This window comes from Nelumbo nucifera, chromosome 5, assembly GCF_055504915.1.
Source record: "Nelumbo nucifera cultivar China Antique chromosome 5, China Antique-T2T, whole genome shotgun sequence".
In the NCBI taxonomy this organism is placed as follows: Eukaryota; Viridiplantae; Streptophyta; class Magnoliopsida; order Proteales; family Nelumbonaceae; genus Nelumbo; species Nelumbo nucifera.
The window spans coordinates 68941487-69085665 of record NC_142653.1 but is presented as its reverse complement, the minus strand read 5'-3'; the positions used below and the strand labels follow the sequence as shown (position 1 = coordinate 69085665).

The 144179-nt window shown below is 42.3% G+C and overlaps 1 protein-coding gene across 4 annotated transcripts; it reads right to left on the bottom strand.

The window, feature by feature from the left end:
• Positions 1-62380: 62380 nt before the first annotated feature.
• LOC104590539 (CCR4-NOT transcription complex subunit) lies at positions 62381-117194 on the bottom strand. Of its 4 annotated transcripts, none has more exons than XM_010249248.3 (12): positions 116845-117194; positions 102820-102930; positions 102440-102526; positions 102134-102187; positions 101880-102025; positions 101464-101617; positions 101239-101376; positions 81687-81758; positions 81529-81602; positions 81271-81412; positions 63768-63846; positions 62381-62614 (listed from the first exon to the last, which is right to left on the bottom strand). In XM_010249248.3, the coding sequence occupies exons 1-12, from the start codon at positions 116989-116991 to the stop codon at positions 62517-62519; spliced, it is 1302 nt and encodes a 433-aa protein (XP_010247550.1). In that variant the 5' UTR covers positions 116992-117194; the 3' UTR covers positions 62381-62516. The 4 variants fall into 4 exon arrangements, with proteins under 4 accessions (XP_010247550.1, XP_010247551.1, XP_088743540.1 ...); XM_010249249.3 differs by having other exon boundaries at positions 101464-101584; positions 116845-117126; XM_088887414.1 differs by lacking the exon at positions 102820-102930 and having other exon boundaries at positions 116845-117125.
• Between the last annotated feature and the right edge of the window lie 26985 nt (positions 117195-144179).

The window sequence follows — 144179 nt, the reverse complement described above, 5'->3', positions numbered from 1 at the left end:
GTTATTTCCTTGATCATAGAGGATGGTTGAACGTAGGATCAACCTTTCTCCCAGACCTAAAGAGAATGAAAACACCCAGGAGAACGTTAACCCTAAAGTGGAGACCAGTTTAGGATGGAGTCGATTGAGTAAGTCGATATCGAGATACTTTCTAACAAAGTTTACGAGTTTGAATCCCGCTCTAACCACCTGGAACAGATGCAGGCCAAGATTAGGGCCACCCTACAGCTTCTTCTCCAATAGTCTACCAGGACTGAGCAATCTCCCTTTACCCCAGCCGCTCCTCCTACATCTGTCCCCACCAGCCATCGTTCCACCATCCAAATCCCACCTTACCCGAACAACCTGCTAGGGTCAATGCTGTACCCATACGAACCAGTCAACACAACATCGAGCAGTCCCAAGTCGCTCCTTAGATGGACCTGGTAACAGAAACACCACTCAGCCGCAATGAGTTAAAGGAATTCGTCCAGGGGTTGATGGTGGAGAGTCAAAACCAAGTCGAGGCCTCACTTGTCCTACAAAAGCCCTATTCTGACTAGATCCTCTACAAACCTTATCCTATTTGCTATGTTCCTCCCCAAAAATGGTCGTAGTATGATGGGCAGAAAGGAAGCCCATAGGAGCATGTGAATAAGTTTGAGGATGTCCTGGGGTCCTTTGCTCTCGACAAAGACTTGAAAGTCTAAGAGTTCTCTAAGTCTTTGATGGGGCCAGTGTACACATGGTTTGTCAACCTCACCGCAGGTAGCATTGACTCATGGGCGGAGTTGGCCAAAAGATTTCTGTCAAAATGGTTTACACTAGAGAGGAGGTTGACTATGGCCGACTTTTGCAACATAGAACAGCGCACAGGAAAAGATCTTCTGGCCTATGTCCTAAGGTTTCAGAAACTTACACATTCTATTTTCAATGAGCACATCACTGAGAGAAGCTTTGTTGAGAAATGCATGCAGGGCATGTAGCCTGCCCACAGGATAGGTATCGAGAACATATTGAATGAGACCTTCAGCCAGCTATGGAAGTGCGCAAAGAGGACGGTGCTCACTGTTAAGAACACCCCAGTCTACAACACCCCTATGTCACGATCTAAAACAAGCTTAGTCTTACCTACGCTTGGCAGGCTTACATTGAGTGGCACTATCATAAATTTCGTTAGTATGATTATTTGGAGAAGTGACGTTTTCTACTGGCGAACCTCCAAAAGCTTAACGTACTCTTTGAGGAGGGGTGGTTGACCTCCTTGGGTGCCTGACCTTGGCACTCCTAGACTAACTTCCCTTGCAGGGCAGCCCTGGTTAATGGCTTGCAAGGCTACCAGAGTTCCTCAAGCGCGTACACATTCTCATCGGGATAGTGCATGGACCGGCACTGCGCCACGCACAATGAAGGGAGACTTGGCATGTGGGTTTGGCTCAAGCATGTCCATTCACCTCGCCAGCCCCATGTTTAAGCTGATTGAGCTACCCCATTGCCCTTAGCGCACGGGCGTGTTCCGGCCCAGCGGTTTCCTTTCATCCTCGACATACAAGTGTCCCTTCTCATCAGCACTAAGTCGCCTCACATTATGGTTGTACCCCTTTGGCACGTAAGAGGTGCCTCCCATGGACCGGAAAGAGCCAACAGAGAGCCCCGGCCATAAGCCTTGAGGTCATGGTCCAGTGCCACTAACCTTGGTGGAGCCATCTCATCGGGCAACACCTAGCCCTCCAACACACATTAGGCTTATCCTAGCCTCCCTTGGCCTGGATGTTGAACAGGTTTCTTCCACTACAAAACTACCCCCATGACAGTTGGTGTGAGCATCAGAATAGCTCACTTGCTACTTGGGCTGGAAATGGAGTCACCACCCATCATATTAGGAAATGGAGCTGATGGAACCCCCAAGAATGGTATCAAAATTGTTTTGGTTCAATAGTGACTCCAGTAGCCCAAGGCAGCGGTTAAACCAGTCTAGGTAGGTCATGGATGGGAGAGGGAAGGGGTTAGGCACCCCTCTCCAGGGTCCAATAGGTGGGGCCCACATGGGAATTCCATTCAAGTATAAACATGCAGAAACATTACTTCAATTAACTTAAAAAAAAAGAACTCCTTAAAATCGCAATCATTGTCATTCATCCCAATCTATGGAAACCAAGACAAATAATCGCTAGCTCATTCATCCAAATTACGTCTCTCAACAACCGAATAGAACAACAAGATTATTCTGATCTTGACTCTTGAACAAGGCAAACATGACAGACAACCATCAAGATTCAAATTCTATAAAACATGTCATCTAACTAAATTTAAAATACAAGAAACCAAATCTAAACATTACCAGGGTATTATCTCAACACAATAGAAGAGCAAATGGAAAGAATAAAACAACTAAGGAATCGAAATAAAATATCATTTTCTCTCAGCCTTGAATGATTATCCCCAATGATCTGATTTTCGGTAAGTTCACAAAAATTGGTTTTAACCGTAGTTTCATTACCAATTCTAATGGTCATCTGTTTCCATTGGAATCAAAGTTGGGAGAAGATAAAACTAAATAGCGAGTAGAACTAATAATCTTTTGCGGGATTGGGTAGGTACCGGGAATCTACAAGAGTTGGCTTGGCAGAATCTATCACTAGCACCATTAGTTCTTTCTCTTCCAAATCCCCATTACGGCTAAACGCTGAAGAAGTGAACGACAAAAGTCGAAATCGATTTGCCTAACTTGGATGTCGGTCTGAAAACGATCAATGGAGTAGAGTAATTCCAAACAGTTTCTGGTGTGTCCGGAAGTGTGTCATTAAACAATTCAGAACACTAGTTTTAATATTTATAATTTTTCTGATTCCCAGAATAACTACAAAATACAGCTAGTGGTTAGAAAAGGGTCGTATCCACAGGGAAGGGAGGGAAAATTTGTTACATACTTCAATCCGAACAAAATAACAAGATTTAATATTGTAGAAGCACAAAATTTAATTAACTGAATTGGAATCCATTAAAATAAAATTCTAACAATGCTGAAAGTAAAAATTGCAGAAAAATAAATAAATAACAAAAATAAATAAAGAAAAACTAAATAAAAATTATGCAACTTGGTTAGAGGTAGGAGTCTTCATATCTATCCTTTGACCCTTGAACTCCTCGAACTGGGCCTTCCATCTTACCTAGACGAATTTCAGATCTGCAGAAAGAAAGACAAAATTTAAATTTGATAAAAATAAATTGCAAAAATAAAATAAAAACTAGAAATTAAAGAACGGAAAATGGAAACATGCGTAAAAAGTAAATCTAAAACTATGGGAAACTGGTTGGGATCTAGATCCAGAGGTGGCAGTAGTGGCTAGGTGAACTACAAGCAGGAACCCCTCCTCTTGCTTGGCATTCTCCTCTTCCTCTACCCTTGAACTTCTCAAGAACAGCCTTCCGTCTTACCTGGGGGCAGAATCCAACCCCTTCTCTAGACCCCTTGGGTTCTTTTTATGGAGAAGGATAGGTTTGGGATTAAAGAGAAAGAGAGGGGCGGCAGTTGGGTTTTTGTAGAAATATGGGCACCCTAGGGTTGAGAATGGAGGGTTAGGATTGTTCTAAGGTGATCCTAAGGCTGAGAAGAGAAGGAGAGGGTGCCCAATATTATGTAGGGCTGAGATTTGGGCACCCAGAATGAAGGGAGCAGATTTGGGCACTTAAAGCTGGAGAAATGTGATTGGTTGGTGTGATGTGGCACCCTAAGGTGATTGGTTGAGGTTTAAGGAGTGAGGTGTAAGGCTAGGATGCTATCTAGGGAGAGATCTAAGGGTATGAGGGGATGCTAATGCTTGGATGGTTGAGATTAGATAGACGTTGCAGTGAAGGGTGGGGGTTTGCAGAGCTGGGGGCGGCTAAGAGAGAAAAAGATGAGGGGAAAGCACCTAGGGTTTCAATGAGAGAGTTATTTCACAGGAAAGGCGCCTATCTGGGTTTAGCAAATAGGAGGCCTATGCTCAAATTTTCATAGAAACACCCCCTCTTTAAGCTGGAATTCTCACCAGCTTCCCAAAATCTATAGAAAACTCTATAATTTTCCTAGTTTTTACCTAGAATTTTCACAGGGACCCTCAGAGGTTACAATATTGAGTTTAACCGGAAAGAGGGTACAAATTAGCTAGTCTAAGGTCTAAAATACCCCTGAATTGATGCCCTTAAGGCATCAAAATATAGAGTTATCACTCCCCCCAACTTGATCATTGCTAGTCCCTTTGCAATGTAGCCTTAAAATCCTACTGAGTATAAAAAGAAGTCATTCCCATAGCAAGATCATCCTTGACAAAATCAGCCAAGTATCCTGATTCCAGAATTCTCAAACTTTGTATAGATCAGTATTGGGCATAAGGGGTAAAACTGTCTTGCTTTGAATATTTCAGAAACTTAGATTAAAAATCTTGTATACTCTTCCATTTGCAGTTTGTCAAGAAAATCTGAGATTGATTTCAAAATCGTACAGGTATTCTTCTTACAATTTCTGACTATGGATTTCTACCCTTGAACTTTGAAACACATACTTATTTTTATTGCTACCTTCCACCGTTTGACACGAATCTTAACACTTGCCTTAGGTGAAGAGACCCGGTTACTAAGTGTTAGGTGATTTTCTTTGGCATTCCCTTTTCCGTTTGACGTGAATCTCGACAATTGACTTAGGTGAAGAGACCCGATTACTAAGTCCAAGGTGTCCATTGACCTTTTATTCTCTTTTTTTTTTCTTTTTATTTACTTATTTTTGTTTTGGAAATACTGTTCAAGGTAGTCCACTGTCTCTAATGACTTGAAGAATTTTTGTCTAATTTTTCAATCTTTCTCATCTTATCCTGCCAAGGGCAAACTTGGGAGTATTTTCTAATTTCTAGACAGTTTCAACAATATTCAAATAAGGCCACTTTTGACTCCTATCACTTGCTACCAATTTCTACAAAATTCAATATTCTTCTATCAATTTTCTCAACTTTTTCTGTTTGGGAATCTCCTTTAATGGAAAAACTTAAAAATTTCTCAGCAAAATTTTTATTTCAGCATTTCTAAAGGCATAGCTCTTATTATTATTATTATTATTATTATTATTATTATTATTATTATTATTATTATTTTCAATTTTTCTCTCTCTTTCCTCACCCCCAACTTAAGTGCCATTGTCCCCAATGGCATGACTAGAATGATGCAAAAGGGACTTGGGCCAAAGGGAACAATCAAGAGGTAAGGATTCAATAGGGGTTTAGGATTTGGCAACTGAATTCTGAAACTTATTCAAAAGAAAATGTAAACTCTAACAAGACAACTAAAATAAAACTTCATTGGGTTGCCTCCCAACCACCGCTAAGTTTAACATCTTCAGTCAAACGCCATTCTCTCGAGATCACTTAAGGCTATCTTCTCAATCTTTCCACTCTTAGAGACTCCTTTCACATATGGTTTAAGTCTTTGACCATTGACTTTGAATGTGCTTCCATTCTTTGGATCAACAATTTTAACTGCACCATACGGAAACACTTTTTCCACAATAAACGGAACAAACGCAGCCTAGAATTAAAAAGCCAAACCTTTTGATTCGGTTCAAAAGTTTTTCTTGAAATGTTTTTATCATGGAAGGCTTTTGTTTTGGATTTCTAAATGCATGAGCTTTCGTAGGCCTCATTGCACAATTCCTCTAGTTCACTTAATTGCAGGGCTCGGTGGGATCAAGTGTGGCCTAAATCTAGATTGAACATTCTAATGGCCCAATAAGCCCTATTTTCTAATTCGACGGGAAGGTGACATGCTTTACCAAAACCCAGCCTATAAGGAGGCATTCCAATGGAAATTTTGTAGGCAGTCCAACAAGCCCATAGTGCGTTGTCCAGTCTGTCGAACCAATCTTTTCAGTTAGGCCTAATAGACTTTTGCATAATACTTTTAATTTTCCTATTGGACACTTCCACTTGGCCATTTGTTTGGGGATGGTAGGGGGTTGCTATCTTATGGGCGATTCCGTATTTTCGAAGCAAAGCACGGAATTGCACATTAGTAAAGTGCGATCCCCCATCACTGATGATTGCCTGCGGACACCCAAACCTAGAGAAAATATTCTTTTGAACAAATTTCATGACGACTTTGTGATCACTGGTTCGAGTTGCCACCACCTCAATCCATTTTGATACATAATCAACAGCTACCAAGATTTATTCAAGAGCAGATGATGGTGGCAATGGCCCCATGAAATCAATACCCCAAACATCAAAGATTTCTACAGCTAGGATAGGGTTAAGTGGCATCATGTCTCTATGGGACATATTCCTGACAGATTGGCATCTTAGGCAATTTTGGATAAGGACATGGGCATTCTTAAATAAACTCGACCAGTAAAAACCATCGTACAGAACCTTGGTTATAGTTTTCATTCCCAAAAAGAACCCCCCACAAGCGAGAGTGTGACAAAAGTTAAGTATGCTTTGGTGTTTAGACTCGAGGAAACAATGCCGGATCACTTGATCTGAATAGATACAAAATAGCTCAGGATGTTCTCAGAAGTATTATTTAAGTTGAGAAAAGAATCTTTCTCATTCTTAGACCACCCCTCGGGAATTTTACCTACTGCTAAGTAATTAACAATATGAGCGTACCATGGGGGAGCATTATGAGAGACAACTAAGAGGTGCTCATCTAGGAAGGAATAGTCATGGATGGGCTCGCTCTTTTCAATTTGAATTTGGAATAGTTGGTCAGCTACCACATTTTTGGACCCCTTTTTGTCCCGAATCTCAAGGTCAAATTCTTGCAATAGAAGGATCCATCTATTGAGCTTGTGTTTGGCCTCTTTCTTTGATAGCAAAGGTCTTAGAGCTGAGTGATCAGAGTATACAACAACCTTAGTGCCTAATAGGTAAGGGTGGAATTTTTCTAGGGCAAATACAACAGTTAACAGTTCTTTCTTTGTAGTGCTATAATTCAATTGGGCTTCCAAGAGGGTACAACTTTTATAATAGATTACCATAGGACGTTTATTCACCCTTTGTCCCAGAACAGCTCCGATGGCATAGCCGGAGGCATCACACATGATTTCAAAGGGAAAAGACCAGTCAGGAGGTTGCAGAATTGGAGCCTTGGTCAGTGCCTCTTTCAGGTACTCAAAAGCCTTAAGACATACTTCATCAAAACTAAATGGGAGATCTTTTGCTAGAAGGTTGCACAATGGCCTGGAGATCTAGGAGAAGTCCTTTAGAAATCATCGGTAGAAGTCGGCATGTACAAGAAAATAAGGATTTGCTTGACAGAAGTGGGGGGTGGAAGTTTAGAGATTAAGTCAATTTTTGCTTTATCCACCTCAATACCTCGTTTGGAAACTATGTGACCTAAAACAATGCCTTCTTTGACCCTAAACGGGCTCTTCTCCCAACTGAGGACCAAGTTTCTTTGAATACATCGTTGAAGAACTTTTATTAAGTGTTCGAGACATGTTTTGAAGGAATCCCCAAAGATGGAGAAATCATCCATAAATATTTTTAGGAAATCACCCACCATTTCTGAAAAAAATTGTCGTCATACACCTTCGAAAGGTTGCTGGTGCATTACATAATCCAAACGGCATTCGTCGGAAGGTGAATGTTCCATAAGGGCAGGTAAAAGTAGTTTTCTCTTGGTCTTCGGGGTAAATGGCTACTTGGTTATACCCAGAATACCCATCTCAGAAGCAGAAATATTTTTTCCCATGAGGTTTTTCCAGAATTTGGTCAATGAAGGGCAAAGGGAAGTGGTCTTTTTCGTGACTGCATTGAGTTTCCTAAAGTTGATGCACACTCGCCATCCCGTGGTAAGTCGGGTAGGGATTACTTCACCTTGATCATTAGTGACCACGGTAAGTCCAACTTTCTTAGGCACCACTTGCGTAGGACTTACCCAACTGCTATTTGAAATCGGGTAGATAATACCCGCATCTAACCACTTAACTACTTCTTGCTTGACCACCTCTCTCATATTTGGGTTCAACCTTCTTTGCATCTCCCTACTTGGTTTGGAACCCTCCTCTGTGTAAATATGGTGCATACAAATGGATGGACTAATCCCCTTCAGATCAGCTACTAACCAACCAATGGCACCCCTACACTCCTTTAATAGCTCGATCAGTTTCTCTTCCTGTCTAGGGGTTAAGAACATGGCTATGATCACCGGCAATGTTTGGTCGGGTCCTAAAAACACATACTTAAGGGAGTCCGGTAAGGGCTTTAGTTCCAGTTGCGAGGGAGATTCGAAAGAAGGCACAGGTGTTTCACTCTTTAGTTCGGGTAGAGGTTCAATAGTAGGCCAAGATTGAAATGGGTGAGGAAACTTTATTAAGGCATTAGCTTCTTCCGTCGGGTCATCTACTGTGACCAGATCGATTTCTCTAGGGTTTCTCTTTACATCTATCGTATTACAATTCCTATTCTGTTCTAGGTATGCAGAAGGACTCTGGGACTCACGCAGGTCTTCAAACTTTCCTTCCCTTTGAAGAGCTGAGATTTCTTCAGCATTTTCTATGTATGGGACATTAGAGGTTGTAAGATCTTGGTATTGGGGAAGACCTAAGGATTCATTTTTGGGGTCGACAACCGACTGACTAAGCATTGAATCATTCTCACATGGCTCTCTACTCTTAGGATTGACTGTTGTTGAGCTAAGATCAGCTGTTGGAGCTGCAGAAACATATCATCAAGTGAATTGGTTTGATAAGGTTGAGGGGAGGCTTGACATGGCTGAGCCAGTTGAGTCCCAGGGTAATCATTATACTCATAGTGAGTCTGGGATTTTGGCCATTGAGAGTGCTCATCTAGTAGTGTGGTTTCTTGGGCTTGGGCCCAATAAGCGAAATTGGGTTGGTTTTTCCACCCAGGTTTATATGGACTAAAGGATGGGTTAGCACTGGGTTGGAAAAATCTATTAACTGCATGTACTTACTCTGGAATGACTGGTTGACATGGGCCAGTCGCAGGGCACTAGCTAACATGATGGGTTGGGCTTGCACAAATGGAACATGTTGGGCAGGATGACCAGGATGGGAATGGATTAAATTGTTGATGAAATGCAAGGACTTGGTCAAGTCTTTGGGCCATCCCATTAATCTTATCCAGTTGTTGAGACACATGGTTCCAATCTATTTGTGGATTAGGTTGAAAGTAGTTTCTCATTCCCCAAACTCCAACCATTGAATTCATTTTATTTTATTTTGTTTTAACTTTTTTTTTCAAATGCACGAAATTCAAACACACGACCTACTGGCTGAACTAAGGTTTCCTAAACTAGTGGTTCAACCAATGTGAATCCTCTTAGGTTCACTTGGAATTACGCCACTTCCTTTGGTTAGCCATGTAAGAGGTAGGGATGTGGGAGGCTCCCCTTGCTCTCACAAGGACCTAATTAAGTAACCACAAAACCCACTTAGAATTAGTCGGTTAACCTCTTTCCTTAGACACCAACCGCCGGTTATGGAAAGTAATCACAAGCTTCCCTAAAATTCAGCACACTTTTGAACCAAATGTGTGGGGCCCCCTAAAGGATATTGCTATCCAAATTTTAAATTAAGGTTCAGGGTGAACTGCACGTGAAAGGGTGGTGGTTTTTGGGCCAAGGAAGGGGGATGAAATCCCCACCTTATCTTATTTAAATTGGATTGCCCTTAAATGGATTAATGGAAAAACACAATAAAAAAATAAATGCAACTAATTACAATGCACGAACAGTTATCTCTAATATGCAATTCAGCAATTTAATATAAAATAATAAAACAAACTAATTCAGCAAAAGAGGGCAATTAAAAAAAATGAAAAACCCTAACACATTAACAACTAACAAGATAATTTGAGCAATTAAATAATCCTATATGATGCATGCTCTAGAACACATCAAACCCTAAATGTTGGAATGCAAATGCAAAAAATTTTAAATTATTAATTTTTTTTAAATACGAAATTTAAAATTTAAACTTTGAAATTTAAATTCAAATTCAAATTCAAATTCAGATTCAAACTAAAATTCAAATTTTGAATTCAAATTTTGAAATTTAAACTCAAATTCAAAATTTTGAATAATTCCCTAATTAACAATTAATTACTCAATTAAACAACTAATTAAGGGAGTAATTAATTACAGCAACAATTAATCACAGAAAAAAAAATAAAGGAACTAATTTTGCAAAAAAATAATACTACAGAAATGAAGATTAAGAAGGGAGTTTGCTACTCTAAAGATTAAACAGAAAATTAAAAAAAAAATAAGAGTATGCAGCAATAAAAATCCAAGAAATGAAATGAGTTTCTAATCTGAAAATAAAGAAAAAAAACATAACCTAACAATCCTGAATAAAAATCTAGTTTGCTCAAGAAATTAAAACAAAGATAAAAACTAGATCTAAGAAGAAAAAAAGTAACTCACACCTACTAATTCAGAACTTAAAAGAACACAAAAATCAATAAAAACAAAAAAAAAATGAAGAAAACAACAACTAAGGAAACAACGCACCTAGTACTAAAAGAAAAAGATCAAAGAAACAAAACGTTACAGGAGTGTTTGATTCTAGAAATGAAAAATGAAAAACCCAATTTGAACCCAAAAATAAATAGAAAAAAAGGATCTAAGAACGAAACAAGAAATAATCCTAAAAAAATAAATCGGATCTATCAAGAAATAAAAAATAATTAACTAAGAATTTGAAAACACTACTTTACCAAAAAGAATTCAAAAATAAAAACAAAAAAAAGGATTAAATTGGGACAATACACTTGAATTGCAATCCCAATTTCTCTTCTCTTCTCTTTTCTTCAGCAGTCCGGCAATACTCCGGTACCCCACCTTTTGCTATTACGTCCTACAAAATCAAAGAAAAACAAGAACTAAAATGAGATTTCAGATCAACTAATGAAACAAAAACAAAAAATCTAATGAAACAGATCAGAACAAAGCAAATAAAAATTTTTTCTCCGTTGCTTCCCCGACAATGGCACCAAAAACTTGGTGTGTCCGGAAGCATGTCGTTAACCACTTTGAAACACCAGTTTCAATATTTATAAATTTTCTGATTCTCAAAATAACTACAAAACGCAGTTAGTGGTGAGAAAGGGGTCGTATCCATAGGGAAGCGAGGGAAAAATTGTTACGTACTTCAATCCGGACAAAATAACAAGATTTGATATTGTAGAAACACAAAATTTAATTAACTGAACTAGAATCCATTAAAATAAAATTGTAACAATGCTGAAAGTAAAAATTTCAAAAAAATAAATAAGTAACAGAAATAAATAAAGAAAAACTAAATAAAAAATCTGCAACTCGATTAGAGGAAGTAGTCTCTGGATTTATCCCTTGACCCTCGTACTCCTCAAGCTGGGCCTTCTGACTTACTTGGCCAAATTTTAGATCTATAGAAAGGAAGAAAAAAATTAAATTTAATAAAAATAAATTGCAGAAATAAAATAAAAACTGGAAATTAAAGAACGGAAAGTGAAAACAAGCGTAAAAAGTAAATCTAAAACTATGGGAAACTGGTTGGGATCCAGATCTAGAGGTGGCAGAAGTGGCTAGGCGAACTGCAAGCAGGAACCCCTCCTCTTGCCTGGGCATTCTTCTCTTCCTCTACCCTTGAACTTCTCAAGAACAGCCTTCTGTCTTACCTGGGGGCAGATCCAACCCCTTCTCAGGACCCCTTGGGTCCTTTTTATAGAGAAGGAATGATAGGTTTAGGATTAGAGAGAAAGAGAGGGGCAGCAATTGGGTTTTTACAGAAATATGGGTGCCCTAGGGTTGAGAATGGAGGGTTAGGATTGTTATAAGGTGATCCTAAGGCTTAGAAAAGAAGGAGAGGGCACCCAATATTATGTAGGACTGAGATTTGGGCGCCTAGAAAGGAGGGAGCAAATTTGGGCACCTAGAGCTGGAGAAATGTGATTGGTTGGTGTGATGTGGCACCCTAAAGTGATTGGTTGAGGTTTAAGGAGTGATGTGTAAGGCTAGGATGCTGTCTAGGAAGAGATCTAAGGGTATGAGGGGCTGCTAAGGCTTGGATGGTTGACATTAGAGAGAGGTTGCAATGAAAGGTGGGGATTTGCAGAGCTGGGCCCAAAGTGCGTTGTCCAGTTGATGAGAATGAAAATTATCATATCTTTATCCCTTAATATTCAGTCTTTTATACTTATTTAGTGCCTAATTGGACTCACTATTCTTATATTTCGATTTAGGGCACGAAAGGAGGCGTTAGGTGAAAAACAAGGCTAATCGGGTAATTTTGCACAGTTTCGGCGCCGTGTGGTAATTGGGGCATAACTCTCCCATCCAGACTCCGATTGAGATGATGCAAGATGCATTGGAAAGAAAAGGAAAATATCTACAACTTTCTTATTTTGATTTTTGATAGATTCGGATTGCATCAAGGTCAAAATCGGGCCCAATGTATCTGCAAATTCGTAGAGAAGCCCAATTCGCAGAGAGCCCCAGATTGAAGCAAAGCCCAAATCGCAGCAAAGCCCAATTCGCAGAGAAGCCCAATTCGCAGAGAAGCCCCAATTCGCTGGAGAAGACCAGCCCAATTCAGCATGCAATAGTAGGGCCCACTCATCATTCTTAATAGAATTCGGCTAAGAGTCTTAATCAGATCTGATTTTTATTGTAATCTTAAAGAAAGAAAAGAGTTAGAGTCCAACTTAGTTAAGAGTTTCTATTTAGAGATAAGGATAAGATTATATTTGAATTAGGAAATAGGACTTTCTATTTTTTTGAGAAAGAGAACTCCTAAGAGGAGCTGAAAACTGCTCCCTCTTAAGGCTATATAAAGGGGGGCGAACTAGCATCCAGGGATCATCAAATCTTGGAAACAAGAATTCATAAAGAAGGAGATATGAAGCAGAATATGCCCCCCACATCTGGAAGCTGCGATTTCTACATGAAGAGTGTGTAAGCTTTTGATTTCTGGTTGAAAGGTTAGGGAAGCTTTGATTCTTAAACATTGTGAGATCTAATTGATTTTTATTTCAGTTCATTGTTTATGGGTATTCATATGTTTTCTGCGATTTCCTGTGAGGATTATTTTTATTGATTAAGCAAGAAGGATCCCTTGCTCATTCAATGAGAATAATCTATGGCCGATTGAACCTCCAATTTTGTATATGATTGGTAGGTTTAATCATGGTGGCAACTAACATAAATTGATTATGGACAACTTTTCGATTTATGTTAGGAGGACATATGATCTGGTTTAAACGGTCCGAGCTTGTGAGATCGCTGACTAGAATTGGGTCTCTCCCCTCTTAATGCTATTAATAGATTAAATCCTAAGAGCTTGTTTAGGACTGTCTATTAATAAGAGAAGCAATCAAAGAGCTTGTTTTGGTTGTCGAGAAATACGAGTAGAGGCTGGCTGTTAGAGCTTGTTAATGGCTATAACCAATTTATTCATAAACATATGAATTTATCCTTGCATGGATGATCAATGATAAGAATCAAGGCTGAACTTGTCCCTTGAACTAGAAGCTATCTCTCATCGATTTAATCCTTGCTTTATTTCATTTTATTTTATTTTCCTTGCTTTTATAACAACCCCTCTATTTTCTTTCTCTTGGGAATAAATCCACCCAATCCCTGTGGAGATGACCTTGCTCATCACTATATACAAAAATATTTAATTTGAGCAGGACATTTATCTTTGGTTGGATTCGACACCCACCACTAGTCTATCAGACCAATCTTTTCGGTCGAGTTTAATGGACTTTTGCAGAATACTTTTAATTTCCTTATTGCACACTTCCACTTGGCCATTTGTTTGGGGATGGTAAGGGGTTGCTATCTTATGAGTGATTCCGTATTTACAGAGCAAAGCATGGAATTACGCATTAGTAAAGTGCGATCCCCATCACTGAGGATTGCCCGCAAACACCCAAACCTAGAGAAAATATTCTTTTGAACAAATTTCATGACGACTTTGTGATCAATGGTTCGAGTTGCCACCGCCTCAATCCATTTTGATACATAATCAACAGCCACCAAGATGTATTCATGACCAGATGATGGCGGGAATGTTCCCATGAAATCAATACCCCAAACATCAAATATTTCTACAGCTAGAATAGGGTTAAGTGACATCATGTCTCTACGGGACATATTCCTGACAGATTGGCATCTTAGGCAATCTTGGATAAAGACATGGGCATCCTTAAATAAACTCGGCCAGTAAAAACCACTTTGCATAACCTTGGCCACGGTTTTCTTTCCCAAGAAGTGCCCCCCACAAGCGAGAATGTGACAAAAGTTAAGGATGCTTTGGTGTTTAGACTCGGGGACACGATGCTAGATCACTTGATCCAAACAGATATAAAATAGCTCAGATCTTCCTAGAAGTAGTATATGAGTTGAGAAAAATATCTATCTTTCTCATTCTTAGACCACCCCTCGGGAATTTTACCTACTGCTAAGTAATTGACAATATGAGCGTACCACAGGGGAGTATTATGAGAGATATCTAAGAGGTGCACATCTAGGAAGGAATAGTCATGGATGGGCTTTCTCTTTTCAATTTTAATTTGGGATAGATAGCTACCACATTTTTGGACCTCTTTTTGTCCTGAATCTCAAGGTCAAATTCTTGCAATAGAAGGATCCATCTATTGAGCCTTGGTTTGGCCTCTTTCTTTGATAGCAAATGTCTTTGGGCCGAGTGATCTGAGTATACAATAACCTTAGTGCCTAATACGTAAGCGCAGAATTTTTCTAGAGCAAATACAGCAGCTAACAGTTCTTTCTCTATGGTGGTATAATTCAATTGGGGTTCCGAGAGGGTATGGCTTGCAAAATAGATTACCATAGGACGTTTATTCACCCTTTGTCCCAGAAGGAGTGAAGAATGCCACCACTGCTAGGAGTTGCAAGAGGGAGAGAGGGATTAGAGGAAGAGCTTGTTGCCGCTGGTTTCTTCCCCATTCTGTGTTGCTCGAAGGGAGAGACAATGAACAATTGAATTTTTTATTCTTTTTTTATTAAGGTGAACATAAATGTTTAGATTGAATTCATATGGGAATCAGGGGTAATTTCATAATTTTGGGAAATCTAAGGGGCATTTTTGTAATTTTAGAAACGTATGGTTAAATCGGGTCAACGAGTGGTCAAACCAAGGTTCTAGGAGGATGGCTGAGATTTTGGGTTGCAAATGGAGGATTGAGATGGGTCTGACCGTGGAATGGGGTTGTGCAAGTGTGGGCCAACGAGATTGAACAAAATGAAATCTTTTTAGATGAAAGGGCAAATAAAGGTATTTTTGGCTGAAATTTGGCAAGGTGGGGTTTTCAGACATTCTTGGTTAATTGGTGCAGTCGGATTGGCCCAACTGGGCCAGGATTGGGGTAGATTTGGAAAGGGGTGGATTCGGTTAATCTTGGGGGTCGAAATGGAATCTATGTTCGATGAAGGGGTAAGCGAAGGTAGTTTCGAGAGAAATTTCATAGGTTAGGGATTTTGGGCGGTCTAATGTGATTGGTAAGGTTAAATTGGGCCAACTAGGCTCGGATCAGGCGGATTTGGAAGTTAGTCAATATATAGCCTTAAAATGGAATCTTGGTGCGATAGAGGGGTAAGCAAAGGTGTTTTGGGATGAAATTTTAAAGGGGGGTGCTTTGGGAGGTCTTGGGTCTGATGGTGGGGTCAGATCTAGTGGTTGAGGTGTAATAAGGGGTCAATTGGGTGTTAGACAGTTTTGTATGCCCTTAGCTTCAATCATTTTGATGTACTTTTGTTATTTAGTGGAAATAAATAAAGTGCATGTTTGCTTCATGTTGTTTGGTTTAATTCTGTGTAAAACCCTAAAACTGGACATTTGTAGAGACTCATGTTAGTTTTAAATGTTCACAGCCGTTGGATAAGTCTGGGGAGATTTATCCTGCCAAGGCTGATACTGGTGTGCCACCAAGTATTGGGATGGCCTGTCTCAGCCATCAGGGTAAGACCCGAGGCACATACAGCATGGGATTACTTGAATCCTTGAACCGGACCAGATTTCTAGTCTTGCCCTGGACCTTGGAGATAGATGGGCAAAACTGGAAAGTTACACCTGACCCCTAGACTCGATTATGACACTTCACTAGGTGCTGGATCAGGCTGCCTTTGATATGCCAATCAGTGAGATCCTTAGTGGGGATCAAAACCTGGGTATGTTGGGGCAGTTTGAGAATTCATCTGAGTGGGTGGTCATAGTGACAGAATCAGCCACTTTGTCGGACAAAGGGTAATGATCGGGAATGCACTCTCTCTGATGGAAACCAAACTGCCGGCAGTTGATTTCAATCGTTGGAATTTTGTTTTTGCAAAATTAATATATTTACATATATATGTACGGTTTCAAAATGTTTGCAAATGGTTTTAATTCCCGGGATCCATGTGAGAGGAGAGTGCGGCACTATTCCTTGCAGCCGAGGGAGAGGTCCTCTCTTGTCGGGCAGTGCTTGATCATTAAGGGCTGAGAGGTTAAGTGTAAGACCATTTAGGATAATACCTGATGGGCTAATCTTGCACCTGCCCACAGTCCCTGGGTTTTTATAAGATGGCTTGGCCCAGGGACCACTTAATGTAAGTGTTGGGCCCATAGGGTTCATACGATGGACTCAAGGGGTTCATTGAGATTTTCAGTGAATTCGGCTGGGCCTTGTATTAAAGGCTGGGCCGAACCCATGTGGCTGGTGTGTAGATCAATGCTTGGGTCCCACGCCATACAAAGAAGCCCAACTGGGCAGCAGATTGGAAACTAATTAAACACTGAATACTTAATGGGCCAAAAGCCCATTTCGAGGTGGGCTGATATGATCACCCATCAATGGGGCGAATTTGAGATTGAAGTTAGCAAAAAGGATTGGGCTCTTAGCCTTATCCACTCTTAGAGACCAAATTCAAATCAGATTTGAATCTGGTAACCTCCTGATAAGATCAGGAGTAAGCTAACTCTATCTGGGAAAGGGATTAAGATTATCCCCTATCCAAATACTGATTTGGATTGGGATAACTCCTAATTAGGAGATTTCTTAATCAAGAAGAAAAGAGAGGAGATTTTCGAATGAACCTAGACAGGGAAATCAGATTTCGATCCAAGAGGTTCTGGTAAGCAAGAAAGGTTCCTGCGAATTGAGATTAGATCTCATTCTCTCCAGAAAAGAAAACAGTTCAGCCTTTTCGTTTCTGGAAATCTCCTCCTGCCGCCGCCATCTGCATTGTTGCAAGATTTGATCTTTGCAGAAAAGAAAGTCAAGAAACCAGTTCTTGACATCAGTCTTGCAAGAAAGACTGAAAGAATTCAGTGTTTAGTACATCCAGGGGATTCTTGTGAAGGATCCAGTGTGTAGGACGCACCCTGCTGGTTCTGTTCCATCCACAGCTGTGTCATCTTCAGCAGGGACAGATCTTGGAGCATTCTTTGGGCGTGAACACCAACTTTGGGAGATACTGCTTCTCCGGATCAGGTATAATCCTCCCATTTATCTTTTGGTACAGATCTGGTTTGATTAGGGTTCAAGTAGATCCTTGAATATTGTATTCTAAATTCAGGGAATATGATTCCCAGTTGGGAGAAGGTAGGAAATTTTTGAAATTCGCCCCACCCATTCCGCAACCTTTATGGCGTCCATTAGATGGATCCTACCATTCTTTCATTGGGGTCATTGGATTGGCGTCAGACAGGTTTGGCACTGGATCTAAGGGCTATCGGGGTGAAATTTAAGTTTTTTGGGTTTTTGGTTGTTTCGGAGAGGTTGGAAGGAATCTAGTCGGGCATTAAGAATGAATTGGGGGGTACAGGCGATGGATCGAGCAAAATTTGGGTGCTGACAACTGCCCCTCTTTGTTGTGAGGTAGGAAACTACGAAACAACAAAGACCGAAAGAAGCACACAGAGATTTTGTGAAGGGCGGCTTGATGGAGGGGCAAGACGAGGAAGGAGGAGTGGGATAAAAGGAGTTCCCATGAAGCATCGCTTAATCATGTTCAGACCATTTTATTCTTGGTAAAGTGACCCTTCCTAGTTTTCAAGAACTTTTGGAATTAGGGTACATTCATCTTCAAAGAAAAACAATAAAAATAGTTGATGATATGAAAACTATTCATTTTCGGAAATAAGGGGAAACTCGATAAAAACTGTGATTCTTTTAGAAAACTGCCCCTCCTAGGTAAAAACCCTATGAAATAAGGGTAAACTCAATGAAAACTATGATTCTTTTAGAAAACTGCCTCTCCTAGGTAAAAACCTTACGGAATTAGGGTAAACTGACGAAAACTGCCCTTCCTAGGTCAAAACCTTATGGAATCAGGCTAAACTGAATGAAAATTGCTCCTTCAAGTTAAAAATCTTACGGAATCAGGGTAAATTTGAAAAGGCATGCCCCTCTTAGGAGAAAACCTTACGAAATAAGGGTAAACTCAATGAAAACGTCAATTCTTTAGAAAATTGTCCCTCCTTGCTACAAACCTTACGGAATCAAGGTAAACTTTGAAGAAAATTGCCACTCTCCTAAGTAAAAACCTTATGGAATCAGGGTAAACTCGATGAAAACTATGATTGTTTAGAAAAATTGCCCCTCATAGGTAAAAACCGTATGGAATCAGGGATAAACATGAAGAAAACTACCCCTCCTAGGAGAAAATGTTAGACAGTTTTGTATGCCCTTAGCTTCAATCCGAATTTGATGTACTTTTGATATTTAGTGTAAATAAATAAAGTGCATGTTTGATTCATATTGTTTGGTATAATTCTGTGTAAGACCCTAAAACTGGACACTTATAGAGACTCGTGTTAGTTTTAAATGTAGACAGCCATTGCATAAGTCTGGGGAGATTTATCATGCCAAGGCTGACACTGGTGTGCCGCCAAGTGTTGGGCTGGCCTCTCTGGGCCACCAGGGTAAGACCCAAGGCACATGCAGTATGGGATTACTCGAATCCTTGAACTAGACCAGATTTCCAGTATTGCCCTGGACCTTGGAGACAGATGGGCAAAACTGGAAAGTTACACCTGACCCCTAGACTCGATTATGATACTTCACTAGGTGCGGATCGGGTTGTCTTTGATATGCCAATCAGTGAGATTCTTAGCGGGGATCAAAACCTGGGTACGTTGGGACATCTGAGTGGGTGATCATAGTGACAGGATCAGCCCCTTTGTCGGACAAAGGTAATGATCGGCAATGCACTCTCTGTGATGGAAACCAAACTGCCGGCAATTGATTTCAATCGTTGGAATTTTGTTTTGCAAAATTAATATGTACATATATATTTGTACAGTTTCAAAATGTTTACAAATGGTTTTAATTCCTGAGATCCATGTGAGTGGAGAGTGCGGCACTGTTCCTTGCACCCGAGGGAGAGGTCCTCTCTTGTCGAGCAGTGCTTGATCATTAAGGGCTGAGAGGTTAAGTGTAAGACCATTTAGGATAGTACCTGATGGGCTAATCTTGCACCTACCCACAGTCCCTGGGTTTTTATAAGATGGTTTGGTCCAGGGACCACTTAATGTAAGTGTTGGGCCCATAGGGTCCATGTGATGGGCTCAGGGGTTCATTGAAATTTTCAGTGAAATCGGCTGGGCCTTGTAATAAAGGCTGGGCCGAACCCATGTAGCTGGTGTGTAGATCAATGCTTGGGTCCCACGCCATACAAAGAATCCCAACTGGGCAGCAGATTGGAAACTAGTTAAGCACTGAACACTTAATGGGCCAAAAGCCCATTTCGAACTGGGCTGATATGATCACCCATACATGGGACAGATTTGAGATTAATGTTAGCAAAAGGATTGGGCCTTTAACCTTATCCACTCTGGGAGACCAAATTCAAATCAGATTTGATTCTGGTAACCTCCTGATAAGATCAGGAGTAAGCTAACATAATCTGCAGATAGGATTAAGATCATCCCCTATCCAAATACTGATTTGGATTGGGATAACTCCTAATTAGGAGGTTTCTTAATCAAGAAGAAAAGAGGAGAAACTCTAAGAGAGAATTATCAGATTTCGAACCAAAGGTTGTAAGCAAGAAAGCATCCTGCGAACTAAGATTAGATCTCATTCACACTCCAGAGAGAAGAGAAGCAATTCAGCCATCTTCGTCCTAGGAGTTCTCCTTCAGCCGCTGCCATTCCTTCTGGCAAGATTTGATCTTTTCAGAAGAAAGAAATCAAGAAATCAATTCTTGACATCAGTCTTGCAGAAAAGACTAAAAAAGATTTGGTGCTCAGAGTTTCCAGAGGATTCTTGAGAAGGATCCAGTGTGTAGGGCGCACTCTGCTGGTTCCGTTCCACATACAGCTGTGTCATCTTCAGCAGGAGCAGATCTTGGTGTCCTCTTTGGGCGTGAACACCAACTTTGGGAGATACTACTTCTTTGGATCAGGTATAATTCTTCCCTTTTCTTTTTGGTTCAGATCTGGTTCGATTATGGTTCAAGTAGGATCCTTGAATATTGTATTCTAAATTAAGGGAACATGATTCCCAGTTGGAAGAAGGTTGGAAAATTTTTGAAATTTGCCCCACCCATTCTGCAACCTTTATGGCATCCATTAGATGGATCCTACCATTCTTTCAGTGGTATCAAATCCAGGTTCGAATCTTGAACCAAAAGAAAATCAGATCTGAACCTGCGCAGATGGACAGAAGATGTTTTGCCAAGATTTGCGCAGATTGTTTTCCTTTTTTTTCAAGAAATTGTTTCTTGTTAAGGGCGATTGATCTGAAATTAATTTTGTTAAATCCAAAATTTATTTAGAACTGTTCTTTATTTATTTTGATTTAATGGACTGTTCGAACCTGGAGATCGCAGTGCAAAGTTGGCGCAGATGGTCTGCGCACCCTTTTTTCCTTTTTATTTATTTATTTTATTCAATTCGGTCTGTAAATACTTTTTTTTTATTTTCTAGACTGAATGTATAGGATTTGATCAAGAATGTAATTAATTAATAGAAATAGGATTTTTGTAATTTTTTATTTTCTTGATTAAAGAAGAAGGAAGAAGGAAGAGGAAGGCGGCGCTGGAGATTTGCAGATGGAGAAATCACTTTCTGCGATTTGTAGTTTGTGAAACTGCAACCCTAGTGATTAACCTCTATTTTGCAGGTGGTGCGAACAGTCCATATTTGATTTGTGTTTGTTTAATTCTTGAATTGAAATCAGTTTCAGACCATTTCGGACTAGATTGGACCAAAACTGTTTAGACCGAATCTAGGGTTCGAAGGGGACTATTTTTCAGTCCATTTTTCTCACACTTGTTCCAAATCTGATGTTCAATTACAGGGATTAATTCAGCCCAGTTTTAAATGGTTAAAATTGCAAAAGCCCACTCTTGTGAGAAAAGTTGTATGGGCCGAACTGCTAACTGCGATTCAGCCCATATACCTAGTCGACATTAATTGTTAATGTTATGGATTTTAAATGGGCTGTTTAATGGGCTTTACAGCAGTTAATTGATTGGATCAATTCTTCCTTTACATGTGATGTTTGGATGTTGGATGTGCTGCGACCATGGGCCATAAGCACTTGGCCCATGATTAATCGTTAGTGGCTCTTACGCACACCATGGCTGAATGTACATCATTGCCATGGTGTCCCATAAGTCATTGGATGACCCCTCCTTGCTTGGTGGGCCCCACAACCCTGAAAAGGGATGCGTACGGAACCCCTAGCCGATTAAGGCCCACCAGAAATCTGACTTTATGAAAGTCAGTGGGAGCCACTTTGGTTTGACCTAAAATTAGAACTAGGGTGTAATTTTGTTCCCTCCAGCAAATATGAGTGCATGTGATAGGGAGATCCATACGATGGACTCTCTAAAGGCCTTCCGTCATTAACACAATGATGGGTCCTTCAGTAATGAGGAAACGCACCATAAAATTGGGCTATCCATTTGCTGTTGGATCTGTTGGATTGTTTCATAAGATGATAGGGGCGTCATAGACCGATGTGGGAGGAGCTTCACCAGAAAATGGGAACTCTCTCACGGTACCTTGGCGTAACCTGAATATGATGGGTGAGCACTCACTGGACAGAAAGGTTTACCTGAAAACGGCTCTGAACCTTGTCTGGCAGAGGCCAAAGGGAAACTCATTTGATGAGTGGATATGATCCGTCACAGAAAGGTGGTGGGGTTTTGCAACTGAAACAGTTTGCCTCACTCACCCTATGTGGTTTCCCACATTTCTAGAGACATTTTGCCGTCTCCGTCACTGAGAAAGGAAGGAAATCACAAAGATGAACAAATGGGAATGGAACATAGATTAAAAACCATATCTATGTAGGAAACATGAATCAAACTAAGGTTGTGGACTAACGTCTGTGCTGTTTTGTCAGAAAATGGAAAATGGTCAATTCGCAAAGCTTCTAGACGATAACAAGCTTAAGGGCCCAAACTATGCCGACTAGTACAGAAATCTTATGCTGGTCCTAACTTCCGAAAAGTTAGATAAGGTAGTGAAAAATCCTGCCCCGAAGCGTCCGGGTGATAGGGCTTCTGAGGCCCGTAGGAGGGACTACCAAGATTGGGAGGATAAGAACTCCCTAGCCTGCTACTTTATCATTGCCTCACTGGACAACTCAATACAGAGGCAGTTCGATCAGATCGAACTAGCCAAGGACATATTGGACAGTCTGAAGACAATGTATGAAGAGCAGAACCATTCTACTCGATAGAAGGTCCTGAAACTGTTCATGAACGCGCAAATGTCCAAAGGGCAGAAAGTTCATGACCATTGTCTTCGGATGATGGGCTACATTAACGAACTCGAAACCCTTGGATCCAGGCTAGATCTTGGCACGCAAGTGGATGCCATCTTGAATTCTTTGCCCTCTTCCTTCAATGCATTCACAATGAACTACAAAATGAATAAGCTGAATGTCAGCGTCCAGGAACTCAACAATATGTTGCAGAGGGCTGAGGATCTACTCAAGAAGGATGAGCCTGTGGTTATGCTTGCTGAAGCTAACAAATCGGGCAAGAAAAAGAGAAAGGCAAAGAAGCCCCAGAAGAAAGTTGCCAAACCCAAGAAGCAGAAGAAGAACAAGGCATCTGATGTCTGTCACTTCTGCAAGCAGACCGGCCATTGGAAGAGGAATTGTCCTGCCTACCTGGAATTTAAGAAAGGCAACATCGAAACTTGTGTCATAGAAATTAATATGTTAGTTACTTCTATGTCCTGGTGTGTTGACTCCGGGGCTTCAACTCATGCGTGTAACTCACTTCAGGGGTTCAAAGTTACAAGAAGATTGAGTGAAGGCAAAGTGACACTATTCTTGGGAACGACTGCAAGTGTTGCAACTACGGCAATAGGAATCGTAGAATTAGTCTTTAGAGAAGGAGTACTTGTACTTAAAGATTGTCTTTACGTACAAAACTTAAGAAGAAATTTAATTTTTGTTTCTAAACTGTGTGCTGATGGATATACTATTTATTTTAGTAATATGATTACTGTTAAACGGAATAACAAATTCATCGCATGTGGGGAACTAGAGAATGGTCTCTATGTTCTACATCCTTCTCTGGAAACAAACTTAACTGAAACTACGTCGGTCAAAAATCCCAAGAAAAGGAATCGTGAGATAGTAAATCCCACGTGCCTCTGGCATTACCGAGTTGGCCATATCGGTGTTGACCGAATCACAAGGCTAGTAAAGGATGGTCCTTTGGATTTTCTAACCGTAGAAAATCATCCCACTTGTGAGCCTTGCCTTTAAGGTAAGATGACTAAGCGGCCATTTGACAGTAAGCCTGAAAGATCTGCAGGCACACTTAACCTAATACATACTGATGTATGTGGTCCTTTGAGTGTTAGGACATGAAATCAACACATGTATTTCATCACCTTTACAGATGATTTTTCACGATATGGTTACGTGTACCTAATGAGACACAAGTCTGAATCCTTTGAAAAGTTCAAAGAGTTTAGACAGGAAGTCAAGAAACAATTAGGGAGAGAAATTAAAGCCCTTCGATCGGATCGAGGTGGCGAGTATCTCTCTGACGAATTCAGGGACTACTTGAAGGTCAACAGGATAGTGTCACAATTACCTCCTCCTGTCACACCTCAACTCAACGGTGTTTCAGAGAGGAGGAATAGGACCTTGTTGGACATGGTCCGGTCACTTCTCGTACGCTCAGAATTGCCCACATCCTTTTGGGGATATGCATTAGAGACTGCAATCTACGTACTGAATCAGGTTCCAACCAAATCGGTTCCGAAGACCCCATGTGAACTATGGACCGGAAGGAAGCCAAGTGTGAGACACTTGAAGATTTGGGGTTGTCCTGCACACGTTAAAAGAACAAGTGCGGACAAGTTGGAGTCCAAAACCAGTCGTTGCCTATTTATAGGCTACCCAAAAGATTCGATGGGTTATCTATTCTATGACCCAAGTGAGTAGAAATTGTTCTGCAATCGAAACGCCCAATTCTTAGAAACCAAATACATCCTGGACACCCATCGTCAGGAAATAGTTCTTGATGAGGAGAGCTCAGGAGCAGTGGGAGATGTCCCACAAGTTCCAGGTAGTGACCAACCAAGAAGATCCACTCGGGTATCCAGGCCACTAGTCCGATATGGTTATGACCAGGATAGTTACTTGGTGGAAGCCTTGACTAGTGAGGAGGATCCCGTAACTTACGCGGAAGCTATGTTAGACATAGATTCCTAGAAGTGGGTGGAGGCCATGAGAGCTGAGAAGGACTCGATGGAGACCAATGGGGTCTGGACTCTAGAAGATTCGCCCTCCGGGGTAAAAGCAATTGGTTGCAAATTGATCTACAAGAGGAAGAAGGGGCCCGATGGCAGGATTGAGACCTACAAAGCTCGTTTGGTGGCGAAAGGGTATACTCAGAAAGAAGGCATCGATTATGAGGAAACCTTTTCGCCCGTGGCCAAGCTCAAATCCATTAGGATCCTGCTAGCTATAGCAGCATACCATAACTATGAGATTTATGGAGAACTTAGTGAAGATATCTACATGCAGCAGCCGCAAGGCTTCATTGCTGCTGGTCAGGAACACATGGTATGTAAACTTAATACATCCATATATGGACTTAAGCAGGCTTCTAGGAGTTGGAACATCCATTTTGATTCTGCATTCAAAACGTTTGACTTTGAACAGAATCTGGATGAACCCTGTGTTTACAGGAAATCCAGTGGGGATAAGATCACCTTTTTGGTGTTGTACGTGGACGATATCCTACTCATTGGGAATGATGTAGGAATGTTGACTTCGGTCAAGGTATGGCTATCACAACAGTTCTCCATGAAAGATCTTAGAGAAGCTTCATACATACTAGGTCTTCGACTCTATAGAGATAGATCGAAGCGGATAATTGGATTATCCTAGGCTGCTTACATTGACAAAATTGTCAAAAGATACAGCATGGAGAACTCCAAGAAAGGAAACGTTCCTTTCGGGCACGGAGTCACTCTCTCCAAGAAGATGTCTCCCTAGATTTCTAAGGAGATTGAGGGCATGAGAGACATTCCCTATGCCTCAGCCGTAGGGAGCATCATGTATGCCATGCTGTGCACTCGCCCAAACATTGCTCAGGCGGTGAGTGTGGTAAGCAGATTCCAGGCCAACCCAGGGCAGGAGCATAGGACTGTTATGAAAAACATACTCAAATACCTTCGAAGGACAAAAGAGTTTTGTCTGGTATTTGATGGTAGTTCACTACAAGTTCTAGGGTATACTGATGCCGATTTCCAGTCGGATTCAGATGATAGAAAGCCGTCATCTGGGTATGTTTTCACGATAGGATCGTGTGTTGTTTGCTGGAAAAGCAGCAAACAGGGGTCCACTATAGATTCCACAACCGAGGCCGAGTACATTGCCGCAAGTGAAGCTGCCAAGGAAGCCATGTGGATGAAGAAATTCATACACGAATTGGGAGTGATTCCATCCAGCACATCACCCATCCCGTTGTTGTGTAACAACAATGGAGCGATCACCCAGGCTAAAGAGCCTCGGGCCCACTCGAAGTCAAAGCACATTGAGAGGAAGTACCACGTACTACGGGAGATCGTTGGTAGAGGGGACATCCTAATTCAGAAGGTAGCATCAGCGGATAATGTGGCAGACCCATTGACTAAGCCACTGACATAGAAGGTGTTTGAGAAACACATGGAAAGTATGGGACTTCGGCTTGTACCAGATTGGACCTAAGTGCAAGTGGGAGTTGTTAGACAGTTTTGTATGCCCTTAGCTTCAATCCGAAATTGATGTACTTTTGATATTTAGTGTAAATAAATAAAGTGCATGTTTGATTCATGTTGTTTGGTATAATTCTATGTAAAACCCTAAAACTGGACACTTATAGAGACTCGTGTTAGTTTTAAATGTTCACAGCCATTGGATAAGTCTGGGGAGATTTATCCTGCCAAGGCTGATACTGGTGTGCCGCCAAGTGTTGGGATGGCCTGTCTCGGCCACCTGGGTAAGACCCAAGGCACATGCAGTATGGGATTTCTCGAATCCTTGAACCGAACCAGATTTCCGGTATTGCCTTGGACCTTGGAGACAGATGGGCAAAACTGGAAAGTTACACCTGACCCCTAGACTCGATTATGATACTTCACTAGATGTCGGATCGGGCCATCTTTGATATGCCAATCAGTGAGATCCTTAGCGGGGATCAAAACCTGGGTATGTTGGGACAGTCTGAGAATTCATCTGAGTGGGTGATCATAGTGACAGGATCAACACCTTTGTCGGACAAAGGTAATGATTGGGAATGCACTCTCTCTGATGGAAACCAAATTGTCGGCAGTTGATTTCAATCATTGGAATTTTGTTTTGCAAAATTAATATATACATATATATTTGAATGGTTTCAAAATGTTTGCAAATGGTTTTAATTCCCGGGATCCATGTGAGTGGAGAGTGCGACACTGTTCCTTGCAGCCGAGGGAGAGGTCCTCTCTTGTCGGGCAGTGCTTGATCATTAAGGGCTGAGAGGTTAAGTGTAAGACCATTTAGGATAGTACCTGATGGGCTAATCTTGCACCTGCCCACAGTCCCTGGGTTTTTATAAGATAGCTTGGCCCAAGGACCACTTAATGTAAGTGTTGGGCCCATAGGGTCCATGTGATGGGCTCAAGGGTTCACTGAGCTTTTCAGTGAATTCGGCTGGGCCTTGTAAGAAAGGCTGGGCCGAACCCATGTGGCTGGTGTGTAGATCAATGCATGGGTCCCACACCATACAAAGAAGCCCAACTGGGCAGCAGATTGGAAACTAGTTAAGCATTGAACACTTAATGGGCCAAAAGCCCATTTCAAGCTAGGCTGATATGATCACCCATCTATGGGGCGGATCTGAGATTAATGTTAGCAAAAGGATTGGGCCTTTAACCTTATCCACTCTGGGAGACCAAATTCAAATCAGATTTGAATCTGGTAACCTCCTGATAAGATCAGGAGTAAGCTAACTTAATCTGCAGATAGGATTAAGATCATCCCCTATCCAAATACTGATTTGGATTGGGATAACTCCTAATTAGGAGGTTTCTTAATCAAGAAGAAAAGAGGAGAAACTCTAAGAGAGAAATATCAGATTTCGAACCAAGGGTTGTAAGCAAGAAAGCATCCTGCGAACTGAGATTAGATCTCATTCACACTCCAGAGAGAAGAGAAGCAATTCAGCCATCTTCGTCCCAGGAGTCCTCCCCCAGCCGCCGCCATTCCTTCTGGCAAGATTTGATCTTTTCAGAAGAAAGAAATCAAGAAATCAATTTTTGACATCAGTCCTGCAGAAAAGACTGAAAAAGATTTGGTGCTTAGAGTTTCCAGAGGATTCTTGAGAAGGATCCAGTGTGTAGGACGCACTCTGCTGGTTCCGTTCCACATACAACTGTGTCATCTTCAGCAGGAGCGGATCTTGGTGTCTTCTTTGGGCATGAACACCAACTTTGGGAGATACTGCTTCTTTGGATCAGGTATAATTCCTCCCTTTTCTTTTTGGTTCAGATCTGGTTCGATTATGGTTCAAATAGGATCCTTGAATATTGTATTCTAAATTAAGGGAACATGATTCCCAGTTGGAAGAAGGTAGGAAAATTTTTGAAATTCACCCCACCCATTCCGCAACTTTTATGGCGTCCATTAGATGGATCCTACCATTCTTTCAGAAAACCTTATCGAATCAGGGTAAACTCGATGAAAATTGTGATGCTTTTAGAAAATTGCCCCTCCTAGGTAAAAAACATACGAAATCAGGGTAAACTGACAAAAACTGCCCCTCCTAGGTAAAAACCTTACAGAATCTGGGTAAACCCGATGAAAATTGCCCTTCCTAACGTTACGGAATCAGCGTAAACTTGATGAAAACCGCCCCTCCTAGGTAAAAACCTTACGGAATTAGGGTAAACTCAATGAAACTTGCGATTCTTTTAGAAAACTGCTCCTCTTAGGTAAAAAAACCTTTCAGAATCAGGGTAAACTAGAAAAAAATTGCCCCTCCTAGGTAAAAACCTTAAGGAATCAGGGTACAATCGATGAAAACCGTGATTCTTTAAAAAACTGCCCCTACTTGATAAAAACCTTACGAAATCAGGGTAAACTGATGAAAAGTACCCCTCCTATGTAAAAGCCTCACAGAAATAGGGTAAACTCGATTAAAACAGTGATTCTTTAGAAAACTGCCCCTCCTAGGTAAAAACCTTATGGAATCAAGGTAAACTTATGAAAATTGCGATTATTTTAGAAAACTGCCCCTCCTACGTAAAAGCCTTACAGAATTAGGGTAAACTGACAAAAATTGCCCCTCCTAAGTAAAAACCTTACGGAATCAGGGTAAACTCAATGAAAATTGCCCCTCCTAGGTAAAAGCCTTATGAAATTAGGGTAAACTTGAAGAAAACTGCCCCTCCTAGGTAAAAACCTTACGGAATTAGGGTAAACTCGATTAAAATTGTGATTCTTTTAGAAAACTGCCCCTCCTAGGTGAAAACCTTATGGAATCAAGGTAAACTCGATGAAAATTGTGATTCTTTACAAAACTACCCCTCCTAGGTAAAAACCTTACGAAATCAGGGTAAACTGATGAAAACTACCACTCCTAGGTAAAAACCATAAGGAATCAGGGTAAACTCGATGAAAACTGTGATTCTTTAGAAAACTACTCATCCTAGTTAAAAACCTTATGGAATCTGGGTAAACTGATGAAAACTGCCCCTCGTAGGTAAAAACCTTATGAAATTAGGGTAAACTTGATGAAAACTATGATTCTATAGAAAAATTGTCCCTCTTATGTAAAAACCTTATGGAATCATGGATAAACTTGAAGAAAACTACCCCTCCTAGGTACAAACCTTATAGAATCGGGGTAAACTCGATGAAAATTGCCCCACCTAGGTAAAAACCTTACGGAATCAGGAGAAACTCGATGAAAACCATGATTCTATAAAAAAATTGCCCCTCCTACATAAAAACCTTACAGAGTTAGGGTAAACTTTGAAGAAAACTGCCCCTCCTATGTAAAAACCATCACACCCTATTGGGGTGACCCTTGATACATGGCCTGGCCCTGGTCCCATTGACATATCACCAATGGATCAAAGCTAAGCACAAGGGGTGCATGATAAGGATTCCGGCAACTCGAGTTCCCTTCAATAGATCAAAGGCTCACCTATAGGATGCGGATCTACTAAACCAAGCTAGCCAACGAAGGTGAGATGAGAATAGCCAAGGTGGAGGGAGCGCAGTTGTCGAACCTCACGTGTGAACCTCCGATTATGCCAGAGAAGAAGAAAAGAACCAGATGCATGCGGATGACCGGTGATGATGGAAAGAGCTACTATACCATCGTCGAAGAGTACGAGCACAGTGAGACACCATCGACCAAGAAACCCATCCTGGAGGTATGATTTTATATTTAATCGCAAGTAATGATATAGTTTCTGATAATTGTATTGTATTTCTCAAAATCAATTTAACTGATGTTTGTTACCATCAAAGAATCATTGCCATCAAGACACCTACTATGTATATATGCACCTGAGATCATATATCGCTCGAGTTGCGCATGCTATGCTCATATGTCTCTAAGATTATGTTCTATGATTATTGCATTTTTCAATAAAGACATGCTCAGGCATAATGTTTTACTAGAACTATTTCACCAGACAATCTTCACAAAAGGACATTGTGATGATTACATCGCAGAAGGATACTCTATCGCACAAACAAATATCGTCAACGTCAAAGGTACAACACTAAAAATATTAGCACATAATTAGCAACATAATTAAAGATACTAAAATCCACTTGCAATAACAAGAACAAAAAGAAGAGAATATTGCGAAGAGCTTCAAATACCACCTAAGCACATGTGGGATTCCATCGATATGGTGGAAGAACCGTTGGAAGAAATCAACGTGTCCATGAAAGGGACAGAGAAGAGGCCATTGTACATATCAAATGTTGATGCTCCGAATGGGTAGATGACAACATAATAAATTTGCTTTGCATCCCGAACTGGCTAGAAGGATCTAAGAGCTGTTGAGGGTGAGGAGTTGCTAAGTCTGAGGTGCACTATGGCCGAGGTCTGGTGAAGTTAGGTTCAGGTCGAGCTGAAGTCGGATGAGGCCGAATGCTTGCGAAAGAGGTAACATCAGAGGCCTCAGGTGAAAACCTGAGGCGGGGACTCCAACGGTCAAGTTAGTAGGATGAAGTAAAGAGGGTGGATGAGGTCCGAAGAGTTCAGACGAAGTCTCCAAGAGGTTGGAGGGCTAGAACTTGGGTTGCAAGTTGCCTCTGTGTAGTTGTTGTTGAGGATAGACGAAGTCTCCAAGAGTTCAGACGAAGTCTCCAAGTTGCCTCTGGAGAGAGCGGTCTTTGGGCGAAGAGGTGCTGGTCCCAATTGTGTAGTTGTTGAGGATAGACCAGCTTGAGAGTGTGGAGTCGTCAGCTACGGCCAAGGCCTCGTTGGAGGCGGTCGGGCCTGTGAGCGTATAGACGTCGTCCTTGACTTCGATGGCCTTCCATTACTATTGTGTCGATTCTGCTCCTTCAAGAGGTTGTGGAGGGCCAAAGAGCACAGAGGCATTGGCTTTGGCTCTAGAGAGCTCGGTACCATGTTTTCCATGGGTATGAGATGCACGTGCCCCCCAGTCGTGAGCAGGCCAAGCATTGAACACCACTGTGTAAGATGTAGATGACGAATAGGTGTGTCATGGCCACACACGAGATAGGTCTCGGTGTTGAAGGTTTGGACCGTGCCAAGGTGGGCTTCGGGTCACAGCTGTATGCGAGACGATGGTGGTGCTCTGAGCTGAAGGGCCGCCAAGGTGTGGTTGTTGAGGGGGCTGAGGTGTGACCGTCGGAGTGTAACCACCGAGGTGTGACCATTGGGGTGTGACCGTCGGGGTGTGACTGCCGAGGTGTGACTGTTGGGGTGTGACCCCTGAGGTGTAATCATCGGGGTGTGACCGCCGAGGTGTGACCATCGGGGTGTGACTGCAGAGGTGTGACCACAGAGGTGTGACCATCAAGGTGTGACTGTCAGGGTGTGACAGCCGAAGTGTGACCATTGGATTGTGACTGTCAAGGGGTGACCTCCAAGGTGTGACCATCGGGGTGTGACCACCAAGGTGTGACCATCGGGGTGTGACCGCCGAGGTGTGACCATCGGGGTGTGATCGCCAAGGTGTGATCATCGGGGTGTGACCGCCAAGGTGTTACCATCAAGGTGTGACCATCGAGGTGTGACTGCCTTAGTGTGACCGTCGAGGTGTGACCGCTGAGGTGTGACCGTCGGGATGTAACTACCGAGGTGTGACCATCGTGGTGTGACCATCGGGTTGTGGCCATCGGGGTGTGACCGTCGGGGTGTGACCGCTGAGGTATGACCATCGGGGTGTGACCATCAGAATGTGACCGCCAAGGTGTGACTGCTGAGGTGTGACCATCGAGGTGTGACCGTCGAGGTGTGACCATCAGAGTGTGACCATCGGGTTGTGACCGCCGAGGTGTGAGCATCGAGGTGTGACCACCGAGGTGTGACTGCCAAGGTGTGATCGTCAGGGTGTGACCAACGGGGTGGGACCGGCGAGGTTTGACCATCGGGGTGTAACTGGAGTCCGATGTGACAAAGCGAGGTGAGCCTAGAGGGTCATCGGCGAGTGGCCGAGAAGGACAAACCCGAGGTCTCAATTGCGTTCATCAACAGTTGACACGTGTGTCTCTTCTATGTGGGCGTCGATAGCCCCTCCCGAGAGGTCGCAAGTTCTAAAGATTCCATCGCTCAATAAACGACCTGCTAATGCCCCCAAGTGGGTAAGGCTGAGATCGGGCTTTGCCGCCGAAAATATGGGGCCCTCTTCCTTATTAAGAAGGAAAAGGAGGCGCACGCCATAGCTCTCATGGGGGATAGGGCGCTTAAACCCGTGCACGGTCGAAGCTGCGGTGAGCTCGGCCGGCCCCATGGACCACCCTGGTCTCAACGAGGTGAAGTTGTTCCCTTCAGCATGTCTATTCTGCCATTTAAGGTGCCAAGTGAAGGGCCGAATACCAGCGCTCAAGCTTGGAGGAGAACTCACTCGTTTGGAGGGTCTCACCGAAGCTGAGCCCAAAATCAAGGGCCGCCTCGTCAACTGCAGCCGAGGTCCACTAGATCCACCGTTACAGGGAGGGAGCTAGCATGTAACATCTAGCGTGCCATATGCCTCGGGGGTGACGTCCGTCTGGGCATGTAACCTTGGTGAAGGTTGTATACCTCGGCCATCCGGTCAGCCGAGGTGTGGGACCTGGCGACTAGGCATGTGACCTCCAAAGGTCGTGTGCCTTGGATCGAGGTCCAGTCCAAGCATGTAACCTTGGCAAAGGTTGTATGTTGTGGAAGGGCGCTCAACTGAGATGAGAACATATATGTTGAGGATTTGAGGCGAGGTAAGAGAGACTTGCTTTATTACAAAAAGGGTGTTTACATTGTCGGCCAGAGTCGAGCTCTTGTTATTACATAGTTTAGCTTGCGGGTAAAGCCGAGGCCGAGGGACTAACAATGATTGACTAGGCAACTGTTGTTGGGATGGGGTGATGAGATCGGTATCAACTTACTGCTTCCCATCATTGTGGTCGTCGCCATGTCTGTCTTCGTTTTGGTGGTCACCAGGGCCAAGGTCAGCCTCTCCTCCTTGGTGCTCGCCAACTAAGGCTTCTTCGATGGTAATATACTTCTGTGCCTTCTTCAAAAATTATGCCTTGGTTTTGGGTGGCATTCTAGCAACAGAGCACTTAAGGGCCGACCCAGGGAAGAGGTTGTGGATAGCTGCGTACATGGAAACCATGGGGTCGAGGTCGCGGACCTCCAACTCTTCTTTCTTGAAGCAATCAATGTAGGACTGTAGGCTATCACCACGTCGTTACTGGACGACCATGAGTGAGATGATGCTCTTCTAGCGTCATCGGCTACTGATAAAGTGGGCGTAGAAAACATGGGCGAACTAGTCCCAGGAGCTGATGGATTAGGGCTGCAGCCCGGAAAACCAGCATCGAGCTGTCCCCTTGAAGGTCGCCTGGAAAGCTCGGAACATTAATGCATCGGAATACCCATATAGGAGCATGAGTGCCTGGAAGCTCTCTAGGTGCTCATCTGGGTTCGAGGTGCCATCGTAAGTCTCCAGTATGGGAGCTTTAAAATAATGCGGAAGAGGTTCCAAGGTGATGGCGGTGGTGAATGCATCCATCCTGGTGGAGGGGTGCTAGCTTGTCGAGGTGTCACCTCGACTCTCCTTGACTTGTTGAATTTCATCATTCACCACGCCGAGCTGTGCCCGTAGGTCGGCTATCTGCTGACTGAGGGACGAGCCGGCTGCATCTCAGTTCCTTTTGGCTCATCGGTCATGAGGATGTACTGATTCATTCTTCTCCCTTCGGTCGGTAGGTTGGAGGGTCCTTGACTGCTTACCCACACTCGGACTGCTTTCGTCGGACATTGAGGGGTTGGACAGGGAGGTTTGACCAAGCACTTAGACAATGGAGCCCGTGAAGGGCGTCTACGATGATGCCTTCGGCTTTCAAGAGGGTGGCCACCCTGTGGGCAGCCTCCTGCTGGTTGTCACACCTCATCCAGCCTCTACGTGAGGTCATCGATCCAGTCGAGGACTGTCTAGAGTTGGTCCCTAGTGGCCAAATTCTGCATAGCTCTCTTGCTCCTAGTCATTTCCTTGGAAGCTGAGTCATAGTGTTGGGGAGAAGGCGTACCAGTCATTCTCACAGATGGTGCCAATTGTTGATGCTCAGAATGGACTGAGGACAACACAGTAAATTTGCTTTGCCTCCCAGACGAGCTGGCTAGAAGGATCTGAGAGCTATTGAGGGCGAGGACTTGCTAAGTCTGAGGTGCACTATGGCCGAGGTCTGGTGAAGTCTAGCCGAGGTCAAGCTGAAGTCGGCTGAGGCCGAATACCTTTGAAAGAGGTAACGTCAGAGGCCTCGAGTGAAAACTCAAGGCGGGGATTCCGACAGTCAAGTTAGTAGGATGAAGTAAAGAGGGTGGACGAGGTCCGAGGAGTTCAGATGAAGTCGCCGAGAGGATGGAGGGCTAGAACTTGGTATGCAAGTTGTCGATCTCTTACCTTGGGGGAATGATGCCCTATTCATATTTGAGGTCACCTGATGGCGGACGCAGCGGATGATCAAGATGCGATCTAGCCCTAGGCGAGTGGCCACTCGAGATCGCTGCATGTTGTCACGCCATTGGTCCCACGCTAGACGCTAACCTCTACCCTGAATGATGCGCTGATTGGCTCCAAGCTCGGCTACGTGTCAACGTGCCAAAGGACTGCCTAAAGTGCCTACATCATCAACCAAGTTAGAATCTGAAGGTAGATAAAGACTAGTCGATTTGCTGAAAGGTACAAAACCTTTCTTCATCGCAAAACATCAGAACTCGTTTAGAAGTAGACTAATCTGTGTTTTTCTTTCACAGCGTTCCAAGGCGTCTTTGCTTGATCATACGACCAGATGTCAAGCCTAGACTTAGCCCTTGTCAGACACTCTTTGTGCATAGACCCAAAATTCAAACCAGTGAAGTAAACTCAGAGATTCTTCAAGCCAGAAATAGCCCTGAAAATCAAGGAGGAGGTTGAACGACTTCTAAAGCTAGGGTTTATCAAACCTATAGCGCACCTACAATGGCTGACCAACATAATTCCAATCAAAAAGAAGACAGGGAAACTCAGGTTAGAATTTACATCCTAATTACTCAACTAGGTTATCAAAATGATACTGTAAATTAACTTCTTCCACCCTTGTCATAGGTGCTATGTCGATTTTAGAGACTTGAATAGGGCCTGCCCCAAGGATGAATTCTCTTGGCCAAACATGGATATTCTGATAGACTCGACGGCAGGGAACCATTTGTTCTCCTTCTTAGATGCCTACAGCGGATATAACCAAATTTTCATGGATCTTGTAGATGCACCACACACGGCCTTTAGGATGCCAATCAGAAATTTCTACTATAAGGTGATGCCTTTTGGCCTAAAAAATGCTAGAACTATGGGTCAAAGAGTAATGATGAGTGTCTTCCATGACATGATGCACAAGGAGATCGAGTGTTATGTGGATGGCATAGTAGTCAAAGCGTAGAAGAAGGAGGGTCACTCTAAGGTATTGAGGCGAGTGTTCGACCGATGCAGAACTTTCAACCTGAGACTTAACCCCCTGAGTGTGCATTCAGAGCACAGTCTGGGAAATTTTGGGGGTACAGGGTAGATCAGACAAGGATCCATCCAGACAAAGACAAACTGAAGGAAATCCTATACCTACCACCTCCAGGCAATGAGTCCCAATTAAAAACTTTCCTAGGAAAAGTGTCTTATCTCAGAAGGTTCATCCCTGGCCTTGCGCGCGCGGCGATGTCATTGCTGAAACTAACCAAGAAGTACGTAGAGTTCAAGTGGTCAGTAGAGCATCAGGATTCCTTTGAACAACTGAAAAGAACCTTGGCTAAAGCCTCGACCATGTCACCACCCAAAAGCGTGAAGGGATGAGAGATCCATCCCATGGACGCCCAAAGATTGCGGAATAAGGGGCGAATTTCAAAAAAATTTTCTCTTCCTTCAACTGGGAATCACATTCCCTATTTAGAAAATCATATTTTCAAAGATCATTCTTGTACCTTAAACTGAATCAGATCTGAACCAAAAGGAGTAGGGGAGAATTATACCTGATACGGACAAGTAGTATCTCCCAACGGAGGTGTTCACACCCAAGGAAGGATCCAAAAACTGCTCCCACCGAAGATGGCGCAGTGCAGGTTGGAGCAGAATTAGCAGTGTTCTTCTCCAAGAACTCTGTCCTTCGCAAGAATCAACAGGATGGTACGTGACACAGCTTCCTTTCTATCCTTTCTCAAAGAACTGATGTCAAGATCCAATCTTGACTTCTCCCACAACAGAAGATCGAACTGGCAAACAGGGCAGCAAGAACAGGGAGGCGGCAAGAGAGTATTCGCAGGGTGCAGAATTTTTTCTTCTTGATTTAAGCACTCAAGAAAATCTGACGTTGTGTGTCTTCTAAAGGCTGCCGCCCCCTCCTTCTTTTGTTAACCTAAAAAGATTAGCTCCTAATCCAATTAGGAGCAGCTTATCCAAATCATATTTGGATAAGACTTCTCTTTAGGTGATAGGGATAAACCCTTATCTTATCTGCAAATTAGGTTAACTTTCCCCTAATCTCATTAGGAGGTTTCTAGATCTGAATCATATTCAAATTTGGACTCTCTGAGTGGATAGGATTAAGACCCTATCCTATCTGCTAATCCATCTCAGAATTCGCCCCTTTAATTAACTAAATGAATAGCCCAGTTCGAAATGGGCTTTAGGCCCATTAAGCTTATGTGCTCACTTATCCTTCCTAACTGCTGCCCAGTTGGGCTTCCTTGTATGGCATGGGACCCAAGCATTGATCTACACATCAGCCACATGGGTTCGGCCCAGCCTTTGTTACAAGGCTTGGCCGAATACACTGTTAAAGACAGTGCACCCATTGAAACCCATCGAATGGGCTCTATGGGCCCAACACTTACCCTAAGTGGTCCCTGGGCCAAGCCACCTTGTAACACCCAGGGACTGTGGGCAGATGCAAGATTAGCCCATCAGGCATTATCCTCAATGGTCTTACACTTAACCTCTCAACCCATAATGATCATACATTGCCCGACAAGAGAGGACCTCTCCCTCGGCTGCAAGGAACAGTGTTGCACTCTCCACTTATATGGATCCCGAGAATTAAAACCTTTTTGCAAACATTTGAGAAACCATAATATATATACTTTTAAATCTCATATAAAATATACTTTGCAAAACAAATCTCAACGGTTGAAATCGGCTGCCGGCAGTCTTGGTTTCCATCAGTGAGAGTGCATCCCCGATCATTACCTTTGTCCGACAAAGGGGCTGATCTTGTCACTATGATCACCCACTCAGATGAATTCCCAGACTGCCCAACATACCTAGGTTTTGACCCCCTGGCAGCTGAGACAGGCCACCCCAACCGACTTGGTGGCACCACAGTGTCAGCCTTGTCAGGATAGGTCTCCCCAGACCGACCCACTGACTGTGAACATTCTAAACTAACACGAGTCTCATTAAGTGTCCAGTTTAAGGGTATTACATAGAAACATACCAAGGGAACATGAATCAAATATGCACTTTTATTCATTTACAATAAACTCATAAAGTACATCATTCTGATTGAAGCTAAGGGCATAAAAAACTGTCTAACAGCTCCCTCTTGCACTTAGGTCCAATGAGGTACTAGCCGGAGTCCCATGCTTTCCACGTGTTTCTCAAACACTTTCTGTGATAGTCACTTTGTCAATGGGTCTGCTACATTTTCCGCTGACGCTACCTTCTGAATCAGGATGTCCCCTCTACCAACAATCTCCCGCAGTACGTGGTACTTCCTCTCGATGTGCTTCGACTTCGAGTGGGCTCGTGGATCCTTAGCCTGAGCAATGGCTCCATTGTTGTCACACAACAATGGGATGGGTGATGTGTTGGACGGAACTACTCCCAACTCGTGAACGAACTTCTTCATCCACACGGCTTCTTTGGCAGCCTCACTTGCGGCAATGTACTCGGCCTCGGTCATGGAGTCTACAGTGGACCCCTGTTTGCTGCTTTTCCAGCAAACAGCACACGATCCTATCATGAAAACATATCCAGATGTAGACATTCTATCATCTGGGTCTGACTAGAAATCAGCATCTGTATACCCTTGGATCTGTAGTGAGCTACCATCGAATACTAGACAAAACTCTTTTGTCCTTCGAAGGTACTTAAGTATGTTTTTCACAGCAGTCCAATGCTCCTGCCCTAGGTTGGCCTAAAATCTACTTACTACACTCACTGTCTGACCTATGTCAGGACGAGTGCACAGCATGGCATACAAGATGCTCCCTACGGAAGTATAAGGAACGTCTTTCATGCCATCAATCTCCTCAGAAGTCTAGGGAGACATCTTCTTGGAGAGAGTGACTCCGTGCCTGAAAGGAACATTTCCTTTCTTGGAGTTTTCCATGTTGTATCTCTTGACTATTTTGTCAATGTAAGCAAATTGGGATAATCCTATTATCCGCTTCGATCTATCTCTATAGAGTCGAAGACCCAGTATTTAGGAGGCTTCTCCAAGATCTTTCTTGGAGAATTGCTGTGATAGCCATACTTTCACCGTAGTTAACATTCTTACATCATTCCCAATGAGTAGAATGTCATCTACATACAAAACGAAGAAGGTAACCTTATCTCCATAGTACTTCCTATAGACACAGGGTTCATCCGGATTCTGCTCAAAGTCAAACGATTTGACAGCAGAATTAAAACGAATGTTCCAACTTCTAGAAGCTTGCTTAAGTCCATAAATGGATCTATTAAGTTTACATACCAAGTTTTCCTGTCCTGCAACAATGAAGCCTTGCGGCTGCTGCATATAGATATCTTCAGTAAGATCTCCATTCAGGAATGCAGTTTTGACATCCATCTGCCAAATCTCATAATCATGGTATGCTGCTACAGCTAGCAGGATCCTAATGGATTTAAGCATGGCCACAGACGGAAAGGTTTCCTCATAATCGATACCCTCTTTCTGAGTGTACCCTTTCGCCACCAGACGAGCCTTGAAGGTCTCAACCTTACCATCGGGGCCCTTCTTCCTCTTGTAAATCCATTTGCAACCGATTGCCTTTACCCCAGAGGGCGGATCTACTAGAGTCCAGACTCCATTGATCTCCATTGAGTCCATCTCTGCTCTCATGGCCTCCACCCATTTCTAAGAATCTATGTCCAACATAGCTTCCGCGTAAGTCACGGGATCCTCCGCACTAGTCAAGGTTTCCACCAGGTAACTATCATGGTCATAACCATAACGAACTGGTGGCATGGATACCCGAGTGGATCTTCTAGATTGGTCACTACCTGGAACTTGTGGGACATCTCCCACTGCTCCTGAGCTCTCCTCATCAAGAACAACTTCCTGACAATGGGTGTCCAGGATATAATCGGTCTCCAAGAATGGTGCATTTCGACTGCAGAAGACTTTCTACTCACTTGGGTCATAGAATAGATAACCTACAGAGCCTTTTGGGTAGCCTACAAATAGGCAACGGCTGGTCTTGGATTCCAACTTGTCTGCACTCATTCTTTTAATGTGTGCTGGACAACCCCAAATCTTCAAGTGTCTGACACTTGGTTTCTTTCCGGTCCAAAGTTCATATGGAGTATTCGGAACCGATTTGGTTGGAACCCAATTCAGCACATAATTCACAATCTCTAATGCATAACCCCAAAAGGATGTGGGTAACTCTGAGTGTATGAGAAGCGACCGGACCATATCCAATAAGGTCCTATTCCTCCTCTCTGAAACACCGTTAAGTTGTGGTGTAGCAGGAGGAGCTAATTGTGATACTATCCCATTGTCCTTTAAGTAGTCCCTGAATTCGTCAGAGAGATACTCGCCACCTCGATCTGATCGAAGGGCTTTAATTTCTCTCCCTAACTATTTCTCGACCTCTTGTCTAAACTCTTTGAACATTTCAAAGGATTCAGACTTGTGTCTCATTAGGTAGAACATAGAGACCGTTCTCCAGTTCCCCGTATGCGATGAATCTGTTGTTTCTTTTAATAGTAATCGTATTACTAAAGAAGACTGAATAACCATCTGCACACAGTTTTGAGACAAAAATCAAATTTCTCCTTAAATTTTGTACATAAAGGCATTCTTTCAGTACAATTATTCCTTCTTTAAAAAATAACTCCACGGTTCCTATGGCCGTGGCTGCAACAGTTGCAGTAGTCCCCATGTAGAGTGTGACTTCTCCTTCACTCAGCCTTCTGCTTACCTTGAACCCCTGCAGTGAGTTACACGCATGAGTTGAAGCCCCGGAGTCAATACACCAGGACGCAGAAGCTACCAACAAATTGGTATCTATAACACAAGTTTCGAAGTTACCTTTCTTGGATTCCAGGTAAGCAGGACAATTCCTTTTCCAGTGGCCGGTCTTCTTGCAGAAGTGACAGGCATCCGATGCTTTGTCTTTCTTCTACTTCTTGCTCTTAGTGGCTTTCTTCTGAGGCTTCTTTGCCTTCCTCTTTCTCTTGCCTGTGTTGCCAGCTTCAACAAGCATGGCTACAGGCTCATCCTTTCTAATCAGTTCTTTAGCTCTTTGCAACATATTGCTGAGCTCTTGCAAGCTGACATTCAGCTTGTTCATGTTATAGTTCATGATGAACAGATTAAAGGAAGGAGGCAAAGAGTTAAGTATAGCATCTATCTAGGTTGCAAGGTCCAGCCCGGATCCAAGAGCCTCTAGTTCGTTGATGTATCCCGTCATCCGAAGACAATGGTCGTGAACTTGTTAACCCTTGGACATTTGTGCAGTCATGAACTGTTTCAAAACCTTTTGTCGAGTAGAACGATTCTGCTCTTCATACATCATCCTGAGACTGTCCAATATGTCCTTGGCAAGTTCGATCTGATCAAACTGCCTCTGTATCAGGTTGTCCAAGGAGGCAATGATGTAACACCGGGCAAGGGAGTTTTTCTCTTCCCATTCTTGATAGTCTCTCCTTCGGATCTCAGAAGCCCTATCACCCGGACGCTCCGGGGCAGGATTCTTTGCCACTTTGTCCAGCTTTTCAGAAACTAGGACCAACATAGTACCAGTCAGCATAGTTTGGGCCCTTCAACTTGTTGTCATCAAGCAGTTTTGCAAATGATCCATTTGCCATTTTCTGATAAAAGAGCAAACATCAGTCCACAACCTAATTTGATTCATGTTCAATTCATAGATATGGATTTTAATCTACGATCCATTTCCATTTATTCGTCTCTGAGAATTCCCTCCTTTCTCAGTGACGGAGACTACGGGTTGTCTCTGGAAATGTGGGAAATCACATAGGGTGCATGGAGCCAACTGTTTCAGCTGCATAACCTCACCACCTTTCTGTAAAGGATCATATCCACTCATCATATGAGTTTTCCCTTTGGCCTCTGTCAGACAAGGTTCAGAGCCGTTTTCAGGTAAACCTTTCTGTACAGTGAGTGCTTACCCATCATATTCGTGAACGCCAAGGAACCGTGAGAGAGTTCCCATTTTCTGTTGAAGCCCCTCCCACATCGGTCTATGACGCCCCTATCATCTTATGAAACACTCAGACAAGCCCAACAGCAAATGGATAGCCCATTTTCTGCTGCGTTTCCTCATTACTGAAGGACCCATCCTCATGCTAATGATGGAAGGCCTTTAGAGAGTTCATCATATGAATCTCCCTATCACATGCACTCATATTAGCCGGAGGGAACAGTTAATTACGCCCTAGTTCTTATTTTAGGTCAAACCAAAGTGGCTCCCACTGACTTTCATAAAGCCAGATTTCGGTGGGCCTAAATCGGCTAGGGTTCCACACGTAACCTCTTGATGAGGTGTGGGGCCCACCACTGAGGGAGGACATCCAATGACCAAAAGGGACACCATGGCAATGATGTGCATTCAGCCATGGTATGCGCAAGAGCCACTATCGATTGAGCATGGGCCAAGTACTTATGGCCCATGTACGTAGCACATCACACATCCATACATCACATGCTGGGATAAATTGATCCAATCAATTAATCATCTGTAAGGCCCATTTGAAGCCCATTTTAAATCTATAATATTAACATTTAATATTATCTAGTTATGTGGGCCGAATTGTTTAGCCCATATAGCTTTAAATGTTAAGTGGGCTTTTAGCAGTTTTAACCTTTTAAAACTGGGCCTTTACAGGTTGGGCCGAATTAACAATTTAATTAAAACCAATCCTTAGGCCCATTAGTGGGAAAATTAGGGCTGACTTTCAGCCTTGATTAAACCCTAGGTTTGGTTCAAACTATTTGAACCAATCCTGGTTCGAATGGGTCTTGGGTTTGATGTTTAATTAAACCTTTAATTCAAGAAAATAATCTGAAATTAAATACTGATAAAAGAAAAACAAGAATCAGTAATCAGGGCTGTTCGCATAATCCATCCAGCAAAACAGAGGTTAGATCACAGAATGCAGTTTCAAAAAACTTCAAATCGCAGATAGCGATTCTCCCATCTGCGAAATCTCCTTCTTTGCGAAATCTCCTTTCCTGCGCCGCCATCTTTGATCCAAAATAAAATAAATAGAAATCCTATTTCTATTAATAATTACATCAGATCGAATACCTATACATTGAGTCTAGAAAATAAAAAGAATTATTTACAGACCAAAAATAATTCAAGAACTGCAAAATCGCAGGTTCCCTGCGCAAACCAGAATTCGATCTCCACTTGTACGAACAGCCCATAAATCAAGAATATCATAAAGAACAATAATAAATAATAATCAGATTTATGTAAAATTAATTTCAGATTATTCGCCCATTAATTTTGGGAACAGATTTCCCAAAACCCATATCTACGCAAATCGGGTAGAACACCTTCAGCCCATTTGCGCAGGTTCAGATCTGAAACAAACTGGTTCAAGATTTGAACATGGCTCTGATACCACTGAAGGGATGAGAGATCAATCCCATTGACGCACATGGCTCTGATACCACTGGTTCAAGATTTGGTATGCTTCTGTGTAATACCCTTAAACTGGGCACTTAATGAGACTCGTGTTAGTTTAGAATGTTCACAGCTAGTGGGACGGTCTGGGGAGACCTATCCTGACAAAGCTGACACTGTGGTGCCACCAAGTCGGTTGGGATGGCCTGTCTCAGCTGCCAGGGTGAGACCCTAAGCACACACAGTGTAGGATTAATTGAATCTATGAACTGGACCAGATTTCCAGAATTGACCTGAACCTTGGAGATTGATGGGCAAAACTGGAAAGTTACACCCGACCCCTAGACTCGATTATGATACTGCACTAGGTGTCGGATCGGGCTATCTTTGATGTACCAATCAGTGAGATCCTTAGCGAGGGTCAAAACCTAGGTAGGTTGGGACAGTCCGAGAAGTCATCTGAGTGGGTGATCACAGTGACAGGATCAGCCCCTTTGTCGGACAAAGGTAATGATCGGGGATGCACTCTCACTGATGGAAACCAAGACTGCCGGTAGCCGATTTCAACCGTTGAGATTTGTTTTGCAAAGTATATTTTATATGAGATATAAAAGTATATATATTATGGTTTCTCAAATGTTTGCAAAAAGGTTTTAATTCCCAGGATCCATATAAGTGGAGAGTGAAACACTGTTCCTTGCAGCCGAGGGAGATACCTGATGGGCTAATCTTGCATCTGCCCACAGTCCCTGGGTGTTACAAGGTGGCTTGGCCCAAAGACCACTTAGGGTAAGTGTTGGGCCCATAGAGCCCATTCGATGGGTTTTAGGGGGTGCACTATCTTTAACAGTGTATTCGGCCAGGCCTTGTAACAAAAGCTGGGCCGAACCCATGTGGCTGATGTGTAGATCAATGCTTGGGTCCCACGCCATACAAGGAAGCCCAACTGGGCAGCAGTTAGGAAGGATAAGTGAGCACATAAGCTTAATGGGCCTACAGCCCATTTCGAACTGGGCTATTCATTTAGTTAATTAAAGGGGCGAATTCTGAGATGGATTAGCAGATACGATAGGGTCTTAATCCTATCCACTCACAGAGTCCAGATCTGAATATGATTCAGATCTAGAAACCTCCTAATGAGATTAGGGGAAAGCTAATCTAATCTGCAGATAAGATAAGGGTTTATCCCTATCACCTAAAGAGAAGTCTTGTCCAAATATGATTTGGATAAGCGGCTCCTAATTGGATTAGGAGCTAATCTTTTTAGGTTAACAAAAGAAGGAGGGGGCGGCAGCCTTTAGAAGACACACAACATCAGATTTTCTTGAGTGCTGAAATCAAGATGATAGAATTATGCACCTTGCGAATACTCTCTTGCCGCTTCCCTGTTCTTGCCGCCCTATTTTCCAGTTTGATCTCCAGTTGTAGGAGAAGTCAAGATTGGATCTTGACATCAGTTCTTTGTGAAAGGATTGAAATGAAGCTGTGCTCACGTACCATCCTGCTGATTCTTGCGAAGGACAGAGTTTTTGGAGAAGAACACTGCTGATTCTGCCTCATCCCTTCATGATGTTGTGTGTCTTCTAAAGGCTGCCGCCCCGTCCTTCTTTTGTTAACCTAAAATGATTAGCTCCTAATCCAATTTGGAGCAGCTTATCCAAATCATATTTGGATAAGACTTCTCTTTAGGTGATAGGGATAAACCATTATCTTATCTGTAGAGTAGATTATCTTTCCCCTAATCTCATTAGGAGGTTTCTAGATCTGAATCATATTCAGATCTGGACTCTCTGAGTGGACAGGATTAAGACCCTATCCTATCTGCTAATCCATCTCAGAATTCACCACTTTAATTAACTAAATGAATAGCCCAGTTCGAAATGGGCTTTAGGCCCATTAAGCTTATGTGCTCACTTATCCTTCCTAACTATTGCCTAGTTGGGCTTCCTTGTATGGCGTGGGACCCAAGCATTGATCTACACATCAGCCACATGGGTTCGGCCCAGCCTTTGTTACAAGGTCTGGCCGAATACACTGTTAAAGACAGTGCACCCCCTGAAACCCATCGAATGGGTTCTATGGGCCCAACACTTACCCTAAGTTATCCCTGGGCCAAGCCACCTTGTAACACCTTGGGACTGTGAGCAGATGCAAGATTAGCCCATCAGGCATTATCCTCAATGGTCTTGCACTTAACCTCTCAGCCCATAATGATCATACACTGCCCGACAAGAGAGGACCTCTCCCTCGGCTGCAAGGAACAGTGTTGCACTCTCCACTTATTTGGATCCCGGGAATTAAAACCTTTTTGCAAACATTTGAGAAACCATAATATATATACTTTTATATCTCATATAAAATATACTTTGCAAAACAAATCTCTACGGTTGAAATCGGTTGCCGGCAGTCTTGGTTTCCATCAGTGAGAGTGCATCTCCGATCATTACCTTTGTCCGACAAAGGGGCTGATCCTGTCACTATCATCACCCACTCAGATGAATTCTCGGACTGTCCCATCATTTCTAGGTTTTGACCCCTGCTAAGGATCTCACTGATTGGTACATCAAAGACAGCCCGATCCGACACCTAGTGCAGTATCATAATCGAGTCTAGGGGTCAGGTGTAACTTTCCAGTTTTGCCCATCAATCTCCAAGGTCCAGGGCAATACTGGAAATCTGGTCCAATTCATATATTCAATTAATCCTACACTGTGTGTGCTTAGGGTCTCACCCTGGCAGCTGAGACAGGCCACCCCAACCGACTTGGTGGCACCACAGTGTCAGCCTTGTCAGGATAGGTCTCCCCAGACCGATCCACTGGCTGTGAACATTCTAAACTAACACGAGTCTCATTAAGTGTCCAGTTTAAGGGTATTACACAGAAACATACCAAGGGAACATGAATCAAATATGCACTTTTATTCATTTACAATAAACTCATAAAGTACATCATTCTGATTGAAACTAAGGGCATACAAAACTGTCTAACACACCTTCCCAAGGGTATTGTTTCTCCAAAGTGGCCACAGACCATTTCACAAAGTGGGAAGAGACTATACCCTTGCAAAGGATTTGTGTCGAATACGTAACAAATTTCCTTAGGTAGCACATAGTCCACCAGTTCGGGGTTCCAATGAGAATTTTGACAGATAATGGTTTATCCATAAAGAATTAGGAAGTCCGAGACTTATTGGGATAGCATGGGGCAAGACTGGGCACATCTACAACTTATTACTTGCTAGGGAATGATCCAGCAAAGGCCACCAACATAACCTGGTCAGAAAAATTGTATGAAACTCTTTGGGCTAATCGCACGATGATTAAAAAGAGCACATAGGCAACCCTCTATTCATTAGTATATGGCCAGGAAGCCATGCTACTTGTAGAAATACAGATGATCTCTACCTGTGTAGCCTTTACGATGGGAAAACAATTCCAAACGGAGGACATGGATCAATTGCTTAGCGATTGGCTAGAGTACATTGATGAAGAAAGGGAGAAGTCATTCTAGAAACAAATCAAGTACAAACAAACCATGGCTTCTAACTTTAATAAATTAGTAAAGCCTAGAAAATTCTAAGAGGGCAACAAGGTTCTTAAAACAGCACTCCATGTCAAATAAGGTAAGTCTACTAAAAAAATTGCACCTAACTGGGTTGGACCAAAAATAGTCCAAGAAGTTCACCCGTCGGGATACTACGTACTCAAAACTGCAAACATAGGACAAGAAGATGAAACTGTGAACAGTCACTGGTTGAAACCATATTATGAATAACACTATAAAGAAAAGCATGTTATGTATACTTATGTCGAAAATAAAGCATGTTGTAAACATTTTACACATTTTTGAAAGAGAAATTGTCATATGTCTTTGTATAAGAAAGATGTGTTTTACTCAGAACATAGGGCACTTTGAATTCTTTGAATGCATACTCAATCTGAAAAAGTATGATGTGATTCAAATGGGGCGATGAAAATATGACATATTATGATGTACTCTAAATTGTGCGATGAAAATATGATATATTTTGAATGAATATATTATTGACTTCAAATTGTGCGATAAATTCTCCTTGATCATGCTTACTAAATATACTTAATATTACATATACCCTAGCCGGTTCTAGGATGTCATGGCTGATTCCATGATGCCTGCATGCTCCATGCAAAGGCCCTAGCAACTCCAGGCACACACACTCATGAAGGGAAGGGAGATCCATCATATGGATGGCCGAACCCTATAGGAAGGTTGGGCAAATTTTCAAAAATTTCTTTCTCTCCCATCTGGGAATCGTCTTACCTAAATTTGAAAATTGCATTTTCAAGGTCCGTTCTTGAATCAAAACTGTACAATATCTGAAACCAAAATGGAAGTGAGGGATATACCTAATGCGAAGTAACAGTAACTTCCAACATAGGTGTTCAAGCCCAAGGAGAAGACCAAAACTCGCCTCCACTAAAGATAACACAGTGTACGGTGAAGCAGGATCAGCAGGATGGTTCTCCAACAAGAACCTGAATTCTTCAGTAATAATCGAACAAGGGCTGGTGAGCATGACCTCAGATTGTTTCTTCTAGCAATAAATAATACCAAGAACCTTTCTTGATCAGTTCCACAGGTGGAAATCGAATTGGGTAGAGGCGGCAAGAACTGGGGAGAATTCTACAAGTTGTTGAGTGTATGTAAACTGAAGAATTTGCACCCTATTTATAGCCTTCTTTGGATCAGCCTCCTAATCCAATTAGGAGAGAGTTTCTTGATCCAAATCTGATATATGGATCTGGACTCTTAAATGGATAAGACGTATCTTATCATTCAGCTAATCCTAATTAGGTTATAAATCATATTTTGCCCCCTTTTAATTAACTGACTTAAGCCCAGTTTGAAATGGGCTTTAGGCCCATTAAGTCACATAGCTCACTTACCCTTTAATCTGCTGACTAACTTGTTTCTCTTTGTATGGCGTGGGACCCTAGCATCGATCTATACATCAGTCACATGGGTTCAGCCCAACCTCTGTTACAAGGCCTGACCGAACTCACTGTAGGACATAGGAACCCCTGAGTCCACCACCATGGGCTCTTAATGGGCCCAACATTTACACTAAATGGTCTTTGGGTCCAGCCACCTTATAAAAACCCAAAGACTGTGGGAAAATGCAAGATTAGCCCATCAGGTATTACCCTCAATGGTCTTACACTTAACCTCTCAGCCCTTAATGATCAAACACTGCCCGACAAGAGAGTACCTCTCCCTCAGCTGTAAGGTACAGTGCTGCACTCTCTACTCCCATGGATCTCGGGAATTAAAACATTTGCAAACAATTTAAACCATAATATATATGTATATCTTTATATAAATATATTTTGCAAAACAAATTTCAAACACATTTGAAATCCACTACCGGTAGTTTAGGTTTCCATCAGAGAGAGTGCATTCCCCGATGATTCACTTTGTTTGACAGAGAAATAATAACTCCCAATGAAGGTGTTCATGCCCAAGGAGATCTCCAAAGACTGCTCCCATTGAAAATGACAGTGTACGGTGGAGCAGAATCAACAGGTGGTTCTTCACAAGAACCGAATCCTTCAGCAAGAATTCGATGGAGGGTATGTGAGCACGACTTCAGATCAGTTTTTCTCCAAAAGTTGATATCAAGAACACTTGTTGATCGCTCCTACAGTGGAGAATGAACTAGCAATGGTGGAAGCAGGAGGAGAAGACAAGAGTAGAAGATGGCGCAGTCTTACTGTTGCTTTCTTTCTCTCTTGTATCTGAGATCATATTGAGTGACTGGAGGTTTGCCCTCCTCCTCCTTTTATATCCTTAAAGAGATCAGCTCCTAATCTCATTAGGAGTTTCCTAATTCAAATCCTTATATGAATTTGGACTCTCTTTAAGAGATAAGGATAAGCCCTTGTCTTATCTGCAGATTAGATCAACCCTCCTAATTTTATTAGGAGTTTCCAAATCCAAATCTGTATTTGGATCTGGACTCTCTGAGTGGATAGGGATAACTCCCTATCCTATCTGCTGATCTAAATCCCAGAACCGCCCCTCTTTAATTAATCAAATTAAACCAGTTCGAATTGAGCTTTAGGCCCATTAAGTCTATGTGCTCACTAACCTTCCAAACTGTTGCCCAGTTGGATTTCCTTGTATAGCGTGGGACCCAAACATTGATCTACACATCAGCCACATAGGATCAGCCCAACCCCTGTTACAAGGCCTAGCCGAATTCATTGTAGGACATAGTGAACCCCTGAGCGCATCACCATGGGCTCTTAATAGGCCCAACACTTACACTAAGTGGTCCCTAGGTCAAGCCACCTTATAAAAACCCAAGGACTGTGGGCAGATGCAAGATTATCCCATCAGGCATTACCCTCAATGGTCTTACACTTAACCTCTCAGCCTATAATGATCAAACACTACCCGACAAGAGAGGACCTCTCCCTCGGCTACAAGGAACAGTGCTGCACTCTCTACTCACATGGATCCCGGGAATTAAAATGTTTTGCAAACATTTTGAAACCGTAATATATATGTATATCTTTATATAAATATATTTTGCAAAAACAAATTTCAACGATTGAAATCGGTTGCCGACAACTTTGGTTTCCATCAGAGAGAGTGCATCCCCAATCATTACCTTTGTCTGACAAAGGGGCTAATCCTGTCTCTATGATCACCCACTCAGATGAATTCTCAAACTGTCCCAACATACCCAGGTTTTGACCCCCTCTAAGAATCTCACTGATTGGCATATCAAAGACAGCCCAATCCGACACCTAGTGCAGTACCATAATTGAGTCTAGGGGTCAGGTGTAACATTCTAGTTTTGTCCATCAATCTCCAAGGTCCAGGGCAATACTGGAATTCTGGTCCAGTTCAGGGTTTCATTAAAACCCACACTACAAGTACCTCGGGTCTCACCCTGGCAGTTGAGACAAGCCACCCCAACCAACTTGGCAGCACATCAGTGTCAGCCTTGGCAGGATAAATCTCCCCAGATCTATCCAATGGCTGTGAAGATTCTAAACTAACACGAGTCTCATATGTGTCTAGTTTAAGGGTATTACACAGAAACACACCACAATAACATGAATCAAATATGTACTTATTCATTTACAATAAATGTCATAATGAACATCATTCTGATTGGAGGTAAGGGCATACATTGTCTAACACTTTGAGAGAGTGACTCCATTCCTGAAAGGAACATTTCCTTTCTTGAAGTTCTCCATACTGTATCTTTTGACAATCTTGTCAATATAAGTAGACTGGGATAATCCTATTACTCTTCGATCTATCTCTATAGAGTCGAAGTCCCAACATGTAGGAGGCTTCTCCAAGATCTTTCATGGAGAATTGCTACAAAAGCCACACTTTCACCGTAGTTAACGTTCATACATCATTCCCAATAAGTAGAATGTCATCTACATACAGAACTAAGAACGTAACCTTATCCCCACTGGTCTTCCTGTAAACACAGGGCTCATCTGGATTCTGCTCAAAGTCAAACTGTTAGATGGTAGAGTCAAACCGAATGTTCTAACTCCTAGAAGCTTGCTTAAGTCCATATATGGATTGGTTAAGTTTACATACCATGTGTTTCTGACCTATAACTATGAAACCTTGTGGTTGCTGCATATAGATATCTTCAGTAAGATCTCCCTTCAGGAACGCGGTTTTGACATTCATTTGCCAAATCTCGTAGTTACGATATGTTGCAACAGCTAGCAGGATCCTAATGGGTTTAAGCATGGCCATGACCGAAAAGGTTTCCTCATAGTCGATTCCCTCTTTCTGAGAGTACCCTTTCGCCACAAGATGAGCCTTGTAGGTCTCAACCATACCATCGGGGCCCATCTTCCTCTCATAGATCCCTTTTCAACCAATTGCTTTTACCCAAGGGGCAGATTTACCAAAGTCCAAACTCCATTGATTCTATCTCAGCTCTCATGGCAACTACCCACTTTACAAAATCTATGTCCAGCATAGCTTCCGTATAAGTCACGGGATTCTCCTCACTAGTCATGACTTCCACCAAGTAACTTTCATGGTCAAAGCCATAACAAACTGGAGGCCTGGAAACCCAGGTAGATCTTCTAGGTTGATTATTTTCTGGAGCTGGTGGGACATCTCCCACTATCCCTTGGCTCTCCTCATCAAAAATAACTTCCTGATGAAGATTATCCAGGATGTAATTTTCCTCTAGGAAGTAGGCATTTCGACTATAAAACACATTTTGCTCTTTTGGATCATAGAATAAGTAACCTTTAGAGCCTTTGGGGTAACCTACAAATAGGCAACGACTGGTCTTGGATTCCAATTTGTCAGCACTAGTTCTTTTAACATGTGTTGGACAACCCCAACTCTTCAAGTGTCTCACACTTGGTTTCTTATCGGTCCATAGCTCATATGGAGTCTTAGGAATGGATTTGGTTGGAACCCAGTTCATCACGTAAATCATAGTCTCTAATGCAAAACCCCAAAAGGATATGGGTAATTCAGAGTGGACAAGAAGTGAACCATGTCTAATAGAGTCTGATTTCTCCTCTCTGACACACCGTTTAATTGTGGTGTAGCAGGAGGAGCCAGTTGTGATGCAATCCCGTTTTCCATTAAATAGTCCATGAATTCGTCAAAGAGATATTCACATCCTCGATCTGATCGAAGGGCTTTAATATTTCTCCCCAACTGTTTGTCAACCTCTTGTCTGAATTCCTTGAACTTCTCAAATGATTCAAACTTGTGTCTCATTAGGTACACATAACCATACCGTGAAAAACCATCAGTAAATGTTATAAAATAAACGTGTTGGTTACGTGCCCTAACTTTCATGGAACCACATATATCAGTATGTATAAGGTCATGTGTGTCTATAGATCTTTCAGGCTTTCCCATAAATTGCCACTTCGTCATCTTACCCTGAAGGCAAGGTTCACAGGTTGGAAGATCTTCTACAGTTAGAAACTCCAAAGGACCATCCTTTACCAACCTTATGATACGATCTATATTAATGTGGCAAAGTCGGTAATGCCACAGGCACGTGGGATTAATTGTATCGCAAGTTCTTTTCTTTTGAATTATTTCTGACATAGTTTTGGTTATGTTTGTTTCTAGAGAAGGATGGAGAACATGGAGACCATTCTCAAGTTCTCTGTATGCGAGGAATTTGTTATTTCGTTTAATAGTAATCACATTACTAAATAAGATAGAATAACCATCCAATCAGAATTTTGAAATAGAAATCAAATTTCTCCTTAAATTATGTACGAAAAGACAATCTTTAAGTACAATTATTTATTCTCTGAAAATTAGTTCTACAGTTTCTATAGTTGTAGCTGCAACTGTTGTAGAAGTTCCCAAGGAGCATTACTTCTCCGTCACTCAGCCTTCTACTTGTCTTGAAACCCTTCAATGTGTTACATGCATGAGTTGAAGCCCCAAAGTCAATACACCAGGAAGCAACAGTGACCAACAAATTGGTCTCTATGATAAAAGATTTGAAATTACCTTGCTTCTTAGTCTCCAAATACTGAGGATAGTTCCTCTTCTAGTGGTCGGTCTGTTTGCAAAAGTGACAGGCATCCGACGCTTTGCCCTTCTTCTACTTTTTCGGTTTGCTAGTCTTCTTCAGTGGCTTTTTCTTTGCCCTCCTCTTCATCTTACCCGAATTGCAACCTTCAATAAACATGGCTACCGGTTTATCCTTCTTAATTAGTTCTTCAGCCCTCTACAACATATTGTTGAGTTCCTAAAGGCTAACATTTAGCTTATTTATGATATAATTCCTGATAAGTTGATTGAAGGAGGGTGGCAAAGAGTTTAGGATGGCATCAACTTTGGTGACATGATCTAGCCCTGACCCGAGTGCCTCTAGTTCATTAATGTAACCCATCATCTTTAGACAATGGTCATTAATCATCTCGCCTTCGGTCATTTTTGCGGTCATAAACAGCTTTAAGACCTATTATCGAGTAGAACGATTCTGCTCTTCATACATGGTCCTCAGACTATCCAGGATATCCTTGGACACTTTGATCTGATCGAATTGTCTTTGTATCGGATTGTTGAGGGAGGCAATGGTATAGCACCGGGCAAGAATGTTCTTATCTTTCCATTCTTGATATTCTCTCCCATGTGCCTTAAAAGCCCTATCACCCGAACGATCCAGTGCAGGGTTCTTAGCAACCTTGTCCAATTTCTCAGACGTTAACACCAGCATAAGCTTACGAAACCATTCCGCATAATTTGGGCCCTTAAGTTTGTTATCGTCCAACAACTTGGCGAATTGTCTGTTTGCCATTTTTGATAAAAGGCAAGGCAGATTATTAGTCCACAACCTAAATTGATTCATGTTTGCTTAATAGATATGGCTTTTAATCTATGTTTCATTTCCATTTGTTCATCTCTAGGATTTCCCTCCTATCTCAGTGATGGAGACTACGAAATATGTCTTTGGAAATGTGGGAAATCACATATAGTGCATGGAGCCAACTGTTTTAGCTGCATAACCCTACCACCTTCTGTGAATGATCATATCCACTCATCTTATGAGCTTTCTCTTTGGCCTCTGTCAAACAAGGTTCATTGCCATTTTAGGTTAAACCTTTCAGTCAAGAAAGTGCTTACCCATCATATTCGTGAATGCCAAGGTACTGTGAGAGAGTCTTCCATTCTAGGATAGGCCCCTCCCACATCGGTCTATGACGCCCCTATCATCTTATGAAATAATCCAACAGACCCAATAGCAAATGGATAACCCAATTTTATGGTGCATCTCCTCATTACTGAATGACCCATCTTCATGCTAATGATGGAAGATCTTTAGAGAGCTCATCATATGAATCTCTCTATCAAATGCACTTATATTTTACTGGAGGGAATGAATAATTACGCCCTACTTCTTATTTAGGTCCAACCAAAGTGGCACCCACTGACTTTCTTAAAGTCATATTCAAATGGGCCCTAAACGGCTAGGGTTCCGCACAGTTCCTCTTGGGGAGGAAATTGATGTGGGGCCCATCAAGAAGGGAGATCATCCAATGATCTTAAGGACTCCATGGCAATGATGTGCATTCAGCCATGGTGTGCGAAAGAGCCACTATCGAATTAACATGGGCCAAGTGCTTATGGCCCATGTATGTAACGCATCACACATCATACATCACATGCATGGAATAAAACCACAATTGATCTAATCAATTTTAATCATCTGTAAAACCCTAAAATAGTTAGGTTAAATTAGTATCAGCACATTAGAGCCCATAGCATTATCTAGGGACATGGGCCGATTGGTCCAATTGAGCCACAGATTCGGTCCAACTAGTTTGGTCCTATCTGGGTCGAATGTGTCTAGGGTTTGGTGTCTAATTCAATATCCAATTCAAGAAGATGATCTAAAATTAATCATGGCTGATAAATGACAATCAACAATCAAACATAATAGTGGGTTGTTCGTGTGGCTGCAAACCTACAAGAAAGAGGTTCGTCACGGTTTACAGATTTATTTTCTACAAATCACAGAATGCATGATATTTTATCTGCACAATCTTCATCTCCTCCACGCGAACCAGCACTTCTTCCAATGAAAAAAATAGAAAAAACCTAATTTTTCTATTAATTTATATCAAAATAAATCCTATACATTCCATCTTAAAAATACAAAAAAATATTTTACAGACCAACAATGAATAGAATAGAATGATACAACAGGTGCGCAAATTCTTGGTGCCAATAAAAGATTTCGATCTCCACCAAACAAACAGCCCATAAATCAAGAAATAAATATAGAACACTTCTATAATGATTGCAAATAAATAAAAATTAATTTCAGATCATTCGCCCATAGCTGAGAACCGAATTCTCAAAGAAAACCCTAATATGCGCAAATCGGGTGGAACCGATTCTGCCTATTTGCACAGGTTCAAATCAGGTTTGATTTTGGTTCAAGAATGTGAACATGGCTCTAATACCACTAAAGGGATTGGCTCTGAAACCAAGAAGCTCACCCGTCGGGATACAACGTACTCAAAACTACAAACACAGGAAAAGAAGATGAAACTGTGAACAGTCACTGGTTGAAACCATATTATGAATAACACTGTAAAGAAAAGCATGTTATGTATATTTGTGTCGAAAATAAAGCATGTTGTAAACATTTTACACATTTTTGAAAGAGAATTTGTCATATGTCTTTGTATAAGAAAGATGTGTTGTACTCAGAACATAGGGCACTTTGAATTCTTTGAATTCTTTGTATGCATACTCAGTTTGAAAAAGTATGATGTGATCCAAATGGGGCGATGAAAATATAACATATTATGTACTCTAAATTGTGCGATGAAAATATGATATATTTTGAATGAATATATTATTGACTTCAAATTGTGTGATAAATTCTCCTTGATCATGCTTACTATATATACATAATATTACATTCATACCCTGGCCGGTTCTAGGATGACATGGCTGATTCCATGATGCCTGCATGCTCCATGCAAAGGCCCTTGCAACCCCAGGCACACACATTCATGAAGGGATGGGAGATCCATCATATGGATGGCTGAACCCTACAGGAAGGTTGGGCGAAATTTCAAAAATTCCATTCTCTCCCATCCGGGAATCGTATTTCTTAATTTAGAAAATTACATTTTCAAATATCGTTCTTGAATCAAAACTAGACCAGATCTGAAACCAAAAGGGAAGAGAGAAATATACCTGATACGAATTAACAATAACTCCTAATGTAGGTGTTCACACCCAAGGAGAAGACCAAAACCCGCCTCCACTAAAGACGACACAATGTATGGTAAAGCAAGATCAGCAGGATGGTTCTTTAGCAAGAACCTAAATTCTTCAGTAAGAATCGAACAAGGGCTGGTGAGCACAACTTCAGATTGTTTCTTCTAGCTAGAAACAATATCAAGAACCTTTCTTGATCAGTTCCACAAGTGGAAATCGAACTGGGTAGGGGCGGCAAGAGATGGGGAGAATTCTATAGGTTGCTTAGTGTGTATAAACTGTGGAATTTGCCCCCTATTTATAGCCTTCTTTGGATCAACCTCCTAATCCAACTAGGAGAGAGTTTCTTAATCCAAATCTGATATTTGGATCTAGACTCTTAAATGGATAAGACTTATCTTATCCTTTATCTAATCCTAATTACGTAATAAATCAGATTTCGCCCCCATTTAATTAACTGACTTCAGCCCAGTTCGAAATGGGCTTTTGGCCCATTAAGTCACATACCTCACTTACCCTTTAATCTGCTGACTAATTTGGCTTTCTCTGTATGGCGTGGGACCCTAACATCGATCTACACATCAGCCACATGGGTTCAACCCAGCCTCTGTTACAAGGCCTGGCCAAATTCACTGTAGGACACAGTGAACCCCTGAGTCCATCACCATGGGCTCTTAACAGGCCCAACATTTACACTAAATGGTCCTTGGGTCCAGCTACCTTATCAAAACCCAAGGACTATGGGCATATGCAAGATTAGCCCATCAGGTATAACCCTCAATGGTCTTACACTTAACCTCTCAGCCCTTAATGATCAAACACTGCCTGACAAGAGAGGACCTCTCCCTTGGATGCAAGGTACAGTGCTACACTCTCTGCTCACATGGATCTCGTGAATTAAAACCTTATGCAAACAATTTGAAACCATAATATATAAATATATTTCTATATAAATATATTTTACAAAATCAAATTTCAAACACATTTGAAATCCACTGCCGACAATTTAGGTTTCCATCAGAGAGAGTGCATTCCCTGATCATTCACTTTGTCCGACAAAGGGTCTGATCTTGTCACTATGTTCACCCACTCAGATGAATTCTCGGACTGTCCCAACATACCTACGTTTTGACCCCTCTAAGGATCTCACTGATTGGCATATCAAAGATAGCCCAATCCGACACCTAGTGCAATACCATAATCGAGTCTAGGGGTCAGGTGTAACATTCCAGCTTTGCCCTTCTATCTCCAAGGTCCAGGGCAATACTAGAATTTGGTCTGGTTTAGGGTTTCAAGAAAACCCACACTACATGTACCTTAGGTCTCACCCTGGCAACTGAGACAATCCACCCCAACCAACTTGGTAGCACATCAGTGTCAGCCTTGGCAGGATAAACCTCCCCAGATCTATCCATCGGCTGTGAAGATTCTAAACTAACACAAGTCTCATAAGTGTCCAGTTTAAGGGTATTACACAGAAACATGCCATAATAACAAGAATCAATTATGCACTTTATTCATTTACAATAAATGGCATAATGTACATCAATCTGATTGGAGCTAAGGGCATACACTATTTAACACCATCTGCTCGAATAGGTACCCCAAAAACACTGATGCTAACGGAAGATGGTGACCTCCAGCAACCAGCACGACAAGGGGGACCAGCACCGTGCAAAGGCCATAATCAAGCAGCTCGAGAAAAAGGAAACGAGGCGCGATGTATAAAATAAATGCCGCAAGATGGCATTTTCTCTCTCCCCTGTGCACCATTACATCTCCCTTGTTATTGGCCTCAAACCAATAAGCCATCCATGCTTCAAGTGGCACTTTACCCCGGGTAATTGACTGGTCTACCTGGGACTTGAACTCAGCAATCTCCCCCATCAATTCCTCATAGAGTCCCAACAAGTTGGCAGGAAGGGACTTAAGAAACTGTAGGTGGTGTGTAGACACCAACCCACCGATTAGTAATACCAATAAGGTAACAACATCCTCGATAGTGATACCAAATTCACCGAATGCACCCACAAACATGTGAGTACGGAAACACCAATGATCCAATAGAGGTTTTAGATAACTCACTCCCTCCTTACTAGGGAGATCAAGAAAACAGTCTACAAAACGTAAAAGTCCAACATCCTGTAGAAACTGGAAAAACATTGGATTCCCTAAGATATGGCGTGCCCAGCTAGAATAGCTATTCAATGATTTCGAGCTATCAGTCCTAGGCTCCCGATACTTGAATGAAACCAACAGATCCAAACGCCCATAAAGACACATTAGTTCACTCCCATCAACAACATCAAAATCCCCATCCTTCCCCCTTGATACTGGCATAGGAGGCCACAAGCCCTTACCACCGTCACCCATCCTAGACGCCTCATGTTCAGATAGCATCTCTGCAATATCTACTTCACGCATGAAATCCATGAATGGGCATTCGGATTCCTTTTGGCGTGGAGCCATTGCCAAAGGATAAAGGAACAAAGAAGGAAATAGACTAAGAATGGTTGCTAGAAAGGTAAAGATAGAAATTAAGAGGGCAATCTGGCTAAGAACAAAAGAACACGCAAAAAGGAATGGTAGTAGGCGTACTACTCCTTTGTAAAAGCCCCATACGCATCCGGAATTCTAAATGACATCGGGGAAGATGAAACGATATGATTACAACTCCCCCATCGTCGCTTAACGAAAAAGTAAACTAGATAAATTACAATTATACCCCTACTCGAGTGGAACAAACTGGCGCATTAATTCAAAAGTGGTGCCACGTTGGCAACCACCACTTTAAATATCACATCCTCTCTCCGAGCCACACATGTGAACACAATGCATTTATGCAAAGACGATAGCTACAAAAAGCCCAAATCATGACTGCCACGTCACCGGCGCATAACAACTTCTCCATCATTCCAGCAGCGATCGAATGCAAAAAGCCACCCAAACAAAACACTCCTACTTCACACCAAGCATTCACGAGGGGTACTTCACCAAAGATGGGGGGCTGAAATTCAAAGCCACCACTTGACTTGTCTTTGGTAAAGCATTAAACTATCACGAAACAAGGGGCTAAAACTTCAAAGAAGATAACTTCCCCTGACCAAAGGGGAGTTGGAAGCCCAATCACTGATGTCTAATACTTGTCTTTTGGTGATTCACTTTCTACCAATAGGTAGGGGGCTGAACTCTGCAAACAACTTGAGTACAGAGCTGCCTACCGACAAAAAGCAAATTGTCAAAAAACAGGGGGGCTGAATCATAGAGTGAATGAAAAACTAGCCCAAAACGAACACCCTGGCTCCCATCTGTGGATACCACTAAACCGAATGTATGACTACTTATTGACTGGTTCGCAACTTGTCAATAAGCAAGGGGCTGACAACAGATCCAAATGAATTTTTCCTTGATCGCAGAAGATCCAATCAAGAAAGGGACGATCACTAGACTTAACGCACAAAGATCAGCATGCCACAACACACATTGATCCCTCTCTACATTACTCCATCACAAAACCTCAAGACAAATCCAAGGACAAAGATTCTTATCGGTAAGATTCCACTTACTGATAAGCAAGGGGCTAATGTAGGTACATAGTGATCGTTCAGACCATCAGAGTACAGAGGGTATCGAATTAATACCACATGGATGTTTGTGATGAGCTCATAACTCATCGGACATCTACGATGAGTTTATAACTCATCACATGACTGCGACAAATTCGTACTCGAAACAGGTCGCGATGAACTTTGGCTAGTGTAAACCTGCAATGAGCTTTAGGTACGCACAAATCTGCGATGAACCTTAAACATGCACAGATTTGCGATGAGTTTTAAACATGCGCGATCCCGTGATGAGCTTTGCATACGTGTGGATCTGTGATGGGCTTCAAAGTTATTGCAAAACCGCGATAAACGTAAAATTATTGTACACCAAGAATAAATATTAGTTACACGTGCGTCTTTAAATTATGCACATGACAGGACACCCGTGGGCTTAATAAAGGCGCGCCCACTAAATGATGACATCAATCGTGGCACGCCGGTTAAATGGATCATGAAAGGAAGTAGCACACGCGGACTATAAGAATCCTCAAACGAAAGGAAAGTTTATCTTGGAGATATCTCTTAAGACACGTGGCAAAACCCTAGCAGTGTTCCCTGACAACTGACAGCGAATCCAATATTCCCTTTCCTAGTGGGAATCAAACGCTTTTGGCTCATTCCATCTCGTAATGAAAAGATCATCTTATCATTCACATTTGCCCTAGCTTTTTGCCCACCTCCTACATCCGGTTTCCTTTGTCTTTCAGGGAGACTCCTGTACGTAGCCTCACCACCGCACTTACACTTTGATCTACTACTACTTCCTGTAAACTATCTTGGAGGCCAAACATTTGAGACTGCAAAAATTGGACCAAAACAATTATCTAGATAGCCTTATTTGAATTTGATCTCCATAGAGATAAGAAGATTAGTTCATTTCAAACTAGGGTTTTATGCATGACCATGTACACGATCTTGGCATTATCAAGATTCCTTATTTTAATTTCCTCTGCAAAACATTATGAATCTTTCACCTATGGGCCTAGAGACAAATTAAATACCCACCAAGAGTGGTTTCCCTAATGCTACCTAAAAGCTTCAAAGATATAGGGGTATTAGAACTACCATGTCAAACCAACATGTAAGGTGTAGAGAGTAGGATGCAATTTTTTAAGGCGAATCGAATTTATTTGCACTCATTCCATGTCCTTCCAAACACTCCACTTTGTGGTTCAAGGCACTAATTCACTAATGGATTTGTGATCATATACTACTTTTTTATTGGGATAAGTACACTACACTCCTCAGAATTCTAAATTCCACTGTAGACCTACAACAATTCAAAATTTCAAACACCTCCACCTATAACACCAATACTTGCCCGTGTATTGGCATCAATTCCAAATTGGCACCTACCCCAACAATACGATGGAACTAAGACTTGTTGGGGTGGACTAAACAGTAAAAACCCCTTTTTTTTTTTACTATCTGCCAATTTATCATAAATTATCTGTAATTCCCAATTTCACATTAAAAAACTTAAGAATTAAATAAATACTATAATAAAGATATTTATGAAAAACACAAAATAATTATAGTAAATTTAGCAATACTCAAATTATTAATAACTTTATATTTTTATGAAATTCATAACAAAATTATGTAATAACAATATATGTTATAATTATATGGATTATTCAACTTAATAATTAAATAATATTTTAAAATTTTAAATAATAAAATCATTTAAATTCTATTTAACTAAAAAATTAAAAAATAAAAAATTCTAATACTATAAAATATTTTAAATAACAAAATATTAAAAATAGCTAAATAATTATATATACTTATTTATTATTATGTAATAATTTTAATATAAAAAATATAAAATATTTTAAATATTATTTAGATATTTAAAGAGACAAGTATTTTAAATAACACAGTATTTAACATAAATACTTATTATATTTATGTGATATAATAAGTATTTACAAAATTATTTATGGATTCTTCAGTTTAATAAATAAATAATATTTTAAAGTTTTAAATAATGAATTTATTTAAATAACTAAATAATATTATAAACAACTAAATTATAAATATTTAAAATTAATATTTATTTATGTTCTAAAAATAATACTTATTATATTTATGTGATAAATCTATTCTTAATAATTATGTATAAATCTATTTTTAGATCATTATTTAATAGTAAAATTTTAATAATTATTAGAGATTCAACTATTGTTATTTAATTTTTTGAACTTTAATTTATTGTACTTATTAGATTTATTGTAATTATATTGTAAATTAATTTTTTGATAATTATATATTTTCATTATATTTTATTGGTTATTAAAGATCAAACTATTATCAAAGATTACACTATTTATTGATTACTTTATTATATTTTCAGCATTTATTTTATTTTACTAGTTATTAGAGGGTGAACTGAAATTAATTATTATTATTATCATTTTCATATTGTAAAACATTATTAAAAATAATATATGAAACATAAATGATTATTAAATATTTAAAAAGTTAAAATATAAAAAATTGTCTACTCTTATTTGTTTTTATTATTTAATTTTTGCTTAACAAAGCCCATGCATAACTCCGGTGTCCAGTCCCCACTAGTTTGCAGATATATGTGTAAAGGATTATTAGTATTTAAAATTACAAATATCCGTGGTATCCTACGATGCCAGTAGATTGGTATCAAGTTTTTTCTGGTATCATTACATTCCAGCATATCGATCCCCACGTACTGCACATATCGGTGACCCGGAGACTCGATACTATGTTGCGATATTTTATCCACTTGTTGACACGTAATCAAATAAAAAATCAACACAATAAAATTTCCAGCATACACTAAGTCTCGATCAGTAGGATTATTTCAGCTGGAGTAGCAAAACCTGGATGCGAGATTAACACTCGGGAGTCGAAGCTAAGATGGTCTTATTATCGACAGCTTCCACAGGATTGTACTTAGTGCCCTACCATGAAATGATGGCACTTGGATGGACAACCATGCCGTTCATTGAAATAGCAGATCTAATTAAGACTCTAATTGGCTAAGAATATGAAATAGATTGAAGGCGTCCAATTGGTACACTGATTACAAAATAAATGGAAAACTAAAGAGCAAAATGAGAAGGCATGTAACTTTGGAGACTAACAATAAGATGGATATCAAAGGGAATGATTCATTCCAACGATTTAAGGAGTCTGAACAGTCCAGCTGCTTCCCTAATCCGTGAGAACTCGATACAGAATGCCTGGACTTCAATGAAGAGATCTTGAACTGCATTATAAGATGGATAATTAATTAGCAACATATAACCATCACCTATTCACATAGTAACAAAATTGCAATTAATTCTAAGGGATCAAGTTAACCCAGTACAGAACTACAGGTACAAGATACATCCAAAACACTCGAGCACTCCATCCATATTTACCATATAAAATTCGGGTATGATGATTTCTACATTTTTTTTTTGATAATTTATGATGATTTCTACCTTTACTCCTGTGTTTTTTTTTTTTTGACACTTAATCAGCACCTCCCCAATCACTCTAATTCTCTATCAACTCCTATCCATTTTCTTTCAATCTTGATTTCTTACTCTACCCCCACACAAATGATTCCATTTTCCTTCTTTCCCTACTCCATTGGTGGCTCTACATGTCAACCCATTTTAATCCACATGCCTCCTAATCCCTATTGCTCTATTTTTTATACCCATCTCTTGTTTGATCAACTAGGTTAATTAATTAGCTTTTTAGTATTTTAGAATATTGTGTATTTTTGCCATATTAATTAATTGTGTGACTTCACCTCTCAAAAAATTTTATTGCACTGAGCAGAACATAGCATAATGGAGAAACAGGATTCTTGTAGCCGACCCCATATAATTGAGACAAGGCTTAGATAATGATGATGACGGTGGGTAGTACTCCATAAAGTTCTTGCTTGTATTGCTTAATGCATCCTCATAATCAGTAAAAGAACTATTACACATCCCAATAAAATAAATTACTTGATATTCCTAGGCAGTCAGATCACCCAGCAGCAGTGAAGCACTTAGGCAAGCACACCAGGGTGGTATGTTTATGCATGTTAAGAAACAAAGGTACCTTGATCTGTATACAAATAGGTATATGGAATATTATACATGGATTAGATGGCAAACCTAAAATGGGTTCAACAAACACAATTAATTACTTAATATTCCTAGGCAGTCAGATCACCCAGCAGCAGTGAAGCACTTAGGCAAGCACACCAGGGTGGTATGTTTATGCATGTTAAGAAACAAAGGTACCTTGATCTGTATACAAATAGTATATGGAATATTATACATGGATTAGATGGCAAACCTAAAATGGGTTCAACAAACACAATTAATATTGCAAGTGATCAGAATGGCAAATGTACATTACTTGTATAGACTCACCATTGATTATCTTATTGCGGATTAGGCTCTGTAAGAAAACACATACAAGCCTCACAAGTCTGTTCTGCATATATTTGTCCTGTAAAAGGGGAAACAGAGATTCTAAGGAGTTATTCCAATGTTACAAACAAATCTTAGGACACTACAAATGAAGTTGAGAAAGAGGCCTCAAAAAGGACAAGGAAGACAGTAAAAGGGTGTGAAACATTGCATTTCTCAGATAAAGCAGGGATTTGTAATTAACTGGACCAAGTTTGGGATTGTAACAGCACCTTGTATGGAACTTCCTGTGTTCTTCAAGATAGTAGGAATCTTCACTTACAAAATAAGAATGGCAACAAAATTTTTGACAACTCTTTCTTTTCTGGAGTTGCCCATTAATCATTCAAAGTTCATTGCAACACAAAACCCCGTAGCCCATACCATAGTTATCCTGGTTACCTTCAGAAACATAAACCTTATGAACTCTCAAGGGAATCGAGCATGTATTCTTTCTTATATACAACCAGCCTTTCAACCACAGAATTTTGTCAAAGACGGAATAATCCTTATTTATTTGCATTAGTCATGGATGAATTGACTAAACATATTCAGCAAAGAAACCCCATTGTATTAATTGATGAAACTAGCGATTGATTAAATGCAAGACCAGGTTTATGGACAAAGAGGTTTCAGAATAGGACTAAAATCAAATATATAATAATAATAATAATAATAATAATAATAATAATAATAATAATAATAATAATAATAATAATAATGATGATGATGATGATGTTGGGTAAAAGACTTAAACCTCCCTCCATGTTTCACTTAAATACTAAAACCTCCCTTCACTTATAATGGACTAAGACCCCTGTCAGATAATATTATTGGACAACAGCCTCCCCTAGGTTAGCAATGAGTGAAGATCCATTTGCATACAACATCAAACGTGGATGAAATTTAGTTAAAAATCCAATTTTGCCCCTTTTTAAGGTTTGGGTACTTGGGACAAATTTGATTGATTTATCCTGGCAGCTGAAAGAGACCAATGAATGGAAAACTGGCCTTGGTCACTTCAAGCAACCACTAAACCATTTGCTGTAACAACTGCGATATGGTGACCAATCATAACTGTTCTGCTAGTTAAGCCCAAGTAATCTTAATTTAGATTCTTGTAAATATTTCATATCCTTTTGAAGAGAATATATTCTCTGTATTTGTAGTGAGATGCATTTAATTTTTCTTTTCCTTTGTTTCTTTACAGTCTTTTTCATTTTTTTTCTTGTTTTGACAGAAACATAGGTAGGGGGACCCAACTGAATGTTATTTTAGCATTGTATTGCATCCAATACCATAAGTAGAGATGCAAGTCTATGATCTAAACTGAATTCAATTTAATTTGTCAGTCTGAAACTCCTCCCCACCTTTTTTAATAACGTTTCTGTAGTTCTGGTGCTACAAAAAATTGAAAAAGAAAATCATTTGATGCAAATACATTACATTACATTACAGAGTGGTTAAGGGGTGGGGGCAGAGGAGGAAACACATGAGGTCCACTAATTTTTGAGGTATTGATCAACCAAGGCCAAAAAAACAAACTGGCAAACAGAAAACCATTCATAACCATAAAATATTGCTACTCTCATTTTGCGGAAGAACAGATTTGCAAAAATAAGGGTAAGAGGTTGATCTGCAAGCTGAATCTTTCAATACATTAGCAAATAGGAAGACATTTAAAGATACAGAACCAACAATATGGAGTCTGGGAGATTAATGCACGTTAGGGAGTGGGGACTAGAGAGGCCGATCAATGGAAGAAACCAGTAAATCAACATGAAAACTTGACGAAGCATAGGCCAAGACCGAAGATAATGGAATGGACAAAGAAACTATTCCACTGTTTTGGAAATTTGAAAAATTAGCAAGGGTAAAGGAGTCCTTTTGATGACTCTGTTAGAAATAAATTTAATAGGGGAGGTCTTAGTCTTTTTGAAAAGGAAATGGGAGGTTTTAGTATTTAGTAGAATTTCGAAGGGAGGTTTAAGTCTTTTACCCATAATAATAAAGCAAATCAATAGTAGTACTCATCAAAAAAGTAATAATATTAATGCAATAGAATTAGAGACCAAGAGGTAACTCAATGCGATTTCTTCTGTTACCTTTGGTTCAATAATCCATAACAAGGGAGAGATTCAAGAGGGCACCACCAAATAAATTAGAAAAGGATGAGCAAAATGGAGGGACGCATCCAGAGTCTTATGTGATAGGTGAATACCACTTGAGCAAAAAATGAAATTTGTAAGGCCAGAAATGCTTTGTAAAGTTGCACAGTTAAGAAACATGTCCACAAAACGAGTAGAGGACAGATTCAGAACTGAACTCATTAGAGGAAACCTAATAGTAATAGGTGATGATGGTGCGCAATCCGGCTGGTCCTAGCTGCCAACGACCTTGCCTCTGAACGGAGCTGCTGGGAGCCTGAAACAGAGATGGGGAAGCTCCAGGGGGAACCCGGTATGAATGCTCCGAAGCTCAAGTTAGAATTCTTAGGCAAGATAAAACCAGATGGCGCAAAGTTCACGTACCTTATTCTTGGGGGTAAGGAGCCTTTTATAGCCACCTCGTGCACTCACTCCTAAGCTTCTGTCAGGTCGGGTACGATTACCTCTGGTCTCCTACCAGTTCGGGTGTCATCCCCTCTGCTGAACAGAACCGCCACTGCTCCCTTTTGTCGGAGCCGTCTCTGCGACTGTCGATGACGGTGGCAGGTGGCGGTGGTAGGTGACCGTTGAAGTGCGGCTGTCAAGTGTCAGATCCCAAGTCAGTCAGGTGCGCCGCCCTTGGGTACGAACCTCCTCGGTGTTAGGTATGGTACGTTTGTTCAGTTCGGCGCCTCGGAGGCGAAGTGCTGGAGTGGCGAACAAGGTGAAGTCTTGAGTTCGGATAGGGGAGTGTCCCGAACTGCCATGATGTTACGGTTCAGCACAGGCTTAGCCTTGCCTACACTTGGCAGGCTTACGTTAGGGACATGCCCGTCATTTTCGCCTGTAAGATTTTTGGGAGAACTGATGTCATCTTCAGGCAGACCACCAAAAGCTTAACGTACTCTTTGAGGAGGGGTGGTCGACCTCCTTGGGTGCCTAACCTTGGCACTCCTAGACCTTCATCCCCTTGCGGGGCGGCCCTGGTTAACGGCTAGCATGGCTACCAAGGTTCCTCATGGGCGCACACTTGCTCATGGGGACAGTGTTGGACCGGCACTGCGCTACCGATACTCAAGGGAGGCTTGGCATGCGGGCCTGGCTCAAGCATGTCCCTTCACTTCGCCAGCCCCTTGCCCAAGCTGATTGAGCTATCCCATTGCCCTTAGCGCACGGGTGTGTTCCGGCCCAAGCGGTTGCCTATCATCAGGGCACACAGGTGCCTGTCATCATCGGCATACAGGAGACCCCTCACAATGGTGCCAAGTCACCTCATCGGCGCATGGTCGCCTTCCATTATGGTTGTCCCCCCTTTAGCACGTAAGCGGCGCCTCCCATGGACCGGTCTGAGCCAGGAGAGTGCCCCGGCCATTGGACTTGAGGTCATGATCCAGTGCTACTGACGTTGGTGGAGCCATCCCATCGGGCAACTCCTAGCCTCTAAGCGCAGAAAGGCTTGTCCTGGCCTACCTTGGCCAGGACGCCGCACGGGTTTCTTCCGCTGTAGAACTACCCCCGTGACAGTTGGTATCAGAGCAAGTTGGCTAATTGCAACAGCAGTTGGTTTTCAGCAGATTAGCCCAGAGCCAGTTGAAGCGGTCATTTCGACAAGCAGCATTTTGTGGGGTGCGGTCCCTAGTCACCTCCACCCAGGATCGAGCAGATTTCAAATCAGGCCTGGCAAGAGGCCATTTCATAGTTCGTGTCCCCATTCCAATGACACTAAAACAGCTTTCCTTGCGGTTGCAGACGCTTTGGTTGTTGTCCTCATGCGGTGGCAGACGCGTGAGCCTTGATAGGAATGTGGGTACACTGCCGAGCAGATTGTTTATCAGGCCTATCAAGAGGCCATTCAATGTTCGCGTTCCCATTCCAATGACCTTAAAACAGCTTCCCTTGCGGGTGCAGACGCATTGGTTGTTGTACTCATGCGGGGGCAGACGCGTGGGCCTTGTTAGGAATGCAATTACGCTAGCCGTTGGAGCATGGCGGCCCTACACCGGCAAAGTTTCAGGTGGACATGCTCAGTTTTCAGGTTGAACACTTGCAGCAGCAGAAGCTCATCTTAAGGCGAGTGCATGTTCGGCAACTCATGGGTAAAAGTTGCCACACTCGCGTTTGAAGCGGTCAGGTCTCCTTGAGGCAGCAGCGTGGGGCCCCCTCGGAGTGATCATGTAGCCCAAACCAGCGAGGTGAAGCGTAGTTTCGAGGGCTGTGAGAGCATAAGCCATGTCTAGGTTTGAGTAACCCGCGCAGGGCGAGGTGAAGACCGCAGGCCAGCATGGTGAAAGGGTACACCCAGCATCCATCGCCAACATGAGGAGTAGACCTATCAACGTGTTCGGTAGCATCACTGAAAAGCTACCAAGAAGACGGTTGAGCCTTGAGGTAAGATGATACATGGGGCGGACCTCCGCGAAGCACCACACACATTTCTTCGAGGGCCCTTCTTTCACAGTTCAACGGCATAGCCATTGCGCGGTTTGAGTAACCTCGACATTGAGGGTGAAGTCCAGGCAGGCCGGCAAGGTGAAATGGTTCCGTCCCCAGAAATGGACACCAATATAGGCAAGACCCGGGCTAGCCAGACGAGCCCTGGAACTGGCAAGGAAGTGAATGGCACGGGACACAGACGCCCATTCACGAGGAAGACCCATTGTCGAGGACGACAATGGATTGAGTGGGGGAGCTTGTTACGGTTCAGCACAGGCTTAGCCTTGCCTACGCTTGGCAGGCTTACGTTAGAGACATGCCCGTCATTTTCGCCTGTAAGATTTTTGGGAGAACTGATGTCATCTTCAGGCAGACCACCAAAAGCTTAACGTACTCTTTGAGGAGGGGTGGTCGACCTCCTTGGGTGCCTAACCTTGGCACTCCTAGACCTTCATCCCCTTGCGGGGCGGCCCTGGTTAACGGCTAGCATGGCTACCAGGGTTCCTCATGGGCGCACACTTGCTCATGGGGACAGTGTTGGACCGGCACTGCGCTACCGATACTCAAGGGAGGCTTGGCATGCAGGCCTGGCTCAAGCATGTCCCTTCACTTCGCCAGCCCCTTGCCCAAGCTGATTGAGCTATCCCGTTGCCCTTAGCGCACGGGTGTGTTCCGGCCCAAGCGGTTGCCTATCATCAGGGCACACAGGTGCCTGTCATCATCGGCATACAGGAGACCCCTCACAACGGTGCCAAGTCACCTCATCGGCGCATGGTCGCCTTCCATTATGGTTGTCCCCCTTTAACACGTAAGCGGCGCCTCCCATGGACCGGTCTGAGCCAGGAGAGTGCCCCGGCCATTGGACTTGAGGTCATGATCCAGTGCTACTGACGTTGGTGGAGCCATCCCATCGGGCAACTCCTAGCCTCTAAGCGCAGAAAGGCTTGTCCTGGCCTGCCTTGGCCAGGACGCCGCACGGGTTTCTTCCGCTGTAGAACTACCCCCGTGACAATGAGGCGGGCCAGTTCGGGTTACTGCCTTGTGTGGCTCGGGGCCTAAGGGAGAGTTCGGGCTCCTCGTAGGGAGGTCGGGTTCCTCATAGAGAGGTCGGGCTCCTCGTAGGGAGGTCGGGCTCCTCGTAGGGAGTTCAGGTTCCTAGAAGGGAGTTCGGACTGCTGGTTTCTTCCCTTTGGTGCTTGCGCCCTGGGTGCGTTGTTGTGCCGAGCTGTTTGCCTTTGCCATGTGTTGAGTGATTACGAGGTCGGGCCAAATCTTCCTTCATCAATTGCCCCCCACTCCTCGTGCTAAGGGTCTTGCCTTGGCGCGGGGAGTTCGCAAGGTGGCAGGTGGATTTGTCCCGTACTTTGAATCTCGGTTGACTGGTAGCACGAGGTGCGTTGTCAGGGTTAGTTTCTCGAGCGCCCAGAAGACGGAAGACGTGCCGACCTGCCTATAAATGCTACCAGACGTGACAGCGCGTGCTTTATTTTAAAATCAAAAAAGGCACGCCGCTAGGAGACGTGACAGCAGGCGTTCTTTCAAATTTTGAAAACGTGCCGTTGCCGCTTTTAATGTGAAGAGACGTGCGCTGTCGTTCTGTCAGTTTCGGAAAGACGTGCGCCGGCGCCCTGTCAATTTCAGAAAGACGTGCGCCAATCACGTCTCGGTCTCAGGGGACGTGCAGTCAGCGCGACTGCGGGCCATTGGATTGGCTTTGATATGTGCCGTTGCTTCTTCGTCACTGCGGGTATAAATAGTGGGGGACCCCAGTCGCTTTCACTTCTGTGTTGCCTCTTGAGCTCGCGTACAAGTTTCAGCTCGTGCCCAGGCTTTCAGTTCGCGTTTTTAGGTTTTCGCTCGTTCAAGTTCTCGGTCTTGTTGAAGCTTTTTTTCGGGTGAGTACCTCCCTGGAATCCACCCTCTCTCCTCCATGTCTAGCTCGGAATGCTCAGACGGTCCTTCAAGTGGGCCAGATGCAGGTTCTACGAACCGAGTCGCATCCCCCGATAGTCCTAGCGAGCCGAAGGTAGAGCTCGAGGAAGAGTTCGAACCCGTAGGTCGAGTCGCCTCGGGTAGTTTGGCGTCCACCTCGTCGGGGTCGGACGTTAGACAAGTTTGGCCCCTCAACCATGACGCCTGAGGGACTCCAATCCCTTGTTACTTATTACAATTTGCCTGGGGAGTACGCTTATTTTGTACCTTCGGGTAGTTTTCCTTGGGAACACGGTCCTAATGAGATCGTGATATTCCGTGAGCAGCTCGCTGCGGGGCTGCGATTGCCTTTTCATCCCCTCTTCGTCAAGGTTTTGAATCATTTCGGCGTTACGATCGGTCAGCTTCACCCGAACTCCATTCGTAATTTGGTGGGGACAATCTCCCTATTTAGCGAACAGGGCTTTCCTTTAGACTTGGAGATCTTTTCTTCCATCTTAATGCTTAAGAAGCAAGCGGGTCTCCTCCCCGGGCGTAGGCGGGCGTATTACCTGTCTCCTCGCCCGGGTTTTAAACTTTTACATGATCTTCCCAACAAGATCCCGGCGTGGAAGCGGGACTACTTTGGGGTGCGAAGTGTGCGAAGGTGGCCGTTTCAGACCGGGTGGGGGATGGCTGCCCCTGACTCCGGTGTTACGCTTGACAAAGAGACGGTGAAGGGCCTCCAGCAATGGGCGCGACTTGGGCTTAAAGTGCCAACAATATCTGACGGAGGCCAAGCTCTTTGCAGCCGGCCTGAGTTCGGGTAGGTGTGATGGACTCAGGAGGGACTCGTGGTGGGCGCTTGTTTCAAGGCATGAAGAGGAGGAAGCGAGTCGCCAAGCGAACTCGCGCCGAGCTGCCCCAGGATGCGGAGCCCGAGGTACCGGACTACCCGTCGGGGGAACCGCCCAGGGAGCCCGAGATGGCTCCTCCAATGCAAGAAGCGACAGGGGGCCCGCATGCTGAGACTACTTACACGAGGGCTCCCACCTACTCTGGTGCTCCTGCTTACTCTGGGTCTGCTCATACGCGAGCTGGGCCCTCGGGCTCGGGGGCCTCAGGGGAATTCAGGAGTGTGCTGTCGCCGACCTACGCTCTTCAGAAGAGTAAGGAGGCCATCTTCCCCGAGGAGGTCGCGGCGTGGACTGATCTCCCTCTGCACCAGGTGGCCTGTCGTGCTGTTACTCATGCCATGATGGTAAGTCAGACTTTTTATCGAGCTCTTTTGCTTTTATCCTTCTTGTCGTGCTGTTACTCATTCGTCCTTTTTGGTAGGTGAACTCTTCTATTCACGCCTTGGCGGCCCAGGTGGAAAGGAGCTCGAGGCAGGCGCGAGCTGCTGAAGAGTCTCTTCGTGCTGCTGAGACGACTTCCCGAACTGCCGAGGCGGCTTCCCGAGCTGCTGAGGCGGCTGCTCGTGCTGCAGAGGCCAGGCAGGCGAGGTCTCAGAGGGATGCCGAGGCCATGGGAGTCGTAGTGAAGCACATGGCGGACCTGAGGCTGGATTTGCAGCATCAAGTCGAATACCTTCAGGAGGACATTAGGGAGAGGACGCAGATCTTTTCTCAAGGTATTGAAGATGCCAAGAAAAAGGTTGTCGATGAGTACATCGCCTCGCCGAGCTTTGACGACCTAATGGTGGATTCGTACCGAAGGGGTTTCAAGCTAAGCCGGTGGATGATCCGGAATACGTACCCCGAGCTCGATATTAGTGCCATATCCACTTCGCGCATAACTCAGGAGATGGCCAATGCTGCTGATGGTGAGCCAGACTCCGAGGGCGAGGCAGGGCCTTCGAGTATCGTTGAAGTGCCTTCTGATAATGAAGAAGTAGCTCCGAGCTTGTAAAAAAAAAAAATTTTTTTTTTTTTTTTGAAATGTACTACCTTACTTTGAAATGGAATGACTTTTCTTTTGGTTAAGTGTTGGTTGTTCTTTCTCCCGAACTGAACGTATTTGCCGAACTGACCATACGTCTGATCTGTTTCTTGCCCGGGTTACCGCACTCGCACGGCCTGTTTTTGGTGGTGATTTTATCCACTTCGCTTGGTGGTCTATAGGTAGTATCGCCTTAGGTTGACGATGTTCCATGCTCGGGGTACTTGCTTACTCTCTAAGGTTTCGAGCTCGTATGCCCCCCCGAGTGCTTTCTTTACTCTGTAGGGTCCTTTCCAATTTGGTCCGAGTTTGCCTACGCCGGGTTCAGGTACCATGATCTTACGGAGAACCAGGTCGCCGACGCGGAAGTTCCTCTTCTTTACTCTGGCATTATAGTACCGGGCTACATTTTGCTGGTAGGCCGCTGTCCGAATGTGCACGAGGTCTCTTACCTCATCTAGTAGGTCGAGGTTGGTGCGTAACTTGTCTCTGTTTGTCTGGTCATCATATGCTTCTAGTCGCAGTGTAGGTATTTCGATTTCCGCCGGGATTACCGCTTCGGTGCCGTGAGGTTAAAGGGGGTCTCTCCCGTGGCGGTTTTTCCCGTAGTTCGATCAGCCCACAGGACACTTGGTAGCTCGTCCGCCCACAACCCTTTAGCTCGGTCTAGTCATGCTTTCAATCCGCGGAGGATGGCTCTGTTCATTACTTCTGTCTAACCGTTTGCCTGCGGGTGTGCGACCGACGTGAAGTTCTGACGAATTCCCATATTTTGGCACCATTCTTGGAACTTGATATCCTCGAACTGTTTGTCGTTGTTGGAGATCAGTACCCGAGGTAGCCCGAAGCGACATACTATGTTCTTCCAAAAGAAGTTCTGTATGTTTCGAGCTGTAACTGTTGTTAGAGGTTCAGCTTCTATCCACTTTGTGAAGTAATCTACTGCCACCACTAGGAACTTTCTCCCACCTGTTGCTGGCAGGAATGGCCCCTGAAGGTCGATACCCTATTCTGCAAAGGGCCATGGACTGGTGAGGTACTTGGGGTCGACAGCAGGCTGATGGTGGATATTGGCATGCTTCTGACACTTGTCGCATTTTCTGACAAACTCGACGCTTCTGCCTTCATCGTTGGCCAGTAGTATCCTTGTCGAAGTGCCTTTTGGGCGAGGGCTCTGCCCCCCAGGTGTCCGCCGCACAGACCTTCATGAGTGTCGCGGAGTACGAGCTCGGCTTCGGCAGGTCGCAAGCAACGCAGGTAGGGGAGCGTGTAGGATCGTTGGTACAACCGTTCGTCTATTATGACGTATTTGGCTGCCTGGCGCTGCACCATCTTGGCTGCATTGCGGTCCGTAGGGAGGGTTCCATCTAGCAGGAAGCTCGCGAGTGGGTCGATCCAGCTCGGCTCTACCTCAAGGACGGGAGCGACCCCTTCTACCCCATCGAGAATGCTGGGCCGAGGTAAGTCCTCTATGTACACGGTTCTCATGGCATTGTGACTCGTGCTGGCTAACCGGGACAGGGCGTCGGCCTCAGTGTTCTCTGACCTCGGAATTTGCCTGATGAAGTGTGACTAGAAGTTGAGTAGAGCCTCCTTTACTTTTGCCAAGTATGCAATCATAGTGAGCTCGCGTGCTTCGTACTCGCCTGTGACCTGGTTGACCACGAGCTGGGAATCACTGTAGATAACTACGTGCTTTGCTCCGACCTTACGCGCTAGGTTCAGCCCGGCTATCAGTGCCTCGTACTCGGCCTCGTTGTTGGATGCCGCGAACTCAAAGCGTAGTGCGTATTCCAATTTCGTTCCGCTCGGGTCGCGTAGCACTATTCCAACCCCGCTGCCCTGCTGGTTCGAGGAGCCATCTACGTGAAGGATCCAGGGCTCCTCATCCCAGTTCGCGTTTAGCCTAACTAGGAGAGATGCTACACTGGCTGCTACTTCACAGGGTTCAGACTCTATTGGCTTGGGAGCTCCGAGCTCGCCCGAACTGGGGATCTCGGGCTCGACCGGCTCAGGGACTTCGAGGCTAAACGTGCACTCGGCAATAAAATCTGCCAAGGCTTGGGCCTTAATAGCAGTTCTTGGCTTGTACTAGAGGTCGTACTCGCTGAGTTCGATGGCCCATTTCGTCAGTCGACCAGAAACCTCGGGCTTGAGTAAAACTTGCCTTAGAGGTTTGTCAGTCAGGACGATGACGGTGTGAGCCTGGAAGTACGGGCGGAGTTTCCAAGCTGCTATCACTAGTGCGTATGGTAGCTTTTCTATCTGCGAGTACCTTGTCTCTGCTCCCTGCAAAATTTTACTAACATAATAGATGGGTTGTTGGACCCGGTCTACTTTTATTAGTACCGAACTGACCACCTCGTCGCTTGCCGAGAGGTACAGTTCTAAGACCTCGCCCTCCTCGGGCTGGGCTAAGGTTGGCGCACTAGCGAGGTAGCTTTTTAGCTCGTCGAACGCGAGCTGGCAGTCTCGGGTCCACTCGAACCCTTTGCCCTTGACTGCTTTGAAGAAGGGCAGGTAGCGGTCTGCTGATTTGGACATGAAGCGGCTTAGAGTGGCTATGCGGCCGTTTAGCCTCTGAACTTCCTTTACTTTTCAAGGTGGTCTCATATCTAGGATGGCTTTTATCTTGTCCGGGTTGGCCTCAATACTGCGCTGGTTGACAATGAACCCTAGGAACTTGCCCGAGGTGACACCGAAGACACATTTGTTAGGGTTCAGTTTCATGCTAAATTGACGCAGGATTTGGAAGACAGAATCTAAGTCTTGTATTAATTCCTGTGAAAACTGCGTTTTGACGACCATGTCGTCTACATAACATTCTATCTTCGTGCCAATCAAGGGCCGAAACAGCCTATTTACAAGTCTTTGGAAGGTTGCCCCGGCATTTTTTAAAGAAGGGCTTGACCTTGTAGCAGTACAAGCCGAACTCGGTTATGAAGCTGGTTTTTTCCTCATCGGACTGGTCCATCCTGATTTGGTTGTAGCCCGAGTAGGCGTCCAGGAAGCTTAGCAACTCATGTCCCGAGGTCGCGTCCACTAGGCGGTCAATTCTGGGGAGGGGGAAGCAATCTTTTGGGCAAGCTCGGTTCAGGTCGGTGTAGTCAACGCACATGCGCCACTTGTCGTTTGCCTTTTTCACCAGCACTGGGTTGACTACCCAGCTCAGGTAATGGACTTCCCTTATGAAATCTACTGCGAGGAGCTTTTCGACCTCCTCGTCGACCGCCCTCCAGCGCTCTGGGCTAAGTTGCGTTTCTTCTGTCTAACGGGTCTGACAGTTCGGTTCGTAGTGGTTGGTTCAGCGGCAGTTGGGGGAACTGCTGTTGATAGTGATACTGGGAGATGTGCAGTACTTGGTGCTGCTGGAGCTGGTGTTGCTGGAACTGTTGCATTTGGGCTTGCATTGCCCGCATGCATTGCATCAGGTCGTCCAACCGGTTTTGGCTGGTTGCCAGGGGGACGGCAGTTGGTTCAGTAAAGGTTGTCTCGATAGGGGGGGAAAGGGGATGCTCATGGCAGGAAGGTTTACGGGCGCCACTGCTTGTGGCGCATTCAAGCTGGGGATTCCATCCACCAAAAGGGGGATGGTGAACTGTCCGACGCACACCACGGGGACTTGAAGTTGCTCCCCGGTGGTGTTTGTCTCCGTGCCACGTCCGGCGTTGCTGGAAGAAGCCATGAGCGTTGGGTTTTTTGAAGAAAAGAGGTTATGAGAGTTTAGAGGGAGGCTTTTTGAAGCGTTCCCATAGACGGTGCCAATTGATGGTGCGCAATCCAGCTGGTCCTACCTGCCAACAACCTTGCCTCTGAACGGAGCTGCTGGGAGCCTAAAACAGAGAAGATGGGGAAGCTCCGGGGGGAACCCGGTATGAATGCTCCGAAACTCAAGTTAGAATTCTTAGGCAAGATAAAACCAGATGGCGCAAAGTTCACGTACCTTATTCTTGGGGGTAGGGAGCCTTTTATATCCACCTCGAGCACTCACTCCTAAGCTTCTATCAGGTCGGGTACGATTACCTCTGGTCTCCTACCAGTTCGGGTGTCATCCCCTCTACTGGACAGAACCGCCACTGCTCCCATTTGTCGGAGCCGTCTCTGCGACTGTCGATGACGGTGGCAGGTGGCGGTGGTAGGTGACCGTTGAAGTGCGGCTGTCAAGCGTCAGATCCCAAGTCAGTCAGGTGCGCCGCCCTTGGGTACGGACCTCCTCGGTGTTAGGTATGGTACGTTTGTTCAGTTCGGCGCCTCGGAGGCGAAGTGCTGGAGAGGCGAACAAGGTGAAGTCTTGAGTTCGGATAGGGGAGTGTCCCGAACTGCCATGAGGCGGGCCAGTTCGGGTTACTGCCTTGTGTGGCTCGGGGCCTAAGAGAGAGTTCGGGCTCCTCGTAGGGAGGTCGGGCTCCTCGTAGGGAGGTCGGGTTCCTCGTAGGGAGGTCGGGCTCCTCGTAGGGAGTTCAGGTTCCTAGAAGGGAGTTCGGACTGCTGGTTTCTTCCCTTTGGTGCTTGCGCCTTGGGTGCGCTGTTGTGCCGAGCTATTTGCCTTTGCCATGTGTTGAGTGATTACGAGGTCGGGCCAAATCTTCCTTCATCAGGTGATAAAATGAGGTAAAATAGACTAAGAGGATTTAGTCACATGCAAAGAAGACCACCTACAACACCTATAAGAAGTGATCTGTTTTTTTCTTTTTTTTTTTGAAAATAAATAAAAAATATATTCATTAAAATCATATAAAGCATAAAAATACAATCAGGTAGTGAGTAATCACCCAAAACCAAAAAAAAACAAACAAACATGAAATTTATATAAACCGCCCACAAATTCAACCCAAAAGGCAATAAAATTCCCACTTTGCCCAACTCCCAAAATTCCACTTCACCCAACCCTCCCAGCCCTTGAAAGTTGAAACCACGCCCCAACCATCAAAACAGACCTAATTCCTATCCACTACTCTTCCATCTCCACGTTCATGAGTAGTAACTTCCAATTCCATAAAAGTTTTCCTTTCAAACTCTTCCCCACCCAAGAAAATCAACCCATAATTTTACTTACACTTCCTCATCCATAACTCTGTCCAATTCAAATTTCTTCCCAACTGATCTCACTGGATCAAGAATCCAGTTGTCTTCACTTTCTTGAACTTCCAAACCTACCAGTGTTTTAAAAGGCATTGGAGGCGTGCACCTCCAGGCAAGGCACCCCCAAAACGCCCTGAGGCATATGCCAGAGGCGTCGTACGCCTCAAAGGATGGGAGGCATGGCAGGTGTACGCTTGGAGGCGAAATGCCCTCAAAACACCCTGAGGCGTATGCCAGGCGCCAACACCTCTGAGGCATACACCTCAGGCACAAGAGGCATATGCCTCATACACCCTTTTCATGATTAGAGGCTACACCTAGTGTGCCTCGCATACACCTCATAAAAAGACAGAAAAAGAATGAAAAAAAAAAAAAACAACAAAAGAAAGGAAAGGAAAGGGAAAGAAAAAGAAAAGGGAAGGGAAGAGAAGGGGGAAAAAAGTGCATTGGGGACAAGCCCCCATCCCCAAATGCAAGCCCAATTTGGTTTTTTTGTGCTAGGGGGTTTTGCTCTACCCCGGCTCACTCGCTTCCGCTTCAACAACCCCCCCACCTTCAGCTAGTGTTATGCATCTTCATTCTTCTTAATATAAAATATTTGTATTAAAAATAAAGAAGAATGAGATCCTGCTTCCACTTCTTCCCCCTCCTCCTCATCCCCCTCCTCTTAAAGAGGCTTACACCTCCTTGTGTTCGGGAGGCTTACACCTCGTACATTCTAAACTACGCCTCACGCCTGCAGGTAGTGGAACACCTCATGTCACTCCTCCATGTTTTAAAACACTAAAACCTACCACGTCCATCTGTTACAAGCTTAATGAGCTAGGAAATGAAAAACAACATGGTTTTAAGTAGTAAGAAGTGATTAAAAGACTCATAATTTAACAGTGGGCTAGACATGATTGCTGGCCCACTAACTTCAGCTCATCTGACTTACCTAATTTGAATTTGAAATAGTTTAAAATTCAAATCAGATGGTTATGAAAGAGAGTTAAATAACCAATCCCATGTATGAAGAGAAGGGAGGTTATTTTAACTCCTCATAACTACTCTGATCTATATAAAGGGGGAAGAAGAAGAAGAAGAAAGAAAGAAAAGGAAGGGAGAACAGAGAGGGTGAGAGGGTTGAAACTGTCAAACAAAGGTGGAAAGAAGATAAAGATAATTCTGCTATTGTAAAAAGAAAAGGAAGGGAGAACAGAGAGGATGAGAGGGTTGAAGCAGTCAAACAAAGGAAGAAAGAAGATAAAGATAATTCCACTATTCTAGATAGTATAGGTAATGCCTATCCTCTTTTCTTTCTCCCCTTATATCCTGTCCACACATCTTATTCTTAGGCATTTGTTTTTCTTTCCATTTCTAATCCTTACGTAACTCTCAAAGAGTCGAAGGGCATGGGGACTATTGTCTTGTTTTAAGGCATACACATATCTTTAGGCTACATGCCATGTAAGAAAGTAGTTGTGATAACGATTGAAGTTTTAACTCCCTGAGATTAGGATTATATTTGGTGGACACCCTTATATATAATCCTATCTCACGAGAGAACTTTTGACTACTCAAATATATATAAACAATTCCTAGACTAGTTCACATTCAGTGGGTCTTATCCACCACTAAACAGGATGATTATGGGACAAGACAAATTCCTATGCTCTTACTAGTGGGCCATACCCAATGTCACAACAGATTTTAATCATCCTGGTTTGGTGGGTCTCACCACTATTAAAAATAAAAAGGCTTTTTAATCCTTCTGGTTTGTTGGGCCAACCCACCATAACGATAAAACATGATGATAATGGGACGAAACAAATTTCTATGCTCTTATTAGTGGGCAACTGGGCCATTCCCACTATCACAACAGATTTTAATCAACCTGATTTGGTGGTCCCATCCACCACCAAAAACAGAATTAAATGATCTGATTATTGGGACCCACTATTAAGACAAGTTTAAATCCTCCTGGTATGTTTGGCCAACCCACTATTAAAGGAAATTTTGACATCCCCTTTTTACGATCTGACTAGTGGGTCCCACCCACTATTAAAACTTAAAATAAACTTTAACACTCCTCATTTGTAACCAATATTTCTATGCTCTCATTAGTGGGCCATACCTACTGTTAAACCAAAACTTAACCCTATAGTGGGTCTCATTAGTGGACCATAACCAAAACTTCTCTTGATAAAGCAAATCACTTGTGTTGATTCTTTCCAGGATAGTTTCCCAACAAAAACTCCCGACCCAAGGAGGAATATGCTTACACCAAACCTCTTTAACATGGAAGGAAAAACCAATAGGGCCAGGCGGTTGAGTTAAGATTTTAAAGAACGAGGCACAAGAGAAGGAGCCCGAGGGGGAAAGTCCAAATTCTAGTATCTTCCTTTGTAAGGTCCAAGAAAACATTTTCAAGAATCTCAGAAGAGTCAAGGTGATACCCAATTCTGTATCCCTAACAGCCCTTCTCAGATCCAAATTCCACCCAAAACCAGAACTCAAGTTTAAAGGAACAAGGGTGAAATAGGCTCATTTTTCAGGTCGGAGAGAGCATACAAGGAAACTGGTCCTTTAAAGGGTAATTCCCCACCCAAGGTTGTTCCCAAAATTTTATGAGGCTGCCTGACTTCAAATCATACCTGATCCAAGGGGAGAAAGCCGGTAACAAGTCATGGATGGCTTTCCAAGGTGAAGCACTTGCAATACTTGCTAGAATTCCAGTTCCAGGATCCCATCCGTTGTCCTCAAGCCCATGAATCTAGCCACTATTTTAACCCACAGCTTTTCCTTGTCTAAGGAGAACCTCCACAACCACTTCTGCAGTAATGCCATGTTCATTTTCCTAATGTTCCCAATCCCAAGCCCTCCTAGCTTTTTACTTCTAGTCACCACCTCCCAACCCACCCTAAGGTCCCTCTTTTCCTTTCCTAGCTCCCACAAAAAGTCCCTCATCAGTTTTTCCAATCTACTAGAGACCTCTGCAGAATCTTGAACACTAACAAAAAATAGATAGGTAAGTTAGGGTAGACCTAATGAGTATGATCCTCCCCCCTAGAGAAAGATAATTCTTCTTCCAAGGCAGATTAAATAATACCTCTAATAGTTTTACCAAACATGTATTAACAAAAATCCATCCATTTTTCTAAGGGGTTGGCCTACATGTTCAACCACATAAAACTGGCATTGGCTAATGGCAAAACCTTTAGTTCAACATACAGTTCAGCCTATTATTAAAGCATTTGATTTTTGACATGGCAATATCTAATCACACTAAATTACCACCAATTACCCAATGATGTTACCAAAGTTCTCTTACATTGTACATCTCCTTCCAACATTTATGCTTGTTTCTGCCCATTCACATTAGTGAGTGTCCATTCAAAACCATCTGATCTATCCTTCAATATAACACCTAGGAAACTACATTAAGGAGGCAGGTCATTAGCAGCAAAGGGTGGTCAAGTAAAAGATTCATTTTATTAGGGGATGAGCATGCTGGAGCACAGGTATTTTTGAAGCCCTATTACAGGATTTCAGCCAACCTCATAACCTTTCTATGGTCCTTCCTATCACAACAAGTGGGAGAAAGGTTTATGTACTCTTTGACAACATTTCTTATCTGTGATTAATAAATGCCCTTTATCTTTTAATTGAATATAGAAAAATGAAAAGAAAAATTATCAACACAAGAATATGGACTCATTGCGAAATACCATGTGTCTAGCATGATACTTCCATTCAAATAAAATTGTTATACCAAATCAGAGTAGGACCGTTAGATTCATTTGGGTCCTGAATGACTTGTTTTCTCTCTTACATTATCAAATTTGAGAATTCCTATGGAACCCAAAATGGTCTCACAGGGCAAAGCCAATTAACAGCTTCCGATTCCCATATAAACAAAGAAAACAAATGAATAGACAATTTGTTCAGAAAAAAATAAAGGAGCAAACCTTGATATTCTCACAGGATGATATACAATTTGTGATGTACATGTGTACAAATCCTGTAGGGAGATCAACTGCTTGAGTCAACCTGTTCACAACTTCCATGGAATGTAGACTCATGTCCATATTTACAAGAACATTGAAGTATCTGTAAACAAGAAGAGGAAACATAAGAATTACGAGATATCTAGTCTGGATCTTCTACAAGAAAAACAAATGAATAAATATTTTAATAAATTGAGAAAATAAAAGGAACAATCTTACTCTGAAATTTCAGTGGAATTCATCAACTTTATCAGAACTTCAACAGCAATAAGAGGATTGTGTTCCACCAGGTCCTGAAGGTGAGAAAAGAAGCTTAAAGGAATGGCAAAACAAGTGCAAGACAGAAGGGAAAACTGTAAAATAGTTAAATCACATACAGGTAACTTTCTTGGAGTCAATCCACAATGGTAGACAAGCTTTGGGTCATTTGCCAACTCCACCAAGACTTGCTGAAAAGACATGAAAAGAAAGAAATTGAAAGAAAGAAACAGAAACTTTCAAAAAGAAGGCAATAGAAGCATCATCTTAAACATGCTTATGCACACAAATACATGCACAAACTGCATTTCTGTTTACAGATTCATAATGGCTTCGATAAGCCATACCCAAATATATAGAATTTAATACATTCTAGAACAATTTTTCAGTATATAAAGATTATAAAAGCAATGGATCTTTTTGAAGGAAACAAATGTGTGTGCTTCCCAAGCTCTTTCTCTATCATCAAGTCTTTTCCTCACATTTTTTATTTTTACCCTATACCAAAATTTTATTTTTTTCTATTTTACCTGTTAGGACAAGCTACAGTATTGTATAGAGGAGAGGTTTTTTTTTTTCAGTTTTTTTTTTCTTTATTGTCTTCAGCTTTTCTTCCAAAACTATGGCATGAGCATTCTCTGCTGCATATTTTCTTCCTGAAACAATAAATATTTTTTGCATGCTAAGTCTGCTCTTTGGTGTTTCAGTAGTTCTCTTAAATGACAAGTCCAGAATGATAGGGTTTTTTTCTTTTTTTATAAATGTCCAGAATGATAGGTTTGTGCATGCTTCTCAGGAAATATAGCCCCTTGAAAACATTGGCCTTCACTGTAAGTTTGCTTCCAAGGCTTCTTTTTTTTTATCAGTAACAGAAGCAATTCATTAATGAGAAAAGATGTAGGTACAAAGGCAGGAGAGATAAACTCTCTTAACTCCCCCAAAAATTAAAAATTACATGTAAGCCCAGAATAATTGATTCCTTCCCACCCCTTGTTTGGCTAGTGCATCTGCAAAGGAATTAACATACCTCTTTACGCATTGTAACCTCACCGTCATGTCTCGGATCAATCATTTGAAGATTCTTTTCTCATTTAAGTAACTCCACATACTGGTCTCCTCTTTTTGCAGCCAATCTATTACCAATTTTGAGTCTCCCTCAATAACTAACCTCCTTAAGTTGAGCTCCTTAGCCTTTTTGACACCTTCCAAAACAGCTAGGACTTCACCTCATTCCTAAATACCCCTCCAATGCCTGAAGGGCCAAGGTTTCCTTCACTACTGCCATCAAAGTTTAGCTTTATGAAACCAAGAGCTGGAGCAGTCCATAATGGATGGATAACACTCTTATTGGGAGCTGACCAAGCCACTTCCTTCCAGTTGTTCAGCAAAACTGTTGTTGAAATATCTTCAAATAGCTTCAAAGACTTCACCCATTGCAATACCCTTGTGATGATTAGTTCAATTAATGCCCCTCTAGACCTTTCCTTGTCACCAAAAATTCTGTTATTCCTTTCCTCCCAAATTGTCCAACAAACTGCTGCCCTTGTACATCTCCACAGAACCTTCCCCCTCTTCTTTGCCCAACTACCAGCAGCGGAATCAAAGAGACCTTGAACATCTGGTGGAGGAATCCATCTACAACCAAACAAAGAAAAGAGCCATTCCCAAATAGAAGAAACAAAAGAGCAAAAAACTAATAAGTGATAGAAGGACTCACCATCAGCTTTACAAAGAACCCACCAGTTAGGAGATAAGCACCAAAAAGGCTTCTTTCTTTGAAGGAGATCACCAGTGTTAATCCTTCCCAAAGAAAGCTTCCAAATAGAAAGCCCCATTCCTAGGAGGAATCGGTTTACCCCAGACTTCCTTAACTGGAAATGTTTGCCCAACACTATCAGAATTCAAAGTTAAAGCTCTGAAGAAAGAGGCACAAAAAAAGACCCAGAAGGAAAGGGAATCCAAATACGTGAGTCCAACTTTGAAGGGTCCAAGCAAACACCTTGTAAATTTAGATCTGAATCCCCGGTTCCCCTTCTGAAACCCAGGTCCCAAATATGGGGGATTAGAGGAAGGTGGAAACTGGTTCATTTTTGTAATCAGACAAGGCAAAGAGAGAGGGAAAACGATCTTTCAAGGGTAAATCCCCCACCCACAAATGTTCCCAAAATTTTACCAAATTCCCAGACAAAGACTGTATTGGATAAAAGGAAGGATGGCATGTATAGACTTCCAAGGAGAAGCACTGGTAGCTTGAGACAATACTTTTTTTTTTGAAAGGTAAAGAAAAAATTCATTAAAATAAAAAGAAATACATAGGAAGGTGATAAGAAATCACCCAAGAGAAGAAAACTGGCTTAGACCCTTCTTACACCAAATACTAATAGACAAAGACACCAGACAACACAACAAGCCTAACTCTTCCGGCACCAACACCTGGACCAAGAACAAAAGGACAAACTGAGATGCAAAAAAAAGGTACAAACAAAAGAGAGAATTTAATCTCCTCCATCAAGAACCTCCTTTTGGTTGTTGCCATCTTCATCCCATTTCCCTCTTCCAATTAACCCTTTTCTCGAGCTCTCTTCCTTCTTCTTCCTCTCAAAATCTTTAAAAGCTTTTAAGGCGAAATCCTCACCTTCCCAAAAAAAAAAAACCCAAGCTTTTACCAATTTCTACATCCTTTCTTGCCGCTACCTTGAACAAGCCAATACTCCCGCATCCCAGCCCTCAGCTGTCAACCCAAGAATACTCACAATCACCTTGGCCCATAACCTTTCCTTTTCCCTTGGTACTCTCCACAACCACTTTCCTAACTGAGCCTCATTTCTTTTTTGAATATTGCCAATTCCTAAGCCTCCAAAGTTCATACTTTTAATTACAGTTTCCCAGTTAACCCTATGATCTATTCTTTCCTCCCTTGATTCCCACAAGAAGTCCCTAATTGTTTTTGTAGGCTTTTGGAAACCCCAACTGGAATTATGAACACCGACAAGAAGTAAACAGGTAAATTAGTCAAAGTTGATTTGATTAAGGTTACCCTCCCACCCAAGGATAGGTAATTCCTCTTCCAGGAAGCTAATCTCTTTGTTACTCTATCCACCACCAGGTTCCAAAAGTTACCATTTCTCAGATTGTCTCCCAAGGGGAGGCCCAAGTAATTCATAGGCCAATTTGATATTTCGCAACCCAAGATAGCTGCACAATCTAACATCTCCCTTTCATCCATATCCACTCTGACCACACAACTCTTTCCAAAATTGATTTTCAGGTTTGACATTTGCTCAAAAAGTTGAACCGCTAATTTCATATTTCTCACGCAACTAAGATCACCTCCTTTACAAAATAAAATTGTGTCATCAGCAAACTGCAAATGTTCAATAGGCACACTACCCCTTCCCACTCTCCATCCTCTTACCAACCCCCTAGAATTTGCTTTCTGGATTAATCTCCCCAAGACATCAGCTACCGAGGTAAAAAGAAAGGGGGAGAGAGGGCCACCCTGCCTAATCCCTCTCAATGTTGGAAAGTTATCAACTACAATTTTTTTTATCAGTGAATTGTAAGATTTATTTAATCAAAGCCAAAGATAGTACAATTTAGGGAGAGGCACGAGATGCTACCTCCCCTTTAAGGAGGGGAGATGGAGGAAATCATCAACCCTTTAGTTAAAGAACATAACAAAGGATAAAGAAAATTACAGAGAAGCCCAATACAAGGAGACCCGAGTAGCCCCTTGTTTAGCAAGATAATCAGCCAAGGCATTAGCCGATCTACCCAACCACTAAAATCTAACTGTCATGTCCCTCAATAGCCATTTGACCTTTTTTAAAATATCCTTTAAGTACCAAGTGACAATACCCGAGTCAGCCAACCATCCTACTACCACCTTGGAATCTCCTTCAATTATTAAATTCTGCACTCCAAGTTGATAAGCAATCTGTACCCCCTGTGCCGCAGCTAGGAGTTCAGCCCTCACAGAGTCTCCTATTCCCACCGGTCCCGAAAAAACGGCAATAATGTTGTTGTTCTCGTCTCTCAGTACACCACCAATCCCAGACGGTCCTGGGTTACCCTGACTACTTCCATCAAAGTTCAGCTTAACAAAACCCTCCATCAGCGGAGTCCAAGTTAGATGAACTCTAAGCTTCCTAGAGGAAGTGAGGGCAACTGCAGACCAATTCCTCATTAAATCCTCAAAGGAATAATCTTCAAAGAGCTTTAAGGATTACATCCACAAAATAGTCCTTGTAAAAATACACTCCTTGACCTCAAGAATGCTTCTTTCCATCTCCTGAAAAATTCTGGAATTTCTCTCTTCCCAAATAGTCCAAAGGAGAACTGCTCTTATACACTTCAACATAATTCTCGCTCTTCTTGTGGTCCACACAAAGGTAGATGGGGAAAACAGCAAACTTACCTCAATTGGCAAGTTCCACTTGCACTCAAAACAAATCGAATATCCAATTCCAAATGGCTGCAGCAAAAGGACAAGAAATCAATAAGTGGTAACAGTCCTCATTCTGCGCTTTGCACAAAATACACCAGTTAGGGATAAACACAAGAAAGGTCTTTTCTTCTACAGGTTATTCATCGTATTGATTTTACCATAGTAAACTTCCCAACAAAAAACAGCTATTTTTGGGGGAATAGACCTAGACCAAACTTCCTTAATTGGGAAAGCCCAAGGAGAGGAATTGGAGCAAAGGGATTTAAAGAAAGATGCACAAGTAAACGACCCTTTCAGAGTCAAAGTCCAAATCCTCCTATCAGAAATGAGTGGGTCCAAGCAAACAAAATCAAGTAACAATAAAAGCTCAGAAGCTGATAAGGATTCCTCATCCCTCAACCCTCTACGGAAGCCAAGGTCCCAACTTGTCAATAAAGGGGCATACGGGGACAAAAGAAATGAAGACACTGGTTCTTTTTTATAAAGGGAAATAGAGAAGAGAGAAGGGAACAGATCCTTAAGGGGCAAATTTCCCACTCGTGCCTTCCCAGAAAAGAACACGAGTCCCAAAGCAAGCATCATACCTTACAAAGCGGAGGAACTGTGGGAGGATGCCATGAATTGCCTTCCAAGGTGTTGCAAGAGTTGCCTGTCTGGATACCCCTACATCCCAACCATTTCCAGAACAGCCAAGGATACTTGCCACCACTTCATGCCATAACCTCTCCCTCTTTAAAGGCCATCTCCACAACCACTTACCTAGAAGAGCTACACTCTTAAAAGCAATATTCCCTAATCCTAATCCTCCTTCCTCCTTACTTCGACTAACTATCTCCCGCCTAATCAAATGGTCCTTCTTCTCTTGCCCCGATTCCCACAAGAAGTCCCTCATCATCTTCTCAATCCTCTTAGCTTCCCTAGTAGGAATCTTAAAAATAGAACAGCCAAGGATACTTGCCACCACTTCATGCCATAACCTCTCCCTCTTTAAAGGCCATCTCCACAACCACTTACCTAGAAGAGCTACATTCTTAAAAGCAATATTCCCTAATCCTAATCCTCCTTCCTCCTTACTTCGACTATCTCCCGCCTAATCAAATGGTCCTTCTTCTCTTGCCCCGGCTCCCACAAGAAGTCCCTCATCATCTTCTCAATCCTCTTAGCTTCCCTAGTAGGAATCTTAAAGATAGACAAAAAGTAAACCAGCAAATTAGCAAGTGTCGATTTGATCAAAGTCACTCTACCCCCCACAGAGATATAATTCTTTTTTCAGCTTGCCAACTTCTTTCCAAACTTCTCCACAACAGGGATCCAAAAGCGGCTCTCCTTTGGGTTAGCTCCTAGGGGAAGACCTAGATAAGTTAAGGGCCAAGACGAGGTGGAGCACTCTAAGCAACCTGCAATAGCCTCCAATTCTTGAACATCCATATTGACCCCAACCACACAACCTTTTTCAAAGTTGATTTTCAGATTTGAGGCCTTTTCAAAAAAAAATAATTAATTCTTAAGGTTCCCAACCTTCCTCAAATCGCTTCCTTCACAAAAGATTATAGTATCAACTACAATTCCATTCACCAAAATTGAATAGTGAGAACTCTTCAAACATACTTAAATCCGTTTTCTCCATTTCTCCCCAAATCCAAAATTTTCAATCATTTCCACCAAAAAGGACCAGTCCACCAAATCGTTAACCTTCTCCAAATCAAGTTTACAGACTATACCCCTCTTTCTATTCCTTTTGTAGTCCTCAACACTCTCATTCACGATTAAAATCTGATCAATAATCTATTTGTCTTTAACAAAAGCTCCTTGATTTGGGGAGATGATAGAAGGAAGCACAAATCTAATTCTTCGAGACAGCACCTTAGCAATGATTTTGTATAAGCTATTAACCAGGCTGATGGGTCTGAAATCCCTTAGGTGGTCCGCCCAGTGTTTTAAAAGCGCAAGGGCCAATTTGCACCTGAAGCGCAAGGCGAGGCGTGCGCCTTTTTAAGAAAGGGCACGCCTTTTTAAGATAGGTGCAAAATTACAAAAAAAAAACTAAAAAATAAAAAAAAGGGCATGCCTTTTTAAAAAATGCAAAAATATAAAAAATATTAAACATAATGTTAATAAAAATATAAACTTAAATTTTAAAATAAATTATTTATAAAACCTATTATCTAAAATTAAAATGCGCCTTGCCTGTGCGCCTAGGCGCGCCTGAGGCATGCCTTTTAAATAACTGGGTTCGCCTCTAACTTCTTAGTGATTGTTGATGCTCGAATTGGCCAAGGACAACACAGTAAATCTGCTTAGCTTCCTGGACGGGCTGGCTAGTGGATGGATCTGAGGGGGGCTGAGATCGAGGGCCCGAGAAACCCGAAGGGCACTACGGCCACCGAGGGCTGGCGAGGTCTACCCGAGGACGGCTAAGGTCAACAGAGGTCGGCTGAGGGCGAGTACCTGCAAGGAAGGAAACGTCAGAGGCCCCGGGTGATAACCCGAGGCGGGGACTCCGACGGTCAAGTTAGTGAGGGCGTAGCAGATAAGGCAGATAAGGTCCGAGGGGTTTGGACGAGGTCGCCAGAAAGCTAGAGAGAAAGAGAGTTGGAGAAAATGGGAGTCTGGACTCCAGTTACGGATCCTTTACCTTGGGGGAGTCATGCCTTATTTATACTTGAGGTCGCCTGACAGCAAACGCATGCGGGCAGTCAGGATGCGATCCGACCCTGATAGGGCAGTCATCCGAGCTCGCCGCTTGTGGTCGCGCCATTGGTCCCGTGCTGGGCGCCGACCTTCGCCCTGCCAGACGCGCTAACTGACTCCGTGTTGTTCCACATGTCGCCATGCCATAAACCTGCCAAAAGCGCCTACATCATTTGCCCCCCACTCTCGAGGTCGTGGTAGAGGTCTTAGCTGAGGACCTCGGCTTCGGCCCAAGAGTGTCATTCTTGCTAGGAGGCGCTGAGTGGCCTTTTTATGGCGAGGACCTTGGTTGTAGCTAGGTTGGAGAGAGCGGTCTTCGGGCGTGGAGGTGTTGGCCCCGATTTCGGAGTTGATGAGGATAGCCCAACTTGGGAGCGTGGAGACGTCTGCTAGGGCCGAAGTCTTAATGGGAGTAGCCCAACCTATGAGCGTGTAGATGTCATCCTTAACTCTGAGGGGCTTCCGTTTGCTGCCGTGATGATTCCGCTCCTGGAGGAGGTCGTGGGGGGTTGAAGAGCCTGGAGGCGTCGGCCTCGGCTCTAGGTAGCTCGGTACCGTGCTTTATACAGGTACGAGGTGCACGTGTCCCCCAATCGCGTCAAGTGAGCTGATGAGTCTATGCACAGGCCCGGCATCGTCTTCTAGCCAGTCACCGTTGTTCGAGGTGCAGTCGATGGGTGGACGCGTCGTGGACGCGCTCGAGACGAATTTCGATGTCAGGTGTTGTCCGCGCATTTGGCAAGTCTCGGCGTTGAAGATCTGGACCGTGCCCGAAGTGGGCACCAAGTCGTGACCGTACGCGAGACAACGCAGTGTTCCCTTGTATCTGGTGCAGAGGGTTGGTCGTTCAGGTCCACTTGGTGGGGAGACGAGTCGAGCCCTAGGTGGTGAAGGAAGCTTTGACACAGGCTGGCCTCGGCTTCGCTTTCCTAGGTAGGAGGATTCCTGTCGTCGGCCCGACACGTCGGCTCGCTTTCCAGTTGGTAAGCATCGGTTAGCTCTGTAAGGAGACTGGACCAAATGGGCCATAACAGCCAAATGGACCCTAACATCCTCTCTTGTAATATCTTTTATTTTATTCTTAATGGGCTTGTTATTTATTTTTTGTTTTATTTTCTTTATGTAACTGCCAAGCTGGCCGCCCACTTAAGGGCATTCTTGTCATCATCAAATTTTTAGATCTTAATAGAAAAGGGTTAGAGGAGAATGGAGAATTTTTTACTCCTTCTCATACCTCTTCTTTTCGCCATCTTCTTTTGTATAGCTATTCAGACCTGTTTTCTTCTGCTAATCCCTAAGTTTACTCTTGATATTAGAGGACTGATTCACATCTTGGTATTAGAGCGGGTTTAGTTCCTCTTCCTTTTTTTTCCTTCGTTCCTGTACACTCTAAAATCAAGGGAGTGTATGGAGAGATAGGTTCTCTATAATATAGAGAATCACTTGCCTAGTTGGTAGAGGGTTTGGAGAGTTTAGATCTGGCTGGATTTTGCCAAGAAGTGATGTTGTTCTGCTGCTGCCCGAAACCCTAGCTGACTAGAGATTTTCGAGGTTACCAGGAAAGGTGAAGCTCGAGTGTGGCGCTCTGTGCTTGGAAAGTGTCTGCTGACTACTAAAGGAGGGCGATTCAGGTTTGGAAGAGTTTGGGTTAGTCTGGTAGGTGCGGCTGCATCTTCTCTCTTCCTCCCATCAGTTGGATGGAGCAAAACCCTAGTTTTTCAAGCACCCGAGTTCTGGTTTGACTTCAAGTAAGTTTACATAGTCAAAATTTCTGGTTCTTTGATTTCCGTTTGATTAATGGAGACATACGGAAGTGAGTTCAAGCAGGTGCCGGTTTCTGGACCTACCTCAATAGATTCCGTTTTGACTGGTGTAACCACAATTAAGCTAGATGGGACGAACTATCTTGCTTGGGCACATTCTATAAAAATCTATGTTTGTAGTAGAGGAAAACTCGGGTATCTCACAGGCAATAAGGTGAAACCCGAGGAGACAGACCCCGAATTTGAAAAATGGATGCAAGAGAACTATAATGTCATAGAATGGTTAGTCAACTCTATGCAACCCCATATAAGCCCGCACTATCTCTGGATGTCTTCGGCTAAGGAGATATGGGACAGTGTTATTGAGACCTATTCACAAAAACTGAATGTAGCCAGAGCATATAAATTGAAAAGTGATGTGAAGAACCTCAGACAGGGGGAGAAGAGTGTAGCAATCTACTACTCTACACTAAAATCCCTATGGTAGGAAATTGATGTTATGGAGACAGTGGTATGGGAGAGTAAAAAGGATGCTGAAATGTATAGAAAGCTAGTGGAGAGAAATAAGGTGTTTGAGTTTCTCACTAGACTCAACCCTAAGTTTGATATTATTAGACAGAATATTTTGGCCAGAGATGAGGTTACTCTTTCACAGGCATATGCTATGATAAGTAGTGAGGAGAGTAGGCGACAGGTTCAATTGCAGAGTCCACCTACAAAACATTTTGCACATGCATGAATGAAACCAAAGGGCACTACTGAGAAAAGAGAGCAAGTGTGTGAATATTGCAAGAAACCACGACATAAAAAGGACACCTGCTGGAAGCCTTTTACTGATGCAGATTGGGCAGGATGTATTGATGATAGAAGATCCACCTCTAGTTATTGTGCTCTGGTTGTTGGGAATATTGTGTCTTGGAGTAAGAAACAATGAATAGTTGCTAGATCCTCAGCTGAAGCAGAATACAGGGCAATGGCTCATGGTGTGTCAGAATTACTATGGCTACGATCTCATATAGAGGAATTGGGGGTGGACTATGAGAAACCAATGATGCTCTATTGTGACAACCAAGCTGCTATCAACATTGCACATAATCCTGTTCAACATGACAGAACTAAGCACATTGAGGTTGATAACCATTTCATAAGGGAAAGAGTCTCTTCAAGAGAAGTTTGTTTGCCATTCATCACATCAGAAGAGCAACTGGCTGATATCTTGACCAAGGGAGTTCCAAGAGAGAAATTGACACATTATATAAGCAAACTGGGCATGATTGACATCTATGCTCAGCTTGAGGGGGAGTGTAAAGAGATTGGGCCGAATGGGCCCTAACAGCCGAATGGGCCCTAACATCCTCTCTTGTAATATCTTTTATTTTATTCTTAATGGGCCTATTATCTATTTTTCGTTTTATTTTCTTTATGTAACTGCCAAGCTAGCCACCCACTTAAGGGCATTCTTGTCATCATCAAATTTTTAGATCTTAATAAAATAGGGTTAGAGGAGAATGGAGAATTTTTTACTCCCCTTACCTCTTCTTTTCGCCATCTTCTTCTTTTGTACAGCTATTTAGACCTGTTTTCTTCTGCTAATCCCTAAGTTTACTCTTGATATTAGAGGATTGATTCACATCTAGCTCACGCTTGCATAAGGATGTTGTTGAACGCCAGGGACTTGCTACTTGAGTAGGCATTTGGCGAGGACCCGTTCAGCGGACAAGTCAAAAGGGCACCTCGGCCAGGTGGGAATCTTGGCCAGGAGGGTACCTCGGCCATGGGGGTGCCTCAGCCAAGAGGGTACCTCTGCTAGGAGGGTACCTCAGCCAGGAGTATACCTCTGCCAGGAGTGTACCTCGGCCAAGGGGGTGCCTCGGCCAGGAGGGTACCTCGGCTCTGCGATCTGCTGGCCAACGGGTACCTCGGCTTCATTCTGGTCTCCTCGGCAGCGAGACGGGTTGGTCGCGTCTCGATCCCTTTTGGTCCGTTGGTTGTCAAGGTAGTCTCAAAGGTCCAAGGTGCGAGGTGGAGGCGTTTCTTATCAGCGGCAGTGTCCTTGGTTTCGGCGTCGGTTGCAAGATCGTACTGATTCGTTCTCCCTTTGATCGAAAGGTTGGAGGGTTCTCAGCGGCTGACTCACACTTCGATCACTTCCCCCAGACATTGAGGGGTTGGCCCGGTAAGGTCTGACAGGGCGCTTAGCCGACAAAGTTCGCGAAGGGCATCCGCGACAATGCCCTAGGTCTCCAGTAGGGCGGCCACCGTACGGGCAGCCTCTTGCCGGTCTCCCCACCTCGTCCAGCCTCTGCGTGAGGTGCTCAAGCCGGTCGAGGACGGTCTAGGTTTGTCCCTAGTGACCAAGTTCTGCGTAGCTCTTTTGTTTCTAGCCATTCCATTGGAAGTTGAGTTGTAGTGCAGGGGGGAAGGCTCAGCAGTCGAGCTCCCACAGATGGCGCCAATTATTGATGCTTGGATTGACCGAGGACAACACAGTAAATTTGCTTAGCTTCTTGGACGGGCTGGCTAGTGGATGGATTCGAGGGGGGCTAAGACTGAGGGCCCAAGAAGCCCAAAGGGCGTTGCGGCCCCTGAGGGCTGGTGAGGTCTACCCGAGGTCGGCCGAGGTTGGCTAAGGTCAACGGAGGTCGACCATGGGTGAGTACCTGCAAAGAAGGGAACGTCAGAGGCCCCGGATGATAACCCGAGGCAGGGACTCCGACGGCCAAGTTAGTGAGGGCATTGCAGATAAGGCAGACAAGGTCCGAGGGGTTCAGACGTGGTCGCCAGAAAGCTAGAGAGCCAGAGAAAAGGCGAAAATGGGAGCTTGGACTCCAGTTGCAGATCCTTTACCTTGGGGGAGTCATGCCTTATTTATACTTGAGGTCGCCTAACAACGGACACATGCAGGCGGTCAGGATGCGATCTGGCCTTGACAAGGCAGTCATCCGAGCTCGCCGTGTGTGGTCGCGCCATTCGTCCCGCGCAGGGCGCTGACCTCTGCCCTACCAGGCGCGCTAACTGACTCCGCACTCTACCACGTGTCAACAGGCCATAGGCCTACCAAAAGCGTCTATATCAGGGACCAAAGCAATAAAGGTGGAATTTAGTCCAGGATTTATTATCCTTCTTCTAAAAAATTCATTAAAGACACTCAATAAATCATCTTTCAAAATGTCCCAACAATCTTGATAGAATACCATTGTGAACCCATTCGGCCCAGGTGCTTTAGCTCTATCCATTAAAAAAACTACCTCCTCTATTTCATCCAAATTAAATTCCCTTTCCAACCAGGCCTTGTGTTCTTCCATTAACCTTGGCCACTCTATCCCCTCCACTCTCACCCTTCCCAATAATGGTCTTCTAAAGATAGATTTGAAGTGATCAACAAAAGCTCTAGGAATTTCACTTTGTTGGGTGATTGATACTCCATCAACCTCTAGCTTTGATATGAAGTTTTTCCTTTTCCTACCACTTGCTAAAGCATGGAAGAATTTTGTGTTTCTATCCCCTTCCCTTTCCCATTTGTGCCTAGACTTTTGTCTCCAACTTATCTCTTCTTTAAACAGGATATCCTCTAGTTGTATCCTTAAGGACCATCTTTGTTCTTTATCACCTTCCCCAAAAGTGCCCTCAATTTGGCATCCAAGGTTTCAATCTGATTTATCACCTGTTTTCTCTCCTCCAATCTCCCAAGCTATTAAAAGTTCCATCCCTTTATTTTAACCTTCAAGTCCTTCAATTTTTTATGGAACCTCATTCCTTCCCAATTTACCCAAGTTGTTTTCCTCCCACCATTCCTTATTTCTCTTCTTAAAATCAGGGTGACAAAGCCACAGATTTTCAAAATGAAATGGGGCTGGACCCCTTCCCTCAGGTCCTCCTTTGATAGTGAGATAGGCCAATGATTAGAAGTAACTCTAGGTAAAGCTTTTGACACCAAATCACCCCAATAATCCTCCCAATCTGCTGTGAATAGAAATCTGTTAAAGTTTAGAGAAAATTGGGTTAGCCTGTAGGTTGGACCATGTGAACTTATTGTGTAGTATGGGCATCTCTTTGAGTCCCATAGAATTTATGAACTCATTGAAGTTTCTCATGCTAGTGGTGACTCTTGGCGTTTCTTTATTGGTCTCCTCAACAGACCTGATCACATTGAAATCTCCCCCAATACACCAAGGCCCTTCTCAAAGTCCCCTAATATCCCCCAATTCATCCCACATTTCATTCCTCTCCCTATATCGGTTTAGACCATATATGTTTGTCAGGACCCACTCAAACCCACCATTCAGTTGCCTAAATTTGACTGACACTAAATTTTCCAATCAGCTCTTCCACACCTTGCAACAAACCATTCTTCCAAAGAATCACTACTCCACCTTATGGTTCCCATGATGGAGTCATAGCCCAGCTTATACCCCTTGCTCTCCACACACTTCTTGCCCAACTATCATCAAATACTAACAACTTTGTTTCCTGGAAGAGAACTATATCAGGGTTTTCCTTCTTCAATGATTCCTTAATTAAGGCTCTCTTGCTGGCACTTCCCAAACCTCTAGCATTCCAACTGACCAACTTCATTTCTAGGCTTTTGTTTCTTCTACCCCCCCTACTTAATTCTCATTCCCCTATTTGTTCCCTCTCTTCTTTCCCTTTCTCTCATTGAATTCCTTGTCTCCTTCAACATCTTGTCTTAATCTTTCAGCCTCACTCAACTTCCACTTTCTTATCTTACCCATGGTTTAAAATGTCCCTAATTTCCCTAATATATCCACGACATATTGCCATTTCCATGGGTAGCGACATGAAATTTTACTGGAATTGACATTTCTCCAATAAACATTATCAGCACTATGTGGAGTACAAGAGATAGTTTCAACAACATATTTCCATTTCCACTTCAATGGGTTGCAACATGAAATTTTTCTAGAATCGACATATTCCCCAGTGAACACTACCAATACTGTGTGGAGTCCAAAATATATTATTATAACATAAGTTGGGGACAATATGTGAACTAACAATGTTATTGTCCACCTAACTTACATGATCACCACTTTGGGCTAGCTCAATATTCATTTCAAGTATGAAGTTAAATATCAGTTTTTTTGTTTGTGTAATAGATTATTTGGTTGCTCTATTACAACCATTTACATTTTCTGAGTTAAAATTTTGATTTAACTCATTCTATCACGAAGCTCTAAATCTTAAGGTTTACAAGGCAACTTCAGAATGTATTCTTTTCTATATAACCTTAATTTCTTATCTTTGTTTAATGATTTGAAACAAGATAATAATTTAAAAAGGTGTGCTTATGCTTCTTTTATCATTTCATAAAATAGCATTATATATTTTGCATATTTTACAATGTTTCCACCATGTTTATAATTTTTACAACATTCCCATATGATATTTCTGACACTTCCGACATGTTTCTTATATTTGGATGACCGACATTTGACCAACATCGACATTTTAAACCTTGATCTTGCCTTCTTCCTTCTTTCTCCATAAATACGTTTTCAAGTCATTAGGGTTTTCAATTTACAACCAAGTTTGCCTACAAATTCAGCCACAAAGTCCTCTTTATAATTGTTTCCATGCTCCCCTACCTCTTCCACCATTTTGTCCTCCCTTGGCTTAAGTTCTAGGGGCTTGGTAGGATTCCTAGTGTTCGGCAAATTCCCTTTCCCCAGCTCCTCTCTTTTCAACTACTCCAAAAGGTTCTCAATCACTCCCCAGATTCTTTTGTCCTTTTCCTCATCAGATATCCAATCTAACTCCCTATCTCTCAACTTCTCTTTGTCACATAGAGTTGACGGTTGTGGAATGGCTTGGGAATCTGGTGCAAAGGCTGCAGACACGGAACAGAGGTCAGTATCCAAAACCGGAATCATAGGTATACCTTGCAATGGCTTGGGAATCTGTTTTTTCTTCTCAAAAAAACAAAAAAAAAATGTTTCCTTTCCTTTGGAAGAACACAGTGGAGTACCGGTTCCAATGGATTGAACTTTCTGTGAAGGAGGTCCATCGGTTGGGACCACTGGCTACCTGCTTCCGGAGCTCTGTTGCTGATCCCTAACCGGAGTATCCCTATTTATTGTCTGATGAGTCTCAACCAAAGCCTTATTCGCTTCCTGTCTTTGGCTTCCACTGGGAGGTGATTTTCTTTGATTAGGTATTAGAATTTCTTCCCCGACACCCAGAATATTCTCGGCCTCATTGAGACCCCTGCTACTGTTGCGCAATTTGAGATATGTGTAGCTTCTGCAAGCTTCTCCTCTGCTACGAACATCTCGGCTATGTGAAAGGTTTCCACCATCTCTTCCATTTCAGCTAGATTTCCAACACTGCCAATCAAGGATTCAACATCCGACTCGTAGTCATCATCCTTAGATACTTCATGGTCTAGCCACCCATCATCCACAATATCTTTCTCTTCTAATTGTTCTCAGGCAAATTCGGATTCGAGCAATCAGTTGCTTCCTTACCAGGGTCCTTTTTGTCCTCCATCTTCCTTGGAGCCCACTGTAACGACTGCCACCATCAATTCTCAGTTTTTTCTGTACCTTCAGTTGGGGACGATGATACACTATAGTTATTGTACCCAACAAGTTTTTTGTCCCCATGACTCACATTACTTAAAGAGTCACATGAGTCTCTAGCAAGATGTTCGGCCGACCCAAGCTTCCTTTCAGCCCGACACAAAATTGGTTTGGTTCTGTTATGAACATTTTCTTCGATTATTTTTTGTGGGCCCCACCCTGAGTCTGACCAAGCACCCAATTTAACCGCCTCCAAGAAAGTTCTAGGCCGCTCTTTAACCACTTGTGATTTAAAAACTCCTACAGCTCAACACCCTTTAGACGACTATTCACCTTCCTCGGCAATTTTATTGAAGGTCTCACCAGCTCAGCTTGCATCTGCTGCATCTCCTTTGTTGCCACATGGGAACCATCTCGCCAGCTCAGCTTCATCTTCAACCTTGGAGCATTCCCACCACAACGACACTTCAGCTTCTGTAGCTAACCAGATTACCATCACCCTTCTATGAACAGATTGCAAGACCTTGGAATGGACTCCGGCTTAACACTAGAGATTTTGACAGTCACTGCTGCAAGATTTTCAAAACTGAAACTTTCAATCTTCCCCCTACCGCTTAGCAATCTTAGCAATACTCTACTCGTTCCACAAGTTAAATGGCAACCCTACCAACTCTCCTCGTTACAGTTTGCTTCCAAGGCATGGTCTCACTTCTTTTCTGTTTTTTTTATTTTTATTTTTTCTTTTCTTTTTTTTTTTGTGGGGTGGGGGGAGTAACAGAAAAAAGGAATGATTTGTAAATACTGATATAGCAAAGACAAAGGAATAATCAACTAAATGTTTTTTGTTGTACTCTGTAGCCCATGTTTGTGATGACAGAGAGGTGTATCATTTCTATTAATAAATTTTAAGTTATTGTTTCTTGTGAAGAAAATTTTATTTTGAAGAGCTAAAATCTAATAAAGAACTGACTAGTGGAGTCAAGCCAATTTCTTTTCGAAATTCATTGAATCAACTAAAGTTGCCCAAGTGTGTGATATTAAGCAAGTCATCAGCCTCACTCAACCCAAATTGAGTTGAGTCAATTCATACGAATACTAAACCAGCTTAATGAGTCTTATAGTTACATTTCCATCCCAGCAGCTTTTGACTACCCTTATCCTTGCAGCAATTGGAGTAATTTGATTTTTTTTATCAGCAACACAAATTTTTTTAAACTTAAAGAGAGAGATTGCAACATGAGGTTGTTAGAACAGAAACCCTTTACAACAATTAGATCCCATCACCTTGTCATAATTGATCCCAATGCAAATGATTTCTATGTACTCCTTGCTTAGCTAGTTCATCTGCCAAACCATTAGCAGACCTTCTATCTTTGACAGCATCTTGAACTGCCTGAATTCATTTCTAAATTGCCATAACACTCCTTTTTTCAGCCATCCAATGACTATCTTTGAATCCCCTTCCACAACCAGCCTTGTGATTCCCATTTCCTTTGCTTTTTGCATCCCAACAGCCATGAATTCTGCTCTCACTTGATCACCTTGTTCAATTGGCCCTGAAAACAAACCACAAGTGTTTTCATCCTCATCCCAAATCACAACTCCAATTCCAGAAGGTCATGGATTGCCCAAACTACTACCATCAAAATTGAGTTCCATCCACCCACCAATCGGGAGAGATCATACCTCAAGGATTTTTTGTTTCCTAGAGGAGGATTAAGCAATTGACCCCCAATTTCTAAAAAATTCTTCAAGTGAAAAATCTGAAAATAGTTTCAAAGTCTTCACCCAATGTGATACTCTTATTGTAACAGTCTCAATAACTGCCTCCTTATTCCTTTCTTCATCCTTAAATATTCACAAGTTCCTCTCTCCCAAATTGTCCACACTACCACTGCCCTTGCACTTTTCCACAAGATTCTGCCTCTTCTCTTTGTACCCCTCAAAAGAGCCGAGCTAAAGGGCCATTCGAAACTAACAAGACAGATCCACCTGCAACCAAAAAGAGAGCAAAATCATTCCCAAATACAACAAGCAAAGGGATAGGAGATTAAGAGGTGGTAAGCAATCTCACCATTCAACTTAAACAAAATGCACCACCACTTGGGAGACAAGAACCAATTTGGTCTTTTCTTTTGCAACAAATCATATGTGTTGATGCACCCTTGATAAGATTCCTAACAAAAAGAACCAACTTTTGGGGGGATAGGAACACTCCAAACTTCTTTCACAAAAAGGAAGAGAAAGTGGAAGTGGTCACAAGGGAAGAGAAGAAGGATTTACAAGTAAACAAACTGGAAGAACTGAGAGACCACACCTAATTATCACCCACTGAAACATTAAAGACTAAGTTATCCAAAACTTCTAACACACAGGACACTGAGGGTATTTCAGACTGTCTAAGATTTCTCACCAGACCCAAATTCCATCCAAACCCAGAAGAGGAAAGAGACCAATGAATTTAGACATAAGCTTTTCTTTAAGGATTGAAAGAGCATACAAGGAAGGAAACACATCTTTCAAGGGGATCTCTTCCACCTACACATGTTCCCAAAATCTGATCTATTACCAGAAGCTAGATCATACCTGATACGCTCAAGAAATTGAGGTAGTATACCATGCAATGCTTTCCACAGTGCAGCTTGATTAGCTCTTTGCAGAATACTAGCATCCCATCCATTCCTTGAAAGGCCATGAATACTTGAAATCACCTTGTGCCACAGCCTTTCATTCTCCAAGGGGAAACGCCACAACCACTTACCTAAGAGGCTCCATTCATTATCAGTAAGTTACTTACTTGGGTAAATGCACTTACCCGGTAAGTGTTTCCCAGGAAAGACTTACCCGGTAAGTGAATTTACCAATGACCATTTTAGCCATAAAAATCCATTATTAAAAGGGGCAAATTTGTCCCATTCAAGTATTGGCAATTTTCCCCCAGGTGGGAAAGTCATTTACCCACCTAGGAGATGGGTATCACTTACCCACTTACCCAGGAAAATAAACTTTCCCTGGTCCCCAAATAAATCTGAAAAAGAAAAGAACATGGGTTTCTTGGTCAATGGGAATCAAAATCCCATTGACCAACTTTCCCCCATCTCAAAATCCAAAAAAAGAACGCCCCCAAAAGGCGAGGTTTTTCTTACTAATGTTTCCTAGACCAACCCACCCTCTTCTTTTCTTTTGATCACCTTCTCTCATCGCACCAAATGATTATTTTATCTATCTCCTAGTTCCCAAAGAAAATCTCTCATCAATTTCTCTACTTTCTTCACAGCCGCCTGAGGCATCCTGAAGACAAACATGAAATAAATACTGAATAGGGAGATTTGCCATAGTGGGTTTAATCAAAGTGATTCTCCCTCCTAATGAAATATAGTTCCTTTTCCAGCCAGCTAATCTTTTCTCTATCCTCTCCAAGACCAGGTTCCAAAAACTAACAAACCTTGGGTTGCCACCAAGAGGTAAACCTAAATATTTTAAAGGCCACTCCCCTCTCTCACCCTAAAATCTCAGCCATAGAGCCTAATTCCTCTCCCTCAAGATTTAAACCAACCACTGAACTCTTGATCCAATTAATTTAAAGATTTGACATTCTTTCTAAGAGATTCACCACCAATTTCAAATTTTCAACCCCTTCTTTACTTTCTCCATCACAAAAAATCAATATGTCATCCACAAACTGAAGATGCGTTACCAAAGTACCAACACTCTATCTCTTCCCACCACCCAACCCTTAAAAAGTGCAATTTGAATTTTATTCTTTTATTGCATAGATGTACATCCCATATATGATGCACTACATTCATATCTTGTAATCATTTGAATATGGGGCCCAGTCACTTCTTTCTTATAGTACTGGAATTTTACCTTAACCATCAAAAATTAAACATAATTGGCAATCTGTACACATACATTTTTTCAGTTCTGATTTATGGTACATAAAAAGTTCCTTGTAAAAAGAATGATATAAGATCAGAAATGCTCCTTCATTTTCTTCATTAATAAGAAAACTTATAATGATAATGAGAGTGATCTCCTAACCAAAGAGAGAATAGAATAGAGGTTTTAGCAATTACTTAGCTGACAGGGAAATGAAAAGCAATATGAAGATCAAATGATACATTTAGCTCCAAGCACTCAAGTTTCAAGGCCATATAAAAAATAGCAGAACAGGATACACAGAGAGAATAACTTAAAAACATAAGATTCAGCATAGTAAATATTTCACCTCTTGTTGTGCAGGAGCAAGAGGTCCCTTCAAGGCTTTTGCAATTAAATCCCTAAAAGCAGCTCCTCTGCTGGTGTCAGCACACATCCCATAGTCCCACAACAGCTCATGATTATTGTCAGGATTTAGCCACACAAGCTGTAAGAGATTTGAGAAGGGTTAACTCCAACAATATTGATCACATCTCAAATAACTGTATATTGTTTCCTGATATAAAATTCTTGCCTCTCCATCTTGTACTGGAAGTCGTGGTGGAAGAGGCCTGATCCATTGAGGTTCCAATCCTTCCAGTGATAAATTTTGCAACATCCCAGTTATTGCCACATCCCTATCTCCCGATCCAATCCTTGGTTTGGCACCAGGCAGTACAAATTCAAGCCTGAAATGTCAGTTGATTTCTTTGCAAAATTCAGTACAGAAATCCCATATTTTAAATAAATAAATAACAGTAATGAAGATGCTGAAAGTGATGTTAAAAGGAGTGATGATGATGATGATGATGATGATGATGATGATGATGATGATGATGATGATGATGATGATGATGATGATGATGATGATGATGATGATGATGACAATAATAATAATAATAATAATAATAATAAAATCATGACAGCATTGTTTGACAGAAAAGGTCATACTCTGGTGAATTTGCATCACAACCATGAGGAAGATCAGGATCAGGAATTACATTCTTGACAGCAGCACCCCTGAACAAGCAATTGTATGGTTCAGGCTGTACTTTGTCAAAATGTTGCTTTTGCAACTGTTCACGTTGCAAGAAAACCTGATAGCCAAGGAAAATATTCAAACAGGAAACACCATCATTGTATGTCAATTTATTTATGATAAGTACCATTCATAAAACTCATATATAAGAACACAAATAACTTACATGTGATGAAGGATCAAATCCTTTGATGTAATCTACAGCAGACTGTTTAAGCACCTGCATAAGGAAAAAAAAAACAAAAACATATAAAAGTCCAAAAGAATGTATTATTCAATGTACAGAGCGAATGATATTAAACAGCAGGAATATAGTATGCTGAAACATAAAGCATGTGCTCATTCATGTTACAGTCAGAAGTTAAATACAAGCCATGCATAAAACATCTGGCTTGTAATAAATATAGAAGCCTATCAGTAACTAGATTGGTTCACTGACGGATCAAATTCAGAGAGAAGAAAGTAAATGAACCTCTTTCGTGTTGCTAGCAGTGGAAGACCCCAGCAACTGAAGAATAAATGCCCTTTCCATTTTTTCAGCAGCATCATCACATGCTTCCTATAAAAAATAAAAAAATAAAAAAAAAAAAAAAAAATCTAGCATTTATGTCAGATTTAATCCATTTCTGGCCTTCTGGGGAGAAAAGTTAAATTATGTATATCAAGAAGACAAAACACCAAAATAGATTGCAAGGAAAATAAAACATTAGATTCAATAAAATGCTAATCATTATCTTTCCTGAAAATTTTTAAATAATAAAAAAAGATCAACTAATCTCCAATATCACCATATATAACAATAGCTTTGTAATTGGAATTTGGATAACGTCAAGAATACCACAGCAAACCTACATTGATAAGAAAAGAAATGAATGGGTTGGCAGAAAATGGCTGTGATGAATAAGCCTGGTGAAGAATAGAAAATGCAACCAAGCGCTGAGTTGGTTTGAGCATCTTTTTCTCCTGAAACAAAGTTTTACCTAGTTAGTAGTTGATCACAACAGCGTTTTTTATAATAAAATAAAATTTATTAAAAGAAAAAGAAATAGTACAAGGGTGGTGACCAGTGGTCACCTGAGAGAAGAAAGAAAAAAAAATCCTCCGACCTCCCAAAACCTCCAAGGCATACACCATTCCAACAAAGGCAAAGACCTAACAAATCATCCCACCTATAAAAACTTTAGCAAAAAAGAAAACATACAACTCTTTGACAATCCTTCAATCCAACAGCCTGGAAAAAAGATACTACTTTGAAAATTTCCTGGATTTCATCACTTTCTTATTTGGTCCAAAAGCCCAAACAAACCCCCTTTTATAATATTGTCCATGGCTTTATCCCCCATACACCTATTGACCTTGTCCCCTTACCTCTTGATGCCCATACTTCTGTATCTGTTCTCTGTTGATTTTTTTGCCCAACATATCCGTGATTTGAATGCCAGTATAAGATGAAAAACTGCTTCAAGTAATGAAAACTATAGACTTGCTACAAATGCACATCATAGAAATCAAGAATTCAATGAAGGAGATTATGTCATGGTTCATGCGCGTCCCGAGCGTTACCCAAAGCACTCCTTTAAAAAGTTATATGCCCAAGCCAATGGCTCATTGCACATCATCCAAATGATAGGACCTAATGCATATGAACTTGACTTACCTTCGGACATGTGAATTAGCTCAACTTTCAATGTGGAGGATTTGTTTCCTTATCAGGGCACCCACGAGCCTCCTACTCTACCTACAGGTGTCCACAACCAGAATTGCTTCACCTTTAGTACCCATACCCATTCTGCCCCGAGTTCAATCTTCACATGCCGAGCAAATCAAGAGTATTCTCCATGATGAAATTGTCACTTCCAAACTAGGTGGTTTTCAGCATTATCTTGTGAAATGGAAAGGTTGGCCTAAGACTGATGCTACTTGGATTTCAGAAGATGAACTTCGTCGTCTTGACCCAGATCTATTGGAGCAGTATCATTCCCTTACCTCTCCTGAGGAGAGTTCTCTTCCGCCGGGGAGAATTGATTGAGATCACTTTGAGACCAAAGCACCACATAGAATTCGTACTTATTTTAGGCATAGACGACATTAGTTTAGAGTTACTTAAATTAATGCAAAATTTGGGTTTAATTGTAAAATTTCTAATAGGGGTTATTTGTAATTTTTATATTTGGTAGGGGCTAAATTATAATTTTCATATTTGGTAAGAATTTAATTGTAATTTTCAGTTTCTAGGTTTCTTATAAATTTACATTATGTTAGGGTTGTATTATGTTATGTTTTGCAAAATAGAAATTTCCTAATTCTCTTCTTACTCGTGTTTCTACCTCTTTCTTCTAAAATGTGTGCTGCATCATTAGTCCACATAATATTGAGATCAGTCAATGCAATGATTTGAGAGGAGAGCAGTTGGCTGTTAGACAATTTTGTATGCCCTTAGCTTCAATCAATTTTGATGTACTTTTGATATTTAATGTAAATAAATAAAGTACATGTTTGATTCATGTTGTGTGGTATGCTTCTGTGTATGACCCTAAAACTGAACACTTAATGAGACGTGTTAGTTTTAAATGTTCACAGCCGTTGGATAAGTGTGGGGAGATTTATCCTATCAAGACCGACACTGGTGTGCTGCCAATTGTTGGGGTGGCTTGTCTCAGCCGCTAGGGTGAGACCCAAGGTACACGCAGTGTAGGATTACTTGAACCCTTGAACAGGACCAGATTTCCAGTATTGCCCTGGACCTTGGAGATTGATGGGCAAAACTAGAAAGTTACACCTGACCCCTAGACCCGATAATGGTAATGCACTAGGTGTCGGATTGGGCTGTCTTTGATTTGCCAATCAGTGAGATCCTTAGCGGGGGTCAAAACCTGGGTATGTTGGGACAGTCTGAGAATTCATCTGAGTGGGTGATCATAGTGACGGGATCAGCCCCTTTGTCGGACAAAGGTAATGATCGGGGATGCACTCTCTCTGATGGAAACCAAACTGCCGGCAGTTGATTTCAATCGTTGGAATTTTGTTTTGCAAAATTTATATATATGATATATACTTATATATGGTTCAAATTGTTTGCAAATGGTTTTAATTCCTGAGATCCATGTGAGTAGAGAGTGCAGCACTGTTCCTTGCAGCCGAGGGAGAGGTCCTCTCTTGTCGGGCAGTGCTTGATCATTATGGGCTAAGAGGTTAAGTGTAAGGCCATTTAGGATAATACCTGATGGGCTAATCTTGCATTTGCCCACAGTCCCTGGGTTTTTATAAGATGGCTTGGCCCAGGGACCACTTAGTGTAAGTGTTGGGCCCATAGGGTCCATGTGATGGGCTCAAGGGGTTCACTGGGCTTTCCAATGAATTCGGCTAAGCCTTGTAACAAAGGCTGGGCCGAAACCATGTGGCTGATGTGGAGATCAATGCTTGGGTCGCACGCCATACAAAGAAGCCCAACTGGGCAGCAGTTTGGAAACTTATTGAGCACTAATTATTTATTGGGCCTAAAAGTCCATTTCGAACTGGGCTAATTTGATCACCCACTTAAAGGGGCGAATCTACAGATAGGATTAAGACTAACCTCCTGATGAGATCAGGAAGGGGCTGATCTAATCTGCAGATAGGATTAAGATTATCCCCTATCCAAATACAGATTTGGATTGGGATAACTCCTAATTGGATTAGGAGGTTTCTTAATCACTAAGAAAGGAGAAAACCCTAACAAAGAATTACAAGAATTCGACCTAGGGTTTTTGCAGTTAACACTCTCTGCAATCTGAGAGAGGATCTCATCTTCCTTAAGCTGAAAATTGCATTCACGCCACTTTCAGCTTAGGGATCTCCTCCAGCCGTCGCCACCTTGCTGCATAGTTCGAACTCCATTGAAGGGAGAATCAAGAAATCTGTTCTTGATATCAGTCTTTGCTAAAAGGCTGATTTGGTTCGGTGCTCTAAGCCTCCAACGAGTTCTTGTGAAGAGTTCGGTACGTGAGACGTACACTGTTGGTTCTGCCCCACCATCGCTGTGTCATCTTCAGCGGGAGCAGATCTTGGATCTTTCTTTGGGTGTGAACACCGACGTTGGGAGATTTTGATTCTTCATATCAGGTATAACCCTTCCCTTGATCTTTGGTTCAGATCTGGTCTAGTTTGGTTCGCGTAGATCCTTGAATATTTGATTCTAAAATAAGGGAATGCGATTCCCAGTTGGAAGAAAGGTAGGAAATTTTTGAAATTCGCCCACCCATTCCGCAATCTTTTTGGCGTCCATTCGATGGATCCTACCATTCTTTCATTGGCGTGGTGTCCATACTTTAGGAGACCTCTACTTGAAAGGGAGATGGAAGAATGTATCATGTTATAAGCAAGCTAGAGGAGGTGAGGATCTCTATTTTCAAAGAGAGATGAAAAGGAATGAAACAATGACAGGTTCTCAGTCAAGTCTTTCTATTATGCAATTACAAGGAATCAGATGGAGATTTTCTAAATAAAGGTATTTGGGGCAATCCCATTCCCCAAAGGATGGAGGCTTTTGCAAGACAAGTGGCAATAGACAGCATACTGACAGCAGATCATTTAAAGAGAGTTTTGGTAGTAAAATAGAATTTATTAAAAGAAAAAAAAAATGAAAGCACAAGAAAGGTGGCCAGCAGTCACCCAGGAGAAGAGACAACCCCCCCCCAAAAAAAAAAAACAAACTGACTCCTCAAACATCTCCCAACACCAACCCAACAACACTAAAGTCAGTCATCCACTCCCAACAACCTTAAAACTAAATAAATATACAACAAAACAACAAAAGACCCCTTCAACATGGACCCCAATCTAAAATCACCCTCCCCAACAAAGAAACTACTCCTTTCCAGCAGAGGCCAGTGCAAGAATCTCCTATCTTCCGCTTAAGGACTCTTTTAGACTTCTTCATTTTTCTAGTTAAGCCCAAACAAGAAACTACTCCTTTCAGCAGAGGCAAGTGCAAGAATCTCCAAACAAGCTCCCCCCCCCAGCCACGCATGGGGTTTTTATGCTTTCTAAAACATCTTACTGCATTAGGGAACTGCTTCAAGTCCTCAACGTCTTTAGTACTAACATTAATTCTTTCCAGCTCCAAAACCACATTCTTTTCAAAAGTTTTGAATTCAATCCCTTGATTGTTTTCTTCTACAACAGCACACCCTCTCCATCTGAATCCAATCTTTGTTGAAACACTTCTACTCTTAAGTTAAACCCTTCCACCTCCTTGTAATTTATTTTGTAACCTTTCCTTCTCATCCAAATGCCTAAACACCCTCCTTGCAAACTCTTCATCCCCCCCACAAAGAATAGCCCCAAAATTTTACTTACTTCCTCCTCACTATTCACTACTTTCTCTAGATCAATCTTACTCTGGATTTCATGTGTTTCGACAATAATAACCTCTTCTGCACTTTCTTCCCCTTCCCCAGACCCTTCCTCAAACTCCCCATCGTCGTTATCAGTTTAGTTTTGGACTTCCTTGCCCTCTTGTATACCTTTATCTCTTCACCATTGCCAATGCTGAAACCTTTTCCTTCCACACCCCCCCTCTGAGCACTCTCCTCCTCCTCCTCCCCACTTTCCACCTTCTCAGATTCTGCCTTCCTTTCTCCCCCCCCCCCTTCTCTTCTGCCTGAACACTGGTGATTTCAACACTAGCATCTACTCTGTTTAAACAATTCATGCTCAACATTGTCCACATTTCCGCTACCACCTCATGCTCCTTTCCCAGCCATCACTTCCCTCTCAAATAGCCCTGATCCATTGTATACTTCCCCTTCACCCCCATGGCCCCATGTTGTGTTAACATGACAGATCCCCCCTAGATCCTTCTCCAAAACACCTCCTAAATCCCTCTAAACCAACACACTCTCATCAATAACTCCACCTCCTAACCCACCCGCAACAATCTTTGCCTCAACTGTAGCACCCCAACCTTCTCTTTCTCTTTAACAGGCGTCTCATCAGCAAGGTGACCTGGAATTTTATAGCACATTATGACCCACACCCACTCCTCATCAGTGTTTTAAAAGCACAAGGCGCAAGGCGAGGCGCGCGCCTTTTTGAGGCAAGGCGCACAATTTAAAAAAAATCGAAAAAAAAATGCAAAAATTTCAAAAATAATCAAAAAAATTATAAAACATAATATTAATAAAAATATTAACTTAAGTTTTAAAATAAATGTTTTAAAAAACCTATTATCTAAAATTAAAATGCATAAATATAATATGTAAAGCATATTCAAATGAGAATTTAAAAATGAAATCAAACATATAAAACATTTCCAAGCATATAAAACCCACAATCTCTTTTTTACTCAATTGCATCAAGTAGCTAATGTGATATATTATATTCCTAATTCTACGAGCCGCCTTTGTGCCATGCCCCTCGAGGCAAGCCCAAACAAGTCAATGTTAGGGTCTTAAATTCTTAGATTTCACACAAAAAAATAATAATTTTATAGTTTAAATTGCTTTTAATAAGATATTTTATTAAGATGAATGAATGGGACACCATTACCAAATAGGGGGTTCTTGAAGCTTCGGTGGCCAAACTCAAAAAAAAGGGAAAAAGTGGCAAATTTTCAAAAGGCGCATGCCTAGGCTAAGGAGCAAGGCGCACCAGGCGCACGCCTAGGCGCACCAGGTGTGCACCTTTTGAATGGGTTGTGCCTAGGACCTGGGCGAGGCGCCTACCCTAAAATTCGCCTTGCCTGAGGCACGCCTTTTAAATCATTGTTCCTCATCTCTATAAATCAACTGCACCTCATTAGAAACCGAAGCTCTAGAAGCATCCTTCCCATGATCGATAGCTACCTGACTCTCCAACCCTTTGCTTTTAACATCAGCATAGACCGCAAGCCCAAGACCTTTGCTTGTGCAAGTTTCCCACCGGCAACAGTCACACCATTGAAGAAACCTGAAACTCTATCATCTTCTGGGCCCAAATCCTTAATTGCACAAGACCTTTGTCTTGTGCAACCTGTGGCCCCTTCATCCCCTTTATCCAAGACGTCCCTGCCCACATCTTGAAAACCCAGCCCATCATACCTCAGCCTACATCAACCTAGTCCAACCTTCTTGTTTTGAAAAAGATTAAGACACATCTTATGTCCCTTTATATTCCTCCCTTGCCCCACGTATCCCCCAACTCGAATTAACTCACCCGACCTTTCACCTTCTTCAATTAGCAAAACTCCAAAAACACCCCTATCTTCAATCCTGGAAACTCCCCCTTTTCATCTCAACTTTTCATATTCCTCCACTCTGCAACTTCTTCATTCCAATTCAACACCTACTCCCAACACCATCTCAAAGTTATCTCACCTTCAACCACAACTGTAAGAACGTACGACTCGCCTGCGAAAAGGAGATTAATCAAATCCGCAATTTTATGTAGCAATTGCACTTAGACAAGGATTCTCACTGCAACAAGGTTTTTCCACGTTCTAGTGCATTGATCAAATTTCTAAACACACCATACGCATCACCAATTGACTCAAAAGCTTGGAAACACCACACATGAAGTGGTATACCATAGACCTCTATCCACACTAAACAGGAACCCCAGATATCTCTTAAGGCTCCAACCAACGGGTTACAATAATCTAGTTGTAGGTCTGGAACCCTGCAATGCCTTGATTCCCATTTCAGAGCCTCCCCCACCTCTTCCTCACAACTAAAAATGAACAAGAAGAAACCAGCAGATAGTTTCCTTACTTCAACTTTATTTTTAGTTCACCACACAGAAGTCACCAATCTTCTATCACCTCCACTTCTGGTTCTGAGTTAATGAAACAACCCCCCAGACAGGAATCTAGCATCCTCAAATGATCATTAATATTTCATAGGGAACTTAACACAACCTCCATGCCCAGTATAATGCTAAGTTAACAAATAAGCATGATTGAAAGAGATCAAACTAAAAGAAGAAAAAAAGAAAAAAAAAAAAGATAGGAAGATCAATGAATATAAACTTTAGCACATAGGTTAATAACAAAATGGGGTGGGGATAATAGTAGATGGATTTAAAATATGAAGTTCTAGATGTAAAATAAAAGAGGGCAAAACTATACTGGCGCAAGCAGGGGTCTTTATGCCCCTTAAATATAATTACAGAATTATATTGCACCTTAAGAGGAGAAAATTAGCATAATTAGAATTTATGAAGATCAAGAAAGATTAGATGAAGCATTAAAAGAACCTTTTGGAAACTTCTGGATGAACTAGTTCCAATTGGGGAAAGAATATTTATTAGAGGATATTTAAAAGGTCATATAAGGAAAGAATATGCAGGGCATGATATCAAACATAGAGGATATGATGGTGGAATCCAATGGAATAAAAACTAACATAATTTAGGCTAATCCAATGGGAGAAAAACTAATACAGTTTAGGCTCTGTTTGTTTGTAATGCAAATTCAAACCAAGTGCCAATTCAAGACAATTCCTATGGATTTAGACTTATTGGCAGTGCCTTTCTTATTGTTAACTGCTCTCTTTTTTTACCAATAACTGCTCAATTTTATAAACATAGGGAAAAAGTGCTAGGACAGAATGAGAAGATTTTTAAAGAGAAAGGTCAAACTAAGGAAGCATTGATGAAAATGATTATGGTAAGGGTAGTGAATTAGATGAAAGCTTTGCCATATTTTGCTTGTATATCCTTTGAGAATATTACCAGAAATTGGCACGTAATTGCAAAATCATCCAGAACTAGGAACGTAGCAAATGTACAGTGGCTGCCTCCAACTCATCCCAACATTAAGAGGAACTTTGGTGTCTGCGGTATAGGGAACCCAGTAGCTTGGGAATTGGAGGAGTCTTTAGATGACATGATGGAACTGTAATGGCACTCTTTTCTGAACCGGTCGGTGTTGGAAACATCACAATGGAAGGGGATTCTAAGGTAGTGGCAAGTTAGTTGAGAAATGATGCTCAGGAAATATGGAAAAATAGATAATAGTTGAGCGAAATCAGATCTTTGGCAGAAGAATTGCACATCAAATTCCAATGGACTCTTCAAAGTGCAAATAGTTTGACTGATGCTTTATCCAGACGAGGAGCTAATAGATTGATTTTTTTTTCCTGCAGTGAGGTTTTAGGGGGAGTCTCATGTAAAACATTATGGGGCAGGTGGAAAATACTAGCCTACAAGCAATCTAATTAAACTGTAAATCTGTAAATTATGTTTATAGAAATAAATAAAACACTTTGATTGCTACTGATCAAAAAAAGTATTTAGGCCAGAACTGCTGTCTAATCCAATAGTTCCAATTTCTCACTTGTGTAATCCCACTCTGCAGGTTCATAACTGCCAAGTACAACCGATTTCTGCTCACTCCCTGCCTAGATAACGCATATGTTATTCAACCTGCCAATCTCTGAATCCACGTGAAAGATGTATTCAGTCTCCTGGATAGACTTCTACTTTACTCAAAATGTCTATACTGCTATTTTCCAAGACTATTGTCTCTAAGCCAATTAACTATAACTCCTGAATCTTCTCCTTGGCCAATAGGTTCCAAGTAAATGGCATTAATATCATCAAGACAATTCCAGAGAACTGCACCAACCCCTGAACCTCCTAGAATGGTCATGCTACAACCATCAAAATTTAGTTTCATGACATTCATAGCTGAAGGAGTCAATGAGATAGCACTTAGCAGCTTAATTGTGGATGAAGAAATTGCTACATGTTGCCATCCCTTAGGAATGTAGCGAGAGAACACTTTTTGAGTGATTATCCTAAAACTTTAAGAAAAAAACTGATGAGAATGAAAATTATCATATTTTTATCCCTTAATACCACCATCACCTGACAATTTAGCCCGACTCCAACTCCCAGGGCACCCCTGGAAGAAAATTCAAAAAGGTCTTGAGTTACCAATGAAAACCCCCAAAGGTAAGAGCTTCACTTGTCTCTGAAGTGCATTTATATAGAGCATCTATCTGTAAGGAGACTGCAAGGAAAGAAACTAGAAATAGCCTATCACAATTGAGTCCTAGGTGTTGATTGTGCCTCACTCAGTATTCTTTGAAATCTAATAAAAAGCAAAAAAAAATAAAAATAAAACAGAATTTGGGCCTTCCACGGTACTTCCAAAACTTTCTAGATAAGCAAATATTTAGCAATATTGTGTCCCTATTTGTACAGGATAACTTTCTACTGATATCAATACTTTGGACATAAATACCTTTCCTGAAAACCTTGAACAAGGTCCAATGGATTTAATTTCAAATTCTAGGAACTATATTGTTCATTATCTATAATCACCATTAAAGTACCTTTTGACCACTTAGTAAAGTAGAAGGAAAAGATGCAGAGGTTCACTTTGCAAAGGTGGAGATGGGCTTGTGGGTTGAAATTTTGGGTCAGATGACCTTTAGAAACTCAAATATAGTATGTGTTTGGTCCCATAGGCATTTATAGATGGGGTGTCTCTCAGATAAGCATTTTATTGAAAAACATAACTTTAAACGTTTATTGTTTTTTGTTGTTTGGTTGGGCATTTCAAGTAACACCCCATAAAGCTATCTTCCAACTCAGCTTACAATGCTCCAGGTAAGCATTGCATTTCAATAAACATTGGGCCGTTGGAAGAAACCAGAATTTGAAGTTTCCCGCAATGGTTCATGCACATAAATCCAAGTGTTTCTGCTTTTTAATGTATATTTGTTTGATAAATGTTGAAACCAAACAGTGGTTTCATGCACAATAAATGCCAACACCTAAGTGACGCTGATGTGGCGGCATTTTTCCAATAAACAACCACAGAACCAAACATAGCCATAATGTAGAAAACTATTCCTAGTACATGGATGTAAAAGTTCAGCAGAAAAATTCACCACGGAGACTTATCAAAAGAAAAAAGGTTTACCTACGAGTAATTTAATATAGGGAAAGATTCAGATTTTGTTATGGACGCACGCAATCATAGGCAGCAGCACGCACCACCCGGCAACAGCACTTAGGAGACACACGCACCATCCGGCAGCAGCACTAGAGAGGGGCCCACACGACAGCTCAGTAGAGTGGGCCCACACTTATCTTGCCACAACAGCTCTGCTCGCCAACTCGCCGCCAGCTGCATTATCCTTCATCCCTTATCCTTATCTTATCTTATCTTCTTAGTAAGAGTTCTATTGCCACTAGAAGTAGGGGTTGTGTTACCATTAGAAGTAGGTAATTTATTTAGAAGTAGAAGTTTGAGTTTGATATGGATTACCCTAGCCTAGCCGAATCCAACAAGGAACCCCCCTTTTGTAATCTCCTATTTAAGGAGCTATGAGTTGAAATAAAGGCATTCAGTTTCCAGTCAAGAGAAGAGTGAGGAGAGTTTGGGTGGTCTCTTGGACAAATCACCCACTCGGTTTTCCACAATAGGGTTTGCACGCAAGGGAAGCGCAAGGGGAAGCAAGAGGTTCTCCCCGTGGACCGACCCGTGACAAGATCCTACACCCGGGCCCATAACATTTTGGTATCAAAGCCTACTGTCATGGGGGAACAGGAGCCGCTGTCTTCCAGGGTCCACGAGCTAGAGCATAGGCTCGCTGAAACCAGCTTGGAGGTTCGTGAGGTCAAGGATGATGTCCGGGAGCTGCGACGCCTGCTGGAAGCATTCCTCTCCAACAAAGAAAGAAGCTCTGAGGGAACCGCCACCACCAACAGCCGTCGTCCGGACTGGACAGAGACGTCCAACGAACAGCAGATCGCTGCCCCAACAGCCGCTGTTATTCCCAAGTTTAGCCGGCTGGAATTTCCATCTTACAGCGGCACCGGAGACCCGTTAGGATGGCTGTATTGCTGCGAACAGTTCTTCCGTAACCAGCGTACTAATGACAAGGATAAAGTCAGTCTGGCCGCCTTCCACCTATCAGAAGAGGCGCAGCTCTGGTTCTACAAACTGGAGCAAGAAGAACCCAGTCTCAGCTGGGGGCAGTTTAAATCATATTGTCTCCTCAGGTTCGGACCACCGTTGACAAGCAACCCGCTGGGCGAGTTAATCAACCTCAAGCAAACTGGAACCGTGGCAGAATACCAACACCAGTTCCAAACCCTTCTCGCCAGAGCAACCTCGGTTCGCGCAGATCAGCAAGTCGACATGTTCACCGCAGGGCTAGCAGAAACCCTAAGAGTGGACGTGGAGATGCAACACCCTCCCAACCTGGTCACAGCCATGAACCTAGCACGTGTCTTCGAACGCAAACTACAACTCAGCCACGGAACCTTCAGTATGGGGCGGCCTCCATCAGCATGGGCATCCCCGGAACCACTCAGAATGGCTCCATATCCAGCAGCCAGCCAAGAACGGAAGTCACAGACGAGCACCAATTCCAGATCAGCATCCAGTGTGGGGAGCAGCGTCGGTACACCCCCTATTAAGCACTTGTCCAGGGCTGAGATGGCAGAACGCAGGGCGAGGGGGCAATGTTTTAATTGCGATGAACTCTACTCAACAGGGCACAAGTGCAAGAGACTTTTCTGCCTCCTGGTGAAACAAGAGGAAGATGAGGATGAACCCCCTTCACTGGAACCCGATCCAGGAGGGCAAAGTCATTCCACCTATTTGGGATTCCTTTGACGGTGCTTCCCGACATCCATCCTGAAGACAAGCTCGTAGTCCAAGAGGGGTGTGATGTTATGGACGCACGCAATCATAGGCAGCAGCACGCACAACAGCACGCACCACCCGGCAGCAACACTTAGGAGACGCACGCACCATTCGGCGACAGCACTAGAGAGGGGCCCACACGATAGCTCAGCAAGGTGGGCCCACACTTATCTTGTCACAATAGCTCTGCTCGCCAACTCGCCGCCAGCTGCATTATCCTTCATCCCTTATCCTTATCTTATCTTATCTTCTTAGTAAGAGTTCTGTTGCCACTAGAAGTAGGGGTTGTGTTACCATTAGAAGTAGGTAATTTATTTAGAAGTAGAAGTTTGAGTTTGATATGGATTACCCTAGCCTAGCTGAATCCAACAAGGAACTCCCCTTTTGTAATCTCCTATTTAAGGAGCTATGAGTTGAAATAAAGGCATTCAGTTTCCAGTCAAGAGAAGAGTGAGGAGAGTCGGGTGGTCTCTTGGACAAATCACCCATTCGGTTTTCCACAATAGGGTCTGCACGCAAGGAAAGGCGCAAGGGGAAGCAAGAGGTTCTCCCCGTGGACCGACCCGTGACGAGATCCTACGCCCGGGCCCATAACAGATTTAATAAGGAATTAAACTGATAAGAACAGATTCCATACGTGATCTGTTCTTATTAGTTGATAAAATCTGAACAGGTTTTAGAAATCTTCATAAGACATTATGGGTCAAAAAAAAAATTTAGAGACAATGTATTATCCCTCCAAAGGCTTCCCATATGGGTACAGACAAAGTGAGAATTGGAAACATGTTCAGAATGAAATTCAAAGATCATATGATATATTTCTCACTTCTTTATCAACTAATCATATCCAAACATCTTGTGGGTAGAAAATTTGGGACAGATGAGCATTATAAAGTCAAATGTAATGTAGAAAACTCCTAGTTCAGCAGAGAATTTCACATAGGAGGAATTTGATATGGAGAAAGATATAGTACGAATTGTCTGTACCCATAGGGGAAGCCTTTGGATGGGGAATACAATGTCTAGAAAATTTTTTGACCCATAGTGTCTTTTGAAAATTTCTAAAACCTATTCAGATTTCAAGGACAGGATTACGTATGAAGTCAGATTTGGAAACATGTTCAGGATGAAATTCAAAGATCATATGATATATTTCTCACTTCTTTATCAACTAAGCATATCCAAACATCTTCTTTACCAATAATGAAGAACCGCATAATAAGAGAGGAAATGAGGGAATTGGAAGCAAGAACGAACCAGAAAGAAAACAAAGAAGGCCCCCATTTACAAAACGAACTCCCACAAAAATCTTCTCTATAAAAAGCATTCCTAATTGGGTTGTCACCGAGCACCTACTTGGACGATGGTTTCAATCTACCAGGCAGAAAATAGGACCTCTCCGAAAAATCTAGAAAAAAAAATATATAGAAAGAGACCAATACCCACCTTAATTCCACCATTTCATCCAGTTTCATGAAAGTAGAAGTATCTAAAATCTATAAATAATATCCCTTTGACAGCACGGTGACCGACCAAACAAACACCCTATACAGTCCTCAGTTGGAACGGAATGCTTTAAATAATAAGATATTAGGTCTTGGAGATTTCTTTAAACCAATATTACACAGGTTTTCTCACCAAATATATAATATCTAGTTCAAATGTCTGCTGGAGTTACGTATGTATGTATGTATGATGACATGAGGATGAATCTAGAACCAATGATAGCAGATATAATTGCATTTTTTATCAGTAACAGTTATAGTATATACAATCTATTTGCCTTTTCTGACTTTTTTTGTTTCTGATCAGCAACTGTTATTCGCCTATAGCTCCTTATGCCTCAACCAAAGTCTCCTATTCTAAAGGTACTAGGAATAGGTAGTTGGAATTTAAAGGCTCCCCTACAGACCCCACTCCAATAACCTAGTCAATAGAAGTTATGGGCAAAGCTTCAGCACCATCCTCACTGAATCAATCACCAAGAAACTTGACCCAACATATTTTTCTTCTTTAGAGTCCAATATCGAACATTCATCGACAGAGTAACTGAAGGATCATTTTAAACGAATCTAATCCATTCAAAGTTATACCAAGAACCATCATAAAACTGGGGAAATGAGAAAACCCTAGCTCAGTTATCGGAAAATAATAGCCACGCCCTAAAACCCAAAACCCTAAACAAGATTCAAGGCAAATCCAGGAAACATCAGAAACTAACGGCTCAACAAGAAGGGGAGATAGACATGACTTACCTCTAAAAGAATGGCAATCGAACAGCATACATTGAAATGATTTGTGCGCGGGAATTTAGAGCTGAATTCGATAACGATTTCTTCGAAAGGCCGCTGATCCGCGTTCAGCATAGAGAACAGCGCCTTTGAATCCTGAACGCCGATCATCTTCGAGATCGGAGTGAGAAATTTTCTGAGAGTTCACAGAGTGTTTTACTTTATTGACGGGTGATTATTTTTAGTCGGTTCTTCAGAGAGAGAGAGCTTCGGAGCAGCTATGCTGCTCTTGGGTCGTCACGGCGAGCATCGACGGTTCGATCGTAGTACCCCACAAAGCCGCCAATGGGTCAGGAACTAACGATTACGACCGTTGGATGAATTTGATGGATGAGGAGAAAACAGAATATTAATTTGGGTAATGACAAAGACCCCGTACTATAGGGTCATTGACAAATACCCCATATGCTTTAATTTGCGCCAAAGACCTTCTGAACTTTTACGTTGCGACAATACCCCTTGACCATTAAGTCAAATAATGAAATACGTTAAATTACTAAAATATTCCATTAAACTTTCTTTATTTTCTTTTTTTGTCATTTTCTCTTAAAACTAATTGACCCAAAAAGACTTTGATGGTTGCCGAAAAAGGAAAAAAATCTGATTTCTTTGGTGAAAAATCTTTAACATGAAAAATTTGACTCTCTCACCAATGATCGTCACCAGAAAAGAAAAAAAAAAAATCTCTAACAAGTTCATTGGTGCTTTCTCTCTCACTCCCCCGCTTCTTTCCTTCTCTCTCTTGGCCATCCTCCCTCCCTCAGCATTCTTTATCTCTTCATTTTCACCTTACAATCACTACAACTCATAGAAGTCGTAGTGATTTCATTTTCCAATCATCTCTCTCTTCCTTCTTCCTTTTATTTATTTATTTATTTTCATCTTCTTATTGTTTTTCTCATGTTCTCCATCATTGTAACAAACCTTCCCTATTCACCATATCCACCCATTACCTCTGTGTCACTATCTGAACCCAACCTCTCTCTCTCCCTTCCTTTTCTCTTTTCTCCCATTTTTTTTCTACCTCCCACTCTCTTCTTCCCTCATTTCCTTTGTTCCTCTTCTAATCACATTCCCTCCAATTGAGTCAAACATCATTAGACCCTTCATCTATAACCAAAACAAAACTAGACCCCACCCTCTATTCACATCAATCGAACGTAGTTCAAGAAACCATGTCCAATTACTTGATAAATAGCCACTTTGTTGTCAACCAACTTCGTCATCACGTTGGTCCCAAAGCAAGCACTAGGTACGAACAATACAAAATGTAAATTAAAGAAAAAAAGGTAAAACAAATTAAAAAGTGGTGGTTCGGGCAATTAGAAAACTTTAAATAGCCAAATGAGAATCATTTTCGAAGTTAACTAATAGAACGCTAACAAAGGGGGTCTTTGTCTAACGACTAAAGTTCAGGGGGGTTTCTTGCAAATTAAAGTATAGGGGGTCTTTATCACTGACCTCATAATACAGTGGGTCCATGTAATTTAACCTATTAAATTAAGTGCATCTTGAAATTTAATGATAGGGTAAATTACAAAAACCTCCTATACTATGGTAAGTGACAATTACCCCTAAACTTTCTTGATCTTAGCCAAAAGGTTGAGAAAGGTATTATTATCCCTAAACTTTCATTTGCGACAAAACCCCTAAACTTTCACTTTGCAATAAATGCCCTTGTACGTTAAGTGAGATAATGGAATACGTTAAATTACCAGATTGCCTACCTAAATTTTCCTTATTTTCTTTTCCTCACCCTTTCTCTTAACACTAATTGACCAAAAATTACCTTCATTTTCTCCTAACAAAACTAACTAAAATAACAAAAATCATTTCACTAACATAGGAAAACAAGCTTTAAATAAGAAAAGGGTAATTTGGAGATTTAAAAAATTAAACAACCGAATGAGAATCTTTTTCAAAATTAACTAATAGAGGGGCTATATTTGTCACAATTTGAAAGTTTAGGGGTCTTTGTTACAAACGAAAGTTCATGGAGTAATTGTCATTGACCCCATGGTACAAGGGGGTCTTTGTAATTTACCCTTTAATGATATTGAACACGAAGCAAGTGGGATTCATAACAGGCATATGAACTAGTTGGAACGCAAGGTTAACTAGATGTCTTGACTTGGGCAATGTTGATGTGTTTTCATTGGCCCAATCACAATACACCACATAAGTTCCATATCAGGATGCGTTTTTCTAAAGAGATGCAAATGATGTGGCATGTATTAATTGTTCTAATATCTTGATTGAGTGGACTTTTGATTAGGGGTGAGCAAATGGGTAGGTTCTACTTGGAACCAATGGAACCTACTCCAAATTGGACTTGAATCGACCCTACCCAATTTGTTACCGAGTAGGGTATAGTTACAAATTCTCTGAATCGACCCCCACCTAAGCCAATTCAAGGGTCTAGAGGTTTGCCCTAACTGATTCGGCCCAAAAAACTGGGACTTGGAGCCAAACTTTCCTTAAAATAAATCCCATAATTCTTTTAGCATGTGAAGATTTGAACCCAAGAACTCATGGTTACAAAGACCATAGTTTCATTTGACCATTGAGTCACTTAAGTGATTTCATCATTTTTCTTCAATTTAATATTTGAATGTGTATAACAAGTAATGTAAGAGGTATTGTTTACAAAATTTAAATTATAATGATAAGTTCTGTAATATATATTAATATAATATGATAATCTACAAATTAAATTACTCAATTTAAAGGTAATATAAGTTTTGAACTGTATATGATTATTACCATTATTGAAAACAAAAGTTTTTAAAGAACATGTTCCTTCTTTTTTTTTTTTTGGGGGGGGGGGTTAAAGAAAGAACAAGTTCCATGGGTAGACCCAAGAACAAATCTTGACAAAGTAGGTTCCAATTCCAATTTGTAGACTATAGGTTTTGCATTGGAACCAAGCCAAAGAGACCCATGCTCACCCCTATTTTTAGCAAAATAATTTATTTATATTAGGGTAAATTACTTTAAGTCTCACCTTGTAGTTTCTAAGTAGCAATAACTACTTTAACCTCCCTAAACTTTGACCTCTACAAAAACCTCCCTCTACATTTCCAATAAGAACTTTCACCTCACTAGACAATGGGCCAAGTTAAGTGGTAAACTTGCATATTAGGTTTAGGTTTGACACTAGAAAGACACAACACCAAAAAGGCTTTGACCAGTTGGTGTGTTGTCGTAGGCACCCAAAAATAAAACCTATATTCTCAAAAACAAATGCAGTAGTGCGAATAAGGATCGTTCCCACAGAGAGTATCTAGCCTAGTTTTTGTGCTGCGTGAACAAAAATCGAAGGGGGGTTTGAGTATAATGAAAACCAAAATAAAAAAAAAGAAAATCAAATGAGAAACAATGCAAATCAAAGTACTGAAATTAAACAAAAGAACGAGTCTTGGTCTAAATCAACATCCACCATCAGAATTTCACTACTACTCATTGATGCAAAGATATGTCAATTCAGACTTTGAATATTCATGGTAGGAATTATTTTCCTGTATCTCCCTAATCATAGTTAATTGGAAAACAAGCAATCCTCTTAACCTTTACTACTGAACAATTTCTAAACAAACATTAAAGATTTAATCCAGCAGTTGCCTTAAGCATTAGAGATCGATGAAGCTAAACAACACAAGCACAAGCAGTTGCATTTAATTCAATCGAGTGTTCTTCCTAAGATCTAACAATTTCTGACACAGCAAATCATTAAACCCTAGTTGCTTCGTAGATTAGAGGGATCAAACAATTACGGATCTGATATCTAACCTAGTAGTAGATTGCAGCGAATAATAAACTAGTAGGCCTCCTAGCAATCAGACGAAATAATCATAAACATGAACATAGAAGAACATTCGATATTCAAAGCATAAATCAAACAATAAAAAATAAATTAGATCTCACAGTTTTGTTGATTTTGAAGCTTCTGTTTCTTTCGACCAAGTATCAGAATTTAGCCGCGCATGGTCATGGTGAAAACTCAAGAAAGAATTGGAGAGGAATAAGAGAGGGGGCGGCAACCTAGGTCTGATTGTCTCTTTCTTGTTTTTCCTCTCCTCTTTTCTTTTCTCTCTACTTTCCATTCCCCAAGAGAAGCCTACAAAATCTCCTAAAATTCCACTCTAGATAACAGTCTCCAAGTCTGACTTACCAAGAAAAATATTAAAAATAAGATAAAACAAAGTTCTAATGTAAGTGGGAGAGTGGTGATTTCGCATATGAAAACTTGCAGGCTAAGGAACGTTTTCAACATGTCAATAGTGCAGTTATAGCTACTTCGTACCCGATTTCGACCTCGATTCAGTCAGTATCTATCAAAACTCAAAACATTTTTTTTGATGAATTCTCAAAACTCAAAACATTAAAGTTGTATAGGTTTTCCTTATCGTTCCAACGCATCTTGAATCATGTTAATCAAAGTTTGGATGAGAGAGTTATACCCAAATTACGACGCGGTGCCGAAACTATCTAGAATTACCCAATTAGCTTTATTTTTCACTTAACGCCTCCATTTGTGCCCTAAATCAAAATATAAGAATAATGAGTCCATTTAGGCACTAAATAAGTATAAAAGACTACACATTAAGGGAGAAAAATATGATATTTTACATTCTCATCACCAGTCAAAACCCCTTGTGTAATTTGATGAAATCCTACTTGATTTATTACCATTTCTATAATGCCGATTGATTGGTGTTGATGCTCGGATGTCCTCGGCTAATCCGAGCATCAACACTATCAATTCACTCCTAAACCCGAGTGGGACCGAGGTATCCAAGGTTCGAGAACTGAGATGGCCGAGGACCATTGTCCAAGCTAGGAGGGATTTGAGGTCTGAGGTTTGAGGCCTGACGCTTGCTATGTCTCGCATCCAAGGTGACCGAGGACCAGGAGGTTGGTTCTGTAAAGAGAAGAGCGTTAGAGACCCTCGGTGAAGAATTGAGGTAAAGACTCCGATTATCAAGTTAGTACCAAGGTACGGAGCAGATAAGGTTTGAGGTGCGAGCACCTAAACGAGGTCACAAGAGAGTAAGATATCTCAAATGCTAGTGAGAAAGTTCAAGTGTCTGATCTTTTACCTAGAGGGGGTCACCTCCTATTTATACTTGAGGTCACCTGGGGGCTGCAGAGCCCAGACGGTTGAGATGGAGCCCGCACGCGGGGAGCACAACCATCCAAGGCCTCCATGTGGCCTTGTGCCATTAGCTCCCGGAAACCCGTCGAGTTAGGCAGCGCGCGTTTGCTAATTGGTTCCACTCTAACCCATGCATCTTGACACGTGTGAGCCGGCAAATGGACAGGTCCATCTACGCCTACATCATTTCCCCCCACTCCCGAGGCCGTGGAGGAGATCCGAGCTAGGAGATCCTCGGTTTCGGCCGAAGGAAGTGCATTGACTTATGTTAGGAGGCGTTGGTGGACCTTTTGTGCACGTCATGGCTTGTAGTGGCGTCAGTTTGCCTATGTTCTGTGAGGATGGATGTGGAGGCTCCCTTTGGGAGGCCTTGGCTTTGGATTTGAGATTACTACTGCATGTGGACGAGGGAAGGCCTTGCCCCCAGCCTTGTCTCCATGCTAGCACGATGGTGAGACTGTTGAGGCCTTGGCATCAACTGAGGGTGTCGAGGAGAAAGCGCTTGGGTGCCTGAGCTTGTAACTTAGCTGCTTTCGTGAGGGGAGTTTCATTTCATGATGCCACAGGCCATGGAGGAGGCAGATTTTGGTACCAAGTCTGGATCGCGTGTGTCGCGGGTCCCCAAATCGGTGAGTTGGGCCCATGCCTACGATGAGTCATGATGTCGTTTCCGTAGGGGGATGGAGCGTGGGTGAATCGGGTCGTGCATTCACTGGGCCAGCGTAGCTGGGTGGACCAATGAGTTGTGGTGAGGAGGCAGGCTGGTTCGCTCGCATCATTTCGTCTTCCCGAGGTGAGTGACGCATGTCAGTTAGCAGACGAGACTATAGAGGCGGTCTTTGGATAGCCGCTGGATTTGGTGTGATCTGGATCGTCCATTTTCCTTTAAATAAGGGCCTTAGTTGCGCATTTTCTCCCCATTTGCTTTCGAGTGTCTGCTTCCTAGAGCCTTCGGTTTTAGTTCTCGTCCTCATCCTCATCCTAGGTAAATGCCTCGCCATGTCTTTCTCAAATTCCGGTACAGAGTGCTATGAACTCCCGTGCTCCTCCGGAGTGAGCTCCTACCATACCCCAACCCTTGTCAGCTCCGGCTGGGACTCATCGATTGTCGAGGTCCCAGCCCCGCACCGAGTGGTCGAGGTGCTGAGGGAGAGGTCCCAGCCCCGCACCGAGGCTCATCGATTCTCCCTGTGAAAGTGTCAAGTCTGTGGTTCCTAGGGAGACCGAGGGATCCCCCTTAGTGGAAGAGGGGGAACCGATTGCCGAGCTCAGCCCGAGGGCGGTGCCCGAGTATGCTGCCAGAGGGGTGCACATAGAGCGTTTATCGCGCTCGGAGCATGACAACACCTTAGACTACAACCAGGTGAAATCCTTAGGTAGGAGGTACAACATCCCTCGGTCTTATAGGCTGAGCATCCCTGACACAAGTGATCGGCTGTGGACGCCAAAGGAGGGGAAGATCTATGTCTACCAACACTTCTTGGAGTTCGGCCTCAAGTTTCTCCTTCATCTGCTAATACCCAAGCTACTGAAGTGGTACGAAATTACCCTTAGTTAGTTAGTCCCTAATGCCCTTAGAACCATCATCGCCATGCTGGCGGTGGCTCGGCTTTGAGACGTGGACCTAAGGGGTGGTCCTTCAAGTCGGGCTAGGGGAAGATGTATCTAGCTGCCAAGAAGTCTAAGCCAATGCTTCGGGATGATGAAGTTGCCATTGTAACCCATCTTCTTTTGTTGGGAACTCTTCGGGCCAAGCCCCTGGTGGAGGTTGTGCTCTCTCTTGTTTTTGCAGGGCTCAACTTTGCTTCTCCCGGTCCCTGTGTCGGCTACTTCACACGTTGGTTGTCGCTATACATCAAGGTATTGATCCTTTGTTTCCTTTTGCAGAGATGTTGCTCGATGCCAAACGGATGCTACTGGAGAGTTCCCTAGTGAGGAAGAAGGGCCTCGCTAGGGGGACTTTAGGAGGGCCAACACCGAGGAGGCCTGTTGAGGTGATGCCGATTCAAGGGGAGAGGGGGTCCGCACTTGTAGGGGGACCCCTCGGCCACTGGCCCCCACTAGAGGGGGTGGTGGAGGAAAGAGGCCGGTAGAGGGGAGCTAGCCGAGGGAGGCTAGCAGGAAAATGCCAACTGAGGTGCTGCCTGCACCTCCGACCAAAAGGCCGGTGCACAAGGACTGTCCTGTTGAGGGCGGTGAACCAAGGAAGGAGCCTCCTGCTGCTCCGAGGAGGCCGTCTGCCAAGGGGCTTGCAACCAGACCCTCATCTACCCCTCCTTCTTCGTTGGAGCCAACCAAGGAGGGGGAGCGCCTCTGCCTCTGTTCCGCCCCAAGTGGAATATCCGCGAAGGGGATTCTATTAACGCCGAGGGGGTCGGTAGGGCCCTGATCAAAGGGATGATCCCTCTGGGGGATCGCTTTAGGATAATGCAGACTAATCCCCTCATCGTCTAGGATGAGGGGTTGGACCATTTGGCTGAGGTGAGTGCTTTTGACTTGTTATCTACTGGCTTTTGCTTGCTATGCTAACGATGTATTTATTGCAGGTCTGCCGCCACTATGTTGGCCTAGGAGATCAAGTCGGCCTTCTTCTCGATCACATGCACTGGCATGAGAAGAAGAACGATGAACTCAGGGTGCAGGTGGTCTCCATGGAGAGCAATCGAGACGAGACCCTCTCGGCACTGGGCGAGGAGAAGTAACTCCGATAGATGTTGGAGAATGATTTGAAGGCTGAGCAGGCTCGACTCACCCGAATCCATGAGCAACTGAAGAAGTCCGAGGAGGAGCGGGCTCGCCTTGATGGGGTTGCATTGGAGGCCCAAAGGCAGGCAACGAATGCCGAGGCCCAGGCGTTGGAGGCCGAGGCCAACTATCAGAACACTATTCTGGTCTAGCAACAAACTCTAGAGTACCAGAGGGATTGGTTTCACATTTAAATAGGTATTACAAACATTGGTAATACATCTAGAGATTTTCCGAGTTCCATGTCCAAGGGTCTGTTTTCCCATTTAAATGCTTGAGCCGAAAGGTGCCGAGGCTGACGACTTGCTTGATTTTATAGGGACCTTTCCAGTTGGGGCCGAGCTTGCCTACACCGAGCTCGAGCATCATGACCTTCCTAAGGACGATGTCTCATTCTCGGTAATATCTTTCTTTGACCCTTGAGTTGTAGTAGCGGGCCACTCTCTGTTGGTAGGCCGCCACCCTGATTTGTGCCTGCTCTCAGACTTCTTTCAATAGGTCCAAGTTCATTTTGAATGCTTCACTGTTCTTAGCCTCATTGTACACCTCAGTTCGAAGTGTCGGCTGGCCGATCTCTACTTGAATAACAACCTCGGTGTCGTAAGTTAGGTGGAACGGGGTCTCTCCCATGGCTGTCTAAGGTGTGATATGATATGCCCACAGGACATTGCTTAGTTCGTTGGCCCATAGGCCTTTTTTGCTCTGTCGAGTCTGGTCTTCAGTCCATCTAGGATAGTTCAGTTGGTGATCTCGGTTAGGCCATTCGTTTGGGGGTAGCCTATCGAGGTGTACTGCTATTTGATGCCGAGGAAGGCTCACCATTCTCTAAACCGCACGTTGTCGAATTGCTTTCCGTTGTCCGTGACCAGCATGTGGGGCTGGACGAAGTGGCCAATGATGTTTTTCTAGAAGAAACTCTGGATCGCCCGGGCTGTGATGGTGGCCAGGGGCTTGACTTTGACCCACTTGGTGAAGTAGTTGATGGCGACAAGGAGCTACTTCCTGCTTCCGGTTGCTTGAGGGAAGGGGCCAAAGAGGTCCATGTCCCATTTGGTAGAGGGCCAAGGACTGCTGAGGGCCGATAGTATTATGGCCGGCCAATGGCTGATGTTGGAGTACCTCTGGCACTTGTCACATTTTCGCACCAGCTTGGCCGCATCCTTCTGAAGGGTCAACCAAAAATACCCTTGCCATAATGCTTTTTAGGCTAAGGTTCTACCTCCGAGGTGGTTACCGCAGATGCTTTCATGAATTTCTCAAAGCACATATTCGTCATCCTCCCGATGGAGGCATTGGAGGTAGGGCAAGGTAAATGACCTTCGGTATAGCTTTCCCTCAAGCAAGGTGTAGTGAGTGGCCTGACATCAGATTCGCTTGGTTTGGTACCTATCGTCGGACAACTGCTCGGTCAAGAGGAAGTCGATAGTGGGATCCATCCATGATGGCTCAGCCTGGACTGGGAGGACATGAGCTTCTTCAATGGAAGGTCGAGCTAGTTTCTCCACACGAACTGTACAGCCGAGGGCCGTGCTCGAGGTGCTTGCCAGCTTGGATAGGGCGTTGGCTCTCATGATCTCAGACTGCGGGACTTTCTGTAGGGAGAAGTGCTGAAAGTGGCGGGCTAGTTCTTGCACTTTGGTGAGGTGCCTAGCCATGCTTTGTTCTCTGGCCTCGTACTCGCTGTTTACTTGATTCACCACCAGTTGAGAGTCATTGAAGACCTTAATGTGCTGTGAGCCAAGGTCCTTAGCGAGTTACAATCCAGCAAGGAGGGCTTCATACTTGACTTCATTGTTGGATGTCGAGAAGTCAAACCTCAACACATACTCCACTTTGGTATTGTTGGGTGAGAAGTATGAGGCTAGCTCCAATTCCTTTAGAGTTGGATGACCCGTCAATGAATAGCTTCCAAGTGGGCCAAGATTCCTAAGTTGGCTAAGGTCCTCCTTTGGGGGCTCGGCTAAAGGTGCACTCTGTCACAAAATCCGCCAAGGCCTAGGCTTTGATTGCTGGCCTTAGCTGGTGCTGGAGGTCGAACTCGGAGAACTGAACAACCCATTTAGTTAGGCATTCCGAGGCCTCGAGCTTAGTGAGGATGGCTTTGAGAGGTTGATTTGCCAGGACCGTGATTGTTCGGGCTTGAAAATACAACCTAAGCTTCCTGGCCAATACCCCAGGGCAAAGGCTAACTTCTCCACCTTGGGATATCGGGTCTCGATGTTGTAGTAGAGGACTTTGCTGACATAGTAGATTGACCTCTGCACTCCGTCCTCTCTGGTAAGGACTGAGCTGATGGCCTTGTCCCCGGTTGACAAATACAGGTACAAGATATCTCCTGGGAGGGGACGAGTGAGGAGGGGGTGAGGCGAGGTAGGACTTTAGTTCTTCGAAGGCATGCTAACACTCTTCCATCCATTGAAAATCTTTTATCTTCTTGATGGCTCAGAAGAAGGGTAGGTAGCGGTCAACCAACTTTGACATGAAGCGATAGAGGGCGGCCACTCGGCCGGGTCAGTCTTTATGTTTCCTTTACCGACCAAGGTCGTGCCATATCCAATATGGCTTGGATATTCTCTGAGTTAGCCTGTATGCCTCGTTGAGTGACGATGAAGCCCAAGAATTTGCTTGAGGTGACGCCGAAGGCAAACTTGCTGGGGTTAAGCTTCATATTATACCTCCACAAGGTGTTGAAGGTCTCGTCTAGGTCTGAGGTGTGTGTCTCGACCTTCAGGCTTTTCACCACCATGTTGTCAATGTAGGCTTCAATGTTCCTCCCCATCTGGTTCTTGAAGACTTTGTTAACAAGGCACTAGTAGGTGGCCCCAACATTGTTGAGGCCGAAGGGCATAACCTTGTAACAATAAGTGCCATGCTCGGTGATGAACGAGGTCTTATCATCATCCTCAGGATGCATCTTGATCTGGTTGTATCCAAAGAAGGCATCCACTCATCCTCATAATCTTCTTCCATATCCAAAACGGTGAAGTCAACAGGAATAATAAATTTATCTACTTTTACCAATTGTAGAGAAGCAGTGGTAGGTGTTGGCTCCTTCAACCCAAGCTTCCTGAAGACAGAATAAGGCATCAAATTAATTCTTGCACCAAGATCACATAAAGCTTTATCAAAATTAATTTTGCCAATGGTGCACGGAATAGAGAAGCTCCTTGGATCCTTGAGTTTTGGAGGTAATTTATTTTATAGGATTGTTGAGCATTTCTCATTAAGTTTTACCATCTCTAACTCCTCCAACTTTCTTTTGTTTGAAATTATTTCCTTTAAAAATTTGGCATAACTTGGCATCTGAGAAATAGCATCAAGAAGAGGAATGTTAATGTGCAACTTTTGAAACACCTCTAGAAATTTAGAAAATTGCTTATCCAAGTTAGTGTTAAGAAATCTTTTAGGAAAAGGAATATGAGGTTTGTAGGATTTTAAATTAAGAGTAGAAGAACTTCCCTTTTTCTCCATTGATGACTTGTAGTCTCCTTCTTTGGCTTCAAGGTTTTGGCTTTCATCCTCTTTTACCTACTCATCATCTTTTTCTTCTTTTCTAAGTTCTTTTCCACTTCGCAGAGTGATGACCTTTACTTGTTCCTTAGGATTTTTCTCGGTATTGCTAGGTAATCCTCCTTGTGGCCATGCCGAAATTGCTTGAGCAAGTTGTCCAATTTGAGTTTCTATCCCTTGAATTCTTGCTTCTGTACTGTTGATAAATTTTGCCATCATATCCTTTAAATTTGGCTTCTTCTCTTGTGGATTTTATTGTTGTTGCTGCTGAAAGCCGGGAGGTGCTCTTTGTTGGTTATTACTCCAAGAAAAATTTGGATGGCATCTCCATCCTGGATTGTAAGTGTTGGAGTAGGGATTGAAATTGGACCTGTTGCCACCATAAGAAACAAAATTAGCTTGTTCAGAAGAAGAAGAAAATGGATTTCCTACTTGGCATTATAGTTAGAGTTGATAATGGATGAGCTATGTAAAATGTGATTGAGAAACATACAATTCTTATATATGTTCACAAAATCCTTATATACAACCATGAGACAACCCAATTCCTGTGAACTTGTCAACTTTCTCATAATGATTTCTTGTGAACTTATTATTTCAACACCTTTGTATTTCTTTCACTCAATCACTCCATACCATACATTGAGGAGTGAGAGAATACCGATAAGAATGTGAAGCTGAAAAACCATGTGACCTAATGAAATTCAACAAGTTAAGGTGTTTGGTTCATTTTAATATTCCCGTGCATTCTTATAACCAATAAAATTAGCAAAATATTTATCTCATTTTGATTACTTGGGTCATAAAGCCAACCTTATGTCATAGTAGAGATTTAAAGTCTTTGTGAGGATATTTGATTAAAGTGAATTAGGACCATCTTCTTTCTATTTTTTTCTTACCTTTTTTCTACTTTTTAAGGTTGAAAGTAGACCATGAACTATATTTTGGAGTTGGAATAAGGCCGTATCCATCCATCTTCAACATTACCAGAGATGGAAGCGGTGGCAAGTAGATTCCATTTTGCTCATTGAGACAGGTCACTGAAGGTAGCCACCCTGACCTAATATTACCAAATAATAGAAAATATGTTGGTATCGGTGGTCTTACCCAAGAGGGGGTGAAGCTGAGATAGTTGAGGCTTGCATGGTTGATGTTTTGACTAACTATGATAGTTGTGTTAGTACCGATGGTTTTACCTAGATAGGTGTGTGTAAGAATGGTGGTGAGGCAGTATAGAGTGGTCTCCTTGAAAAACGAAGATGGAGTGAGGCTGCGGTTGGAGTTGTAGGTCGTGATAGTGGGTATGTCCTTGGTTACTTGGGAGTTTTAGGAATGTTGGGTGATGGTGGGAATGAAATTCCGGTCTCGGGGTTGTACTTCTTTCTCCCTTTTATAGGGAGGATCCTGAGGCTTTTAAGAAAAGGATCCATAAAGGATACCTTTCCTACTAGCAAAGGGAATCTATTCCTTTACATTGATGACCACGGGACGACCATTGGGGTTTCACCATGTGTCTAGTGAGATCCTCTAGAATAAAGTTTCCTTTCTTCCGAGGATTCTCACATGGCACGTGCTGGCTATGTCCCCTTAGGGGTTATCCTACAGACACGTGTCAGAGAGGGGATCTTGGTTTAGTCGGCGTGTTCGGGTTTGTTACAGACACACGATGCCATCTTTTGTTCGTTGCTGTTTTATATTGTCGTGTGTTGCTTATCATAGGTTTTTGCTGCTTTTCTCTGCTCATTGCAGGTCCTAAAAGGTGTTTTATGCTCATCGCATGCCTCAGGTGACTTCTTGTGCTCATTGTAGGATCGTGAGTTTTTTGCTATTTTGGTGGAGTATTTCTGTGCCATTGAAGGGGTGTCCTGACCTAGATTTCTCTAAATGGTTTTCCTTTGATGTCTTCACCATAATTATGGTGATGATGAACCACATGTACTTACAATTAGCCCCCTACTTATTGGTAAGAGTATTCTTATCGATAAGCACACTTCATGGTTTTGCCCGTTGTCTAGTTCTATGGTCACACTGAGTGAGGCAGGGTTTGGTATTTTGTGCGTTATGCTTGTATGCTTACGATGGTGGGAATATATATCGAAGTGATTAAAATTGGGTTCTTACTGGCGGTTAGGACTTAGAACAAATTTTGCTTGTTTACTATTCATCATGAGAGCATAATCCTTTGGTTATGTTGCATCCTTATGCTTTTGGCTTTAATGGTTGGCTTGTTTCAAGGAGTGCATGGGGTGAGGCTTTATGTGTGGTGGCTATCGCTAATGCCTTTGTTTCGTGGTCGGTGTGACTTCTCTTGTAGCTCCCTTGTTTCTTGATAGAAGGCATTATATTGAGAAACAAGTAGAGCGAGTAGGCCGTAATTTTAATTTTCAGCCTCCTATGTCTGGATAGAATGCTTTCTATCGAGAAACATACATATGTATTTCATCGAACACACTATTTTTATATTCCCCTTGTGCTGTGGAAAGATGTATTACTGGGGTTCATAGAGTGGAGTACCCATCCCCTTGTGGTTGAGGTAGCTTGTGATTGTTCGAGCCATCATGAGATAAGGGTGGTTACTTCGCTGGTGAGTTAGGGTGTGTGTTTTGTAACAGTTGGGGCTGTAATGATTATTGCTGCGTGGTGCTCTATTTAAGTTGTCTGTGGAAATGCCTCACCTTTTAGGGGTATTTCAGTAATTTTGTGATGTTTTATTTCCCGCTAAACTATTGGAAATGAGATGACAGGCGAAGGGAGTTTCCCTTCTTCCCTAAGTTTTGTTTTGCGCTAGGCATTTGGTGTGCTTGAGAGGTTGATGGGACGAGAGATCCATCGTATGGACGCTCAAATCTTGCAGAATAAAGGGGCGAATTTCAAAAATTTTTCTCTCCCTTTCAACTGGGAATCACATTCCCTATTTAGAAAATCATATTTTCAAGAATTAATCTTGAACCATAAATTGAACCAAAAGGAGTAGGAGAGGATTATACCTGATACAGAGAAAAAGTATCTCCCAACGAAGGTGTTCACGCCTAAGGAAGGATCCAAAGACTACTCCCATTGAAGATGGCGTAGTACAGGATAGAGCAGAATCAGCAGTATTCTTCTCCAAGAATTCTGTCATTCACAAGAAACAGCAGGATGGCACGTGAGCACAACTTCCTATCAAATCTTTCTCAAAGAATTGATGTCAAGATCAAATATTGACTTCTCCCACAACTGGAGATTGAACTGGATGTCTGGCGGCTGCAGGAAGGAGGCGGCAAAAAGATCTTTGCAGGGATTGCAGAAATCCTTCATCTCTGATTTCGGCTCTGAAGAAGATCTGATTATGTGATTCTTTCTAAAGGTTGCCGCCCCTCCTGCTTTTGTAACCCTAAAAGATCAGCTCCTAATCCAATTAGGAGCTTCTGATCCAAATCATATTTGGATCAAACCTCTCTTTAGGTGATAAGGATAAACCCTTATCTTATCTGCAGATTAGATCAACATTCTCCTAATCTCATTAGGAGGTTTCTAGATCTGAATCGTATTCAGATCTGGACTCTTTGAGTGGATAGGGTTAAGACCCTATCCTATCTGCTGATCCATCTCAGAATTCGCCCATATTTAACTTATTAAATAAGTCTAGTTCGAAATGGGCTTTAGGCCCATTAAGCTTATGTGCTCACTTAACCTTCCTAACTGCTGCCCAGTTGGGCTTCCGTGTATGGCATGGGACCCAAGCATTGATCTACACATCAGCCACATTCTTGATCAAATCCTATACATTTAGTCTAAAAAATAAAAAAAAATTATTTACAGACCGAATTGAATGAAATAAATAAATAGAAAAGAAAAAGGGTGCGCAGACCATCTGCGCTAAAACTGCACTGCGATCTCCAGGTTTGAACAGTCCATTAAATCAAAATAAATAAAGAACAATTCCAAATAAATTTTGGATTTAATAGAAATTAATTTCAGATCAATCGCCCTTAACAAGAAACAGTTTCTTGAAAAAAAAAAAGACAATCTGCGCAATCTTGAAAGAACACCTTCTATCCATCTGCGCAGGGTCAGATCTGATTTTCTTTTGGTTCAAGATTCGAACCTGGCTCTGATACCACTGAAAGAATGGTAGGATCCATCTAATGGACGCCATAAAGGTTGCGGAATGGGTGGGGCGAATTTCAAAAATTTCCTACCTTCTCCCAACTGGGAATCATATTCCCTGAATTTAGAATACAATATTCAAGGATCTACTTGAACCCTAATCAAACCAGATCTGTACCAAAAGATAAATGGGAGGATTATACCTGATCCGGAGAAGCAGTATCTCCCAAAGTTGGTGTTCACGCCCAAAGAATGCTCCAAGATCTGTCCCTGCTGAAGATGACACAGCTGTGGATGGAACAGAACCAGCAGGGTGCGTCCTACACACTGGATCCTTCACAAGAATCCCCTGGATGTACTAAACACTGAATTCTTTCAGTCTTTCTTGCAAGACTGATGTCAAGAACTGGTTTCTTGACTTTCTTTTCTGCAAAGATCAAATCTTGCAACAATGCAGATGGCGGCGGCAGGAGGAGATTTCCAGAAACGAAAAGGCTGAACTGTTTTCTTTTCTGGAGAGAATGAGATCTAATCTCAATTCGCAGGAACCTTTCTTGCTTACCAGAACCTCTTGGATCGAAATCTGATTTCCTTCTCTTGGTTCATTCGAAAATCTCCTCTCTTTTCTTCTTGATTAAGAAATCTCCTAATTAGGAGTTATCCCAATCCAAATCAGTATTTGGATAGGGGATAATCTTAATCCCTTTCCCAGATAGAGTTAGCTTACTCCTGATCTTATCAGGAGGTTACCAGATTCAAATCTGATTTGAATTTGGTCTCTAAGAGTGGATAAGGCTAAGAGCCCAATCCTTTTTGCTAACTTCAATCTCAAATTCGCCCCATTGATGGGTGATCATATCAGCCCACCTCGAAATGGGCTTTTGGCCCATTAAGTATTCAGTGTTTAATTAGTTTCCAATCTGCTGCCCAGTTGGGCTTCTTTGTATGGCGTGGGACCCAAGCATTGATCTACACACCAGCCACATGGGTTCGGCCCAGCCTTTAATACAAGGCCCAGCCAAATTCACTGAAAATCTCAATGAACCCCTTGAGTCCATCGTATGAACCCTATGGGCCCAACACTTACATTAAGTGGTCCCTGGGCCAAGCCATCTTATAAAAACCCAGGGACTGTGGGCAGGTGCAAGATTAGCCCATCAGGTATTGTCCTAAATGGTCTTACACTTAACCTCTCAGCCCTTAATGATCAAGCACTGCCCGACAAGAGAGGACCTCTCCCTCGGCTGCAAGGAACAGTGCCGCACTCTCCTCTCACATGGATCCCGGGAATTAAAACCATTTGCAAACATTTTGAAACCGTACATATATATGTAAATATATTAATTTTGCAAAAACAAAATTCCAACGATTGAAATCAACTGCCGGCAGTTTGGTTTCCATCAGAGAGAGTGCATTCCCGATCATTACCCTTTGTCCGACAAAGTGGCTGATTCTGTCACTATGACCACCCACTCAGATGAATTCTCAAACTGCCCCAACATACCCAGGTTTTGATCCCCACTAAGGATCTCACTGATTGGCATATCAAAGGCAGCCTGATCCAGCACCTAGTGAAGTGTCATAATCGAGTCTAGGGGTCAGGTGTAACTTTCCAGTTTTGCCCATCTATCTCCAAGGTCCAGGGCAAGACTGGAAATCTGGTCCGGTTCAAGGATTCAAGTAATCCCATGCTGTATGTGCCTCGGGTCTTACCCTGATGGCTGAGACAGGCCATCCCAACACTTGGTGGCACACCAGTATCAGCCTTGGCAGGATAAATCTCCCCAGACTTATCCAACGGCTGTGAACATTTAAAACTAACATGAGTCTCTAAAAATGTCCAGTTTTAGGGTTTTACACAGAATTAAACCAAACAACATGAATCAAACATGCACTTTATTTATTTCCACTAAATAACAAAAGTACATCAAAATGATTGAAGCTAAGGGCATACAAAACTGTCTAACAGTTTCCTAATCCAAATCTTTTATTTGGATCTAGACTCTTTAAGTGATAAGGATAATCCCTTATCTTATCTACAGATAAAGATCGACCTTCCTAATCAAATTGGGAGTTCCTTTGATCCAAATCTTTATTTGGATCTGGACTCTTTAAGTGGATAAGGATAATTCCTTTTCTTATCTGCTGATCCAAATCCCCGATCCACCCTTATTTAATTAATCTAATTAACCTAGTTCGAAATGGGCTTTTAGGCCCATTAAGCTTTCAGACTCACTTCCACTTTAATGCTGACTAGTTTGGCTCTCTTTGTATGGCGTGGGACCCTATCATTGACCTACACATCAGCCACATGGGTTCTGCGTAGCCTCTGTTACAAGGCCTGGCCAAATTCACTATTGAATACAGTGAACCCCTGAGTCCATCACTGTGGGCTCTCAATGGGCCCAACATTTACACTAAATGGTCCTTGGGTCCTGCCATCTTATGAAGGCCCAAGGACTGTGGGCAGATGCAAGATTAGCCCATCAGGTATAACCCTCAACGGTCTTACATTTAACCTCTCAACCCATAATGATCAAACACTACCTGACAAGAGAGTACCTCTCCCTCGGCTGCAAGGTACAGTGTTGCACTCTCTACTCACATGGATCCTGTGAATTAAAACATTTTGCAAACATTTTGAAACCATAATATATCTATATAAATATACTTTGCAAAACAAATTTTAACGGTTGAAATCAACTGCCGGTAGTTTAGGTTTTCATCAGAGAGAGTGCATACCCGATCATTCACTTTGTCCGACAAAGGGGCTGATCCTGTCACTATGGTCACCCACTCAGATGAATTCTCGAACTGTCCCAACATACCCAAGTTTTGACCCCCTCTAAGGATCTCACTGATTGGCATATCAAAGACAGCCCAATCCGAAACCTAATGCAGCATCATAATCGAGTCTAGGGGTCAGCTGTAACATTCCAGTTTTGCCCATCTATCTGCAATGTCCACGGCAATACTGGAATTTTGGTCTGGTTTAGGGTTTCAAGAAAACCCACACTGCATGTACCTCAGGTCTCACCCTGGCAGCTGAGACAAGCCACCCTAACCAACTTGGCGGTACATCAGTGTTAGCCTTGGCAGGATAAATCTCCCTAGATCTATCTAACCGCTGTGAAGATTCTAAACTAACACGAGTCTCATATGTGTCCAGTTTAAGAGTATTACATCGAAACACACCATAATAGACTAACACCCCCTCTCTCACCTGGATTTCACACCAGCTTCCCAAAATCTGCATTTTAGGCATGAGAAATTTCCATTTTTCCCTAGGATTTGCACAAAGACCCTTAGAGGCCACAACATTGCATTTAACTGGGAAAATGACACATCTTGACTATTTAAGGCAAAAAATACCCCTGAATTGATGCTTTTAAGGCATCAAAATGTAGAGTTATCACATCCCCCAACTTAAAAATTTCTAGTCCCTTAGCAATGCAACCTTAAAATTACACTGATCATAGAGACCTTTTCCATCTCAAGATCCTCCCTGACAGAATTAGTCAAGCATCCTGATTCCAACATTCTCAAACTCTATATAGATCGGTATTGGGTTTTAGGGGTAAAACTGTCTTGTTTTGAATATTACAGAAACTTGGCTTAAAAATCTTATTTACCCTTCCATTTTCAGACTGTCTTGATAAGTTGAGATTGTTCTTAAAATCAGACATGTATTCTTCTTATCATTTCTGATAGTGGATTTCTACCCCTGAACTTGATTTGCACACTTTTTTTTATTGCCACTTTCCACTGTTTGACGCGAATCTCGACACTTGCCTTAGGTGAAGAGACCCGGTTACTTAGTGTTAGATGAGTGTCTTTGGCATTCCCTTTTCCATTTGACGCGAATCTTGACACTTGATTTCAGTGAAGAGACCCGATTACTAAGTTTAGGGTGTCCATTGACCTTTTATTCTCTCTCTCTCTCTCTTTTATTTATTTTTTTTTGCAGAAGCATAGTTAATGGTAGTTCACTGTCTCTAACAATTTTGAAGAGTTTTTTTTGTCTAATTTCTCAATCTCTCTCTTCTTATCTTGGTAGGGGAAAATTTGGGAGTATATTCAAATTTCTAAATGGTTTCGACAATATTCAAATAAGACCAATTTTTTACTCTTATCACTCATTATCAACTTCTATAAAATTCAATATTCTTTTATCAGTTTCTTCAACTTTTTCTGTTTGGGAATCTCTTTTAATGGATTTTTTTTTAAATTTTTAATGAAATTTTAATTCTACATATTTATAGTCTTCTTTTCAATTTTTTTTTCAATATATATATATATATTAATTTTTTCTCTCTGTCCTCACCCCAACTTAAATGCCATCGTCCCCAATGGCATAACTAGACTGATGTAAAAAGGGCTTGGGCCAAGGGGAACAATTACGTTGAGTTGCCTCCCAACCAGCGCTAAGTTTAACGTCTTCAGCCGAACACATTCACGCACTTCTTCAATCTACACTCTCCGACTAATTTTTCATCTTCATACAAACAAGGCTCAAACTGGGATAACTTAGGGGCAGACAAGGCATCTATAAGATCATCAACTACATATATATTGCACTCATCTTTCCTTTGGTTTGGATGCTTAGAGGCACTTAAAGCATTTAACAGGGCTTTCTGCTCTCTAAATGAAATGTCTATTTCTCCCGATTTACAATTGGTGTTTGTATTGGTCGCTGCTAAAAATGGACATCTTAAGATTAATGGGATATGGTTCAGTTCCTCGGTCGGGGGCATGTCTAAGATGATAAAATGCAATGGAAAGTGACAACCCTCTACCCTAACAATGATGTCCTTGATAACACTTTGAGGAGTCTTGACCGACCAATCAGTGAATTGCAGAATTATTGGAGTAGGTTTTAACTAGCTGATCCTGAACCTATCATAAATAGACAAAAGCAGATTTATACTAGCCCCAAGATCCAATAGGGCTCGCTCGAAGGTGATTCCAGAGATGACACAATTTATGAGAGGAGCATCCAGGTCTTTCAGCTTCCGAGGAAATTGGTTAAGGAGAGTTGCACTAACATTTGTTGAGAGCATCACATTTTGTTGGGTCGGTTGTGGCTCCATCATTTGAGTACATAGTTCTTTCAGGAACTTGGCATAGGCCGGTATATGTTGGATCGCGTCGAGGAGAGGGAAGTTAATATGGATTTCCTTGCTCTCCTTGTTGCGAGTCTCTTTGTTCTTTCGCACTGGCCTGACTATGAGTGCAGTTAGAAAGGGAACTATTGGTTGGTTCACTATAGGCTCTAGATTTTTCTTTCCTTTTTCTTTTCCCCCCAACTTATGATTTTCTTGCTCATTTTTTCTTCATTAATTCTCTTTTCCTCACACGGGTCCTCTAAAATCCTCCAACTCCTTAAGGTTATAATAGCCTTGGTATTTTCAAGCTCAGGGTTCCTAGGAGGTGGTTGAATTTGCTGTGCAGGAAAACCCGATGGCTGATTTCTAGGGTTCGCAACGGGTTGAGTCAATAGTTACCCTACTTCTCTCCTCACCTTGGCTTTTGCCAGCTGCCCTATTTGGCTCTCTAGTCTGTCGATGGATTGTTGTTGATTTAGGACCAGCTATTGAAGCTGCATGAATTAGTCATCTACTGTATGGGCTTAAGGAGGTTGTGGGAAAGCTTGATAAGCTTGAGGCGATTGATTCTTAGGGTACATTTGCTGGAATTGGTTTTGTACTTGTGGCCTCTGAAATTGCTGGGCCATGGAGTTAGATGGATGATGATACTGTTGGGACTGTGTATATGTTTGACATGGTTTAGCCGGTTGAGTCCCAAGGTAACCATTGTACTCCCCGTGGGTATGGGCTTCAGACGATTGGGAGTGCATATATGGCAGGGGGTTTCTTGGGCTTGGGCCCTATAAGTGAAGTTGGGCTGATTTTCCCACCCAGGGTTATATAGGCTAAAGAATGGCTTAGCATTGGGTTAGAAAAATTTGTTGGCCGCATGTACTTGGTTTGGATTGCACAGATGGAACATGATAGATAGGATGACAAGGCTGGGTATGGGCCACTTTGTTGATGACGTGCAAGGACTTCGTAATCTTGGGACCATACCATTAATCTTGTCTAGTTGTCGAGACACGTGGTTCCATTCAATTTGTGGCTCAGGTTGGAAGTAGTTTCTCATTCCACAAACTCCAACCATTGAATTCATTTTCTCTTATTTTGTTTTAACCCCCTTTCTTTTCTTCTTTTTTTTTGAAATTTGAAATTTAAATTTTGAATTTTAATTTCAAATTTAGAATTTGAAATTTAAATTCTGCAATTTAAACTCAAATTTAAATTTTTAAATTTTTGATTTTCTTTTTTTTTTATTGTTTGATGTTTTTTATTTGAAATTTGAAATTTAAACTCAAATTTAGATTTTGAAACTTAAATTCCTGAAATTTAAATTCAAATTTGATTTTTTTTTGAAATTCGAAATTTAATTTTTTTTTAGTTTTAAATTCAAATTTAGATTTTGAAATTTAAATTTAGATTTGAATTTTTAAAATTTTATTATATATTTATTATTTATTTTTTTTGAATTTTGAAATTTAAATTCAAATTCAGAATTTGAAATTTAAATTTTTGAAAGTTAAATTCAAATTCAGATTTTGAAATTTAAATTCTTGAAATTTAAATTCAAATTTGAATTGTTAAATTTAAAAAAAATGGAAGCAAATCAACCACACGACCTAGGGGCTGACCTAGGGTTTCCTAAAAAAATGGTTCGACCAATGTGAATCCTCTTAGGTTCACTTGGAATTACACCACTTGCTTTGGTTAGCCAGGTAAGAAGTGGGGATGTGGGAGGCTCCCCTTGCTATCACAAGGACCTAATTAAGTAACCACAAACCCGCTTAGGCATAGCAGTTTAACCTCTTTCCTTAGATACCATCTGCCGGTTATGAAAAGTAATTACAAGATTTACAAAAATTCAGCACACCTTTGAACCAAGTGTGAGGCTTCTCTAAAGGATCTTGCTATCCAAATTTGAAGTTAGGGTTAGGGTGAACCGCACGTGAAGGGTGGTAATTTTTTTGGGCCAAGGAAGGATGATGAAATCCCTACCTTATCTTATTTAAGTTGGATGCCCTTAGTATGGATTAACGGAAAGAAACATAATAAATGAAGCAAATGCAACTAATTACAATGCATCCACAATTATTTCTAAAATGCAATTCAGTAAATATAACATAAAGGAATAAAATAAACTAAGTACAATAAGCAATTAAAATAAAAAGAAACCTAGCACATTCAGAACTAACAAAATAATTTCAGCAATTAAATAATCCTATATGATGCATGCTCTAAAACATATAAAATCCTAGATGTTGGAATGCAAATGCAAAACTTTTAAAATATTAATTATTTTTTTAATATTCTTTTCTACTTTTTTTTTATCTTTTATTTTTTTAATTTTTTTTGAAATTCAAAATTTTAAATTTAAATTTTGAAATTTGAAATTCAAATTCAGATTCGAATTAAAATTTAAATTTAAATTCAAATTCAAAATTTAAACTCAAATTAAAAAATATAAACAATTTCCTATTTAACGATTAACTATTCAATTAAATAACTAAAAGAAACGATTTAAAACAATTTCCAACCAAATCGGTTCCAAAAACTCCATACGAACTATGGACCGGAAAGAAACCAAGTGTCAGACACTTGAAAATTTGGGGTTGTCCTGCGCACGTTAAGAGAATGAGTGCAGACAAGTTAGAATCCAAGATCAGTCGTTGCCTATTTGTAGGCTACCCAAAGGATTCAGTGGGTTATCTTTTCTATGAGCCAAGTGAGCAGAAAGTGTTCTGCAATCGAAATGCCCAGTTCTTAGAAACTGATTACATCCTGGACACCCATCGTTAGGAAATAGTTCTTGATGAGGAGAGCTCAGGAGTAGTGGGAGATGTCCCACAAGTTCCAGGTAGTGACCAATCTAGAAGATCCACCCGGGTATCCAGGCCACCAATCCGTTATGGTTATGACCAAGATAAATACCTGGTGGAAACCTTGACTAGTGAAGAGGATCCTGTGACTTATGCGGAAGTTATGTTGGATATAGATTCCCAGAAGTGGGTGAAGGCCATGAGAGCTGAGATGGACTCGATGAAAGCCAATGGAGTCTGGACTCTAGTAGATCCGACCTCCGGGGTAAAAGCAATTGGTTGCAAATGGATCTATAAGAGGAAGAAGGGCCCCGATGGCAAGATTGAGACATACAAAGCTCGTTTGGTGGGGAAAGGGTATACTCAGAAAGAAGGCTTCGACTATGAGGAAACCTTTTTGCCCGTGGCCTTGCTTAAATCCATTAGGATCCTGCTAGCTACAGCAGCATACCATGACTACGAGATTTGACAAATGAATGTCAAAACTGCATTCCTGAATGGAGATCTTAGTGAAGATATCTACATGCTGCAGCCGCAAGGCTTCATTGCTGCTGGTCAAAAACACATGGTATGTAAACTTAATAGATCCATATATGGACTTAAGCAGGCTTCTAGGAGTTGGAACATCCATTTTGACTTTGTTGTCAAATCATTTGACTTTGAGCAGAATCCGGATGAGCCCTGTGTTTACAAGAAGTTCAGTGGGTATAAGGTCACCTTCTTGGTGTTGTATGTGGATGAATTCCTACTCATTAGGAATGATGTAGGAATGTTGACTTCGGTCAAGGTATGACTTTCGTAACAATTCTCCATGAAAGATCTTGGAGAAGCTTCCTATATACTGGGTCTTCGACTCTATAGAGATAGGTTGAAGTGGATAATTGGATTATCCCGGGCTTCTTACATTGACAAAATTGTCAAAAGGTACAACATGGAGAACTCCAAGAAAGGAAACATTCCTTTCAGGCACGGAGTCACTCTCTCCAAGGAGATGTCTCCCAAGACTTCTGAGGAGATTGAGGGCATGAAAGACGTTCCCTATGCCTCAGCCGTAGGGAGCATCATATATGCCATGTTGTGCACTCGCCCTGACATTGCTTAGGCGGTGAGTGTCGTAAGTAGGTTCCAGGCCAACCCAGGGCAGGAGCATTGGACTGTTGTGAAGAACATACTCAAATACCTTCGAAGGACAAAAGAGTTTTGTCTGGTATTCGATGGTAGTTCACTACAAATTCTACGGTATACTGATGCCGATTTCCAGTTGAATCCAGATGATAGAAAGTCTACATCTGGGTATGTTTTCATGATAGGATCGTGTGTTGTTTGCTGAAAAAGCAGCAAACAGGGGTCCACAGCACACTCCATAACCGAAGCCAAGTAAATTGCCGCAAGTGAAGCTGACAAGGAAGCCGTGTGGATGAAGAAGTTCGTTCACGAATTAGGAGTGGTTCCGTCCAGCACCTCACCCATCCCGTTGTTGTGTGACCACAATGGAGCGATCGCCTAGGCTATGGAGCCTCGGGCCCACTCGAAGTCAAAGCACATCGAGAGGAAGTACCATGAACTGCGGGAGATCGTTGGTAGAGGGGACGTCCTGATTTAGAAGGTAGCATCAGCGGATAATGTGGCAGATCAATTAACTAAGCCACTCACACATAAGGTGTTTGAGAAACACGTGGGAAGTATGGGACTCCGCTTGTACCAGATTGGACCTAAGTGCAAGCGGGAGTTGTTGGACAGGCTCATCCTTTTTAAGTACAAGTGGAAGTATGGGACTCCGGCTTGCTAGTTTCAACAATCATAGCTACAGTCTCATCCTTTTTAATCAGTTCATCTGCTCGTTTCAACATATTTCTGAGCTCTTGTAAACTGACATTCAGCTTGTTCATTTTATAGTTCATGATGAACGGATTAAAGGAAGGAGGCAAAGAATTAAGGATAGCGTCTATCTGGGTTGCAAGGTCCAGCCCGGATCCAAGAGCTTCAAGCTCATTGATGTAGCCCATCATCCGGAGACAATGGTCATGAACTTGTTGCCCTTTGGACATTTGTGCGGTCATGAACTGTTTTAAGACCTTTTGTTGAGTAGAACGATTCTGCTCTTCATACATCGTCTTGAGACTGTCCAATATGTCTTTGGAAAGTTCGATCTGACCGAACTGCCTCTGTATTGGATTGTCCAAGGAGGCAATGATGTAACACTGGGCAAGGGAGTTTTTCTCCTCCCAATCCTGATTGTCTCTCCTTCGGGCCTCAGAACCCCTATCACCCAGACGCACCGGGGCAGGATTTTTAGCCACTTTGTCTAACTTTTCCAAAGTTAGGACCAGCATAAGGTTCGTATACCAGTCGGCATAGTTTGGGCCCTTCAGCTTGTTGTCATCAAGAAGCTTTGCAAATTGTCTGTTTGCCATTTTCTGATAAAAGAGCAAACATCAGTCCCCAACATAATTTAATTCATGTTCATTACATAGATATGGCTTTTAATCTACGTTCCATTCCCATTTATTCATCTCTGAGATTTCTCTCCCTTCTCAGTGACGGAGACTACGAGTTGTCTTTGGAAATGTGGGAAATCACATAGGGTGCATGGAGCCAACTGTTTCAGCTGCATAACCCCACCACCTTTCTGTGAAGGATCATATCCACTCATCATATGAGTTTTCCCTTTGGCCTCTGTCAGACAAGGTTCAGAGCCATTTTCAGGTAAGTAAACCTTTCTGTCCAGTGAGTGTTTACCCATCATATTCGTGAACGCCAAGGTACCGTGAGAGAGTTCCCATTTTCTGGTGAAGCCCCTCCCACATCGGTCTATGACGCCCCTATCATCTTATGAAACACTCAGACAAGCCCAACAGCAAATGGATAGCCCATTTTCTGGTGTGTTTCCTCATTACTGAAGGACCCATCCTCATGCTAATGATGGAATGCCTTTAGAGAGTTCATCATATGAATCTCCCTATCACATGCACTCATATTAGCTGGAGGGAATAGTAAATTATGCCCTAGTTTGATCTAGGTCAATCCAAAGTGGCTCCCACTGACTTTCATAAAGCCAGATTTTGGTAGACCCAAATCATCTAGGGTTCCGCACGTAACCTCTCCATGAGGTGTGGGGCCCACCACTGAGGGAGGTCATCCAATGACCAAAAAGGGACACTATGGTAATGATGTGCATTCAGCCATGGTGTGCGCAAGAGCCTCTATCGATTCAGCATGGGCCAAACACTTATGGTCCATGTATGTAGCACATCACACATCCATACATCACATGCAAGGATAAATTGATCCAATCAATTAAATATCTGTAAAGCCCATTTGAAGCCCATTTTTAATCCATAATATTAACCATTAATATTATCTAGGTATATGGGCTGAATTAGGGTTGATCGGTTCGGCCCATATTGCTTTATCCACAGAGTGGGCTTTTTGCAGTTTTAACAACTTAAAACTGGGCCTTTACAGGTTGGGCCAAATTAAACATTTATTTAATTATCAATCCTCAGGCCCATTAGTGGGAAAATAGGGCAGACTTTCAGCCTTAATTGAACCCTAGATTCGGTCCTACCAGTTTGGACCAATCTGGTTCGAATGGGTCTAGGGTTTGATCTTTAATTAAGGATTTAATTCAAGAATTAATCTGAAATTAATTACTGATAAAAGAACAATCAAGAATCAGTCACATAGGGCTGTTTGCACAATCCATCCTGCAAAATAGAGGTTAGATCAGAGGTTGCAGTTTCACAAACTACAAATTGCAGATAGCGATTCTCCCATCTGTGAAATCTCCTTTTCTGCGCTGCCATCTTCGATCCAAAAATAAAAAAATAAAATAAATAGAAAACCTAGTTTCTATTAATAATTTCATCAGATCGAATGCCTATACATTCAGTC

Bases quoted from the DNA above. Each gene is read 5' to 3' on its own strand.
- LOC104590539 (XM_010249248.3), bottom strand. From the start codon at position 116,991: ATGATCGGCGTTCAGGATTCAAAGGCGCTGTTCTCTATGCTGAACGCG. The intron at 81,759-101,238 runs GTGAAATATTTA...ATGTCTTTTCAG, and splicing joins TTGCTCCTGCACAACAAGAG to CAAGTCTTGGTGGAGTTGGC. The intron at 62,615-63,767 runs GTGAGTCTATAC...CTTATAATGCAG, and splicing joins CCGCAATAAGATAATCAATG to TTCAAGATCTCTTCATTGAA.